Source organism: Eleutherodactylus coqui, chromosome 5 (genome assembly GCF_035609145.1).
Source record: "Eleutherodactylus coqui strain aEleCoq1 chromosome 5, aEleCoq1.hap1, whole genome shotgun sequence".
NCBI lineage: Eukaryota > Metazoa > Chordata > Amphibia > Anura > Eleutherodactylidae > Eleutherodactylus > Eleutherodactylus coqui.
Genome location: NC_089841.1, coordinates 197,726,494 through 197,870,672, shown reverse-complemented (window position 1 = coordinate 197,870,672; position 144,179 = coordinate 197,726,494). Strand labels below are relative to the sequence as shown.

At 44.9% G+C, this 144,179-nt stretch overlaps 4 protein-coding genes and 1 long non-coding RNA gene across 7 annotated transcripts; 3 read left to right on the top strand and 2 right to left on the bottom strand.

The window, feature by feature from the left end:
- Positions 1-10,023: 10,023 nt before the first annotated feature.
- GMPR2 (guanosine monophosphate reductase 2) lies at positions 10,024-29,923 on the bottom strand. Its single transcript, XM_066604040.1, has 10 exons — positions 29,853-29,923; positions 23,148-23,240; positions 16,024-16,143; positions 14,984-15,067; positions 14,690-14,863; positions 14,520-14,601; positions 13,197-13,303; positions 13,023-13,065; positions 11,356-11,515; positions 10,024-11,256 (listed from the first exon to the last, which is right to left on the bottom strand). The coding sequence occupies exons 2-10, from the start codon at positions 23,232-23,234 to the stop codon at positions 11,070-11,072; spliced, it is 1,044 nt and encodes a 347-aa protein (XP_066460137.1). The 5' UTR covers positions 23,235-23,240; positions 29,853-29,923; the 3' UTR covers positions 10,024-11,069.
- Positions 29,898-42,186, top strand: NEDD8 (NEDD8 ubiquitin like modifier). Its single transcript, XM_066604041.1, has 4 exons — positions 29,898-30,013; positions 32,709-32,756; positions 35,752-35,834; positions 40,295-42,186. Exons 1-4 carry the CDS (start codon positions 29,996-29,998, stop codon positions 40,377-40,379), a joined length of 234 nt encoding a protein of 77 aa, XP_066460138.1. The 5' UTR covers positions 29,898-29,995; the 3' UTR covers positions 40,380-42,186.
- A 6,512-nt stretch (positions 42,187-48,698) lies between these two features.
- Positions 48,699-69,592, top strand: TM9SF1 (transmembrane 9 superfamily member 1). 2 transcript variants are annotated; one of them, XM_066604039.1, is made up of 6 exons: positions 48,699-48,854; positions 54,928-55,244; positions 64,194-64,794; positions 64,899-65,084; positions 68,176-68,449; positions 68,578-69,592. In XM_066604039.1, exons 2-6 carry the CDS (start codon positions 54,930-54,932, stop codon positions 68,969-68,971), a joined length of 1,770 nt encoding a protein of 589 aa, XP_066460136.1. In that variant the 5' UTR covers positions 48,699-48,854; positions 54,928-54,929; the 3' UTR covers positions 68,972-69,592. The 2 variants fall into 2 exon arrangements, with proteins under 2 accessions (XP_066460136.1, XP_066460135.1); XM_066604038.1 differs by lacking the exon at positions 48,699-48,854 and adding an exon at positions 51,368-51,447.
- Positions 69,593-80,191: 10,599 nt separating this feature from the next.
- On the top strand, positions 80,192-142,886 carry IPO4 (importin 4). 2 transcript variants are annotated; one of them, XM_066604036.1, is made up of 30 exons: positions 80,192-80,357; positions 83,684-83,770; positions 87,009-87,085; positions 89,056-89,097; positions 90,521-90,650; positions 92,080-92,259; positions 92,380-92,445; positions 93,355-93,456; positions 97,467-97,550; positions 100,572-100,736; positions 101,005-101,058; positions 102,008-102,117; positions 104,763-104,871; positions 108,019-108,148; positions 109,104-109,217; positions 109,382-109,495; positions 109,605-109,728; positions 110,322-110,433; positions 111,123-111,226; positions 114,535-114,612; positions 115,009-115,066; positions 117,112-117,217; positions 117,327-117,520; positions 117,599-117,643; positions 129,076-129,201; positions 132,150-132,358; positions 135,536-135,668; positions 137,115-137,219; positions 140,003-140,072; positions 142,678-142,886. In XM_066604036.1, exons 1-30 carry the CDS (start codon positions 80,292-80,294, stop codon positions 142,800-142,802), a joined length of 3,219 nt encoding a protein of 1,072 aa, XP_066460133.1. In that variant the 5' UTR covers positions 80,192-80,291; the 3' UTR covers positions 142,803-142,886. The 2 variants fall into 2 exon arrangements, with proteins under 2 accessions (XP_066460133.1, XP_066460134.1); XM_066604037.1 differs by lacking the exons at positions 80,192-80,357; positions 83,684-83,770 and adding an exon at positions 84,538-84,562.
- On the bottom strand, positions 116,993-126,477 carry LOC136628266 (uncharacterized). The gene is made up of 2 exons (XR_010792867.1): positions 125,803-126,477; positions 116,993-120,128 (listed from the first exon to the last, which is right to left on the bottom strand). It is a non-coding gene; the product is annotated as an uncharacterized lncRNA (long non-coding RNA).
- Positions 142,887-144,179: the final 1,293 nt, after the last annotated feature.

Below are 144,179 nucleotides of genomic sequence, written 5' to 3'. Positions count from 1 at the left end.
GGGCGGGAAAGCGTTTTTTCACGCTATCTCCCGCTGGTGACAGCGGGAGATAGCGTGAACGGACGGCTTCCATTGACTGCAATGGAAGCCGTCAGTGCGTACAGCCCGTCCTCACCCGCAGAAAATAGAGCATGCTGCGGGTGAGGACGGGAGAAATCGCGGTGCGTAATTCCGCGGTGGAATTACGCATCGTGAGCATGGAGCTATTAGGTTCAATAGAACCTAATAGCTGCGGGCAACGCAGCGGATTTTCGCCGCGAATTACGCGGCGGAAATCTGTTCGTGGGAAGGAGGCCTTAGGGTCAAAACAGACAAACATATAAAAAACCCGCTAGGCACTTTATATACCAAAGGGGGGTCACAACTGGGACCGGACACAAGAGGAAGGCAAACGTGGGAAAAGTCAGTGGCCTATGGGTGTGTCATCGGGCCTGTCCTCTGGAGCCCTTCAACCTTATTTTAGAGTATACCTCTCTAGCCACTTTCCAAATGCGTTCGAGGACCTGAAGGTCATCCATGCCTGCCATGTGCGATAGTTCTCCTCTCAGGCCTCCGGCTCATCTGCTCCCAGCTCTTCAAAATGCATAAGTGTGTGGATCTCCTCTACCCACATTATCCGGGTTGGGGCGACACTGGAGCACCACAGCCTCCTAACTGCAATGATTAAAAATCGGAGGAGACACCTCATGGCCTTGCTCATCGATCCTGGGAGCATAGAGAGAAGAGCCAGCTCCGGGGTAGGAGATCCCCCCCCCCACGGCAGACATGGTTGTATAGCTCTATCACTTCCCTCCAAAGGTTTGACACCCGAGGACACCCCCACCAGATGTGTAGCATTGTGCCTCTACTATCATTACATCTCCAACAGGTGGAGGAGATCTGGGGGAACATCCTCTGGAGCCGATCCAGAGTTCTGTACCATCTTGACAGTATTCTGAAATTCAGATCCTGGACTCTACCCGCCGAGGAGAGCTTGTGTGTCAAGAGCCAGCTCTCAGAAGAGAAGCTTCTTCCCAATTACCTTTCCCACGCCCCCACGTAGTCCGGGTCCTCGCCCTCCGTCTCCCAAGACAGCAGCATCCCATAGAGTCTGGAGATCATATGTCAAACTCTGTTGGGGGCCTTAACTCGCTCACTCGTGGCGTCAATGCATTCACAAAACTTCTCAGCTGGAAGTATTGTAGCCACATCCCTGGCTTGGTCTCACTGTCTCCCAGGATCTCCTGCATCGGCTTCAAGCCTGAATTCGACACAACATCTCCCAGCCTTGGGATTAGGTTATTTGGTAGCATCAGGATAGGGGAACCCCGGAAGGTGGCCTCGAACTGAGGGTTAAAGGTTAGGGGCCTAAGTGGGCCCGGTATTCCCACAAGGCCCTTTGATGTCGCGAAGCTTGTCCAGTTCTCAATAAGTTGGACATAGAATGAGGACTGAATAGGTAGAGTCTTGATCAGTTTAGGGGGGATCCAAACGGCCGCCTGCAGATAACCCTCCACACCCTCATGTTCCGCCTCCACCCAAAGCTTCGAGGATCTGTGTTTTAGTATGTCTAGTATACAATTAGAAATACTAGCCCTATAGTAAAGGGTAAAGTCGGGGAGGCCTAGGCCTCATTTCTCCTTTCTCCTCATTAAAGGGGTTGTCTCGCGAAAGCAAGTGGGGTTAAGCACTTCTGTATGGCCATATTAATGCACTTTGTAATATACATCGTGCATTAAATATGAGCCATACAGAAGTTATTCACTTACCTGCTCCGTTGCTGGCGTCCCCGTTGCCATGGCTCCGTCTAACTTCGGTGTCTTCTTGCTTTTTTAGACGCGCTTGCGCAGATCTATCTTCTCCATTCGGCTCGTCTCGGCATCACCGGCATTTTGGCTCCGCCCCCTTGTACGCGTCATCGCGAAGCTCCGCCCTTGTCACATGTACCGATTCCAGCCTCTGATTGGCTGGAATCGGCACATGTGACGGGGGCGGAGCTTCGCGATGACGCGTACAAGGGGGCGGAGCCAAAATGCCGGTGATGCTGAGACGAGCCGAATGGAGAAGATAGATCTGCGCAAGCGCGTCTAAAAAAGCAAGAAGACACCGAAGTTAGATGGAGCCATGGCAACGGGGACGCCAGCAACGGAGCAGGTAAGTGAATAACTTCTGTATGGCTCATATTTAATGCACGATGTATATTACAAAGTGCATTAATATGGCCATACAGAAGTGCTTAACCCCACTTGCTTTCGCGAGACAACCCCTTTAAGTGTGAAGCGCATGCAAGGTTTGCACCCTCTCCACACGCTGTTATTAAAGCTCTCAGTTTCTTCAGATATGATCTCGAGAGTTTAATCGGTACTGTTTGGCATAAGTAGAGAAATTTAGGCAGTATATTCATCTTGATTACATTAACCCTGCCGCTCCATGAGAGGAACAGGGATCCCTATTTACTCAGGTCTCTCTCTAATCCTTCCGGGAATGGGAGGTAGTTGAGTCTGAAACCTGTGAGACGTCTCCCGGGAGCTGGATTTCTAGGTACTTTATGTTTGTTTTGCCCCAGCGGAAGAATCTTTCTAGGTGTGACACCTCTATCTGTGGAGGTGTAATATTCAGGACCTCAGATTTTTGAGTGTTGACTTTATAATTGTAGACCCTACTGAATCTTTTGAACTCCTCGAGGAGGACCGGCATGCCAATTCTGGGATCGGGCATGTATAGGGGCAGGTCATTCGCGAAGAGGGCCATTTTATGCTCCAGGTTCCCAATTTGGATTCCTCTGATGGACCCATTGTTGCGGATGGAGTTGGCCAATGTCTCCATGGTCAGGATATATAAGAATGGCGAGAGTGGACAGTCTTGTCTGGTTTTGTTTCCAATCCGGAAGGCCTCAGATAGCGCACCATTGACCCGGACTCTTGCTGTGGGACTATGGTATAGTGCTATTATCCACAGTTTTATCCACTCTCCCAGCCCCACGTTGTCCAGTGTGGCAGAGAGGAAGGGCCAACTTACTCGATCAAAAGTCTTTTCGGCATCAATCGCTAGTAGGCATAGGGGGATTCCGCAGCGCTTGGCCCTATCAATAAGAGACAGCATCTTTATGGTGTTGTCCCTTGCCTCTCTGCCTGGGACAAAACCTACTTGTTCTCTATGGACAAGTCGTGGTATAATATTTTGGAATCTGTTGGCTATTAGTTTGGCAGTTTGACATCTAGGTTAATTAATGAAATGGGTCTGAAGTTCCCGCAGACCGATGCATCTTTGCCCGGCTTAGGGATGACCGTTATGTGGGTTTGTAACGCCTGCGAGGGGAAGGGCTGACCCCTGCTAATCGCATTAAACGCTTCTAAGGCCAGGGGGGACAAGTCTTTCTGGAATAGTTTATAGAACCTGGCAGTGAACCCGTCTGGCCCTGGGCTCTTGCCTACTTTCAGATTTTGGACTATCTCGGATAGTTCCTGGGTGGTAAAGTCCAACCCCAGGTCCTCTTTCTCCGTGTTTGAAAGTTTCCCTGGGGCGTTAGCCACAAGGTAGGCCTCTATCTCTGGATTTCTGGCTGGCTCAGCTCCAGGCTCAATATTATATAATTTACTATAAAAGATCCTGAATTCTTCCAGGATATCTTCTGTCTTATGAACCAGATGCCCCCTGCGTGACTGTATTTTAGGGACATGGGTTAGTGGCGCTCTCGGGTGTAGGGTTCTGGCCAGCCAACTGCCACATTTGTCGCCAAATTCGAATGATCCTCTTCTTAATTTATCTCTATATATTAGGGATCTCTGGTCAAGGATAGTCAAGATCTGCTGTCTGAGGGATGAGATTTGGGCCCTGAGTGTGTCTGATTATTGGCATTTGTTGGTTGTCTCTTTGATGTTTAATTCTGTCAGGAGGGCATTTAGGGTGGCAGATCTTTCCTTTTTGAGGCGTGCACCATGGGAGATCAGGACACCCCTCAAAACACATTTTAGAGCTTTCCACTTTACGGGGGGCAGGGTAGAGTCATTCCATTGGAATTCTACAAAGCCCTGAATTTTCCCCCTGATGTCTGAATTGCAGATAGGGTCTCTGAGGAGGTTGTCATTCAATCTCCAGGTGCGACCCCTCTGTGTTATTTTCCCAGGAGCCAACCCTCCGAATACTGGGGAATGGCCCGACCACAAAAAGTTCCCGTGTGAGCAGCTGGGGGAGCAATCCAGGAGACCCTGGGAGACCATAATAAGATCTATTCTGCTGTAAGAGTTATGTGCTGCAGAGTGAAAGGAATAGTCCTTGACTCCTGGGTGGAGTATACGCTACAGGTCTACCAGGTGTAGCGAGTCTAATGTTTTTCTAAGGGACCGTAATGCTGCTCGGGAGACAGAGGACTTACCGGAGGACGTGTCTAGGACGGGGTCCAACACCAGGTTGAAATCTCCTCCCAGGATAATCTTTGAACCGTCTGCAAACTCTGACAATTTTCTGAGGATTCTGGAAGCGTGTGAAGTCTGATTCTGGTTGGGGAGATAAACGTTGGCAAATGTTAATATGGTACCCATCGCTTCTAGTTTGAGGAAAAGGAATCTACACAAGAGGAGACCACCTGGTGTTGTAGTGTCCTGTGAAGTGTGATAGATACTCCACCCGCTCTCCTCAACGGGTCGGGCCCATGAAACCAGTGTGGATAGTTTTGTGATTTGCATATTGGGACTCCTTCCAGTTTGAAATGCGTTTCCTGAAGTAGGGCCACAATGATCCTCTTTTTATGAAGATGGTAGAGGATTTGCTTTCTTTTTGGGGGAACGTTCAGGTCTTTGACGTTGAACGTGCAGAAATTTAAAGTCGCCATGGTGACCACTGCTCCAGGATCTGCGGCCTAGGTTTGCTCTCCACACCCTATGAGCACGAGTGGGGTAGGTAAGGGAAAACACAAGGGGGTGAGAAGGGAAGGGTGGGTGCGACCTGACTAGGGGTAGGGATGGACATAACCAAATAACAAAAACAAAACAAGTAGGACCTGCGGTCCCTAACTCAAACTACAATCTGCCTAATCTAGGCGAATAACAGCTATTAACTAGGCTGTCTAACTTAATTGGGTAAGTGGTAACCCGTGAAGACTCCCCACCCCCCGCCTGCTCCTATGCTAAAGTATGAACTTTTCCAGAAACTGCAGCTGCCCGCTGCTCAGAGGCCCATCCCACTAAACAAAGTTAGTTATGTAAGAAAGGAAAGGAAACGCTTTTCTCTAATGAGGACACCGTCCTGAGTAAGTCTCCTGCTGGACTTCTAGAGTCTTCTGTCACTCTTCGGCATGAGGCTTTGTGTTGCTTGTTTGACTGCCTTTCTACGGTCTGCCAGGAGTGTCTTGGAGGCGGAATCGGTAAGGTGCATGAGGCTGGCAAGTCCTGGAGCGCCACAGAGGGAAGTTCTAGTGTGCTGAGATATCCTGGGAGGTCTCCCAAGCCTCTAAAGCTTGCTTGTCTTCCATTTTTCCTGGCAATAAGTTGGAATGGGAAACTCCAATAGTAGGGAATGTCTCTTTCCTGAAGTAAGAGGAGTAGGCGTTTCAGTGCTTTGCGCAATTGTAGGGTGCGTCTGGAGAGGTCCGGTAGGATCATAATTTTGGTTCCTCTAAATGTCAGTTCTTTTAGTGCTCGAGTTTTCTGCAGAATTAAGTCTTTGTCTTTGTAGAAATGGATTCTACAGATAACGTCCCTTGGTCTGTTAGGGTCTGTTGGCTTTGGGCCTAAGGAGCGATGTATCCGGTCCATTTCCATAGTTGTGTCTGCCGGTCTTTTCAGGATATTGTTAAAGAATTCCCGTGTCCACTTCTCAAGCTGGTTTGGTTCGATCTCTTCTGTCAGACCTCTAATTCTCACGTTGTTTCTTCTGTGACGATTTTCCAAGTCATCGACGAGAGCAAACAAGTCAGAAATTTGTTGGGATTGAGTATGCAGTTCTTGTGTGTAGGCATCGATGGTTTCTACTATTTTCTCTTGTGCTTCTTCCATCATCTCTACTCTTTGGATCTCTGGCGGATCTCTTGATGAAGAGCTGCGACATCTTTTTTGCGTTCCGTTTCCATCCGGTGAAATAAAGTATCCATTTCTTGCCTGGTTGGCATGGCTCTCAGTCGTTCTTTCCAGTCCCACTCTTCTCTCTTTTTATGTGGTTGAATGGCTCGTGTTGTTGTGTCATGGCTGGTGGCAGTAGTGGGGGGGCGGATGGACTGCTGGGGCGACTGTCTGGTGTCGTCAATTGGTGCTGCGAGTCCGTGGCCCTGTCTTGGGGTTTCTTGACCATCAGCTGGTCTCCTTCATGAGAGGCTGAGTTTCCCTCACCTTGCTTGTATGAGGTACGCTGCGGCAGCGGAAGCCAGGATGTGCCTGTGGCCCCTTGTGTTGGGCAATGGTTCTGGCCCTTTGCGGCTCGATTCCTGTCCTCGCTCTCTGGCTGGGATGGAGAGGGGTTTTTGTTCCTGGGCTCCTCTAGGGGATTTTCCCAGTCCTCTGACCCCTTCTGTGGCTGTGCTCTGCCTGGGTTTCGTGATAGCAGGCTGAGAGGGGTATGCAGTAGTTTTGCCTCTTGACTGCGATCTTGGGCTTGCTTCCCCTCTGGGTGTTGCACTGCCTGAGGGGATTCATGGGGGGAGCCTTCCCTTTGTGGTGGAGCTTGTAGCTCCTGCTTGTCCTTTACTAATTGTTGCTGCTATACCCTGCAAACCTTGTGTGGTGTTGTGGGTGCTTCCGCAGGGGAGCCGCTGTCCTCCATTTGCTGTGCTATGCTGGGAGATCTCGGGCTCTCCTCCACTGCCCTCAGCGTGTAGTATTCGGGGGGGAGGGGTCCGGCGCTGTGCTCTGCCATGCCGGCGGACACTAACTCTTGTCCCGGCCCTTCTGTCTCTCTCTCCCCCTCGCATCCTATGAGGCCGCTGCCACCGGTTTCAGGGGAGGTCGCCCCCGTGCAGGCATCCTTGCCAATTGCTGGACTTGCCGAGCGGGCGCGGAACCTCCAGCCGACATCTACTGAGGGTTTCTCCCTCATGCTTCGCTCCGGCGCCATCTTGAGGCCTCCTCGTGTGCGTCTCGGGCCGCTGACTTGCGGAGAAACGCCGTAAATGAGCCCACCAGTGTCTTTTGGCTCCCTCCTGGAGTGTCCCTCTTCTTTCCCTTCGCCATCAGGTAGGAGTTTTGTGGGTTTTGGTGGGTCTGGGTGCTGTTTTTAGCAGGCTGGAGCAGGGAGCTCGGCAGACGTGCGTCTTAGTCCTCCATTAGCTAGCCACGCCCCCCAGGGAGATAGATTTAATGGTATTGTTCCTGGCTTCCCTACCGGGGACAAATCACACCTCTCTATGGATCAGGCCTGGGATATGTTTGCTAAGTCTATTTGCTATGAGTTTTGCTAACATCTTTACATCTATGTTTATCAGGGAAATAGGCCTGCAGTTGGCACAGGAGAATGGGTCCTTCCCTGGTTTCGGGATTACCACAATGAGCCTGAGGCAGGAGGGGACTCCCCCGGGAGACCTCCTTAAATACTTGTGTTAGGAGAGGAGTCAATTCTTCCCCAATGAGCTTAAAAAAAATCTAGCCGAAAACCCTTCCGGGCCTGGACTCTTGCCTAATTTGAGGTTTTTAAATATCTCTGCAATCTCTTCACAAGAAAAGTCCTGCTCCAAGGCCTCAGACTCCTCCGCTCCCAGGGGGCCTGGGCCATACTCCTCCAGATAAGCCCTTTCCTCCTCTCTTTCCCTGTCAGCGGCCGAGGGGGTCTGTTCTATGTTATAAAGCTTCTCATAATAAAGGCGAAATTCCTCTAGAATATCTCTTGTGGAGATCGCGGCCTCCCCCCTGGCTCTCTGAATCTTGAGAACAAACGTCTGCGGGGTTCTAAGGTGAAGCGAGCGTGCCAGCCTGCATCCGCATTTATCCCTGACCTTGTAGGCTTCCCTGTGGATCCTGTCTCTGAAGGCCAGTGTCCTCTGGTCTAAGATTGACAATATTCTTTGACACAATGACGAGATTTCTGCCCATAGGACGTCGCTGGGGACTCTCTTGTTTGCTATCTTGCACTCTTGCAGTAATAACAGCAGACCCCTTAATTCCCTGGAAGGTTCCTTTTTTAATCTAGCCCCTTGGGAAATCAAGGTACCCCTTAGGACACATTTCAAGGCTTCCCATTTGAGGGGGGCCCATGTAGAGTCGTTTTGATGGTCTTTCATGAAGTTGGCTAAGGCTGTTTTAACTTCTTGGACACATTGAGGGTCTTTTAGAATATTATCGTTTAGTTTCCAAACTCGCATTCAGGAGTCTCCTTGGAGACCGTCGAAATCGGCGTATACCGGGGCATGATCAGACCAAATGAAAGGCCCGAATGAACAAACAGGCTCAAAGTCTAAAAGAGCATGAGAGACTCAAATGTAGTCTAGCCTGCCATAGTTGTTGTGGGCTATTGAGTAGAAGGTGTAGTCCCTGATGCCCAAATACAACAGACGCCACAGGTCTACCAAGTACATGTTCCCCAACTCCCTCAGCAGGGACCGAGTTGCTGCCCGTGAGACTGAGGACCTACCAGACGACGAGTCTTGCTCTGGATCTACCGCCAGGGTAAAGTCACCTCCCAAGACGATGACAGTGCCATCTGCGAACTTCATCAGCTCCCTCAAGGCAGCAATTCCAAAGGATACAGCAGACATTTAAAATGTGCTTCTGGGCAGGTAGTTTAAAATGTCCTGCTGTAAGCAGTGGGGAATTCCTGCAGCCCCGCTGTTGGGCGATTCCCCAGAAGCGGGGGCACTAGGGGAATCCATCCATCTTTCTCCCCAGCATCGGGTTCCTCAAGGGATTTCCCCATAGCGGGGAGAGAGAGGGGGACAGGGTAAGAGGGCTTCCCTGAGAGCAGGGGCGGAACTAAAGGGATCCTCCCTTTAGTCCCACCATCTCTCAACTTACAATGTGGAAATCCCAGGCAGGAGACCTCTAGCCTCACCCCTCCCTCTGCACTATCAGTATATCCCTTGGAGATCCCCTGTAGCTCCACCCCCTCTCTGCACTATGGGGATATCCCTCGGAGATCCCCATAGCAGGGAGAGAGAGCGGGGCTATATGGGATTATTCCATAGCAGAGAGAGAGCAGGGCTATGAGTTAATCCCCATAGCAGGAAGAGAGACAGCGAAGCTGTGGGGGATTAATCCATAGCAGGAAGAGAGAGAGTGGGGCTATTGGGGATTTCCCCCAATAATCCACCATAGCCCCACTCTCTCTCTCTCCCTGCTATGTGGAAATCCTGAAGCCCTGCAGGGCTGCTTCTCTCTCTCCTCCTAGAGCAGCTGCGCTTTTTTTAAAACAACACGCTGCTCCACTGAATGGGCAATTGTCACGCCCGCGAAGCTCGGGTCTTCTGCGTGTGAAAAAGTGCCCTTCACGATTTTTAGTGCAGTATAGGTGCGATTTTTTTCCGCTTCTAACCACGCTCGTGTGAGCAAGGTCTTACGGTAATTGTAAAATACTTGAGAGATTTTTGTCAATGAGTTGAATCAGCTAATTTCTATCATTACCGTTATAGTATTAGTGGTGCATATATGTGATAACAGTGCCACCAGCTGGTAAGTAGTGGGAAATGTTACTTCTTTTATAACTTTTGCATATTTGAAATATGCTTATGTCACTGATTAATTAATGAATCCATTTGTAACACTATTTAGAGGTGATTTGTATCAGTGGGCACTTGCTTGCGAAAGGCTTGTTGGGAGCCAAAATGCTACAAGCTCACATGGGGTAGCAGATAATGCCAGAGGGATTTCTGTTGCTGAAAAATGACTCCGTTTGTTTCTTCCATGGTTTTTGGATTGAAGACAAGAGAGTAATCCACTCTGCTGCTAACATACATTAAAACCCCTGCAATGGGGATAGCATTGCACCTGTATGTAGCTTTTTGTATTTTCACAAATCCACATTATCTTACTTTAGATCCATGTCAACAAAATCTGATTTCAAAACAAGAGAATGAAGTAGAATTAAAGAATCCAATCACTAGAAAGAAAGTACGTGTCCTTGTGCACCTTTACAGAAATAAAAATATTTAATTAAAATGTAGATTTAAATAAAATCTAACATTTAAAGCACATAAAGCAAACAAACAATACTGCAGGGATAACAAGTAGCAGTACAAACTGGCCGCTGCACTGGAATGTTACATCTAAGAAACCTACAATGTAGTTAAGATTATGGAAATGGTTAGCAAGAGTTTGAATGCAAGAGTGTGTGGGCCAATGAATAGGCAAGCAGCAATATGGATATATGTGCATTATCAGCAGCATCAGATATAAGATTTGGTTAAAAGACATGAACCTGTCACAACTGAACATGCCATCCTATCTGCTGCGGCAGGAGGAGCGGAACAAATCTGCATATTTGGTAGCAAATGATTCTGTAAAACATGCAGTTTACTGATTTAAATCTCTGCTGACTATTGCTTAGGAGTCCAGTGGGCGGTCCGACTCAGCAACTGACAACTATCTGTGCATGCACGCTCACACGGAGACGGCTAACAATCATTCGGTAAGACCAGCCATTGGACATCAGCTCACTATTGCTTAGGAGTCCAGTGGGTGGTCCGACTCAGCGACTGACAACTATCTCTGCATGCACGCTCACACGGAGACAGCTAACAATCATTCAGTAAGACCAGCCATTGGACATCAGCTCACTATTGCTTAGGAGTCCAGGGGGCGGTCCGACTCAGCGACTGACAACTATCTCTGCATGCACACTCACACGGAGACGGCTAACAATCATTCAGTAAGACCAGCCATTGGACATCAGCTCACTATTGCTTAGGAGTCCAGGGGGCGGTCCGACTCAGCGACTGACAACTATCTCTGCATGCACACTCACACGGAGACGGCTAACAATCATTCAGTAAGACCACCCACTGGACATCAGTCCACACAGAGAAGACATTTAAAATAAAAAATAATTATATTATACTGAACATTTTTCAACACATCTATCAGCACAACTTCTTATGCACATAGGTAGAACAGCATGTTCAATGAAACAGGTTCCCTTTAAATTAAGAATCACCTAACGAATGGAATAGATGAGTGTCATGGGTTGCTAAATATGGGGTTAAGTTGTTGCGTCACTCTGATAAAAGTTGTCCTTCGGCTTAACTCCTTTAGCTTGGCAGCTCCTACATAGGTGCAGGTAGAACGAATTCCTCCAAGTATGTCTTTAATAGTATCTTCCACATCCCCTCGGTAAGGGACCTCCACAGTTTTTCCCTCCGAAGCCCTAGTGAAATGGTATAAAGTATATTTAGAAGGTTGCACAGCTGTAAACGTGGGGTTCCAGAGTAAAATCAATGTAGTAAAAGAATGCCGTAATAACTACCTGTATTCTGCCACCCCGCCAGCATGCTTCTTCATTGCCGTTTCTGAGCTCATGCCATAGAATAATTTATACTTCTTTCCATTCTTCTCAATGATTTGCCCCCCAGATTCGGTGTGCCCCGACAACATTCCCCCCAGCATCACAAAGTCAGCTCCAGCTCCTAAAAAAAGAAAACATGGACAACATTAAAACGAACCCTACCCCACCCGAGGCCTGGAGAAACGAAGATAGCTGCACCGCTTCTCTGACTACTCAATGCACATTGTGCATAGTATGTCTGATTTGGCCCCTTTACACGGGACGTTATCGTTCAGAATTGACCCATGTAAACACATGCAAGAATTGTTTAGTCATTCAGTTTCTGCATGCAGAAAACTGAATAACGTGCCGTTTAGTGTAAATAGAAGTCATTCACTTCTGAAAGACTGCCTACTTACTGTAAATTGAGGCAGATCCCCGGCCGCTCCGCCTCTATTTTGGCAGGGCTATGAGCGATGCCAATGATAAATCGCTCTTGTCTAACAGCACATCCCGTGTAAAAGGACCATAAGGCAATGCATGCTGATCTGACTGACCAGCACTGCTCATGTAGGCAGCACTGGTTCATAAAAGCAGGTGTAGTGTCTTATTAATGATGCAGATTAATGCACAGTATGCATCAGATAGTCAGAAAAGTTGGTGTGGCCATCTTAATTTTTCCAGGCCTGGAGGGTTGCTATAAGAGAGCAGAAGAGATGGTCAGAAGAGATGCTGAGCAAGTGATAAGAGAGTGAGACAGCATTACTGGACTTGCTTAGCATCTCTTCTGACGAGCAGGGAAGACGCAGCAACTTCAGAAGCAGCCGCTCACCAAACCAGGAGCCCCTTCACATTCCCAGTGGAGCAAAGAGAGAAGAAAGACTGAGCATGTGTGACCACCTTGGGATAATTACAGAGATGGACATGGAATGGAAACAGTAGGTGGCGGTATTCTAACATTAATAAATAAATAATTTTTAATATGCGTAAATAGTTAATCTGTATGTATAAATATTAGAATTAACAGCTGGAATTCACTATAAGCAATATTTTTCATGGACCAACCATAGGTGCTGAAACCATAGAATTAATAAGATTGTAGATTAGGGAAATAAGATTCTTTGAGGATAACTTTGGAGAGAATACATTCAAAAATGGTTACATTAGAGAAGGAAGTTGGGCTAATTATAAAGTGTAGTAGTGTTTAACTCAACAGAGGTAATAAGAAGTGGTGCTTGGGATAGAGAGGTAAGGTTCACTGGTGAGTGGATCCTGAAGATTACAGAATTTAAATGGTGGTTGCCAGGATTTCATAAAGGTGGAGGTTATAGTATTAGGCAGTACAGTGGAACAGAAGGGGGAAGGGGAGATTTAAAGGGGTCGTCCAACAAAAAATATTATTTATATTTTATAACATGTAATATAACCAAAAGTTTAAATCAATCAATTGTTAAACATTAACAAAAGCTTAACCTACTTGTTAGACAGCATTTGTCTTCCAAAATATTACATCCTAATAAGATTAGTACTGGGAAGGACCCACTAAAGTAAAATCATACATGTTTAGCTAGCAAATAAAATTAGGACATAAATATGTACATAAGCAACTATTTATTAGGAGAATCCTCTCCCCAGGATTAGAAACTTACCAAAAGCTTTAGCCACATCCCCTGGACAAGTGCAACCCCCATCCTAAAACAGAAAATATCATGCAGCTCATAATTGTGTATAGCTTCTCACCTCAGTGCACTCTCAGCTCTTACAAAATTGTATTAGATATATAAAAAGTACATATACAAATGGTCAAGTATGTGCATACTAACCGATATAATATGGCCATTCAGTCCATGTGCTGCATCTGCACACTCAATCACAGCACTAAGTTGTGGATATCCAACTCCTGTCTTTTTGCGGGTGGTGCAGACAGAACCTAAATGAAGTTGAATGAAAATGTGAGAGACTGACACAACACATATTAAAGGGGTTATTTGACTTTAAATCAAACCCCCTGCAAATGTGATAAAACATAAAAACAAATACTACTCACCTGTTCTTTACCCCGGCGATCCAGCGCAGCAGCTCTGTCAGTGTCTGTTTACATGTGGGCAGAAGTTATGTTTCGTACTGCTGATGGCCTTTATAGCCAATCAGTGACCGTAAAGGTCACATGCCATAGTCCTGGCATCATGGTTCCCACTGCTGAGTGTTGGTGCCAGTAGTATGAGCATGTGACTGCGATGACCACTGATTGGCTAAAGCAATCACATGCTGTCCACGTGTAAACAAATACTGACAAATACCGGAAGCACTGCCTTAAAACGACCTTTCAGTCAGGAGCTCAAAATTGATGTACAAGTCAGTACCTACAGCGGATGAGTACCTGCTATTAATTCTTCTGAATATCTTGCTTCTTTTCTTTTTAGCTCAGCTCTGTTAGGACAGTGCTGTGATTTGGGACCGGAGGTTTGCTACAATGCCTAACTTGAAACAGTCTAGGACCACTGCAGCCTGAACCAATGGTGAGACAGGGGGTGTGTCTCAGACTATGCCAAACATGGTTGAGATGGGAAAACCATAGAAACATATATAGCAAACTGCAGTAAAAGATCACATGGTCCATCCAATCTGCCCTTATATTATTGGATTATACCAGCTCATTTGCTACAGCCGGATGTTGCTGGGATTATGGAAATAGCTAACCTGGCTGTTGTACGTGAGTACTGCGTGAGGTGACACGTTGGATAGGCTCTGACAGCAGAGAGGCTGACAATATACAGTAAGAGAACCCCGGACGTCTTCCAACATCGCAGCTGTACAGCCTTAAATCGTAATGTATTGAAATGTCAGACAGTGGATTGGAAAGGGTTAATATGTCAGTCACCAATAGCACCAGAGGACGTTACTGACTACAATGGGTGTCTGGCATTTTACCAGACTATATAGCCCAGCATGCAGTAGAGACTCCACGATGCAAATGTGAATGAGACCTAATATAAGCTATAAATTTCAAAGAAAAAAAACCAAACACTTGTGGGCCAAGAGCAATGTTATTCTTCTCAGCACCATTGTCTTTATTTCTTGGAGCGTCAAGATCTTTTTGTTAGTGATTTCAATTTTTCATCCTTAGAAAATTAAACCGAGAGTACCTGGCCCTATTCCAACCTTGATGATATCTGCGCCTGAAAGGATTAATTCCTCCACCATTTCTCCGGTTACAACGTTCCCAGCCTGAAGACAGAAAACATGTCGCTAAATGTAAGACTAGAAAAATAAAGGCCTGTCATAAGACATATAAGACCACGATGTATGATCTTACCATGATTGTGTGCTTGGGGAACCGGGCTCGTACGTCTTTCACATGCTGGACAAACTGCTCAGAGTATCCATTAGCTACATCAAGGCAGATGTAACGTAGCTGAGGGACGGCCATTAAAACGTCTTCTAATTGCTGGAAGTCAAACTGGCCAGTACCAGAGCTTACCGCCACATTCTGTGGGACATGCAGGATATCACGTTAGGAAAAGTAGATGTCTAATAGAAGACTAGAGGAGAAAACACGTTGGAAAGAGTACACAATGCTCTATGTAAACTACAGAAAATGGATACTTACAGCAAGACACTCCGGAGAGGAGGCAGCAAATGCTTTCCACTCTTCAACGGAATAGTGTTTATGTATAGCTGTGAAGAGAGAGAACTGAAAGGAGAGGAAAGTTAAGAATAATGTGAAATTTTGCCTTTACAGTATAAACATCCTAACCACTCTTATAATATTGCACATAGTTGTGCCAGTCACCTGTACTAAGATGCTAGTAATTATTAGGAAATTATAGTACCAGTGTTTCTGGTGAAGCACTGCGCCACACAGCTCTGCTACATGCACGTCACACAGACACAGCACTGCTACATACATTGTTCATCCCATACAACAGGGATCAGAAGCAGCACAGCACTGGAGATGAAGGACCTGTGATGATGTCACCGTCATTCTCCACCCCTGATTAAATGATGGTGACAATCATCCCGAGTGAATGATTTACATGCTCCACCTCTGATCACATGATGGTGGCATCATCACAGGTCCTGCATCCTCGTGCAGATTATGGGCGGACTACAAACCCCCTGCAATCTGATTTGCTATGGAATACTAACAAACACCTAGCCGGACAGCAGCCGTGTGCGTACAGGACCTGTGATGATGTCACCATCATGTGATCAGGGGCAGAGCATGTAACTCCCTCACTGGGAATAAAGGACCTTTGATGATGTCATCGTCGTGATGAGGGGCAGAGCAGGTAAGTCACTCCCAAACCCACTCGCTACTCACTCACGCACAGACAGGTCATCTTTAGTATTTTGATGTGAGGATTATCTGCAGTTCTACATCCGGTGCTCTCAATGTCACATAAGCAACCAAGATGTAGCTTACTACAACCTCACTACAAATCAAACCACAAATAGAAAAGTTAACCTATCCTAACCACAATATGCCCAACATTGAAAGGGTTAACGGACTGGGAAACGGTGTATACGTACACGACCTGATCATAAGGACGAACCCAACAACACTGCGGATTCTAGTGGTTGAACTGAATACCTGCCAATATAATAACCCTGACTTCTATCTTTATTTTATCATAGACACCTCTTCACCTTGCACAGTGCTCTTGCCATCTCAAAGTTGCCCACTGTGTCCATATTGGCAGCAATGATTGGAATCCCTTCATAGCTTTGACCAGAGTTCCTAAATGTAAAGGAACGAGAAAGTTCCACCTGGGGACAAAATAATAGTAAATATAATAAGAGTAATATAAACACACGTGATAGTAAAAAATGATCCTGAAATCAACATGTAATCTCGATGACCTAGAAAAGTCGGTGAAGCAATAACAGACGCGGGGCGTGTACATACGAGGAGGCTTTTTCGAAAATGAGTCAAGTCCACTTTTAAAGATTTTGTGTTTTGTGATACCATATGAATCGCTCTGCTTCTGTTTACATGTCTACAAGGCAATATTTAAGCAAGCGAGTTATATCCCATTATTTAATAAGGCTGTCTGAGCAATATAAGTCATGTCCGTGTAGCAAAAACAGTTGCAATTCCTTGTGACTTGGCTCATTTTGAAAATCACTTCATACATATCTGTGTGCGTGTATATTATATTATAAATATATATATTCCACTAACCCTGTATGTTATGAAAACACCCCAGCAGTCGCTATCTTTCTATTATTTCACATGTACATTTTCTTTAGCATGGGACTGATTATTCTCTACACTACTGAAACAGCATTTAGGATAGTGGGTGATCTCTGGGAATAGCAAAGCAGATTACTGCCAGTGACTGGCAGAACACTGCACTTATAAGGTAACTATGTGAGGAGGCTCATAAGTAGGGATCGAGATAGGAGAGGAATGCTCCAAGAATCTCCACTGACTCTAATCATTTGCATTCAGCTAGGAATCTTGAAAGTCACTTTCACTAAGTTTTTACATAGTAACATAGTATGTTAGTCTGAATGAAGACAATGTCCATCTAGTTCGGCCTGTTTCTACCTACCCTTGTTGGTCCAGAGGAAGGCAAAAAAAAAAAACAAGGCAGAAGCCAATTTACCTCATTTGGAGGAAAAAAATCCTTCCCGACTCCATAATGGCAGTCAGAATAATCCCTGGATCAAAGTTTGAGTTCTACCTAACTCCAAGACCCAGATCAAGAGCCCCGCTGGTCACCTAATGTCTATATCCTGTAATATCGTAGCGCCCTAGAAAGACATCTAGTCCCCTCTTAAACTCCTCTACCGATTTTGCCATCACCACATCCTCAGGTAGAGAGTTCCACAGTCTCACTGCTCTTACAGTAAAGAACCCCCTTCTGTGTTGGTGATGAAACCTGATTTATTCAGCTTCCATGTGGTAAGGAAAATGACTCGCTGTATACTTTTAGAGTGAAGTTTCAAGTGCCCAGAAGATACATGAACATAGTGGAAAACACAACTCAATGCAGCCATCACTCATGTGAGATATGAGCCCAGGACTTTCAAGTTCCAAGGCTCTAGTGCTAACTACTATACCACCATGCTACTTTTTACTAGCAATCAACACCTTTCTTTAAAGGGAACCCGTCACTTGCCTAAAGCACCATAAGCTAACTTAGGCCGCCTGCACACGGGCGGAAATCCCGCAGCGGGATTTCCCGCGGGATTTCCGCCACTGAAAGTTTGCATAGGAGTGCATTACAATACGCACTCCTATGCAGACGGCCGCGGTTTGGCCGCGCGAAATCTCGCGCGGCAAACAAACCGCGGCATGTCCTATTTTTGTGCGGGGCAAGCACTCACCCGGCCGCCGGCTCCGGTCTGCGCTCGTCCCTGCAGGCTCTCGGGTCGGGTCCCGCGGCGAGAATTCTCGCTGCCGGATCCGACCCGCTCGTGTGCAGGCGGCCTTATGGTGATATTAAAGCAGATGACAGGGAGCCAGTGCTGGATTTTTTATACTCACCTGGTTCCCGCTGCTGAGGGTCGTGTGCCTGTCTTAAAACAGTTTTTTTTCAGAGTCCTGTGTGCGCTCTCCCATAGACTTGTGTAGGGGAGCGCATGCACACAGGACTCTCAAAAGAGTTGGATATTCAGCCGGCCAGCAGACTTTAGTAGCGGGCACCAGGAAGCGGGGAGTATGAAAAATATAGTACCTGGCTCCCTGTCCCCTTGTCTAACAGCACCATAACTTAGTATATGTTGCTTATGGCAGGTGACAGGTTTCCTTTAAGAGCATAGAACTGCAACGACATAAATGACTATCTGAGAAAGTTGCGAAAAGACTGGAATTTCATCATGTCGATCTGTGACATAGACGATAAACTCAAATTAATACACATTATCATCATGTAGCAACAAATTTTGCAATGTTTACAAGGTAATAAATTAACTGTGTTCCCCTTTTAGCTTGCTCCTACTAGAAGTAACAGGACAGGACTACAAGCAATATGAATATGGGAGATGGAATAATGCCTCTACAGCACCACCTATTGGAAGGCAGCATTCCCACAAGTCAACGTCTGATCTGTTAACAAGCCTAGTAGCAAGAACTGGGAATATAAGCCAAAGTCTTCTCTAGAAGGGATATCTAACCATACACAGACAGACTGTTTCGGGGATTTGGCCCTCGGCAGTGTGCAGTAGGTTGTTGGCTTGGTTATGGAGAGGCCAATGATGTGGGCCAGGAAGGGTATAGTTACAGAAAGCACCTAGAAGGTTTGAGAAGAATAAGGCCATGCATGCTCCTCTGGGAAATTTGAATATGCATATGGAAGATGGAACAATGACTCTATAGCGCCACCTGTTATTACAAGGCTTGATTAAAAACTCTGACATTGACTTACAGGAATACTGCCATCTATATAGGTGTCCGTAGCCTTGATGTGAAAGTCCAGGTGATGAAGGCAACTAAGGCTTTTGTCCATAGTGATGTAACCTACCGTGACAGCAGATCAGCAATGTGACCATGTGATGTTATGTCACTTTTGATAGAATGTCACCAAGGTCTTGTATATACACAGGGCGGAATTTTTCTGGTAAGTATATTTTTATATTCTACTATATTTTGTTTATTTTTATGTAGAATATGGCTTACTTTGTAAGTGAAAAACGTTGAGCATGAAAAATGTAATAACATGAAAACTAATAATGATAGATACATGAATGATGAGAATTAAACAAAGCAAGTTTCAGATATTGAATGACTTTTGGTGTCATCGGTCGATGCAATCGCAGCACAAATTTGAGTCATTGAGGCAGCGGCGCACATTAATTTAGTCTAGCTTCGGCTTCTGTTGTGCAAGCATGATGATTGAGGGGACATTTGTGTTGTCTTTTTGTGCTTTATAAAATAGGTTAAAACTACAGATGAGCGAGCGTACTCGCTAAGGGCAAATACTCAAGCAAGTATTGCCTTTTGCGAGTACCTGTCTGCTTGTCTCAAGAGATTCGGGTGCCGGCCGGGATGAGCAGTGAGTTGTGGGAGTGAGCAGGGGGGGAGGAGAGAGGGAGAGAGATCTCCCCCCCCACCCCCCCGTTCCTCCCCACTCTCCCCTGCCCTCCGAATCTTTTGAGACAAGCGGGCAGGTACTCACAAAAGGCAATACTCGCTTGAGTATTTGCCCTTAGCGAGTACGCTTGCTCATCTCTAGTTAAAACCTCAATATTTAATACTTGTTTACATGTTGGCCTTTTGATGTGTGGCAATTTAGCAAAAATTAAAAATGTACAAATATACCTAGAAGAAACATAAGAAGAATTATGGAAAGCGTCAACAGGAAGAAAGATCGAGAGATGGGGAATCCAGGAAGACCCGGATGTCCAATGCTGAACGCCAACGGATCTGCAGGAGCGCCTCAAAGTTGAGGCATCGTGCCGCCAAGGTGAACAAGTGGCCGATGCGAATGCGCCAAATACTTCTACAGCTCAGTTCAACACAAATAGCATTTCAGATGTCATGAAGATTTCATTGTTGAGTGATAGAATTCAACCCATGGAGGTTGATAATGAGCCACAAGCATCAATAGCGAGTGCACCAAATGTGATACATCCGGAAATTTGGGACAATGCTAACAGAAATTTCTGTTCTGTATTCATAAACAATGGATTTGGATATTCGTGTAATGTTTGTGGTAGACTTTGGTTTGTGAAGGACGTGAAGCAGTAGTCGCGGAACAGCAGCGTGCTACCATTGCTGCATTGTGGGTTTCCTGTCCAACATGAATGATTTCATGCTGTGAAGTCATTCTAGAAAAAAAATTATCAAGAAAAATACCACGGTTATCAAAATCCAATGGCTTTCAATACCCACCGCAGCCAGATTTGCCACCACTTGATGTGACCACAGAGCGACTTATATCACCGAGACTACCACTCATGCAACTGAAGAGTTGGCATTATGAAGGACACACGATTGTAGGACAAGTTATAAATATTCCAGTTGATGTGCAGACCATGATAACATCATTACCGCACGATTTAAGTGATGATCAAGCATTAAATGTAAAGATAAAGAAATATTTAATCCAAAAACCAACATACTTACGTGGCGCAGTGAAGAAAAGCGTAGTTAAACGTTGGTTCCAATTTCTACGAAACCAACTGTTGTACAGATTTAATATAGAGATTAATTGGAGCAAAGTTGACGGGTGCTATGCAGATGATCACACATTGCCATCTACTTCACGTCTGCCGGTTCAGCCATTACCACAGCGACAAGACATAGAGGAACATATCACCAATGTGGATCCTGATTCAGGGGTTCTCACCGCAAGGCAACACACTCTACTGCAGTATAAAGAATGGTGTCCAGACAACGCCCCCGGTCAAAAATGTACTCCGATGAGTTTAATATAGAATGTGCACACTGAGGAATTATCCTTTCCATCAATCTATTATGATGTGCCGCACGTTCAAAACAAATGTTAATGTCACTCAACACATGATGGCGATGAAGATTATGCATTTTCGCATACATTTACGTCCGTTCCAGCCCCTAAGAAAATCACGTGGAAAGAAATAGAAGATCGACGAATCCACAGAGACTGTGTAAAGAGGAATTTTGCATTTCTCAGATCTTTACCAAACTAAATGGTATATTGGGCAAATGCCACAAATCAAACGTAAGCCACATGATTTCAAGGTTCAGCGATAACATAAATGATGCTTTGAAGTGGACATTGATAACTAGACGCACAGCGAACATCAATCTCGGTGGCACGATCAAATGTAAACGTGCACAGTTCCCACTGGTCCCAGTCGTTGCAATGACAGTGCATAAATCTCAAGGTGCTACATTTGATTGTATCGTCTATGATTATGACAAAGAACAATACAATCAACTGGTTTATGTTGGGTTGAGTAGAGTAGCCAGTAACTAATTCAAAAGACGACTTTAATTTCTATCACGCTGCAGGAGGTCAAGAATAGAGATTAGCGAGCGTACTCGGAAAAGCACTACTCGCTCGAGTAATTTGCTTTATCCGAGTATCGCTGTGCTCGTCCCTGAAGATTCGGGTGCCGCTGCGGCTGACAGGTGAGTCGCAGCGGGGAGCAGGGGAGAGCGGCAGGAGAGAGGGAGAGAAAGATCTCCCCTCCGTTCCTCCCCGCTCTCCCCTGCAGCTCCCCGCTCCGTGCCGGCACCCGAATCTTTAGGGACGAGCACAGCGATACTCGGATAAAGCAAATTACTCGAGCGAGTAGTGCTTTTCCGAGTACGCTCGCTCATCTCTAGTCAAGAACCATCGATCAAAGAGATCAGAGACGAGTACGCCGGATTGGAATCGCCAACGATCACCAAACGTGTATGAAATTTCATATAGAGGGGCAGCAATAATAATAACAGATAATGATCTGATTGAACAAAACATTTTAAATGCTGTAGTTACCAATCTCAATGCTCAGAGCTTAGTTGCGCATGCATGAGACATCGTAACACATTCTGTACTCATTCAATCTGATTGCTTGGCAATAAACGAGACTTGGATGAATCCAGATGAACCTGCACACAAAGAAGGATTCGAATTGATGACACCAATGAATTGTTGAGTCTGATTGCGTAAATCCGATTCACCCACCAAACGTGGTGTTAAAAGATACAGATGAGCAGGCGGTGTTGCGGTCTTTAGAAATATAAGCTCTTCAACCGAATGCGAACCTGAAGTGACCGACTGATCCAACTATAGACGACTGATTGACACTGGTATCGGTGATATTTATGCGGTTGAAGTGTTGTACAATGGTTTAGTGAGATTTATACTAGTGTTTACATTCATCCTGATGTGACGATATCTGATATGGAAATGTTGTTCAGTGCGATGATCAAATACTCACCAATAACTAGACTGATCAGTGATAATATGGAGGTGGATATTGATGTGCCAATGATAATATTTGGTGACGTTAATGTAGACGCTAGATTAAATGTACATGTTATTAGCTTTATGAATATACATTTTAATTTAAATTATGTATCTATCAAATCACCTACTATATCAGGTGGCACAACTATAGATTTGATGTTTGCGCAAAATACTGATTCTAATCTCTTGCCATTTGTATCATGCTTCTCTTATCACGGACCAGTGGTTTATAAGTTAAGAATGCTTTGTAATTCATTTATTTGAGGTTTTGCAAAAAATAATGTGTAAGAACTAGAGATGAGCGAGCGTACTCACTAAGGCAAATTACTCGAGCGAGTAGTACCTTATGCGAGTACCTGCTCGCTCGTCTCTAAAGATTCGGCTGCCGGCGGGGGAGAGCAGTGAGTTGCGGGAGTGAGCAGGGAGGAGAGGAGCGGGGGGAGTGAGAGCGAGATCTCCCCCTCCCCGCTCTCCACCCCCGCTCATCTCTAGTAGGGACATAACTTGTCATTTGATTTCTAAATTCTGTAGAACAAACTAGAATAGTAGATAAATACTTGTAATTTAAGATATAATGATACTTATGAAATGTTGCAACTGTATTCATTGTAATGAACAATTGATATTTAGAATTACATTCTTTAAGCTGTGTTGTATAAATTATTTCTTATTTGCCATACTGACGCATTTTACGCCTTAAAACTAGCGGCTGGGTCCCGACCCAGCTCCATCTAACAATGTTTTTCAGAATCTCGAACAATCCCTCCTCTTATTACATCGCTACATGTGATACAATGTTCACATCATATCTGTGAGTATTTGGTAATGTGATAGCTCAAGGTCTGCAGGAGTATCAAAATAAAATGAACATCAAATACTCACCTCACTGCGAGACTTCAATGTACTTCTCTTTGGTCTAAGCAAAACATCCTTAAAGTCCAGTTTGATATCATTGTCTATTCGTGGCATGATTACCTGTAATAGAATAAAGACATATATAACCCTGGGGATATAATGAAGCTGGAGAGAGATTTGCAAAATAAAAGGATAGTTTTCAAGATCTTTGCTTGCAATCATGCAACAGCGACCTTCATTCTTTACTTCTGGTATATTAAAAAATGTTCATGCGTGATTGGCTTATTACAAGACACAGTTATAATACACAGAGTATCCATCACATGACCAGGGGAGGTTTTTTTCATTTACTGGAACTAAGCAAAGATCTTGCAAACTGTGATGAACTGATACAGAAAGTACGGTTTATAGGAAAATTGTATCCCTTTTTATCACACATACAACAAAGTTCATTTGCTGTAACCAGAATACCATTTTAATACTCAAGGATGATCCAGAAGAAGAGAGCAATGAAGGATAAAAGAAACAGAAAAGAATGGAGAAAGAAAAGAATACTGAAGGAATGAAATCCTGAAGAAGAAAGAAACTGCACACATCACTCCACTAGTTTGCTACAATGTAGCAGTCTGGATTCCAGCCTGTACAGCTGGCAGGGCATTGCCTAGACTGGATATAATCCAGGGCTGCAGCAGAGAGCAGTACAAGGTGTGGATGGGTTTGCAGCTTTTGAGGCCTCATGTCCACGGGCTTAAAATCCGCAGCGCTTCTCCCACACACGGATCCGCGCCCCATAGGGATACATTGGACACCCGCAGATAGTTAAATACCTGCGGATGTCATTTTTCCCGTCAGGCGCGGATCCGCGTGCGGGAAAAAAAATGGACATGCTCCATTTTAGTGCGGGTCTCCCGCAGGCTTCTATTGAAGCCTATGGAAGCCGTCCGGATCCGCGGGAGACCCGTACCAGAATTAAACTCACCTGCTCCGGACGATGAGGTTCTTCCCTTCTTCGCGGCCGGATCTGCTTTCTTCGGCCTGGCGGATGTGCCTGGCGGGCCGAAGAAAGAAGATCCGGCCGCAAAGGAAGGAAGATCCGCATCGTCCAGAGCAGGTGAGTTTATTGATTTTAGGCCTCATGTCCGCGGGGCAGAAGGGACCCACTACGGATTCTACATGAAGAATCCGCGGCGGGCCTGATTTTCCCAGTGGACATGAGGCCTGAATGAAAACTTAGGACTAATGCCCACTGACGGATTTCTTCCACGTTTCACAAGGCGGACATCCACGTCATTATCCTGCAGCAATTAGGTTCTATTAAACTTAATATCTTTCTGCATTTTTAATGTTCATGCTGCAGAATTCCACCGTGGAATTCTGCAGCGTGAAAGACAGCGGGGCATGCTCTAATTACCGCGGGAAAACGCGCGCCCGGCTCCCATTGTAATCAATGGAAGCTGTCCGTCACGTGATACTTCCGCTGTGAGCACAGCAAAAGTATTGCGATTACGTGTCGTTGTGCACTGTCGGCTCGCCAGACGGGATCCGCAGGGCAGACCTGGAGACGTGAGTATAGGGACTCTGGGGGGGGGGGGGGCGCTGTGTCGGACTCTGCTACAATATTCCGCTGGCGAAGTTCGCCACGGCCGTGGGCATGAGGCCTTAATTGTCAGTGACAATTTTGAAAACGGTGAGGAATTGTTGACTCATGCAGTATACTAGAAAGTCGTAGAACTTCACATTTACATAGTGATGAAGCTTTAAAACCCCTAAAAGGTCATCCTTGTAGTCTGATCCTACACTTTTCCATCTTTACCCTACATTGTGCTAATCTACCAGATGCACACTAATTAGAGGGACTGACAGATGAAGTGAATAACATTGATTATCTTTTGACAATGGCACCTGTCGAGAGTTGGATATAAGGCCTCGTTCACATGGGTGACACAGCATTGCCGCGAGAAAATCGCAGTGATATTGCATCGCTGGTCCGTGCGATATTGCTGCGTCTTCTCGTGGCAATGCTGCAACTTTGTAGCGAGGATTTTCGTGGGAGGCGTGAAATATAAGCCCTTCCCCGAAAATAAGCCATATCTGAAGAAGAAAAAAATACACATACATCACCTCTCCCGCATCTTCTCCCCAAGTCCCCAGCACTGATCCTCATCTTCTCTTTGTGCCGGGAATTCAAAAATCCCTGCCTTTTGGAAGCGCAGGCTGTGATTGGCTGACGCTTAGCCAATCACAGCTAGCGCTCAATGAATGGCTGTGATTGTACCAACCTATGTACACCACCGAATTGCCTACAATGTACATGTCAGCCTCAGAATTGGACGACAGAGAAGCAGAAGGTGACCTAGTCTGATGAACCACATTATGCAGATGGTCAGGTGCATTGCTTACATAAGGAAGAGATGGCATGAAGATGGACTAAGGGCCCCTCCATATTGGCGATCGCGATATCGGCGCAGGAAAAATCGCAGCAAAATTGCTACTTTTATCATGCGATTTTTGGGTGCCAGCGCTGTTTTTTTACACTAAAACAGCGCTGCCAGGCACGATTTTTTAGCGTGAAAGTCAATAGGACTTTCTAATGTTAAAAACGCATTGCTCGAAAAGTGCGTGCTTTGCAATGCGATAAAAAGAAGGTTCCATAGGGAAACATGGGAGATAAAAAAAAAACAACACAAAAAGCAGAAAGAAAATTGAAGAAACCAGTGAAAATTGCCTTTTTCCATCATATAATGTATTGGTATATTGCTGGGATATGCCATCACTTTATGATTGTTACCTTTTAAATCTCCCCTGTACAGTGATGCTCATGGCCACCCGGCTGCGCAGAGACCTAAAGCATTGCCTCATTCATAACATTGTGCAGTTGGCTTATCAGTGGATGTTACAGTGTTTCCCCGAAAATAAGACACTATCTTATATTGATTTTTGTCCCAAAAAAGGCAGAGTGTCTTATACTCACCTGGCCCGCGGCATCTGGTCTCTGGTGCTGCGACGGGCTGTGGTGTCCTCAGTATTGACATAGCACTCTCTTCCTGGTGACGGGGCTTTGAATACCCCGCCTCCAGCAAGCGAGTGCTGTGATTGGATCACGAGCGCCACTGGCTCAGCCAGTCAGAGACGGCGCTCGATGAACCAATCACAGCCATTCAGTGATGTTATTCACTGAAAGGCTGTAAATGAGATGGCGCTTGATCCAATCACAGCTCTCAAAAAAGAGAGTGATATGTCAGCGCAGAGGACACGGAAGCCTTCCACTGCGCCGGAGACAAGCGCAGCGGACTCAAGACGCTGCAGGCTAGGTGAAGATTGCTCTTCTTTTTTTTTTCATGTATTTTAGCTAGGGCTTATTTCGGGGGAGGGCTTATATTTCAAACACCCCCTCTCCCCGACTGTCATAGTTGGCAATCCTTAAAGGGGTGGTGTTAAGAAAAAAAATGAAATTCTATACTCGCCTATTCCTCCCCCATCAGTCTCCTTACCATGTCTTCCTTTGGCTGCCTGTCCATGGGCGGGTTTTCATTGCGTTCCCCGCGGCGATAATCCGGCCGCGGGGAACGCAGTGAAAGCTCTGCATAGCATTGTTATGGAGAGCGCTTCCCCCTGTCCACGAGCGGAGAATGATTGTGCTTCTCTGCTCGCAGCTGGCAAATCGAAGCATGCTGCGATTTGCCACGATTCTACGCGGTCAGCCTATCTGTCAGATAGGCAGCCTTAGGCTGAGCTTCTGCAGTGCCCCCAGGGTCACCTCATTGTTATGAAGGCTGCATTCCTCGCATTCTCTTCCTGCCGGGTCAGTGAAGGTCAGGTCCCTGTGCTGTAGTGTTCGCATATATCTATATTACTCCCCAAATGCACACGATTCGCAACCTGATTGGTTGTTTTGATTTATTCATTCCTGGTGATTGCTTATTTCAGTTGCCTGATTCACAGTGATTGGTTATTTGGTTTGGCTGATTCCCGGTCATTGGTTGTTTAGGTTGGCTCATGTAGAAGTAGGGAGTAAAAGGCTAATATGCGTAGCGTTCACTGCCTAGGAAGGAATTCTGATCTACTTCAGAGACAGCACGTAGGAGCAGTCTCTGAAGTAGATCTGCACTCCCCCTGCTGGCCTGTGAACTGTGACGTAACGTACATTGGCTGGCAGGAAGAAGACTGACAGCAATGTACATAACCTCATAGGAAGCAGAGGAATCAGCCAACTGGAAGTGATGTGTTGTAATTCAAAAAAACAACAAAAAGGAATAACGGTACGTGTAAATCTTTTAATCAGAGCTAAAAGAAGAGGGTCCTTAGTTCAAGCGCAAGTCTACTTTAAGGGCTCCTGGACACTGGCGATCGCGATATCGCTGCATTTTTTTAACGCAAATGTCAATAGGACTTTCTAATGTTAAAAATGTATCACGCAAAAATTGCAAATTTGTGCTTTGCGATTTTTGTGCGATGCGTTTTTAACATTAGTAAGTCCTATTGACATTGGCGTTAAAAAATTGAGCGATATCGCGATCGCCAGTGTCCAGGAGCCCTTACTGGGACTTGCTGCATAACATTGACAGTTTAACTAACTACAAACGTCCACTTAGAGGGGTTTAACGCTACTGATAACCTATCCTCAGGACAACTCATCAGTAGCAGACAGGAAGGGGTCACCCACCCGGGACTCCCACGGATTAGCTCACGTGATGGAGTTTGTGTCTGGATGGAGCCCTCAAAAAGCAGTCTGTCACGGCGGCCAGCGTGGTAGTGCAGCCCAGTCCCACTGAAGTGAATGGGAGCTGATCAGCTGATCGGCAGTGGTCCCTAAATCTTCCATTATTCTATCCCTGATGCTGACTTTAGGGCCGCCTGCACACGAGTGGGTCGGACCCTGCATGCGGTCACCCTAGCTGGAGCGCCGGCCGTCACATGCACAGTACACAGTATGCTGCACCATTGCTATGGTGCTGACGCGGCTCCTGCGACCATTCTGCAATGATGATTACAGAATAGCCGCGGCACGGACGGCTTCCATTGACTTCAATGGAAGCTGGCTGTCCATAGTTCGCACAAAATCACAGCATGCTGCGATTTCTCCCCCGTGAGTGGAAAAATCACAATCCATTTCCGCTTGTGGGCAGCAAATCGCATTTTCTCATATGCCATGGGCTGGATTCGCTACAGAAACTGGATGCGGAATCCCGCTCCAGATTTCGCAATGCAAATCCGCCCTTGTGCAGGAGGCCTAACGCCACATACTATTGTCCATGCATATCCTTAGACATATCCCTAATGGAAACCCTACTGACCTTGGCAAACAATGGAAAGACACAATGACAAAAAAAAAACAAACAAAAAAACTGAGGTGAGCTATAAAGCAGACAAAGATATAAACAGGGAAACCCAAAACAACAAACTACAAGTCTAAGAAGGGCTGGACTAGAAATAACCACAAGAATAAAACTACACTGACAAAGCTGGACCAGGAACCATATACTAGAAGCAAATAAAGAATATATTCACATGCACATAGCTTACATCATAACCAGCATAACACCGTAGAAGCCAGGAATATTTAAAAGAGAGGCTAACAAATCAGGAACTCCTCTCCACAAGAGCTCCAGCACTATGGTCAGCTGACCCATTGTAAAGGATCAGCTGTGGGACGGTTGCTTAGCAACCGTCCCAACAACAAACTAGTAGACAAGGGATGATGAAACAGCAGGAGCATTCCTGCAGATTGTAACATTACCCCCACCACAACCACCACCCTTCAGGCAGGCTCAATGGCCATTAATCCTGGGTTGACCTTGTTTGGCTGCATGAAAGGTTCTTATCAATCCGATAGCTTGCATGTTTCTACCTGGTTCCCAAGACCCGCTGTTCTCAGCACCGGGGACCCAACTTGCAGCATGATTGCCTGAAGCTGTATTTATATGGACAAGTGCAATTTTGGTCAGTGAAAAACTGACCAATTTCCATGCATTTGACATGCTTTAAGCGCAGTTTGCTTTCACGCTCTGTTTTCACGCATGTTCTTCCCCGATCTGCACTTCCCGTTTCTTTTGTCACTTGGTCCCCACAGTAATATGCATTAAGAACGGATGGCCCTGGCCTAGCCTGTGAACACCATCTGCTCTATCCCATCCTCCTACAGATAAATAACGGGCGATTCTTGAACAAGAATTGCGCCCAAATAAAATATGGAATGATTTTTCACATGTGGATTATTGGTCCAAGTGAAAAAAAAAAATAAAATCACACGTAAATTAACCCTTCAGATGAAGTTTTTTCCCCATTAGAGTTCTGTCCATCTCAGACTTGGCCTGAACGTGCACGTGGCTGGTGTGAATGCGGCCTTAGGACGGCTTCACACAGGTGTATGTGTAAACGCGCATGCTTCACCCCAACATATTTGCGCTATAAATAAGGCTGATTTGCATACGCCTTCGTAGTCTACTGTACTTTTTGCGTATGCAGAGCATGTTCATATATGCCTGAAACTAACTATTAATAAAACACAGCAAAAACAGCCATTTGTAGTTTGGTTGCTATGGGCAACGAAGGCAGTTTCATAAGATGAAGGTCACCCTGGTTACAGCCGTCACACACAGGCGAGAAGACAACAAGCCACAGATATGACAGGCAGAACAAACATGAAAAAGGAAGCCATAAATGTCAGTAACGGCAGGCGGGAGCGACCGGCCCGGGGGGCAGAGGACCGGAGCACGCAGCCAGTATACACACCTACAGCGCGGCGAGCGGCCCGGGTGACGTCACGTCCCTGGCAGCAGCCACTTCCTGTCACGTGGCCTCCGGCACCGGAAGTGACTAGTAGAAGAGGGAGACCCGGCTGTACGGCAGTGAGAGGCACCTAGGACGACGCCAGCATGCTGATCAAAGTGAAGGTGGGTGTGTGATGGGGAGGCCGGGGATAGTGGCAGCCTCCGGCCAGTATAGCCGGGCTGCAGTGTAGGGGGCGCTGTATATGCACCTTCCTCACACAATGCCCCAGTGCAGTGTTATCAGTGGCCATGGCATCCAGGGTCTCTCGCCTCCCCCAGCCGGTGGCTGCCAGGTTATATATTTGCCCACCCTGTGGCCCCTGGAAGCGTCCTTCACATCTGATCTGGGCAGCCGTGACATGAGGCCGGCGCAGTGCCAATTTCTGACTGTCTCCAGTATCGATAGTCATCTAGTACAAAGTATTGCTCCATTAAAGGAGAAAACTCTTCATAAATGGGTGTGGAGGAAGGCGGGGATATGTTGGGGGTCCGGCGCTCCTATGGTCAGCGTTAGAAGCGGATATGGGTTAGGTTCGCGCACAGAATCTACTACGGTCCTTCCCGTTTACACGCCAGGCGTGTGTCTCCTTCCGCAGCTTGCCCACGGTGGTTGGTGAGGGTAATATATGCGGATGTTTTAGGCCGGCTGCGCACAAACGGATATTTGCTGTGGAATCTGCGGTCGGCGTCCGCACGGAGGATCTGCAGCAAATGTTGTTCAGGACCCGCTATGGAACATCGCTTTTTCCTTCAACCTTCATGGAAGCCAGATTGTGAGGAGGAAAAATGTCAGCCTGTTCTATTCTGCTGCGGGCTCAATGGAAGCTGTCCGATCAGCAGCCCATCCGCAATTAACATTGCGGATAGGCCGCGGCGATCTCCTTCATCGCCTAGCGGCGGTGCGGGAAAAGCAAATAAAAAAAAAAAAATCTGTACTTCACATAACTGACAGCGAGCGCCCGCGGTCATCCATATTACAGAAAAGACAAGGTACGCACGGTCGCCGGCCACGGTCAGCGATAGATCCGCTGCGGGCTCCTGTATGCGAAATCCGGATTGCCCATGTACAGCCGGCCTTAGGAGTGTGATATCCTACAGAGTTACTGGCGCAGTGTCCCTGTATTTATACATTTTGTGGCCCCAAGAATCATGTGCCGCAAGGTCTGTCTCTTTGGGCTCGTGAGTGATATTGTGGCAACTCTGGCGACACATGCCTCTTATGTACAGATAACGGGTCACATTGAAGGCGGAAATAAATCCTGTTTACATCAGCAAAATAAAGCCCCTATTACACGGCACGATCATCGCGCGAATCAGTCGAATTAAAGGGGTTGTCCCGCGGCAGCAAGTGGGTTTATACACTTCTGTATGGCCATAATAATGCACTTTGTAATATACATCGTGCATTAATTATGAGCCATACAGAAGTTATCACTTACCTGTTCCGTTGCTGGCGTCCTCGTCTCCATGGTGCTGTCTAATTTTCGGCGTCTAATGGCCAAATTAGACGCGCTTGCGCAGTCCGGTCTTCTTCTTTTCTCAATGGGGCCGCTCGTGCAGGATGCCGGCTCTGTGTAGCTCCGCCCCGTCACGTGCCGATTCCAGCCAATCAGGAGGCACAGAAGCCCTGCGGTCCACCGAGGGAGAGGATCCCGGCGGCCATCTTCAGCAGGTAAGTAAGAAGTCACCGGAGCGCGGGGATTCAGGTAAGCACTCTCCGGTGTTCTTTTTTTAACCCCTGCATCGGGGTTGTCTCGCGCCGAACGGGGGGGGGGGGTTGGAAAAAAAAAACCCCGTTTCGGCGCGGGACAACCCCTTTAAGCGTTCTGTGCTCATGCATTGAGAGAATGATGAGCGATAAATTACTGATCGGATCTTTCATGCAGACTTAAATATAATCATTGATCCGCCGCTGCATCGTTCTGCATAGCCTGTCGTTCATCCATGTAAATGGCGAGTGAGCGATGTGTCAGCCACCTCCATGCATGATCCTTGCACAGGGGTGATTATCGCTGGGACGGCTGCAGGGGGCCAGAAGATGCAAGCATAGGATGACTTATTATTTTTACATGTGGGGAGCACTCATTTAAAAAATATATAACTTGGGCCTCATGTTCACGGCACGTGTAGATTCCGTCCAGCACTGCCGCGGCCAGTGAGTCCTGCATTCCCTTGCAGCGGCATCCGCACAGATCCCTCCACTGCAGAGTTCTCTGTATTGCGCTTGGTCCTCACGGCTCGCTGTCAGACATGCGCAGTACTGTGTTTTTTTTTTGTTTGTCTTTTTTTTAATCTGCTTTACCGCGGCACATCCGCAGCGTCAGCTGTGGGCGGGCCGCAGATCAGACAGCTTCCATTGACTTCAATGGAAGCCGTCCATGTGGGATCCGCAGAAAAATGGAGCGTGCTGCGATTTTGTTTGCAAATCAAATCTGCGTGTTTTAATCCATTTGTGTACGCCCATGCATCTCTATGGGAGGCTTTATTTGCAGATCTCCCTAACATATTCCGCAAATCAAACCCGCCTGTGGGCATTGGGCCTTAGACTGCTCCCCTCAAATATACCCAAAGTGACATGGAATTTCCCCATCTGAGTTAAGGCCCATTTACGAATTTTTAGCGATAATCGTCCAGTGTAAATGGGCCTTTACTCTTGGAACAGGTTTCTATTGTTCAGGACTGATATTTGTCGCCGTAGACTCTCCAGTTATTTCTCTGACTGCTCATCACTGATTGTCCCATTATTTATTTTCCTTGTTTACTCTTTTGTCTAATACTTTATGGCTATACGCATAAATTTGATATTTTGTCTTTCCAGACGCTGACCGGGAAGGAGATAGAAATTGACATTGAGCCCACTGATAAGGTACTGAGCCCAACCTTACTACCGAAACATGGGGACAGGTTTACCAGCTCTGTTGTGCCACAATGTTTGTGCATTCTAGACAGATTGTTGAGTTATGAAATGCACCAAATATAATGCTGGTGTGCCCCACTATTTAGGTGCTGAAAACTGGTCTAAAGTATAACACCCAAGAGATGGCGTAAGGGAAAAAAAACAAAACTGAGTCAAATTTGCACTCAATCTGTCAAACTAATACACTGTGAGAAACTTGGAGCATCTTCAGACGGCCCGACCAGCTTTATGCTGTCCATAGACAGCCTTTAGTAAATGTGCACCATTGTTTGAAAGAAGTTGATTGCCATCATTTGTTTTCCTTGGTGGCGCCTGCCTGGCACTGATGGAAGCCGATGCTAAGAACTAGGTAGAGCGGGCCTGGAGAGTGAAGCAGGCAAACTGCTGCCGGTCCAGGTTTAACATCAATATATATGATGTTTGTTGAGCTACGGAAATGACAACGGGGACCTCAGAGGTAGTCAGGGACTGCCGACTGTTCCAACAGCAGCGCTTCTTAACCAATGAATTGAAGGTGGAATATTGTCAACGTGGTTTGCTTTTCTCATGAAATGATTCATTTAAATGTACAGAAAAGTAGGGTAGACAATAGATTGCTTAAGGCTGCATCCACACGTTGCTGAAAAACCACAGTGGAAACATTTACTACTAAAGCAAATCCTGTTCACGTGTAAGGCTGCCTGTCCACGGGCGTAGCAATATCCCGTGGGAGGAGCCGCCGCCGCCGGGGAGCAGGAGACAGCTGACTCCGCACTGATCCTATCTGACACATGGGCTCACCGTGGAGAAATTATGGCAAATCGCAGCATGCTGCGATTTGAATCCCGCAAGCGGAGAGTCGCTATGATTCTCTGCTCGTGGACGCCGCGGCTGCGCTTTCCATAGAAACGCGGAATAATGCCCATTAACATGCAGCCTAAAGCGGGGAAAAAACACTGCCTTTTTTTTTTTTTTTTTGCTGTAACTGTAATTTGTGCAACAAAACCGCAGCATTTCCACAACGTGTAGACGCACCCTTATAGGGGGTGCCTAGGAAAACTGCTCCGTATTATAGAAGAAAAACCTCCCTTCTCCTGTTCCGACTGCGCCGAGTCCCCTGCTGCTCTCTAATTACTGCAGCCATGGGGTTCCATGTCTCTGGTGTTGAGATGTCATCAATGATGCAGGTAGAGGGGGGGGGGGGGATCTGATGAGGTGAGTGTGCCTTTGTTTTGTATGGTAGACTGCGCCAAAATTGTACTTCCAAAACTCCAAGAAAAAATGGTTTGGATTAAAATATATCTTTTATTATATTAAGATGAGAGCAACATGGAGGAATAAAGTGTAAAAACAAGAATGACTCTCTTACGCGTTTCAAGCCAGCTTATCCACATATTTCACATTGCTTGATGTAATTAATGGTATTTCTGCACATAAGGTATTGTCTTTAACTCTTTCCTGTCCATACCACTAGCAGTTACTTGTGCAGAAACATCATCAGTTACATCAAGCTATGTGAACATAGGCCAATATTTGGATATGAAAGGGATATGGTATATGAACACGGTTTGTGTCTTATACACCTGTGGGAGGAGTTGTTGGCCTCTCTCTTTGGAAAGTCACAACGTTGGATCTTTACTGTGAGGAAATCTGTACTGCGGCTGGTCCGGCCAACGTAAAGAGTTTGCCGTGCTGACGCAGATCCTGCAACCTTTCCGCAATGATAATTGTGGAAGGGAGCGGGTCGGACAGATTCCATTGACTTCAATGGAAGCCATCCGCATGGAATCCACCTAAAAATAGAGCATGCTGCTTTTTTTTTTCCCTCCAAGAGCAGTAAATCGCGATTGATTTCCGCGCGTGTGTAGGAAAAATCTCTTTACCATTGCATGCTATGTGCAGTATTTGCTGTGGAATCCAGATCTGCCTGTGTGCAGCCAGCCTAAGAGCCAGGATAATTCGGCTCGAAACGTGTAGGAGGGTCCCACTTGTTTTTATACCGTCTTCTCCACGTTCTTTTATCTTGATGTAATAAGTTATTTTTAAGCCAAACCATTTTCGCTGGAGAACTGTTATACAATTTTTGAGGAGTTACTAGTCCGTTTCTGGAGCAGCTTGGATCTCCGTGCACATGTGTTCCTCGCAATGTCTGACGGTGGTGAGCTGATGATTATATTTTATCTCACAGTACACTGCGCACTTTTACTTCCCCTTTTAACTTTTTTGAATATTGCTGTCTATTCCAGGGCGCCTCATTCTTCTTGAATATACTGTAGCCTCATCCCCTAGAATATCAGAAGAAATGGCAGTAATGCCTTTGGCTTCATCGTTTTATACATTGTTTGTTCTTTACATTTTGGTGTGAACATTATCCAATTTTATATTTAACTTATCTCCTGAGCTCAATGTAATGTTAAAGGACAAAGGATGTCGCCAAAACTCAGTCTTTTATCAAAACCAGACTGGTGTAAACAGAGAAAGCCCAGTACATAACGTATCAATGGTTGGTGGATGTTTCATGGTTTAAGAAGGGCTGGGATTGTTTTAGGCCCCCTGTCCGTGGTCGTTGCAGAAAATCGCCAGTGATCTTCTGCCGCGGGGGGAGCGGGGGGGGGGGAGAGCTGTCAGTTCTCTGCGGTGAGCCTATCTGATAGATAGGCTCACCACGGAGAATCGCTGCATGCCACGATTTAGATCCTGCTAGCAGAGAATCGCTATGATTCTCCACTCGTGGACGCCGCAGCTGTGCTTTCTATATCAACCGTGGCTGGATTATCGCCGCAGGTAACGCAATGAATAATCGCCCGTGGACAGGCAGCTTCTTTTTTTGCAAAGCCACATCTGCTGGTGGTAATGACCACTTTGCCTGTCTTTGTTATTATATGATCAGCTTAACGATGTGTGCTATTTGACACATTCTTGTATTCTAACCATTCATATATTTTCATTAAATGATGTTCTGCAGGTGGAAAGGATTAAAGAACGAGTGGAAGAGAAAGAGGGGATCCCTCCACAACAGCAGAGGCTGATCTATAGTGGAAAACAAATGTAAGTAGATACTCTTTACAATTAGGCGCGTGTGCTGGCCGAAGTGTTAGGGGCCACAAAGATGCCTTGTCTCTGTAAACTTTCCTTTATATAAATAGGTATTCATTCAGTTCTTTGTAGTACAAGATGAGAAAAATAAATAAACTGTGTACTGTTGGCAATAGAAAACTATATTCATAGTGGTGTAATGGCTAACTGTGAGCGCTTTTGTATAGGGTTTCATGCATGAAGTTTAACATGCCTTGTGTATAGGTGACAGCAGCTCTCAGAATTTCACGCAGTGGAATCTGGCCCTGCCCGGGGCAGAGGACACTGCTTACCCGTCCAGGTCTTCTGTGTGCCTCTTTAGGTCTTCTATTTTCTTCACTGTGGGCGTGTGCGGTTCATTGGGAACCGCACTGAAATGGAGCGTGCTGCGACTTGTTTTCTCAAACAAAAGGTCCACAAAACAAATCTGTATGCTTTAACCCTTACCAATCCACTGTCTGACCTCTGAAGATATGATTTAAGGCTGTACAGCTCCGATGTTGGAAGACGTCCGTCGGGGTTCTCTTACTGTATATTGCCAGCCTCTCTGCTGTCGGCTATCCAACGTGTCACCTCATGCAGTACTGGCTTTAGCCAGCAGATAGCGCCGTTGTATAATGGCAGAAAAAGAGTAAGCCCCCTAGGAAAACCAGGCTACAAATTGGATTGGAAAGGGTTAATCCATGTATAGACGCCCATGCTTCCCTATAGGCGGCTTGATTTGCAGATCTTCTGCAAGTCAGATCTGCCTGTAGACATTTGGCCTAAGTGACTTGAGTTCATTTTCTCATCCATGCCACTTGAGTGGGGACAAGTTGCAGTACCACAAACGAGGGGCGCTCATATTCTGTGTTTGTGAAGGTCCCTGGGATCACGTTCTCGATTATCACACTATCTGAGAGGGGGGGGGGGGGGGGGGGGGACGCCTTAAGATTTATTTACATATGACAGGTAGCCCTTTTAAGTGTAATGAAACTTTTTACTATCCTTTTGGGTCTCCATTCCTCACCAGCTGTCTGTCAGTGAATGGAAACCTTTTTATTTTTCCTTCAAAGGCTGGAAACCTGCTTTGATCTTAATTCTAAGAGTTGGTTTTTGGGATGTCTGGAAAGGTAACACAGCAGCAAAGCTTGTCTCCCTTGACTTCAAAGCATATAGTGTAATATAGCAGGTGTGCTGTGGTTCTTGCAGTAACCACTCTAAGGGTGTATTCAGATATAGCGGTTCTTGCTGTGTGGCAAATAAAAAAATGCATCTGTGTCCTGCGAGTTGCTGCTCTTCTGCAGGTAAGACAGGTGAAGCTCTGCAAAACTACAGTATAGCAGCGTGCAGGGGCCAGAACCTCTGCATATACCTTTATAGCTCTTACCTGCACTGATGATGTAGTAATCTTCATGTGTCTGAAATTGGGGCAAGGTCAGGATGGCTTTTTGCTTCACCCATGGTGGCACCAAGCAAGAGTGATCCAACCCCAAGGACAGGAAACCTGCAGATTAAAAGGCTGAGCCTCTGCATTGCATCAGTGGTTTCCAGTCCTTAGAGGGAGACCTGCAGTCCCTGACCCCTCAGGGTGAAGAGAAGACCTCGAATTTTTGTTTCTCTTACTGGTCAGTTGCCAGGTAGCAGTCTCACCATGAGAAATTTCCCAGAGCCGTTGCACTGGGGTCTTCTGGGGACAGAGGCATTGGGGGAAGCAGACAAACGGTAATCAGCATAGGTGCCATGGTAGCTCCAGATCGGCGAACAGTTTTTTGGAAGTGACAGAGGTCACTTTTGGCCTTCAGCAGTAAGGCACACAGCGTGGCTGGAAGGCATCACTTCCAGTGGGGCTCTGATGACATGGCCACAGGGATAAAGACCAGATATGGCGTCTGAGATGGACGCAGTTACATCCAAGACACTGTAAAGTGGCGGCACCAGACAAGGTTTAAAAGACTCTGCAGATTGGTGGTTAATCCAGCGTTGAACTGCCTTGATAGTTCAGATAACGACAGCCAGGAGGGAGTACCCCGTCCAGAAGATTGTGATCCAGCTCCACCACCAGTAGTACTGGAGTAGGAGAGTATGTACGGGTCTATGGCCCTGATCTTTCACTGATAGTGATGTTTCGCATGCAGATGTGGATATCTCACGTGTAGAGATGCAATCCATTTTTTCCTATAATCTCAGGTAAAACCGCAGGGTTGCGAGAGAAATATGGCACTCGCTCATGTAAATGCAGCCTTAAAGGGGTTGTCCCGCGAAATCAAGTGGGGTTAAGCACTTCTGTATGGCCATATTAATGCACTTTGTAATATACATCGTGCATTAAATATTGGCCACACAGAAGTTATACACTTACCCCCTCCGGTGTTGGCGTCCCCGTCTCCATGGCGCCGACCAAAGCCGCCTTCTGCCTGGATTAGACGCGCTTGCGCAGTCTGCCCTCTTCTGTCCGCCTCCGGCGTGCTCGCGCCGCAGAGGTCTTCTGCACATGCACAGAAGACCTGTGCGGCGCGAGCACACCGGAGCGGCCCCTTCAGCGCAAGCGCGTCTAATCCAGGCAGAAGGCTTCTTTGGTCGGCGCCATGGAGACGGGGGCGCTAGCACCGGAGGGGGTAAGTGTATAACTTCTGTATGGCCAATATTTAATGCACGATGTATATTACAAAGTGCATTAATATGGTCATACAGAAGTGCTTAACCCCACTTGCTTTCGCGGGACAACCCCTTTTAAGGAGATTCTGGAGTTTCTCCAAAAAGGCCTGGAGAAAGGGTTGGCCACCAATACCTTGAAGATTCAGGTATCTGCATTAAAAGCTCTCTCTGACTACAGCTTGATGGAGCATCTGGAAATAGTAAGGTTTATTAAAGGGGTTGTTTGCAAGATGGGTAAAAAGCTGGCGTGAGCCAACCCTTTAAAGGCATCTTTTACATTTAAACCAGTAGTTAGGAAGAGGGTCCCTCCATGGGACTTTAACTCAGTCCTAAATATCATCCTGAAGCCCCAATATGAACCAATTTAAATCTTCACTCATTAGAACTCAAACTCTGAAATCTATCCTCCTGACAGCATTAACATAAACTAGAAGAGTTAGGGTCCCTTTACACGGGACGAATGTCGGGCAAACGATGTTCGACACTCATCCCTGTGTGTCCTCACTCCCGTGCTGTCACAGGAGAGCTAGTAGTGGTGGCTCACTCAGAGTGGCCAGCAGGGGGGCGGGGCAGTGCAGGAGATTTCTCTCCTCTCGCTCCCCCACCCCTCTCCATTGACATAACACAGCGGTCGTTCAGTACTGAACGGCCCCTATATACACTGAACGAGGAGCGATGAGCTCATTGTCCATCGTTTATGCTGCATAAATGATGATTGAGCTCATCGTTCACTTTAAACAGCCGCCATTCAGTACTGAACGGCCCCTGTGTTATCTCAATGGAGAGGGGCAGGAGAGCATTTTTCGCCACTATTTCTCTTCAGACTGTATCTGTAACTTGCACATCTGTGGAAATCATTCTCACCCTCCCCTCTGCTCTCTATAGACTACTTTTGAGCACCGTGAGTCATTCTCCTCTTTCACTTCTTGTATTCCATCTTATCCCCGTTACTAGACTAATTTCACTAGTGCCCAGGGATTCTTTTATTTCCACACAAAAATGTCATTTTAGCTCAATAAAGGGATTTACACTTTTGCTAGTTATTACACTGAGGCAGCTTGTGTTAATGATGGCCAAAGTGCCGTGACCATTTTAAGAACGGTGAGACATTGAAACTTAGAGTATAATAGAAAGTTGTATAACTTTTTTTCATTTAGGTAAATAACTCTTTAGCTTCTAAAACTGGAGCACCGTAACAGAGAAGAAGTCATTAGCAATTCACTAGACTTTCTCCTATCGCATAGGTGTTATATGTGGACAATAAAATGGAGCAAGTGAGTTGAGGCTTAACCCTTTCCACTCCACTGTCTGACCTCTGAAGACATTATGATTTAAGGCTGTACAGCTCCGCTGTTGGAAGACGCCCGTCGGGGTTCTCTTACTGTATATTGCCAGCCTCTCTGCTGCCGGAGCCTATCCAACGTGTCACCTCATGCAGTACTGGCTTTAGCCAGCAGATAGCGCTATTGTACAACGGCAGAAAGAGTAAGCCCCCTGGGAAAACCAGGATACAAATTGGATTGGAAAGGGTTAACGTATAAAAATGTTAACCGATACATGTAGGTCTTTGTGTGATGACCAGTAGTCGACCACTATTGATTGGTTAATTGTTAAAAAGGAAGCCTTTGGGGAAATTGCCGTTAGCGACGTTTGGCTGATGTGATTTACATTTGTGTGCAAAATCTGTTAAAAATTCAGTGCACCCCTTTCGCTTCTTATATTGAAGAAATTAATTTTCGCTTTCTAGTATAGCATACCAAAAATTTTTTGTCTTTTTCCCTTTTTGTTTATAATAGGAATGATGAGAAGACCGCTTCAGACTATAAGATTCAAGGAGGCTCAGTGCTACATCTGGTCCTTGCGCTCAGAGGAGGTTGCTGAAGGTTTACAAGGCCCCCGATGCAGTTTTGACTGTTGGGGTAACGCGTCCGGTGGTGTAGGACTGTTATCTCTACGCCTCTGCCAGCTTCTTTGTATAATACTGAGTTTGTGTTGTTAGTGTCATATGTTCATTTGCTCTGAAATAAATGCTCCTCTAAATATTCTGTATCAGTTGTGTAAGATAAGCTGTTGCTAGTAATAAGCTGATTCTAGAAGCACACATACATTTTATTAAGTGGACAGTTTTTCCTTTTTTTCGGCTAGTTAACTTAAAGGATCACCCCCCCCCCCCCCCCTCCTTATAAACACCTATGGATGGCAGATAGTGGCATAAATGTTTGACAGGTGAGAATCCCAACTCTGGCATGGCACCCCTGCTTACCTGACAAAGCTTTAGAGGGTATGTTATGGATATGCCACATTTCTGTTTATAGAATTGTTTGAAATGTATGTTTCCTCTATTACGAATGGCAGGATGTGTGTTTTCTTGAGGTGCATCTATCACCTGCCTGTCCATATGTTTTAAGTATTGCGGTATATTGTAGAAATTATCAAACGATCACAAGTTCAAGTCTCGTAAGTGGTCTCAAAAAAAAAATATCAAGATTATGGGTACATGCACACGGACGGATATGGCAGACCTTCATTTGAATGGGTGTATGCACATGGGCTTTTTAACTCTGACGGAAAGTCCAAGTGGGAAAAAAAATCGCAGCATGTCCTATTCTTGGACGAAAATAGTATATATCGATGTGTGGTATCTTTAATATTGGACAGCTCATGGACTGGAGATCCATGTGCTGTATGATCCGAGCTGCGCCCAAGGATATTGGGTACAACTGTTTTCAGTTTGTGCATGTAGCTTAAGTCTAAACAATAAAAAATAAACTTAATTGATATCATCATGTCCAAAAAAGCTCAAACTATCGAAGTATCAGGTTATTTTATCTCACATGGGAAACGTTGTCAAACAAAATGCAGGTCTGTGCAATTTGGTTGTCTTGTTTTGCCCTGCTGTATGCTTATTTCTACAAGGGTTGCTTCTAAGAAGACCATATATGACCATCTTTTTTTAACAATGCCAGGGCTTAATAGGCTCATGTTGATGGTACAATATACCGCAATATAGAAGTATTACAGTATATTGTACAGGTGATTTACAAGGTTCAAATTTGCTAATGGGACTTCTGTAAAAAGCTTAATAAAAAAAAAAGATGTAAATGGTAATCAAAACTTCAATGTTTCATTGAGCTTCACTGGAAGCAAGCTTCGCCACCATCTGCTTCTATCATCCACCGGATTTATAGACACCCGGAACATGGAATACTTAAAAGCAATCCAAAGAGCCATTAAGGCTAGCAGTTATCTGCCACAGGCTCTTTAGTATGTTTATTGGGATCCCCAATGATGTCATACACATGGATTATCTTATGTGTTACCTCCATGATTCCTATGACCTGTTTTATCAAATTTTGGCTTCACTGGATAGAATTTCAATGCTCTCAGGAATATGCTGACTTTCTGTCGGGCTCTGATTGACTAGCCCCTTTTTTGGGCTTGGCTGGGTTGGAGTGTTTGTTTTATTTTTTTTTCTTCTCACATTCTTTTTTTTCCACTTTCTCTACTTTGATTACCTTAGGTGCGTCCCCCATTTTTTAATATCCTGGGTTGGTACCAGAGAGTGGGTAGTGTGGGGCCCCTCTGGTTCCATTTTCAACTGATGGTGATGCCTGTATTCTTGTTTATATGTGTTTCCTTATACTCATTGGCTTGGTTTTTCCATATGTGGTGTTTTTGTTTTTTGTTTTTTTGTTTATAAAAAAAAAAAAAGGTGGTCTGCCATGTTTGCTTGTCTCAACTAGGGGGTGCCCCCTCTCTTTGTTGTACTGCCACAGTTCGTAAATAAAGAATTAAAAAAAAAAAAAAACTCCCAAGAACTCCCCAGTTGTTACTGTTTTCCAAGAATGTAATCTCTCCTGTGTCTCCTGTCTTTATGCTCCTCCTCTTTCCCCTCTTTCTTTCTCTTCATACCTCCATTTCCTTCCTATACGGTGAATCTTAATATTGAGGTAATGATTCACAGATTTTTTCTTGGTTCATATATCTGTAAAATGGCTTTCTTGCTCATATAATTTTTTTTTTTTTTTTATAAATGGACAATAAAAAAAATTAAAACTTCAAACCTCCCCTCTTTTTCCCTTGTTAAAAAAGTGAACATTTAGTATTGCAGCATCTTAAAAGTCCAAAGCTATTAAAATATAGCATTTATCCTGTGGGGTAAGTGCCGAAAAGAAATACATTATGACAGAATCACAATTTTTTTTTTTTTTGGGGGGGGGGGGGGGGGGGTCACCCTATTTCCTTAAAATCAGTAAGAGCTGCACCTGTAATCACCAGCATTAGCCACTACACGGGGGTTGGAGTGAATTGCTTCTGCTTCGTACTTTGCCATTGACAGCAGCTGCTGTAACAGCTGATTGGTCAGGGTTAGAGATGAGCGAGCGTACTCGGATAAGCACTACTCGCTCGAGTAATTGGCTTTATCCGAGTATCGCTGTGCTCGGGTCTAAAGATTCGGGTGCTGCTGCGGCTGACAGGTGAGTCGCAGGGGAGAGCGGGCGGGAGAGAGGGAGAGAAAGATCTTACCTCCGTTCCTCCCCGCTCTCCCCTGCAGCTCCCCGCTCCGTGCCGGCACCCGAATCTTTAGCCCCGAGCACAGCGATACTCGGATAAAGCCAATTACTCGAGCGAGTAGTGCTTTTCCGAGTACGCTCGCTCATCTCTAGGCAGGGTCCCTAGTGACAAACGCTGCCCGATCAACTATTGATTTATCCTGAGGATAGGTTATCAATAAAAAAAATATCTGGAAAACACCTTTTTAAATCGTATTAAAATCCAGCTTGTCTTGCAAAAGAAGTTGACAGAAAAATATAAAACTTATGACTCTTTGAAGGCAGGGAAGAAAAAAATTGCTGGCTTTTAAAGGGTTAAGAAATAAACTGAGCTGATTGGTTGCTATAGACAAGGTCAGGCTTTCCATTTAAAGGGAACCTATGACAGACCTGCACAGTGCCCCTTGCATATTTTATTCTGAGACACTGCTGCATTTCTGAATAAACACCCTTTAAAGTTTCATGTTGGACTCCTAGAATCCTAGAATGATAGAGTTGGCAGGGACCTCCAGGGTCATCGGGTCCAACCCCCTGCTCAATGCAGGATCACTAAATCATCTCAGATATTTGTCCAGCCTTTGTTTAAACACTTCCATTGAAGGAGAACTCGCCACCTCCTGTGGTAACCGGTTCCACTCAGTGATCACCCTCACCGTCAAAGTTTTTTTTTTCTAATATCTAATCTGTGTCTCCTCCCTATCAGTTTCATCCCATTGTTTCTAGTCTTTCCTTGTGCAAATTAGAATTGGGCTGATCCCTCTGCACTGTGACAGCCCTTCAGGTATTTGTAGACGGCTATTACGTCTTCTCTCAGCCTTCTTTTTTTGCAAGCTAAACATTCCCAGATCCTTTGTTTCTCATAGGACATGATTTGCAGATCGCTCACCATCTTGGTAACGCTTCTCTGAACTTGCTCCAGTTTGGCTGTGTCTTTTTTTTTTTTTTTTTTTTTTTTTTTTTTAAGTGGGGTGCCCAGAACTGGACACAGTATTCCAGATGAGGTCTGACTAAGGAAGAGTAGCGGGGGATAATTACCTAACGAGATCTAGACTCTGAAATGGAGCTCTCGAGTCAGAAAGGTGGGCCATGCTGGCCTCTCCCCGCCTGCAGCATGTTGACTGACACAGGTCTCTCCCTATACACGAGCAAGGAGAGGAGCTGTTGGCCAACATGCTATGGGTAGGGAGAGAGGGGGGACTTGTTATTTGTATAGCATCAACTTATTCCGAAGCGCTTTCAGGTAATTTATTACCCCCCCAGCAAGCTAGGTGCTCTTTTTACTAACCTCAAAAAGATGAAAGGCTAAGTCAACCTTGAGTCGGCTACCTGAACCACACGGGGATTGAACTGGCATGGCCCATCCCTCTGCCTCAAGAGTTCTGTTCCCGAGTCCAACAGGCAAACTTCAAAGTGTGTTCTGGAACGCTACAGCATTTCAGAATTAAACCTACACAAGGGAGCTGTGTATATCTCTGGGGTTCATGTGGCCCCTGGTGACAGGTTCCCTTTAATTAAAGATATCGCTCGGCACTGTGGATAATCTGTGGTAACTGCATGCGGATTAATGCTAATTGCCAAATTTCACCTCGATTTGCCAACTTAAACAATAGCATGTCCTGGTGCAGCCCAGTAATTAGCAGTAATCTCCATGTGGTTACCAAGAATTACCAGAGTTTTGATCAAGTGAGGCATTGTATGCTGTATGTTAATAAATGCAGTTTTAGCTCTGATTGGGAAGACCTACTTCTATGTAAAATGGCATTCACATATTTTCATGCAGCTGGCAAGTGTACAGCCTGTATTACGTGTGTTGGCACAGAGTTGTATTACAATCCTGTTCACTATATAGTAACACTATAGCCTAGCTGTGTGTAATCCCAATGCACTACTGAGGCTGGTTAGGCGATCCTAAAAGATATAGAAGGCTGAGTTGGCACACAGCGTATAAAATACACCATGTGACTAGCCTTAAAGGGGCACTAACTTTTCAGACTGCTCATCAACTAGCTTGTGTTTTAGTCTAATCATTTCTGTAATATAGTTGTATTAAAATGTTCTTTTTTTTACCAGTTGTAGATATTGTTTGAAGTGGCTGCCACTAGGGGTCTCCCTTCCAGCTCCTATGCAATAAACTCTGTTAGGTACAGAGATTCTATAGTAACAAGGACGCAGGGGCATTTCCTTAGCCCCTCCCCCTTTTGCTATCTTTACAGCCGCTTTCCATGCACTCAGGCTGCAGGCTGACAAATCTTCAGACACTGTGATAACAATCTCTCCTGCTGTTATAGTGTTGGTCCCTGCACACATTAGAGTGAGTTTACTAACCATTTGGACAGAATGTCTCTAAATCCCTTAACCCTTTCCAATCCACTGTCTGATGTCTAAAGACATTCTGATTTGAAGGCTGTGCAGCTCAGATGTCGGAAGACGACCAGCAGGGTATTCTTACTGTGGATAACTGTACGCTCTCTTGTCGGGGGCCTCTCCAGCATGTCACATACGGCAGTACTGGCTCTAGCCAGCACATGGTGCCATTGTATAATGGCAGAAAGAGAAAGCCCCCTAGGAAACCCTGAATCCAAAATTGGATTGCAAAGGGTTAATTGTCCTGGGAAAGTAGAGGGATGAACATTCATATTTTGCTTTCCGGCTGCTTGGAACTAGAAACAGCAGTGCAGTATTGGAAGTAATGTTAAGGAAGTGCAAGACGGTGAACTACTGGTAAAATGCTATAAGCTTGTGACATGCCCCTTCCCTGAAAGTGGATGGCAAACAGCAGAACACCAGAAAATTGAGGAAAACCACCTAAAAATCAGAACTTGGACATGAAGCAAGATGCAAACAGCAGCAAATGAGTGGGTGAGGAGAGCCTTGTGTATTTTAGAAAACATGCTGAAAATTCAGGTATGCTTTAGGGTGCCTCCACAGCTCCTGTACGCCCACCCATCCCCATGGGGTGGCTTGATAGACTGCCTGTCAGATTGCAGTATGATGTAATGCCATGGCATTACATCATACTGCAGGAGCGATCAAAGCATCGCAAGTTGTGTTCCCCCAGGGGGGCTAAAAAAAAAGTAAAAATAAGATCAATAAAGTTTTATTAATTTAAAAAAAAAAGTAATAAAAGTTTAAATCCCCCCCTTTTGCCATATCTACAATAAAAAAATCTAAATCATAAAACAGAAATACACATCTGGTATCGCCACATCCGTAAAAGTCCGTCCATCAAAGTAATGCATTATTTACCCCGCACGGTGAACGTTTTCCGAAGCCAGAAGTGTACTTTTTTGGTCACCCGGTCTCCCAGAATAAAAATGCAATAAAAAGCGATCGAAAAGTCGTGTGTATTCTGAAATGGTACTAAGGTAAGCTACAGGACATCCCGTGAAAAAAATGAGCCCTCGCTCAACTGAGTCAATGGAAAAATAAAAAAGTTATCGCGCGCAGAAGATGCAGCAGAAAATGATTTTAAAAAATTAAATGTCTGTTATAAAAAAATAAATAAATGAAAGCAGTACAGCAAAAAAAAAATATATACAAGTTGGGTATCGTAGTAATCAAACTGACCCATAGAATAAAGGTATCAGGTCATCTTTGTTGCAGTTTGTGCGCCAGAGAAACAAGATGCACTGAAAGATGGTGGAATGTCATTTTTTTTTTTCATTTTACTCCACTTAGAATTTTTTTATGTTTTTCAGTACATTATATGGTAAGTAAATGGCACCATGGAAAAATACAACTCGTCCCGCAAAAAACAAGCCCTCCTACAGCGACGTTGATGGATAAATAAAGGAGTTACAGTTCTTCAAAAGGGGGGGGAGGAAAAAATGAAAATGTGAAAAAAAGGGCCGCGTCATTAAGGGGCTATGGTCCCAATAAAGACAATGGGCGAGGCGGTCCGAGGGAACGCCCAAGGATAGATCGCGCTTCAATATATATATATATATAATTTTTTTTTTTCCTCTGAGGAAAAAGTCACTCGTGAATGAATTTATTCACTGATTTAAAGGGGTTGTCCCGCGCCGAAACGGTTTTATTTTTTATTCAATAGGCCCCCCGTTCGGCGCGAGACAAACCCAATGCATGTGTTAAAAAAAAAAACGTTTAGTACTTACCCGAATCCCCGCGCTGCGGCGACTTCTTCCTTACCTTACTAAGATGGCCGCCGGGATCTTCACCCACGATGCACCGCGGGTCTTCTCCCATGGTGCACCGTGGGCTCTGTGCGGTCCATTGCCGATTCCAGCCTCCTGATTGGCTGGAATCGGCACACGTGACGGGGCGGAGCTACGAGGACCAGCTCTCCGGCACGAGCGGCCCCATTCACCAGGGAGAAGACCGGACTGCGCAAGCGCGTCTAATCGGGCGATTAGACGCTGAAATTAGACGGCACCATGGAGACGAGGACGCTAGCAACGGAACAGGTAAGTGAATAACTTCTGTATGGCTCATAATTAATGCACAATGTACATTACAAAGTGCATTAATATGGCCATACAGAAGTGTATAACCCCACTTGCTGCCGCGAGACAACCCCTTTAACCCTTTGCAATCCAATTTTAAATTCAGGGTTTCCTAGGGGGCTTTCTCTTTCTGCCATTATACAATGGTGCCACCTGCTGGCTAGAGCCAGTACTGCGGTATGGGACATGCTGGAGAGGCCCCCAACAACAGAGCGGCCAGTAATCTACAGTAAGAATACCCTGCTGGACGTCTTCCGACATCGAAGCTGTACAGCCATCAATTAGAATGTCTTCAGACGTCAGACAGTGGATTTGGAAGGGGTTAATATTTGTGCAACTTTTGATCGCTTTGCACAAGACTCGGGTGAGAATATCCTTGGCGTGACTATGCCCTTGTGCCCCCCGTGGTGCCCTGCCGTGATTCTTCAGTGCTTATTATGTCATTTGAAATACGCACATTTCACTATCCACTGCGTGAGCTTGTACAGGGGCGGACATTATTACCGCGCGCTTCACGTCCATCTGTGCTTGCAGTAAAACACATGCGGCCTCAGACATTTGGGATGTGCGGTTCGCATACGTAGCGCCAATGCTGTAGCAGCGCCGGAGGAGTCTGCTGGCAGCGCCCGTGCTGTATGACCGTAGACTTTCTGCAGATTTGGTGCCCAGCTCACCCATTGCACGGGGATTGCACTGCAGGCGCGCAGCAGATTTTAACCCATTGTTTGAAGATGGAGACATGCTATAAACAATTGACATGGTGCGGCTGTAAAGGCTGCAGCACAGATCAGGGCGCACGGCTATACAGGAAGGCGGCAGCTCTCAGGCACAGCGCCACAACCGCACCTTGTAGGGCATTTCTGCTGCGCCACACCACTAATAACACTCTAGCGCAGCGGGCAGTGTGCGTGCAGGCCGGCCTCAGCAGCGGCAGTGACGCTATGTGCTACAGCAAGCATTACAGCGCCTCCTGTGCTGGCCGGACGTGCCGCACACTGCATGGAAGTATCACTTCCCCTCTAAGAGTGGCCGATACAGTACGACGAGTGGCAGTTGAAGCCCCGCCCACCTCTAGGAGGCCCGCGCTGCTGACGTGTTCGAGGCGTCCTCGGCAATGCCTGAAGGACCCCTGTACTATGCTGTGTCTACCGGTAGTGATAAGCAGCGCGAGGTGAGATATACATAACCGACTGCACGATATTTATAAGCCTAAACGTATGGAGAGTCGGAAGATGCGAGCATGTCAGCGCTCCGGATCAGGCGGGCCGTGGACGGACATTAGACGTCACGAAAGTGGAGGCCCCCGGGATCTGTCAGAGAATCCTGGAGACCGAGTGCAGGTAAGAAGTGGGCAGAGAGCGGCTGTTGCTGGGTGCCACTGTTGGCTGCACGTACACGGCTGCCGGGAGTTATGTGACCGGAGGAGCGGCACCTTGTAGCTGTAGTCACCGCCCTCAGGAAGTGACCCCTCACCGTCGCCATAGTGACTGCACTAGTGTACTGGGGGACCCCGGCACCGTTACCATAGTGACTGCACTAGTGTATAGGAGGTAGTGACCCGGGAGTATAGTGACAAGTGTACAAGAGGACCCCCTCACCGTTACGGTAGTGACTGCACTAGTGTACAGGGGGACCCAGTCACAGTTACCATAGTGACTGCACGAGTGTACTGGGGGACCCCATCACCGTTACCGTAGTGACTGCACTAGTGTATAGGAGGCAGTGTCCCGGGAGTATAGTGACAAGTGTACAAGAGGACCCCTCACCGTTACCATAGTGACTGCACTAGTGTACTGGGGGACCCCTTCACCGTTACCATAGTGACTGCACTAGTGTACTGGGGGACCCCTTTACCGTTACCATAGTGACTGCACGAGTGTACTGGGGGACCCCATCACCGTTACCGTAGTGACTGCACTAGTGTATAGGAGTCAGTGACCCGGGAGTATAGTGACAAGTGTACAAGAGGACCCCTCACCGTTACCATAGTGACTGCACTAGTGTACAGGAGGACCCCCTCACCGTTACCGTAGTGACTGCACTAGTGTACTGGGGGACCCCTTTACCGTTACCATAGTGACTGCACTAGTGTACTGGGGGACACCCTCACCGTTACCATAGTGACTGCACTAGTGTATAGGAGTCAATGACCTGGGAGTATAGTGACAAGTGTACAGGAGGACCCCCTCACGGTTACCATAGTGACTGCACTAGTGTATAGGAGTCAATGACCTGGGAGTATAGTGACAAGTGTACAGGAGGATCCTCTCACCATTACCATAGTGACTGCACTAGTGTACAGGAGGATCCTCTCACCATTACCATAGTGACTGCACTGGCGTATAGGAGTCAGTGACCCAGGATTATAGTGACAAGTGTACAGGAGGACCCCCTCACAGTTACCATAGTGACTGCACTAGTGTACTGGGGGACCCCTCACCGTTACTATAGTGACTGCACTAGTGTACAGAAGGACCCCCTCACCGTCACCATAGTGACTGCACTAGTGTACAGGGGGACCCCTCACCGTTACCATAGTGACTGCACTAGTGTACAGGGGGACCCCTCACCGTTACCATAGTGACTGCACTAGTGTACAGGGGGACCCCTCACCGTTACCATAGTGACTGCACTAGTGTACAGAAGGACCCCTCACCGTCACCATAGTGACTGCACTAGTGTATAGGAGTCAGTGACCTGGGAGTATGTGACAAGTGTACAGGAGGACCCCCTCACCGTTACCATAGTCACTGCACTAGTGTATGAGTCGGTGACCCGGGAGTATAGTGACAAGTGTACAGGAGGACCCCCTCACTGTTACCACAGTGACTGCACTAGTATACTGGGGGACCCCTCACCGTTACTATAGTGACTGCACTAGTGTACAGAAGGACCCCCTCACCGTCACCATAGTGACTGCACTAGTGTACTGGGGGACCCCTCACCGTTACTATAGTGACTGCACTAGTGTACAGAAGGACCCCCTCACCGTCACCATAGTGACTGCACTAGTGTACTGGGGGACCCCCTCACTGTTACCATAGTGACTGCACTAGTGTATAGGAGTCAGTGACCCGGGAGTATAGTGACAAGTGTACAGGAGGACCCCCTCATAGTTACCATAGTGACTGCACTAGTGTACAGAGGGACCCCTCATAGTTACCATAGTGACTGCACTAGTGTACAGGGGGACCCCTCACCGTTACCATAGTGACTGCACTAGCGTGTAAGAGTCAGTGACCCATATAGTAGAGTGGTAAGTGTACAGTAGGAGCCCCACACTGTTACCATAGTGACTGCACTAATATATGACAGTTAAATGACCTGGGGTGACAAGACTACAGGAGCTGCAGTATATACTGTACATGGGAGGTGTCACGGGCAGCCATGTACCGGGACAGATCCCAGGAGGCAGGTAGCCAAGCATGAGGAGTTGTCTGTAACTCTTTCTATTCCTCCCCATAAAAGCTGTTACCAGAGTGGCCAACAGGCTCTGGTCCTGGCAGCGGTGGCCAACAGGCTCTGGTCCTGGCAGCGGTGGCCAACGGGCTCTGGTCCTGGCAGCGGTGGCCAACGGGCTCTGGTCCTGGCAGCGGTGGCCAACGGGCTCTGGTCCTGGCAGCGGTGGCCAACGGGCTCTGGTCTTGGCAGCGGTGGCCAACGGGCTCTGGTCTTGGCAGCGGTGGCCAACGGGCTCTGGTCTTGGCAGCGGTGGCCAACGGGCTCTGGTCTTGGCAGCGGTGGCCAACGGGTTCTGGTCCTGGCAGCGGTGGCCAACGGGCTCTGGCCCTGGCAGCGGTGGCAGAATTGCACATTTCCACCAGAATCTTGAGTTATTGTATCATTTTATCCCAGAAGCTTAGATTTCCAGCAGCTTGGATGAGATTGTGGGCTGTATGATCCCACTAGGTGTGCTGAAGAAATACCTTACAGGTACAGGAAACCCCATCTGCCATGTTGCCTTTGAAGCAGTTTAATTTGTGCCCCCAAGTGTAGCTAAAAGAAGTGCAACAGATGGTTTGTTTGCATTGTTTTATGTAGTTGTTACAATCCCACATGTAGTACGATGTGTATCTGCAGCAGCAGATGGGTTTCTAACCTGTTGATTTCAGCAGATGGGTTTCTGACCTGTTGATTTTTGCCACAACGTCTTCTTTTATGACACATCTGGCATGACCTCTGATATCTACTAGATGGAATACAATCTTATCTTGTATTGTGTCTGGCCCCCTTAAAGGGGTGGGCAGATTTTAGATAAAGGGAGGTGATAGAAGCCATTTATGCTGCGGGTCAGTTCTCCTTATAGTCTGCCAGGAAGATTGTCGAAGTGCTGGGTATGTATTCCCTCTCCTTTAATCATCTAAGGGGCTTCTGCATATATAGCACCCATCTTTAAATACCCATTTGGAAGCGTTTAAGTGGATCTAGTAGGACTGTCCTATGACAGTTGCTTTTTACTTGTGTATGATGCTGAGATTTAGTCAGTGACTATGGGGAAATGTAAGAGGCGGATGTGATAACCACTATATGTTACTGCGGTGCTTAGTGTACACGGCTATACTAAATCACTACTTCACGGGAAAAGTAAAACAACACTATAGTTTCTGTAAAGTTTTCCTGCCCTTCTATAACTTCTTACCTGTCATAGTTAAATCCTCATGTCCTGTTTTGACCTGGGAAGAAACGAGAATATAGGTCCGATAACACTCGGTGGTGATATAGACTGGAGGGGGGTACAGAGTTGGGAATTGTTCTTGTCCCATTGTTTTTTGGTGTTGGAAGCCTTGTTACTTTTTCATGATAGTTTCAAAGTAGCGTAAATGGGTTGTTCTCAATATTAGAACTTTCCCCTGTAGTCTGCTTGCTGTTAATATCGGGTCACTAGCAGAGTTCTTCAGTCTGTGGACATAGAAGTCTATGAGCATGCATCTATAAAAGAATCTATCCTTGCAGCTGCTATGTAAACCCTAAAAGTCAATTTTCACATTGAGCAAAATGCTGTGTATTTTAGCGTTCAGTTAGCCGAGCTCTATTTACTGCAGCGAGTGTACAATATCTGTTCTGCTTACGGCATCCGATGTATCGTGGGATGTGGTTTTTCGTTTCCTGTCTGATTCATGCCTTCTTATCAAATCACGCCAAAAACGATACATGCGCGAAACATAAATGTATACCCCAAAAAATCCTCTTTGCTGAGGACTTATGCCCACGACCGTCGCAGGATACGCCCGTGGATCTACGCTGCGGGAGAACCGCGGTGGTAAAGAAAATGCCCCGCTGGTGGTCACGGAAAAACGTGCGTTTATCCGCGGTGTCCATTAATACTATTTTAATGGAGACCTCCCACAGCATAAATCCGCAGAAAATACAACATGCTGCAGATTTTTACCACTTGCGTAAATTCGCAATAAAACTCCACATGTCGGCATTGGCTGGCGGAAAAGCTATTAGGTTTAATAGAAACTAACAGCTGCGGATTTACACCGCGGTACAAATCAGTTCGTGGGCATTTTGCCTTAATATGTATAAAATAAAACCTAAAATATTAATCCCGAAAGGTGGAACAGCACACATACTAACGATTCGATACATCCGTTTGTACATTTGCTTTTAGCGTGTATACTGTTTATTTTATTTTGTGTATATTTGATAAAGATGAATTTTTTTGCACAGATTTATTTTCTCTGCAGGTTACGTTATCGGTGCGGACTATTGGTATATTCCACAGAAGCAAGCCTAGATTTGTGATCAGCCTAAGGATTTGAATGATTGGTATCTATTCTCCTTCTTGAATCGGAGACATGCAGCTATACACGAACGCCTCAAGCATTTCTGTGGCTGCTGCTTTAGGCCGAGCTCACATATGCGTAAGATTACCATGTGTTACATGCGTGTGATGCGTGGTAATTCGCAGGCAATCAAATACATTGCCTTATGCTGTTTCGCTCACATTTGCGTGTAAGCATTGCATAATACGCAAGCAAAAAATCTAACGCAGAACGTTCTATTTTGCTGTGTATTATGTGCCTGATAGCCCATTGTTCTCTATGGGTGCGTACTCAAACACCGCCCATAGGCAATTATATACGCGCCGTTGCAAAGTGGCAGCGTGGAAATTCAAGCACAAAAAAACCCCAAGAAGACAGTGCATGGCAGCATGCCTGGGATGCGTAGTACACTATCGTTGCCACAGACGGCAATAGGTCGGCACCACAGCGGTAAAACCTACGTGACTTACGGAGAGTTTTACAAATACGGCCCTGTGAACCTGGTCTTAGGCTTTATTCACAGGGGCGATGCAATTTTTGGCCACCCGCATCGCGGCTGAAGGCCACGACCAAGTCGCCACTGAATTTTGCGTTTTCTCACCCTTTCAGACAGACAGGTGCGACGTATGCACGCCAGAGCTCGGAATTCCGTAGTTCTGCTAAACTCTTTCCTTCCCTCCCTTTCCCCTGCCAGCAAAGGGAGGGGGCGGGAGCTTAGCAGAGCTAGTCATGCTAAACTCCCCCCTCCTCTGCCTGCCGGCAGCTCCTATATCCTGATCGCGGCCAAAAGATAGGGCAAGACCTATCTTTTCCATGTGTGTGTGTCGGCCGGCCAAAATCTGCACCATATGTACTATTTTTTTCCGGACAGACGATTTTACACACCAGAAAATTGACCATCTGAACAAATGCATTGGAATCCAATGGTTAATGGAAAAAAAAAAGGTTTGGTACCATGTTAGCCAGTACAGCAAAATGTGATTGATCCGCAAGAAAAACCACGTAATCTTGTAGATATGAAACCTTTTAATGCTTACAAAGATACATGACGTTAATGCAAGCTTCTGAACCAACGCAGGGTTCTTCTTCAGCCTTAAATGAAATAGATCCGAAGAGGCGTGCATATTTATACACCCATACTTATGACAAGGCACAGAGCAAACCTTTTTAAATAGTCACTAATAAGGGAGTGAAGGTGTTATGGTCCCTGAATTACTGTTGAGGGGGGCCACCAGCGTTATCTATGCTAAGAATTTAACCCTTTATTGAAAGTGTCAAAAGTTGTTATAAATGTATATTCCCAAATTCTTCTATGGCTTTGTGACTTGAAACTGCCCTTCAGTATCATAACTTTCATATCTTCTATGCCTTGTTCGTGACTAGTAAAGTGCTCGGCCATAGGTATTTCTCTTTCTCTGCTGGGAACAATCCAATGCTTTAGATGGCCGCGATTTTCAATAAAACGTTCGTGTGAATAAGGCCTTACTGAGTGTGACAGAACAATTGTGGTTTGTATGTCAACGAGACTCTTGCTATGAAGCATTGGGGAACTGTCATAGATGTTTAACACTGTCTATTTTCAGACTGTCCTTGACATTTTGTATTGCTCGCTTCACCAAATGATCTGTGTTTTCCTTATTTCTAGACATGTATGTCTTGCACTCTTTTGCCGTTCTTTTTGTGTGGAGTATGATTCCTTCACCCATAACGGGGGACAATCGATACAAGCAGGGTGAAACCGTAATGCTGTATGTAAATAAAGTGGGGCCATACCACAACCCGCAGGAAACCTATCACTACTACCAGCTGCCAGTGTGTGCCCCCACACAAGTCCGGCACAAGAGCCTGACCTTGGGAGAGGTGCTTGATGGAGATCGGATGGCAGAGTCCATGTACAAGATAGCGTTCCGAATTAACGTGGAACGGGAGCCCCTTTGTGAGCTCAAGCTGAGTGTGAGTCAGGTAAGACATCGCATAGCTCCTTATACTATGTACCTGTTTGTAGTAGACAGACAGGAAAGATTTCTTAGTCCTTGTCATACAAAGCACTTTTTATTGACCATTTTATGGTATGCAATAAAACTTTTAGGCTCGTATTGTAAGCAAATGCCAGAAGTACAAACAATAAACTAGGACAAGGTTCAATCAGCAGTTGACACTTAATTGTGTTCTATCTGAGTAATTGCAGTTGTTGCTTTCGAGTGTTCCAGCATGTAAAGACTTCTATCCAACAGGTTCTAGTCAAAATCGTGATTGCATGATTGGCTGATACAAAAAAAGTTTGGTGTTAGCGCCCCTACTGATTACCCCGAGCTCTGTTTGTTCTACGAGGGGAAAAAAGGACATTAATGTTTTGGAAAAACAGAACTTATTCTACTTGAAATGGCTGTACCTCCGATGCCACTGACATGCTTTTGGTCTCGTTTTAAAGTCAAGTTTCTTGTACCCAAGCTACAGCCGTTTGAAGTGGGGTCAGGAATACTACTTAATTTATAGCTGTCACTTCAGTCTGTATACAAGCAAAGGAGGGGCAGCGGGAGACAAGAAGGCAGCAGAGAAGATCTGTGATTCTCCAGGGGAGGGGGTAACACAACCTTTGTTCATGTTATCACCCCCTCTCCCTTATCAGTCAGAGAGCATATTTACTCTCTTATTGTCATATATGTGAATCTTTCTTCCCAGAAAATGAGTGACTAGATGAGCACTTGTTAATCTATACACTCCTTCATACAGTTTAACCCCATCGATTCTACAGTCAGTGCTAATCGTAGTATCTAAACGTTTATACAGAAAAAAAAAAGTCCCCCTTAAATACTGAAAAAATAAAACAAAAAAAATACACATAATTGGTGTCTTTACAACCCATACTATAAAATAAAGTAGTATCTCTCCAGCATGGTAAATTCCATAAAAAAAGAAAATGCCAAAATGGCAATTTTTCTTATTTAAAAAAAAGTGTTTTATATTATGCGAAAGTAGTAAAACATAAAACCTCTACAAATTTGTCATAATCTCAATGACCCCCAGAATAAATTATCATAATATGTATTCCACATGGTGAATGCCGTAAAAATGCATCTAAAAAACAATGGTAAAATTGCTTCCTTTTTTAATTGCCGTTTGACCCCTTGCAAAAAAATTAAAGGGAGCCTGTCACCATTTCTGAGCATATAGAAGACCTACACCGATACTACACGTGCACTGTCAGAGGGGCGGCGTTATGGGACATGTTCCAGGACAAGTTATCATACAGCTGCATTTTACACAAAAATCACAATTTATGACCACTGGACCGCAAAAAGGGAAACTTTACTGGTTGGCAAGGTTAAAATTAGTTGGGTCACTGAGTGATTAAAAATGAATTTAAGATGAGTTCTGCAGCAAATATTTTTACATGAGACAAGGTCAAAACCTACAGTAAAAAAAGTGACATTTCCAGGAGGGTTTTTCCAGTTTTAGGCCGGTCTCGCACGACTGGATTTGTATTGCGGGTTCAGCGATTGCGTCCGCATGAACGATCTGTGGTAAAACGCGGGCATTGAAAGGCATGTACTTGCAAAATTTTTAATTTTTATTTGCAGTATGTTCTCTTTTGCCATGGAACCCGCGCGGACGGCCTCCATTAAAGTCAATGGAGCCGTCCGACCTGCAGCCCTTATGCAATTAACATTGCGTATGGGCTGTGGATACCCGCATCATTGCTAAGTGAAAGGAATTTAAAAACTGTAGTGCGCATGACCGCCTGCAAGCCTCCACGGTCATCTGCAATACAGATAATGCAGGCATGTGTGTCTCCGGCTTGAATTCGCTGCTGGCCTCCCTCATGCGCAATCCGACCTGTTCGTGTGCGCCTCGCCTTAATGTGACTGTAAGGTGGTTAAAACTGCAGTGCCTAAATACAATTGGTACTTCCTGATTTGGACAGCATTATTTCACCACCCATCATCATTTGAATTGGAATCCATTCCATAGTTCTTGCAGCACAAACCTGAAATACATGTTTTTTTTAAACAATAAGTCTTTATTGGTTTTATGTATAATAAGTTACAGAGCAAAAATACCCCCTGTTTATGTGAGATAGTGTCTCAGCATCATAAACATGTAGTTTTTGTTTTAAACCTGAAGATCTAGCACGTTTAGAGAATATCGTACAATAGTTCAGTATAAACTGAAAAAATGCTCAATGTTATCATCAAAGAATTAAGTAAGCATGAAAGGGTAAGGGAAGGAGGAGGGGGGGGGGTGAAGGGGTATAGGGTAGAGTAGGGCAGAAAGTTTGAGAGGACCGAGAATCTTAACACCTTAACGCAAGGTTCACCAAAATTTCTACTTTAGCAAGGAAATAGAGTTGTGCATGGCTTCCACATCATGTCAAATCTCAAAATATCGTTGTTCCTTAGGCCTCATGTCCATGGGGAAAATCAGGCCATGGAGAATCCGTAGCAGGTCCCTCCTGCCCCGCAGACATGAGGCATTAAAATAAGAATAAACTCACCTGCTGCGGACTGTGCAGGTCTTCCCTTCTTCGTGGCCGGATCTTCTTTCTTCGGCCCAGCGGATGTGCTCAGTACGCCGGCTGCGTGCCGCGTGCATGCGCCGGGCATATCCGCCTGGTCAAAGAAAGAAGATCCTGCCGCGAAGGAAGATCTGCATCGCCCGGAGCAGGTGAGTTTAATTCAGGCGCGGGTCTCCTGCGGAACCGGACGGCTTCCATAGGCTTCCGTAGGAGACCCGCACCTAAATGGAGCATGTCCATTTTTTTTTTTTTTTTCATGCTCCACAAATGTTTAAATTCACTTTTATTGACCGTCCGCGGGTATTTATCTACCCGCGGGTGGTCAATGCATTCCTATGGGGCGCGGATCCGTGTGAGGGTGATCCCATGCGGATTTTAATTCTTCTTTTCCCCGTGGACATGAGGCCTTAGGGCTAGAATCTTTTCATACACACTATGTTCTTATACCAGGCGAGTGAGTTCTAGTACGGTTGGTATTGTCTCAGATTTCCATTGTCAGTATATGACCTGTCAGTTTCTTTAGCGGAGGGTAGATTTTGTCTGTGGTTAGGAACAGTAAAGCTAGGTCAGGGGAGAAGGGAAGGTTGAGGCCTTATCAATACGTTTGTAAACATCCCTCCAAAAAAGAACGAAAAGTGGACATGACCAGAAAATATGAAGAAGGGAGCCCTGTCTTTTCCAGTTTCTCCAACATCTGTCGCTATCGGCCAAGCTTCTAGCCATCACTGATGGGGTGTAATACCAGCGTGTTAGGAGTTTTAAGTGTGTTTCAATCAAATTGACTCCTTGCGAGGATTGCCCAGCCCGTCTAAAGGCCTTAAAGGGGTTGTCTCGCGGCAAACCTCAAAATTTTACATTACCCCATTCCCCCTGTCACCCCCCCTGGCATAAAATAGCAAATTAAAGCGGTTTTTAAACCGCTTGCTACTCACCGATCCGTCGAAATAAGGACTTTAAAAAATCTTCTCCCAAAGATGGCCGCCGGTCCTTTCCCAGGGATGCACTGCGTTTTTCTCCCATGGTGCACCACGGGTCTTCTCCCATGGTGCACCATGGGCTCTGTGCGTTCCATTGCCGATTCCAGCCTCCTGATTGGCTGGAATCGGCACACGTGTCGGGGCGGAGCTACGATGACGACGCGGTGACCAGCTCTCCAGCACGAGCGGCCCCATTCACCAGGCAGAAGACCGCACAGCGCAAGCGCGTCTAAAAACGCCAGAAGACATCAGAATTAGACGGAGCCATGGAGACGTGGACGCCAGCAACGGAGCAGGTAAGTGAATAACTTCTGTATGGCTCATATTTAATGCACGATGTATATTACAAAGTGCATTAATATGGCCATACAGAAGTGTATAACCCCACTTGCTGCTGCGAGACAACCCCTTTAAGCCATTGGTCAGTAGGTATTTTTTGGCCTATGCCTTTACCCCAATTTATGAGGTGGCATTTCCCCGATGGTCTCAAATTACCTGGAAAAATGTCATAAAATCAAGTATGTATTTTGACTTGTGGAGCATCTAAAAATGAATGGATTATCTCTGAGACCTTAATATCTTCCAGATGATAACATTGTAGAAAAGAGGATATTTGAATATATTTGTAAATATTAGAGTTTGTCAGGTGAAAACTGGCTGCCAGGTCCCGAAAAGAGAGGAGTCCGGTCGGAGAAAAAAGATCAGATATATGTCTTGGGCCGTATTTAGACCAGGGCTTCATGCATAGGTTGGGGATGAAGAATACTAGAGTTTCAAGGGGTATTTTTAGAGAAAAAATTGTTATGTATTTATCGGAATTACGGGCCAGGTCAATCCAGGCTTCTACAGATGCTCTCATTGGAGGAGAGGGACGAAATATTCACGGATTTCAAGATCGGAGGGTAAGAATCTCCAATAATGGAGAGGTTTTTGTTTGTTGAAATCTATTTCTAGTGAGGGCCAACTTATTTTTGAATTGTGTCGCGTCCAAGCTTCTAGATTGCTAAGGACAATAGATTTACGATAGGATTCTTAGTTGGGAAGACCCAAGCCTCCTTGATATCTGTGTAATGTAAGACTAGATAGTGCAATTCTTGTTTTTTTTGCTTTGCCATATAAAGTTGGACAACTGTTTTTGGAAGCTATTTTAGAGAGCGTTTTGGAATAGGTATAGGTAGAGTGCGGAAGTAATGCAGACTTTTTGGTAAGATCATCTTTTTCTATATAGCGACCCGGCCTGACCATGACAGGGAACAGGAGCAAAAAGTGTCTAATTCTTTTTGGATGTCTGCAAGTAAAGGGGGGAGAGTTTCTGAGATGAGATGTGAGGTGGGGAAGCATAAGTTTAAACCAGGTACAGAATGCTCCTAGACTGCCACTGGAAAGGGAATTCTTTTTGTATATCATTTTTCAAGTCTTCTTGAATTTCTATACCTAATATTTGTGATTTAGTGATATTCAATTTGTAGTAGGATTTTTCCGAAAATTTTTGCAGTGTTGCTTGGGTTGTTCTTAAAGATGAAATAGGGTCTGATAGTGTGAGTAAGATGTCGTCGGCGAATAGACTGATTTTGTGTTGTCTAGAGCCGGCATTTATCCCCTGTATATCTGGGCTGCTCCCTATGTATTCCGCCAAGGGTTCCATGACTAGGGTTAATAGTAAGGGAGAAAGTGGGCATCCTTGGCGAGTGCCATTAGTGATAAAGAAAGGAGTGGACAACATACCATCTGCCAAAACGTTTACTGATGGGGAAGTGTATAGGGCTTGGATAGCTTTAAATATGTTACCGGAAAATCCGAATTTATTTAATGTGGCGTAGGCATATTCCCAGTGGAGCCTGTCAAATGCTTTTTCAGCACCCAGGGCTACTAGGACTGAAGGAGAATGTGTAATTTCAGGTTTGTATAAAAGGTTAAGGCCTCATGTCCACGGGCAAAATAGGATTTAAAATCCGCAGCGGATCACCCGCATGTGGATCCGCACCCCATAGGGATGCATTGACCACCCGCGGGTAGATAAATACCCGCGGATGGTCAATAAAAGGGAATAAAAGAAAATGGAGCATGAAAAAAAACGTGACATGCTCCATTTTCGTGCGGGTCTCCCACAGGCTTCTATTGGAGCCTATGGAAGCCGTCCGGATCCACGGGAGACCTAAAATAAGAATAACTTACCCGCAGCGGACCGGGCAGTTCTTCTCTTCTTCACGGCCGGATCTTCCTTCTTCGGCCGGGCGGATGTGCACGGCGCATGCGCGCGGCACGCAGCCGGCGTGCCGAGCACATCCGCCGGCCGATGACAGAAGATCCGGCCGTGAACAAGAGAAGACCTGCCCGGTCCGCTACGGGTAAGTTAGTTCTTATTTTAAGCGCTCATGTCCGCGGGGCAGGAGGGACCCGCTACGGATTCTCCATGGAGAATCCGTAGCGGGCCTGATTTTCCCCGTGGACATGAGGCCTAAGTATTCTTCTAGTTCCATCTGAAGCTTGTCTCCCTTTTATGAAGCCCACCTGGTCCGAATGAGCTATATGGGGAAGGATGTTTAAAAGTCTTTGTGCTAGCGCTTTAGCGTAACTTTTTATATCACAGTTTAATAGGGATATAGGTCTAAAGTTGAAGGGGGAGGTAGGTTCTTTTTCTGGCTTGGGGATTGTTATTATTTCCGTGGGGAAGGAGCCAGCTTCAATTCCTTGATTAACCCTTTCCAATCCACTGTCTGACATCTAAAGACATTCTGATTGAAGGCTGTACAGGTCTGATGTCGGAAGACGTCCAGCAGGGTATTCTTACTGTATATTACTGGCCGCTCTGTTGTCAGGGGCCTCTCCAGTATGTCCCATACCGCAGTACTGGCTCTAGCCAGCAGATGGCGCCATTCTAAAATGGCAGAAAGAGAATGCCCCCTAGGAAACCCTGAATCCAAAATTGGATTGCAAAGGGTTAAAGGCACGAGTTAGATGTGGGGTAAGATGGGCTGGGAAAAGTTCATAATAGTCGTTGGAAAAGCCGTCAGGGCCGGGAGCTTTTGTGGGATTTCAGAGACTTGATAGTGTCTATAATTTCAGGTGTTGTTAAAGGAGTGTTGAGAAAATTAAGTTGGGATTCTGTAAAACCTGAAATACATGTTGTGAAAAAAAAGTGACATCACTTATTGACATGGATTGGCTACCACATGCAGATTAGCCCCATTGAAAGGAGGTAATCCACGTGTGGATCCACAAAATGTCAAACTACAAACCTGCAGCAGAGATGCGAGGGTAGGCTTGTATTTCTGCCGCAGATTCTATGGTATGTACTCATCAGATTTTACCTAATTGTGTGAACATGACTTTTGTTTCATGGTATTCGTATCAACAGACAGGCATTGTAATGCAGAATATAGAAAGTAACCCATCTCTATCCACAGGCTCGTTCTTCCAGCTATTATGTAGCTCTGATTTGTAAGCCTGGATTTGCTGAATGTAGTTTTATGCTTTATGATCTGAAATACCAGATTGTTGTTGTGGTTTTTTTTTTGGTTTTTTTTTTTTTTTTTTTTTTTTTTTTATTTGTCAAGACTTGCACTGTGACTAACTTGATCCAATTCTTGATTTATTTATATAGTTATTATATTTGAATCTAAGTTCATATCGATAACATACTCTTTAATTTAGTTAGGGTCTTTTCACACAGCAGCCACCCCAATGCTACCTGTGTGTCTTCTATGCAAAAAAAACTGCATGGGGTTGGCCTAAAAAAGGACCATAGGGTTTAATGTGTGCGCCGAAGACCACTTTGGTTTCCCTTTCATTAGGTTTTCGTCCCTCTTAGTCTTTTCATCTGGATAGATAAGCACTGCGGACGATACTTTTCTATCCAGCTGACTGGAACGAAAACCTAATGAAAGGGAATACAAAGTGATCTGCAGCTCACACATTAACTCCCTAGTGACCAGCCTATCTCGTTTTTACATCCTGCTGCTGCAGGACATTGCGACTGTCGGCTGTTTTCTTACACTCAGCAGCAACAGCTCCGATAAGTCATGCGGCTCATTGAAGCTGTTAAGTGTTTAAATGCCGCTGTCAATTCTGACAGCGGCATTAAAAAAAACCAAAAGGCCCCCCAAGATGAGATTGCAGGGAGCCGTGCAGATGTCATGTCAGTTCAGGGCGCCTTTTGAAGGGTACCAGGGCTGTCATAACAATGCCCATCAACCCACGCCCATGGGGTGGCTTGATAGACTGCCGCCCGATTGCAGTATGATGTAATGCTATAGCATTACATCATACTACAGAAGCGATCAAAGCATCGCATGTTGTTGTCCTCTCTGGGGTCTAAAAAAAAAAAAAGTAAAATAAGATCAACAAGGTTTTACTAATTATTAAAAAAAAAAAGTAATGAGAGTTAAAAAAAAAACAACAAAAAACCCTCAAACCTTTTGCCATTTTTACAATCGAATCTAAATCCTAAAACAAAAATACATATTTGGTATCGCTGTGTCCGTAAAAGTCTGATCCCTATCAAAGTAACGCATTATTTACCCGCACAAATGTCGTCAGAAAAAAAAATTAAGAACTGCAGAAATGCACTTTTTTTTTTGGTCACCCTATCTTCAAGACAAAAGGCAATAAGCGATCAAAAAGTAGTATGTATTCCAAAATGGTACCAATGCAAACTACGGGATGCCCCGCAAAAAATGAGCCCTCGCATAGCTATGTCGACGGAAAAATAAAAAAGCTATTGCATGCAGTAGAAAATAATTTAAAAAATTAAATCTCTTTGCAAAAAAAAATACAAAACCATCTAAGTTTGGTATCGTAGCAATCATACTGACCCATAGAATAAAGAGATCATGTCATTTTTGTTGCAGTTTGTGCGCCGTACTGCACGCAAGACGCACTGCAAGATGGCGGAATTTCATTTTTTTTCCATTTCTTTCCACTTAAAAAAAATTCTATGTTTTTAAGTACATTAAATAGTACCATTGAAAAATACAACTCAGCCCACAAAAAACAAGCCCTCATATGGCGACGTCGATGGATAATTAAAGGAGTTACGATTTTTTTTTTTTTAAAGAGGGGAGGGAAAAAAAAAATGAGAGAAAAAAAGCCAGGTCACTAAGGGGTTAAACCCTATGGTTGCGTCCAGGTTTCCATCCCCATGTAGTTTCTGAATAGAAGAGGAAACACGAGATTGGATGGAGGGAGGAGGCAAAGATGTCGTGTGAAAAGGGCATCACTTCCTGCTGAACCTCGATAGACTACTGAACGATGCATTTCCTATTACGTTGTATCTGATTGGGTCATTCATAGATTAGAGATATTGCCTTCCATGGATAGGAAGTCTATAGACATAATCCTCATGTGTGAAAGTATAAATAATAGTTTTTGTATTTTTTTCACCTTTTAACGATCTGCAACTGTTTTATTTTCTCTCAGGTAGAGGAGCTGCGCCAAGCCATTGAGGAACTCTACTACTTTGAGTTTGTTTTGGATGATATACCAATCCGTGGTTTTGTAGGATACATGGAGGAGAGTGGCTTCTTACCGCACACTCATAAAATTGGTTTGTGGTCTCACCTGGACTTCAACATTGAGTATAACGAAGACCGTATCATTTTTGCCAATGTTAGTGTCCGAGATGTGAAACCATTTAGCTTGGATGATGTGAGGGAGACTCTCAGCTTGACTCACACCTACAGTATACGCTGGTTCCCTACGACCGTGACCTACGAAAAGCGCGGTGACCGCCTTAGAGACTCCAGCTTCTTCCCGAAAAGCTTGGAGATTCATTGGCTTTCCATCATCAATTCTATGGTGCTAGTTTTCCTCCTTCTGGGTTTTGTGGTAATTATACTCATGCGAGTTCTGAAGAGCGACCTAGCACGGTATAATTTGGATGAGGAAGGAACCGATGACATGGAACAGGGAGACAATGGATGGAAGATTATACATACAGATGTTTTCCGGTTTCCACCATATCGAAGTCTTCTTTGTGCCGTGCTCGGAGTCGGTTCCCAATTTCTTGCACTTGGGACAGGTAATGTTTTGAAAATTTAAAGGCTGATAATTTATGTATTTTTTTTCTATCGGACATACATTTTTGTTGTTGCATCTGTAATCTATTGTCTATTCTCCCCTTAGGTATCATAGTAATGGTTCTTCTTGGCATGTTTAATGTGCACAGACACGGTGCGATCAATTCTGCAGCCATCTTACTGTATGCACTCACTTGTTGCATCTCTGGCTATGTGTCTAGTAATTTTTATCGACAGATGGGTGGAGATCGCTGGGTGTGGAACATTGTCTTGACGACTAGCCTTTTCTCAGGTAGTTGACCTTTTGTAGTATTTTCTGTGTTAGTCCATTTCCTGTTTAAGCTTACTGTTTTTAATGTATTCTGCTCTATATCTAGTCTAGGAAAAAAGTTCAAAAATTTCAGCACTTTAAATGAATTTTTCTGGACTAGCTATCATTGCTCAAGAACGAGACTGCTAGCTAGCCAATATTGTTGTTGAGGCCTCGTTCACACAAGCGACATGGCATCGCTGCGAGAAACTCGCAGCAATATTACATTGCTGGTCCGTGCAATATCACAGAGTTTTCTCACAGTGATACCGCGGCTTTGTAGCACCACATGCGAGGATTTCCAGGGAAGCGGGGGGGGGGGGGGGGGAGTGGGGTGGCTTGAAATATAAACCCTACCTCAAAAATAAGCCATAGCTGAAGAAAAAAAATAAATAAGTATACATTACCTCTCCCGCGCTGTCCAGGATGCAGCTACAGCGTCTTCTTGGTCCCCGGGACAGTTCCTCTTCATCATCTTCTGGCCAGGGATTGAAAAATCCCCGCCTTTTGGAAGCGCTGGCTGTGATTGGTTGGCGCTTAGCCAATCACAGCCAGCACTCGATGAATGGCTGTGATTGGTTCAATCACAGCCACTTATCGAGCGCTGGCTGTGATTGGCTGATGCTTAGAAAATGATGAAGAGAAACTGTGTCGGGACCCGGGGAGAAGCTGCTGCGGTGTCGGAGAGTGCTTCTAAGGTGATGTATGTGTATTTTTTTTTTTTTCCCTGCAGCTAAGGTTAGATTATAGCTTTGATAGTAGGATTTCCTACTGTCAAAGTTGCATTGCACCGCACGAAAACTACGTTTTCATGCGATGCAACAGAGAGGAAAGCTCCATAGAGAAACATGGGCTACAAAACCTCATGAGTTGCGGGCATATCGCCGAAACCACAAGGTTTTTGTGTCAGGTTGTCGCATGTGTGAAGTAACCAATAGGAAAGCATGGGTTTCTCATACATGCAATTTCTAGCATTGTAGGCCCGTGTGAACGAGGCCTAAGACACAGTGCTACTTTTCTTTTATGTATAATCTAGGAAATAAGTATAACGCATACAGTACTGTGCAAAACTTTTAGGCAGGTGTGGTAAAAAGGCTGCAAAGTAAAAATGTTTTCAAAACTAGAAGTGTTAATAGTTTATTCATATATAGGTTGAAACACAGTCCTTAACAGAAACTGCTGTGTAGGACGCTTAAAACTAGGTGATGAACAGACAAAATCTGCTGCAAAGGTGAGGTTGTGGAAGACAGTTTCCTTTTACATGTTATATACCATGGCAAGACTGAGCACAGCAACAAGACACAAGTTATATATACTGCATCAGCAAGGTCTCTCCGAGGTCAAGATTTCAAAGCAGACTGGGGTTTCAAAATGTGGTGTTCAAGCTCTTATGAAGTCAGAAACGCTATTTTCTCCTTAGGGAGAGCAACTATAAACTAAGTGAGGAGACTCAAATGGCCACGCACGCTCCTCTGGGTAATATGCAAATAAGGTAGATGGAATAAATCCTCCACAGTGCCACCTATTGAAAGGCAGCATTCCTTCAAGTCAAAGTCAGACTTTTTATACAAGCCTTGTTACAATGACTGGGAATTAAAAGCAAAGCCAGACCCCATGTACATACAGCTGTTTCCGGGTTATTGCCCTTCATCAGTGTACAGTAGGAGTCTGGCTTTTTGCTAGTGAGAGGCCTGGGACGGGGGTCAGAAATGCTCTTTTCTCCTTAGGGAGAGCAACTATAAACTAAGTGAGGAGACTCAAATGGCCACGCACGCTCCTCTGGGTAATATGCAAATAAGGGAGATGGAATAAATCCTCCACAGTGCCACCTATTGAAAGGCAGCATTTCTTCCCAGGCCTCTCACTAGCAAAAAGCCAGACTCCTACTGTACACTGATGAAGGGCAATAACCCGGAAACAGCTGTATGTACATGGGGTCTGGCTTTGCTTTTAATTCCCAGTCATTGTAACAAGGCTTGTATAAAAAGTCCGACTTTGACTTGAAGGAATGCTGCCTTTCAATAGGTGGCACTGTGGAGGATTTATTCCATCTACCTTATTAGCTCTTATGAAGAAACACAAAGAAACTGGCAACGTTGAGGACTGAAGACCTACTGTTTGGAGAAGTCTGGCCAGAAGTAGTTTTCATGGAGAAATTGCAGCCAAAAAAAACAAACTTTTGACGTAGAAACAAGGGCAAGCAACTCAGCTGTGCATGACAATACAGGATCTTGGATGCAGAAAAAGGGCAGCAGGCGTTCCTAACTGATGAGTCAATGTTTGAAGTATTTGGCTGTAAGAGAAGGCAGACTGTTTGCTGGAGAGCGGTACAATGAGTATCTGCGGGCAGCAGTGAAGTATGGTGGAGAGTGGTACAATAATGCGTGTCTGCGGGCAGCAGTGAAGCATGGTGGAGAGTGGTACAATAATGCGTGTCTGCGGGCAGCAGTGAAGCATGGTGGAGAGCGGTACAATAATGGGTGTCTACAGGCAGCAGTGAAGCATGGTGGACAGCAGTACAATAATGAGTGTCTGCAGGCAACAGTGAAACACGGTGGAGGTTCATTGCCAGTTTGGGGCTGCATTTCAGCATATGGGATTGGGTATTTTGTCAGGATTCATTATGTCCTCCGTACTGGGAATTACAGGCAGGTACTTCTCCATCATGCAGTACTATCAGGGAAACATCTGATTCACTCCGAATTTATTATGTGGCATGACAACAACCACAAACATCCAGCCAATGTCATTACGAACTATCATCGAAAGAACAAGGAGTCCTGGAAGTGATATGACCCCCCACAGAACTCTAACTTGAAGAATTGATGCAGTTTTTGAAGGCAAAAGGGTGGTCACACCAAATATTGATTTGATTTAGATTTCTCTTTTGTTCATTAACTTTGAATTTTGTTAATTGCCAAAAATAATCTATTAACATTTCTATTTTTGAAAGCGTTCTAACTTTGCAGCATTTTTTCCACACCTGCCTAAAACTTTCCTGCAGAGGACTGTATGTTTGCTTTTATTTCTTGCACCTTCTCACATTGACTCAAATGTTTTTTTACATACGCAGTCCCATTTTTCCTCACTTGGAGTGTTGTGAATTCAGTCCATTGGGCCAACGGTTCAACACAAGCTCTTCCAGCAACCACAATCCTCCTCCTCCTCACTGTGTGGCTTCTGGTTGGATTTCCGCTTACTGTAATTGGAGGCATTTTTGGTAAAAATAGTGCTGGAAACTTTGAAGCTCCATGTCGCACTAAGAACATTGCTAGAGAGATTCCTCGTCAACCCTGGTACAAGTCTGCTCCAGTCCATATGGCCATCGGTGGATTCCTTCCCTTCAGGTATAAGGGCCTTTTTTTTTGTTTGTTTGTTGTTTTTTTTGTTTCTGCAAATATTTGCTCAGACTGTTATGAACTTTGTAATCTTCCTCCTACCTCCTCTAATTTTTTTTTCTTTCATTTTTTTACAGTGCCATCTTTGTGGAGCTTTACTACATTTTTGCTACTGTGTGGGGCCGAGAGCAGTACACGCTCTATGGGATCCTGTTCATTGTATTTGCCATTTTGCTAAGTGTTGGTGCATGCATTTCAGTAGCCCTGACCTACTTCCAGCTGTCGGGTGAAGATTATCGCTGGTGGTGGCGGTCCATCATGAGCACAGGATCCACTGGAGCTTTAATCTTTCTGTACTCTGTCTTCTACTACTGGCGTCGTTCTAATATGTCAGGGGCAGTTCAGACTATAGAGTTCTTTGGCTACTCTTTCCTTACTGCGTATGTCTTCTTTCTTATGCTTGGAACGGTCAGTTTTACAGCATCACTTCGATTTATTCGTTATATATATGTCAACCTTAAAATGGACTGAGGTAGTGAGACGGGAACCGTTGTGTTTTTTTTAATGCTACATGGAAAAATGGACCAAGAATGGAAGAGTATGCAAAGAGCGGCTGGAGATCATGCAGCTACAAGACTGGGAGTTGGGTGGGAGAGAGCTTCACATGGAGAATTATTGAGCACAAGGATTATACAGTTTGGTGTCAAGTAGTGAGAGTTAAAAAGCAAGTAAAACCTGGAAATGCAGAGATCATAAGTATAATCTTTGTCTGCAACCCTTTGTGGTAAGGTATTATAGATACCTGCTACTTGGCTGCCACTCTTTTTCCATTCCTGTTTCTCACACTTCCAAAAATTGTAAAGAATGTTTCCATTGCCTACCCACCTACCTTTCGGAATCTGGACTTCCGACGCTGCTGCGGGTTGTCTTCTTAAAGACCAAAGTGTGCTTTTCCCAGCCCTGCATTTCCTCTGGCCTGTATATGTCAAGGTGGTCTACTGGAATGGATCTGCCCTGTCTTGTTACATGGGTCTCCTAGGTTCTCTCTGGCTTGTCAAAAAGTTTCTCGCTCTCTATTGGACTTCTGTACAAATATATTTATATCTTTTTGATTTTTCCTTTTTACAAAATAAAAAAAAATATATATCAAAACATGACTAAACTTAATTGCAACTATTGCAGATTCGGTGAATGGGAGAAACACTTATTATCCATTTATTAATGAATTGAAAAAAATGTTTATGGTCCATGCAAAAACGGTCCAAGTCAAAAAGGCAATCGGTGACAGGGGCATGGGTGCCCTCAGGTTATTAATGCACGTGGGGAGCAAAGATTGTTCCTTATATCGGATCCTACGAGAAAGATATGGTCTTGCAATATAACGTTAATGCTGGTTATAATAGGAAGGTGGCACAAGTCAGTGCATGACAGTTGTGTATTCGCAGACAAGTCAGTGTGGCGCTGACCCCTGTCCAATATTAAAAGTGCCTACGGTGGGCACTTGAGCATCAAAATGGATCATGATGCTGCAAAAAGTGTTCAAGAATAATTTGAGGAACACTACAGAGTTCAAAGTGTTGACTTGGCCTCAAAATTCCCCAGATCTAATCAAGCATTCGGGGGCGGGGGTGCTAGAAAAACAAATTTGATCCATGGAGGCCCACCTCATGAATTACAAGACTTCAGAGATTGCCAGTAATGTGTTGGTGCCATACACCACAGGACAATTCAGAGCTTTTTTGAAGTCTATGCCTTGACAAATTAGTTTTAGAGTGTAGCAGGGGTGCTGCGTCCTTGAGGAGAGTTGAGCACTCTGACTTCAGTATTGCAGGGGACGTGGCAACTTGGGATCATTGGACCACCCTCGCTAACTACTGATCCTCTACAGCAGAATTTAAAGTTAGTTGTAGCTAGAGATGAGCGAGCCTACTCTGTAAGGCAGTTACTCGAGCGAGCATCGCTCTTCTCGAGTAACTGCTTAGTCATCCGAGCAGGCTTGGGTGCGCTGCGCGGGGAGAGCGGAGCGAGGGGAAGAGAGAGATCTCTCTCACTCTTCCTCCCGCTCCGCTTCACTCCCCCTCCCACCACCCTCACCCCCCAACCCCCCACCACCACCCTCACCCCCCTTCCTTCCCCGCAGCCCACCCGAGCCTGCTCGGATCACTAAGCAGTTACTCGAGAAGAGCGATGCTCGGTCGAATAACTGCCTTACCGAGTAGCCTCGTTCATCTCTAGTTGTTTCTGCGTCTTTAAGATGCAGACACAATTAACAGTGGCAGCATCGGTGCCAGAAGCCACGCTCGGCACCTTTGAGACGCTGGTGACACATTTTCACAAGATGTTAGACAGGAGAGGCCCGGTGGGGGCGGAAGGGACCGCAGTGGGTGACTTTATTATTTTGCTGTGTAAGACATTATTGCTATCACAGGGAACATTATGGCTATTGCTACTACCGGGGACAGTATGGCTATTTATTACTATAGGGGATGTTATGGCTATTTATTTCTACAGGTGATAGTGTGGCTATATATACCTACATGGGGACATTATGGTTACTGGGGAAAGTATGGCTATTTTTTTTTACTACAAGGGGACAGTTTTATATATTTTACAGGGGAAAGTATTGCTCATTACAGGGAGACAGTGTGGCTTGTTATGTATGACTCGGAGTTCTGCGAGTTGAACTTTTATACAGTATTTAGGGGAAACCATGTGTGGCACTATTAAGTTTATCTTACTATACGGATTACAGACATGAGAAAGCACAGAGTCAAAGACATCTGTGTTTCAACCTCCGAAAAAAACTAATTTTGTCCAGCAGAAGTTGTCATGTCAGGCTGGACTGGATAGAGAAGAAAATGGCAATGATTATTAGAGATAATATCATGTGTGAGTCACAATGTCATTGTTTATTCTGCCAATGGCTGCCTCTGATCAGTTATGTAGTCACTGTATGGGCTGTAGAGATGATGGGTAGTAGTCTGGTTTGTGAACTCGCAACTCCCATCACTATTGTGCAGGTCGTACTAGGAAGTACAAACTATTTGACTTTACAGTTTTATCTCTGTATTGATCTTGGTTCTGGTGCTGTATTTATGGACTGAACTTGATTCTGGTCCTATATTCATGTACTGAGCATAGTTCTGGGGCTGCATTCATGTAATGAACTGTTCTAGTATCAGGGATTACAATAATGTATAGTTGGAGTAATTGTTTTTATTGGATTATTTAGGGATATATTATATATTTTTTTTGTCAATGAAGTAATGCTTCTTTTTTGGGGGTGGGGAGGGGGCACCATTTTGCTAGTCACCTCAGGCTGCAGAAAAGCTAGGTTCACCTTTTCAATATGAGGGCTACCTATCCAATATAAAGCAGGTAGTTTAAATGTTATTAGCTGATCATTGTATATTTAGTGGCAAGGACAGAATCTCAATTGTCAAGAAAAACCTTTTTCAAAGCCTTTGGCTTCACTTCCATCCTCGGCATAATCTACTTCTGGCTTGTACACAGAGCTGTGATATGGCTGTGTGCATCAGCTATTGATCTGGGTAACGTGCCTATGTTGTTACACATGCCTTCGTAATTGTATGCAAGGCTACATACAATATTGGTGTCAAATGGTTATATAGAACACTTTTCTGCAGTTGTAGTAAATAACCTTTTTATTGCAGGTTTTTGAACGATCTATTGATATTAAAAAAAAATAATTTTTACATCCCCAGTTCTCTTATCAAGGTCTCTGTTATGATTCACTTTGCCCTTTCAGAGTGTTTCAGTCACTGTAACTGTTGATAGTTGGGTTATAATTTCGCCAGCAGTGCACTACACATATGTATAGTTATTGTTGCTTCAAATAGAGGACGTTTCCAGAAGTAAAACGTCAAGTGTATAACAGGAAAATTGGCTTGGTGTCCCATAGCAACTAATCAGAGCTCAGCTTTCATTAACGAAACTGGGCCAGCCAAATAAGAATCAACATAGCGATTAGTTCCTATGGACAACAAGGTTGCTTTGATAAGACCCCATTTACACTGACAGATGATCGCTCAAAAGTCACTTAAATGACAGTTTGAGTGACAGTTTTGAGTGATCTTCTTTGCATAGTCTATAGTAGCAAAGTAGCTTCATGAGAGCTACGCAGGTGGAGCGGTTCACCGAGCGATAGCGGAGGTTTCCAATACAGCTGTTTTGCATAAACAGCTGCATTGCTCTCTGTGCTTGCAGCTCGCGCCCCGCTGTGAGCTTCCAGCGGGACAGGAGCTGAAAGAATCTTATCAGTGCTGCCAACTGTGATCACAGCCTGCACCGCTGATAAGAGTTCATCACTCAATTCAAGAAAACTAGAATTGAGCGAGGAACGAATCGTGCACGAAAACTGCACAATGGCCTGCATTTAGATGCAACGGTTATCGCTCAGAAGATGGCTTTGAGCGAGAACAGTTGGCTCTAAATGGGCCTTAACTGAGGTCCATAGTCATTTGCTGCAGGAGCATTGGAATATTAATAAAGTCTACACACATTTTCAGGTGGTTTTTCAAAATAAGCCATCACAACACTAGTGTTTAACATTATGACTTGTATCTACCGTGTTTCCCCGAAAATAAGACAGTGTCTTATATTAATTTTTGTTCAAAAAGGTTTAACTTTTTTACATGTATAGCTGCCTGGACACTATTTAAATTGACTTTTTAAATTAACTGTTAGCAGGGCTTAATTTTGGAGTAGGGCTTATATTTCAAGCATCCTCAAAAAGCCTGAAAAATCATTTTGCATCCTCAAAAATTCTGGAAAATCATGCTATGTTTTATTTTCAGGGTATGTCTTATTTTCAGGGAAACAGGGTAGCTGTTTTCACCATGTTTTGCAGGCCCCATCTCTAATTCTCTGTTTTCCTGAACTGTAGACTGCTGCTGCAATGATGGTTATATAGGAGAACAGGATTTCTTTTTTTCTTTATCTCTCTGTAGCACATATGTAATAGCATCCTGGAGTACATCATAGAGAAATACTAGGTGATGTACATATGAATCCAGATTTAACAAAAGGCAAGTGTGTGGGAGCCCTATGGCAAATAAAGAGATTTGTACTTTTGTTATCATAAGCACACGATTGTTCTAAGTGCAGCGCCTACTTCCATGTAGTGCAACAAACTTTAAATTCAGCACAGTTGCCCTAGAAATGTATCAGCAGACAAGCTTTTCTACAACAAACTGGAGTCCGCTTGCAGTTTATAGAAAGTATTTCCAATAGTTCTATGACTAAATGTCTTATTTGTTTTTAAAGGAACACATTCTGGGATACCAACAATAATCACTTTTCTAGTATAAACTGGACAAAGCCCTGAGTGATGCTGCATCTTCTAGTGTCGCTTGCTAGCTTGGATGGGAGATGCCTCTAGGAGCTGGTCACTTGAAAGAATTGGCTGAAGGTATGCCCCAAAAGCTATATGTTGGTCACACCAATTTACAGTTCTACTAGCAGCTCTTATATTCTGTACTGAGCTGTGTTAGAATACACAGCAGGCTATCTGTGTGCTGCAGTAATCATCCACATATGGCTAGCAGATTGAACGCATGATCTAATTCCACTGCAGCATATTGTGTTCAGTTTCCTTTACCGACTGAATATAATGCTATAGAATCAATTATACATTTTCCAGCCCCATGGTTTGTAGTGCACCTTAGTGGTTGATGTTCATATCTTTCCTTCCATTTACATTGGCTATAAGTGGAAAATCTATTCATGCTGATGTTCAGTAGACCAGAGCACAGATGTGGGGTCCTTATGCACTATCTGCGCTAATAACACATGACAATTATAGTATTACCCCCTTCAAGCTCCAGAACCTGCAATCTATACATCACCTACTACTTCACAGTACAGTCCACAACCACTGGCAACACATACGTCAGGACGTTGCATGGGTATTTCACAGGTGTGACTAGTCTTTTCAGGCCATACCTGTAACTACATGATAAGAAATATGTGAAGTCAAATTCAGATTATCATTGGAGCAGTGGCTGCAGTCCCCATGGTATCTGTTATTCTGGGTCTAATTACTATACTGGGCACTATGGATGGGGTGATTCTGTTGAGTTGTGGAAAACAGAGAGAGGATGCTGTAAAAGCAAGGAGTCCAAGATGTTTAAGTGTCCTATTCTGTAATAACGAGTTGCGGCCTGAAGAAGTCCTCATGGTGGTCTGGGCCCGGATGTAGAAGAAAAAGGAAAGAGAACAACATCAATCAGAGAAGATGGCACCTGTGATCACTGGAGGTAACTGCAGTATAATCCACTGCTTTCAGCACCGGTATCGGGCTATTATTTAGAGCAGGCCTGCACAGCTTGGCCAGTATGTAGGAGCCAAAATTAAAAATAGTCAAACCTCTTGGTTGTTAGCGGCTTACTTTATAAATAAAGGTAATTATTGCACTTTTGTTAGGTTTTTATTGCCTTACTTTTGTAAGTAAAGATAATTATTACACTGCCGATACCTTTATTTATAAAGTAATCCAACCTAACGGCACCCACTCCATTTTCTTGCTCTGCCATGGGAACAGGAAAATGGAATGCCAGCTGTGAATGTAATCCATCTGACGGAACCAAACGGCACGCAACGACCCCCTATGGGTTTAAAACGGAAGAAATGTATAAAATATGCAGATTGGGTTGGGGCTAAGAATAAAAAAAAAGTAAGCAGAAGGAGAGCTTCAGGCGCTGCAGCGACCTCTCTCTGCAGCTGAAGGGCACACCACCACCAGTAAGCCCCTGGCTGCCCCTACTACCCTGAAAAAGGGAAAAAAATGTATGTGTTAGCATGTGTATGCAAGAGTACATTTAGAATTAAAAGGAAAGAAATATATTTAGGCTCTGTTCACATCTGCTTTTTGGAATTCCGTTTTCCTGTTCTGCCATGGGAACAGCAAAACTGAATGCCAGCTTGGTTCCGTCGGCCGGATTACATTCCAAACGGCACTCGACAATCCCCTATCCCACTGTGCCCTTCAGCTGCAAAGTGAGGTCTCTGTAGCTCGCTCTGGAATCTCCAACCCAGCGAAATCTAAACAATGAAGGGGCCCCAGCACTTGAACGAGTGCCACAGTCCATGCCATCAGCTGATTGGTGGGGGTTCTGGGTGGCAGACTCCCCTGATCAGATATTGATAGCCTATCCTGAGGACAAGCCATCAGTTTCTGCAAACTGGATAACTGCTCTTATGCCTATGTAACTTAAGGGCTTATTCACACAGGCGTTTGGTCATTGCGTATTATGTGCGTTATACCTGCTGCTAAAAGCCATTGATTTCTGTTGGGCCACTTACACCTGCGCGGTTTTTCTAAATGCGTAAAAAAACACGATATGTCCTATTTTGTGCGTAACACATGGCACCTTAACATACGCAGCAAACATGCATGTAACATGCGTATTTGCTGTGTAGCGTGTAATACGCAATAACAAAATGCCCATATGAGTTAGCCCTAAGTAAAGGCTATATCTCGGTGCTGAGGATACCATAAATAGACGATGAGAAGAAATGCTATCCTGAAGGAAAATAGCTGTATAACTTAAAAAAAGAAAAAAGTCTTGTATTTGTACATCGCCCATTTGCTCCACAGAGCTTTCAAGTTTATTTATTTATTACCCCCACCACGCTGGGTACTCCTTTTACAGACCTCGGAAGGATGGAAGGCTAAGTTGACCTTGAGTCGTCTACCTGAACCCATATCAGCATGGGTTTATCAGGTTTGCTCTTGACAAACCCATCTGATGAGGTAAGGATGTAAGTTCTAGCCTTGACTGGGAAGAGTCATTAGATCTTGCATATCTTGATTTTCCCAAAGTGTTTAATACTGTGTCACATAAAAGGTTGGGATATAAGATGAGAATGGTTGGTCTGGGTGAGAATGTGTGTAAGTGCGTAAGAAACTGGCTCAGTGATAGAAAGCAGAGGGGGGTTATTATGGTACATACTCTGATTGTGTCACCGTTACTAGTGGGGTACCGCAGGGGTCGGTATTGGGCCCTAGTCTTTTGAATATATTAACCCTTTGCAATCCAATTTTGGATTCAAGGTTTTCTAGGGGGCTTTCTCTTTCTGCCATTATACAGTGGCGCCATCTGCTGGCTAGAGCCAGTACTGTGGTATGTGACATGCTGGAGAGGCCCCTGACAACAGAGCGGCCAGTAATATACAGTAAGAATACCCTGCCGGACGTCTTCTGACACTGGAGCTGTACAGCCTTCAATCAGAATGTCTTTAGATGTCAGACAGTGGATTGGAAAGGGTTAACAACATTGTGGAGGGATTGTACAGTAAAACATCAATATTTGCAGATGATCCAAAATTGTGTAAAGTAATTAACACAAGAGGACAGTATACGGTTGTAAATGGATCTGGATAAATTGGGGGCAGAAAAGTGGCAAATGAGGTTTAACAATGATAAATGTAAGGTTATCCACATGGGCAGAGGAAATACATGTCACCATTACACACTAAATGGGAAACCACCGGGTAACAATGAAAAGGATTTTAATTAATTGTAAACTCAATTGGAGCTGCCAGTGTCAGGCAGCTGCTACCAAGGCAAATAGGATCATTGGGTGCATCAAAAGAGGTCTAGGGGCGCATGATGAGAGCATTGTTCTTCCTCTTTATAAGTCGCTGGTCAGACCACATATGGAGTATTGTGGACAGTTTTGGGCACCAGTACTAAAGAAGGACATATCAGAGCTTGATCCATGCTCTGTGCTAACACACAGGCCCGGTTACCGCTAACACAAATTCAGAGACCATAAAACGGTCACATTCTACTAGTGAACTAATTAAGTATTTACTCCTATGCTCATTCTGTTATGGTTTAAATGCAAATTAATCACACTAGAGTTGAGCGAACGGACTCTTCCGAGCTTGATGCTCGCTTCAGTATTAGCATACTCAATGGTGCTCGCTACCCGAGCGAGCATCACGCCGTGTTCGACCCCGCCCCAGTTTTGGCCCCTCCCTGCTGTGCACGTTAGCTGTGGTTTGTGGCTGGCTTGGCGGAGGAGAGAGCGAGAAAACACGAACACAGGTAAAAACACGAACACAGGCATGTGCAGACTGGAGCCAGCGGCCAGTGAGTGACGTGGCATGCGATATCGCTGCGATTTTCTTGCAGCGATGCGGTGTCGCCCCCACTCCCTTTTTACCCCTCCCTTTCCTATCTTTTATTTTTTTTAAAATTTGGGAATTTACAAAAATAGATAAATAAATACATGTTTTATGATGATCCCATCCATATCTGCACTTAGGCCGGCTTCACACGGCCGTGATGGGCTCCACTGCGGAATTCCGCGGCAGAGCCCGTCACAGCACCCCCCCAGAGACCCCAATACTTACTTCCGGATCCGGGGTCCTACGTCCTGCATGACGCTTCGGCGCTTGCGCAGTAGAGCGCGGAACGCACCGCAGTCATGTGACGTGCCGGCCATGTCATATGACACGCCCACAGCGTCACATGACGCGCCGGCCCCGTCACGACGCGGCTGGTGGTAGGCGGGGAAGTGGTTTCACACTATCTTCCGCTGTGCTACAGCGGAAGATCGCGTGATGGACTGCTTCCATTGACTGCAATGGAAGCCGTCCGCATGTACACCCGCAGCAAATAGAGCATGCTGCGGGTGAGGTCGGGTGTTTAACGGTGCGCAATTCCGCACCGTAAGCATTGTGCTATTAGGTTCAATTTTTACTGTGTTCCCTGCAACAGTAATCTGGCCACGGGGAACGCAGTGAGCGCCTTCCATAGCGTTGCTATGGAAAGCGCACCCCCCTGTCCATAAGCAGAGGATCATTGCGATTCTCCGCTCACGGGCGCCAATTTGCAGCATGCTGCAAACTGCTGTGATTTTCCGCAGTCAACCTATCTGTCAGATAGGCTCACCGCGGAGATCCGTCTGACGGCTCCTGCTCCTGGGCGGCAAATCCTGCGGCGGAGATTCGCCGCGGGATTTCGCAACACCCGTGGACAGGCAGCCTACGGCTCCAGGGCCTGGGTGCAACTACATCCCCTATGGGTATGCCCCTGTTTGTGACCGAACGGCTTTGTCTCTGGATGGAACCAAACAGCGCTGGACAGACCTACTGACTATAATGGGGTCCATCCGCTTTCTGCCCGGCTTTTGGACGGAAGAAAAAGAGCCAGATCTGCGATGGAACCTCTGGTTAGAGGAACTGACGCAGGTGTGAAACCAGCCTTGAATCAATACTTGGGTTGTGTTCATGTCAATCCTTCCGTTTCCAGTCTGTTTGTATCACCTCTGTAATTGAAGGGACTGGGCATTGGAACTAATTAGCCAATGAGCTGTGTTTGGCCACCAGCAGTATATGGATTGGCTGCGGTACTTTCACTGCATTTGGTAGCCAGTGAAAAACAAGAGTTTTTTAGGACGTTTTCTACAGTTTCCAGTCAGTGACGTGGAATGTTATTTTCCCAGAAATCTGAACATCATCTTTTACTTCCCGTCTGTTACTTCTGCTCTGGGTTGCTGGCATTTGGACACACAATCGTACATTCTGCTGCATTTGCATAAATTTGGGATGTTCAATCCATAGCTTGTGTGATGGGAAAAAAACTCTTTAAAGAAAAGCAAGAAAATAACTAAAAACACAGATAAAGTGATCATTATAAAAATCATTTAAAAAAATCACATTATATGTTGAAGACAAGAGCCTCTCCAGAGTCCTGTACAGAACAGTCTACCAAAAAATAACAAAAAAGGGCATTATTATGTACAGGACAGAAAAGGTGGCAAATATTACTGACCGGCCATAAGGGGGCATTAATACTGATGGAGGGGGAAAACTTTTACTATATGGAAGGCACTATGGCTGCCTGTCCACGGGCGGGTTTTCATTGCGTTCCCCATGGTGATAATCCGCCCGTAGGGAACGCAGTGAAACCTCTCCATAGCATCACTATAGAGAGCACCTCTCCCCCTGTCCACGAACGGAGAATCATTGCGATTCTCCGCTCGCGGCCGGCAAATCGCAGCATGCTGCGATTTTCCGCGGTCAGCCTATTTGTCAGATAGGCTGACAGCGGAGATCCGTCTGCTGGCTCCTGCTCCCAGGCGGCGGCGGATCTCCGCCGCGGGATACCACATCACCCGTGGACAGGCAGCCTTACTATGTGGGACCTAATTACTATCTAAGGCACTATGAATAGGGAGATTGTGTAGAGATGTAGATCGTGTAGGGAGAGTGCTGGCAAAACAAGGAGCTGAAGATCTCTGTATGTCAAATTCTGCAGAGACAAATTGTGGCAAGGAGAAGTCATGGTGGTCTGGGCCCAGGTAGAGAAGAAAAAAAGAGTAGAGAATGACACCAATCAAAGATGCCACCTGTGATCACAGGAGGTAACTGCACTGTAATCACTATCACTGTATCTGACATATTTAGAAGTATACTAGTACGTTGAGGGGGAACTATTACTCTGAGGGGATGCAAAGGGCGTGACCGAAAAAATTCATGCAACTGGCGCCACAACAACACCCCAGCTGATACCATGACTGCCGCATGCAATACACATAGAACTGTAGTATTAGTGGAATGACCCTGCGGCCATGACAGCTCGGTACAGCCGGGATGAAGCCGGAGTGTCAGTGTGCACGCCGTCCGACAGGACGAGGCTGTTGCTCCTCCCGCTCAGCAGATGGCGCTGTGCTCGGGTCCCGCTTGGCCTGACACCCACGTGGAGGAGACAGTTAGTGGCAGCGCCCGGGTGCATATTTGGTATTTCAGCTGCGCCCGGGTGCAGGGTCTGTTAGGACCGTTATTTCGGGGTCGATAGACAGGGAAGCCGGCTGTCATCATGGCGAACATGCTGGAGGCCATCCTAAGAAGTCTGCTGCAGCCGGACAACGCTGTCATCCAGCAGGTAATGAGTCCGTCCCGGGATGCCGGCGCAGTGCGATGACTGCAGCGGTGTGACGGGGCTCTGCAGCAGTGAGGTGGGTGACCGCCCGAACGGGGGGCGCCAGTACAGTCACCCTGCTGCCCAGTAGAAGCCAACAGGGGGCCTCAGTTATCACAACTGTGTGGAGGAAAAACTGTCCTGGTTGCCCCTGGCAACCAATCACAGCGCAGCTTTCATCTTCCGCAGCGGGTTAAAAAAATGAAAGCTGCGCTGTGATTGGCTGCTATGGACAGTGCAGTTTATCTAGTTCTTTGTACTGCAGTCGCTATGCTTCTTTGCCGCTGGCCACCATGACAGTTCACCATAAATGCCATTAACCGTTTAGCGACCAAGTGTATTTTTTTGTTTTGAGGGCCAAGCAGTTGTCATCGCAAGAGTCGGAACTCGTTGAGGGTTTATTGTTTTTTTTTGGGCGAGTTGGATATTTTACGGGTAATCTGTGGTATAACTTTATTACATGTTTTTGTGGAGAGAAGTGGGAAACCTCCTCAGGTGTTCCAGCATTATCTTCAGGGTTTTGTTTTTACGGCGGTCACTATCCAATAACATGATGACTTTCCTGTCAGGATCGGCGTGATTACTGCGATATTAGTTTTATGGCCGCCTGCAGACGGCCGGGTCGGATTGCTTGCAGGGACCAGTGCGGGTCTCACCTGCTCCTCTGGCTCCGGGATGTGGCGGCTGCTGGCCAGCGACGTATGCGCAGAGCAGAGGTAGGGCGCCGGGAGCGACATTCCTGTGCGGGCCTCTGCGAGACCGAAATAGAGCGTGCCGCGATTTGTTTTCTGCGTTTGTTTTTTTTTTACGCGGACCAATCGCGGCCGTCTGCATAGGATTGCGTATTGTAATGTAATCCTATGCAGGCGGGCGCAGGTGGAAATTCTGCAGGAAATCCCCCCGCGGAATTTCCGCCCATGTGCAGGGGGCCTGTGTAAGATTTATTTCTTTTTAGTACTTCTGTACAATGAAAACACGTTTTTAGGAAGAGTCGTTGTTTTTATTGGTACCATTTGGGGGCACATGTGATTTTTGGATTACTTTCTAAGGCGGTTTTAGGAGGCGAACAAAAGAAAAACAGCAATTCTGGCGTTTGGTTTTTGAAATTATTTTTACGCCATTTACGATGTGCGGTACGTAATGAAATCTTTCCATTGCCGGGTCATCATGAATGCGGTAATACTGATTGTGGTTGTTTTTTTTTTCATTTTTTTCAGTATATTATCCATTTTTTTTGGTGGGAAAGATGCATTTTTTTTTGGTTTGTTCTTTAAATTAAGCTTTATTGAACTTTTTCTGCCGTTCTATTTTAATCCCTGAAGATGCAGTTCGATTGCTGGGATAGTACACTGCATTACCTGGGTTCAGTAGAATGCACTACATATGACAGCAGCTTGCTAGACACTCTGTGGGAGGCGGGGCCAAATAGGATGAGTTACATGGGAGACATAGAGGCCTTTGTCAGGCTTCCGGCTGCCATGGCAACCCATTGGTACTTTGTAATCACACTGCGGGGTGCCGATGGGTTGCTTTCCCTGTCATCTGCTTATGGCCCAATTCCCACGGGACCTAATGGCGCAATGCTCACGGTGCGGAATTTCACCCGTAATCACCTGCGGCATGCTCTATTTGCCGCGGTCGTACGTGCGGACGGCTTTCATTGCAGTCAATGGAAGCCGTCCGTCACGCTATCTTCCGCTGTAGCAGAGCGGTACATAGCATGAAAACGCTTCCCCGCCCACCGACACCTGAGCATATGATGTGGCCGGCACATCATGTGACGTTGTGGGCATGTCATATGACGTTGTGGGCGTGGCATGCGCTGTACTGCGCATGCGCAATGGCACGGGATGCAGGACATCGGGCAGCTGATCTGGAGGTGAGTATGGGGTCTCTGGGGGGCGCCCTCACGGCCGTGGGCACTGGGCCTAAATGCTGGAGTTGCAATGAGGTTTTTCTGCATCTGGGAGTTGGAGCAGGAGCTTGGCTGTCACTAGTTAGCTAAGACATCACCTTAAAAAGATGTATGTGCAGGTTAAAAGCCCATTAGTGAGGCCAGTAAAGAGGCGCATTGGCCGTCACTATGGGGTTAATAAACCTCTAATCTAAAAAGTAAACTTTCGATTTACCTGCTTGTAGAAATAGTTCAATAATTCCCCCCAACCTGTGTCCCCGATCCTACAAGTCTCCAATATATCCCATCTGCACTGCGTGTTTGGTGGAATATGCACAGTTTCCTCCTCTCTTCCATCGGCTGAGCAGCGCCGTCCCGCGGTCGCCATAGTGTCACAACGCCAATCTGTTCCCTCATTCGCTGAGAGCGCTTCTTCTTCTAACTTCACCTGCTGGGCTCCAGCATGAAGCCAAGCACTAAAGAGGTGATGGTGTTGGAGAGGCATCATGTCAGCCCAGCGTTAACGAGGGTTTCTAGGATGAATCCTCAATAGTTGATGGGTCCGCTGCTCGGGACCCTTGGCGATCAGCCAAGTGTGGACGGAGCTGGAAGCTGACAGCTGTGACTGCGTTACAGTGGCCCGGATTGGTAATGCAGGCACAGCGCCCATGAATTCAATATTGCAGTAGCCTGTGTTGGTATTGCATTGAATTCAATGGGAACTGTGCCCACATTACCAACCCTGACCGCTGAGATGCGGATGGATCTGTCAGCTTCCAGCTCCGTCCACACTGACAACAGGCTGGATCGCAGCTGATCGCTGGGGGTCCTGACTGGCGGATACCAGCTGATTAACAGTTGATGACCTATCCTTGTCATCAGTAGTTAAAGGGAGTCCTATGAGCTGTGCTTATGGGCTAAAACTAGGTGAGTCTGGGAATATGAGTGTTCTACTTACCTTCCCTGTCGTTGCCCCGATGTCAGCACTGAATGCATTGGGCAGTGCCAAGTAGTCCGCCCATTATAAAATTAGAATGCATTGTGCGACGGCGTCCGGCGCTGACATCGGGGGAACATTGCGGAAGGCAAGTATAACACTTACATCCCCGGACTTCATGGGTCACCTACTTTCAGTCCAGAAGTATAGTTCATGGGGGTAAAAGTGGGTAACGGATTCCCTTTAAATCTCAAAAAAGCACTTGGAATAGGAGGAGTTTTTGGGAGGGGGGGGAGGGCTGTTACTAGTTTTGCATTGTGGTCTGTACATGTCAAACTAAGTTTCTGGATGTGACCGAAGAGCTGGCATGTTATATCATTATGTGGTTTTAAAATGAGAAGTGCTCCTTAGTTTCTAGCCTTCTGATTGGACAGTAATTCTTACGTCACCTCCTTACAGGCCACCGCTCAGCTAAAAGAAGCTGTGAAGGACCCACTGATCATCCCGGCACTGTGTGATGTACTACGAGGGGCCCAAGACCCACAGGTACTAGCTGATCCAAGCTTCGTTGGAGGCTCCATCACAGATTTTGTCAAATTTCATGCAAAAAGTTGCCGAGCATGCTGCAATTTTTTTATTTCCATGTAAAATGACGGATCTCGGCAGATCTGATGAGTCTTTTGTATGTGGGATCCTGCACAGCATTGTGGCTAATGGTCATAGTGGAAGTGACAATCCTACTTTAACAAAGTTTAGTATATATCTTTGCTTACAGCAGTAAAATTCTGGTGACCCATGCAGTGTTTTACACTTGGGCCTCCCTCACACGGGCGTTCTTGTACAGCGTTTAGCGCTGCTTTTTCAGCACTGCGCTAAACGCTGTACAAGGCTCCTATTCATTTCAATGGGCTGCTCACACAAGGCTGACAACTCAGTACCGCACTTTTGGCTGCGCTAAACACCCTAGCTTCACTGCCTGAGTAAAAAAAAAAAAAAAATCAATACTCACCTTGCAGGTGATGGCGCTGTCCCCGGCGACGCTCCCGGGACTTGTCGGCCAGCAGGGGAACTTTTTCTCTGGTGACGGGGATTTGATATCCCCGCCTCCAACGAGACATTGATCTGATTGGCTGAGCGCCACTGATTGACAGCCTACTCAGCCAATCACAATCAGCACTGGATGTGTCCAATCACAGCCATTCATTCATTGAATGAATCCAGTCCTGGCTCTGATTTGGCTCAGCCAGCTGTCACTCAACGGCACTTAGCCAATCAGAGTGATTGTCCGACTTCACAAGGTCCCGACAGCGGCGCCGGGGACAGTGACTTCACCAGCTAGTGAGTACAAATTTTTTTTTTCCTTTTATCGGCAGTCTTGGCTGCTCTTTCAGCTGTGCTGAAAACGCAGCTAAAACGCTGCCATAACGCATGCTGGAACTGGGCGAAATCTGCAATAACACTGCGTTTCTGCAAACGCCTGTGTGAGAGAGGCCTTAGGTCCTCATGTCCACAGGCGGATTTGATTTGTGGAATCTGCACAGGTCATCTGCACGGAAGATCCGCAATTCAAAATGCCCATAGGAAATCATTGGCATCCACAACTACTGAACTTAAAGGGGTTGTCCCGCGCCGAAACGGCTTTTTTTTTTTTTTCAATAGGCCCCCCGTTCGGCGTGAGACAAACACAAGGGATGGGTTAAAAAAAAAAAAAAAAGTTTAGTACTTAGCCGAATCCCCGCTCTGCGGCGACTTCTTACTTACCTTACCAAGAGGGCCGCCGGGATCTTCACCCACGATGCACCGCGGGTCTTCTCCCATGGTGCACCGTGGGCTCTGTGCGGTCCATTGCCGATTCCAGCCTCCTGATTGGCTGGAATCGGCACACGTGACGGGGCGGAGCTACGCGATGACGCGTAGAAAGGGGCGGAGCCAGAACGCCGCTCGTGCCGAGACCCAAGAGAAGGGAGAAGACCCTTCTGCGCAAGCGCGTCTAATCGGGAGATTAGACGCTGAAATTAGACGGCACCATGGAGACGGGGACGCCAGCAACGGAGCAGGTAAGTGTATAACTTCTGTATGGCTCATATTTAATGCACGATCTATATTACAAAGTGCATTAATATGGCCATACAGAAGTGCTTACCCCCACTTGCTTTCTCGGGACAACGCCTTTAAGCATGAAGATTTGATTTGCAGATGGCACTGTGGATTTGAAGGTTGAAATCAATTAGGGAGGTGGGATTGCAGTGATTTCGCCGGCGATTGCGAATCACACCGGCCGACGCTTCCCATAGCATTGCATCTGTCCACGAGCGGGGAATCATTGCGATTCTTCGCTCGTGGCGGGCAATTCGCAGCATGCTGCGAATTGCCCCGATTCTCTGCGGTCAGCCTATCTATTAGTTAGGGCTGACTGGCGGAGATTCGGCGGCGGCGGAGCTTCACTGCGGGATGCCGCATCGCTTGTGGACAGCCGGCCTTACATCTGCAATCTCCCGCAAATGGTTCACGCAGGTCTTGCGCTGCGGAAATCCGCATGCATAATCTGATTCCTTATTACAGCATTGGCAGTCCCATAGGAAATGCATTAGATACTAAAACAAGTGAAGCTATTTCTTTGTATCACATCATTATTTTCGGGAATAAATAAACAAGGTCAGACGGTTTATTTTAGAAGTAAAAGTAGATGTTAACGTGCCGCTCCTGAACTGCATGCGGTGTGTTGGGATCTGCATAGATATTGTTATATTGGTTAATCCACATGAGCTGATGCCTGCACAGTGACAATGAGGATTTGCAAACTACAGGGACGGTTTGGACACGGGGACTTATCCTCCCCAAATAAAGCCCCTTTTACACAGGACAATTATACAAATTGCTTGTTAAATCTAGTTGATCGCCTTGGGTCCGTTGCTCGGGACCCTAACTGATCAGCTGTGTGGGCACATACTATCAGCGCCGCAAATACACAGAGGTTGGAGTGGAAGCCTCTGCACTGACCTCTGTCTAGTGTCCGGCGCTTGTAACTGCAGGCACGGCTCCTTATGATTTCAACGAGAGCCGTTCCTGCAGTTACAAGCTGCGGCCACTATATGGGAGGTCGGCGCGGGGGGTTCCAGCTCCAACCTCTGTGTTATCGCGGTGCTATGAGCATGCGCCCGCTCAGCTGATCAGTCGTGGTTCTGAGTGGTGGACTCCAGCCGATCAACTATTGATGACCTATACTGATAATGGGTCATTAATAGTATTTCCCTCGAAAAACCCTTTAAATCTTTCATGCAGACATAAAATCTTTGTTGGTCCGCCGCTGCATCATTCGGTTTAAACAGGCAGTCATTCATCTATGAACGAATCTGACCGAGGTGGATGGTCTTTAGATTGACAGCCTGGATGGCTGTGAATGGATGAACATTGTGTTGTGTTATGGCATTAGGCCAGCGTGACAGGAGACCTAATCCTTTGGGAGTTAGTAGCCAGACGGGCAGGAATTATGCTATCTTCACACATGTATATTGTGATGCGTAACTAGTTTTACTGAAGTTCTGACCTGGACGGCCCTCTTTGCAGCCGCCCATCCGATGGGAAAAAGATAGCAGTCCCATTAACTCAGCACCCCCAAACTATCACAACTTATACATTGTCAGTCCCGAATGAGTATGTTCAATGAATGTATAAAATTGCGATGTGTAGATACTTGCTGAACTGTCGTAAACTTCATTCTGAAAAATACTGTATTTTGCATCACAACTTTGAAAGATTAATTACCTATTTTAAATGAATGCAGATCCGGCAGTTCGCTGCAGTCTTATTACGAAGACGTTTGATTAAAAGATGGAAGATGATGCAGGAGCAGAAAGAAAGGTGAGTACAAAAGATTCGGGGCGTTGGAGTCATCAGGAGACTGTCCCATCTCCTGATAATTCCATCATTTTGTATGAAGTTAAATGTAGCAGTCCCCCGCAGGTTACTGTGTGTAGTCCTGCTGCTTAATTTTGTATTTATGGAAAATTACAGCTGAGGGCACTTATAACATCCATTGATCTAAAGGACAGAGAGGCACGGTGGCTCAGTGTTCATCACTGTTACCTTGCAGTGTTGGAGTCCTAGATCCCAATCTGGCTAACGACAACATCTGCATGGAGTTTGGATGTTCTCCCCATATTTGCGAGGTTTTCCTTCAGGTTCTCCGGTTTCCTCCCACACTCCCAAAATATGCTAATGGCTTAAAATAAAATTTTTGAGAACATACTCCTTACTAGGGATGTGCAATTAATAGAATTAAATTAATTCGCTATTTCAGTTAAACACGATTTTAATTGTAGGCTTGAATCATGAAATCCTTCATTAGCTCTGTCTGCACACCTCAGTTACTCCCTTTGAAGAGTAAAGGTGCATTTACACACACAGAGGATCACTCAAAATTCATCAGAAACTGACAGTTTTGAGTGATCATTTTGCATAGATACTAATAGGCTAAATCAGCCCGTTAGTACTTCATTTCATGTATTAAGAGAACAGCCGGTGGTCTGTTCTCTAAATACATTGCTTTTGTTCTCCAGCGGGACAGCAGCTGATAAAGAATGTTATCATCGCTGCCTGCGGAGAACTCAGCATACGGTCCGTCTTATCTTATCGTCCTGAGGGATGGGGGTTTCATGCGGAGCTGAAGTCTGCGATGGATAAAAAGGGCACGGTAAGTGCCCGATGGGCGCACATTTACACCAACGATTATCGCCCAAAAGATGGCTTTTGTTTAAGAAAATATTTATTGGTTTTATAATCGCTGTGTGTAAAAGGGTCTAAGGCACTATTTAGATTAACATGAACATCTGCAGCAGCTTACCTCTTACGATGCCAGCCGGAATGCCTCCCCCTCTGCACCATTTCCATCTAGGGTGAGTTCACACTGGTGAGGTCTGTGATCTTGGTCCACCATCGATCCCCAGGAATAAAATGTCAAAGGCAGAATGTGTAGAACGTTCTACCAGATTTCTAGCAACTTTGAAGGGGTATTCTGGACACTGCAAAATTTTCCTAACGTTACCACTTACTGCCCCATTATTCTAAATATCCATTTAAATCATCCAACTGAATTTTCAGTACCTCCTTTTAAAAAAATTTTTTGCCAACCTATGCCACCGCTGTTTTATAGCCAGCTTCAAATTTCCACATTATGATTATTTACAATGGCCGCTAGGGAGTGCAAAAGCTTTATTCCCCACAATACCCCGTTGCCAGTTACTGATGATTACACATTCACGACTACAAACTGTGTCGTCATTACAGAATGTGAAGGCACTGAGCATGCCTGACCAGTAAAGCAGCGGAGCATACAGGTCGTAATGATTGGATATCTATGGTGAACTAAGCTTGGGAAGACCAGGGAAAGGAATATCTCTGCAGCTTTGTAAACAAGTTATAACATTATATTGCAAAATCACATGTAATCGCCCTATGAAGCAAGTAACTATCACTTTAAATTGCCGAAATACTGCTTTCATCAATGATAAATTAGTTTAGCTCTCCATGTAGCCCTTTAATTCTGGGGATTGGTGGTTGTCCTAAATCTTAAACTTCACCAATGTGATAGAGCAGCAGAAGCTTGACAGAAAAGAGCTGGCGAACCTTATTTTGTAATGCTTTATCATCGTTTTTGGTTGTCTATATTGGTAATCTCATTTTGCTCACTACAACATTGGTTTTCTGGAAGGAAAAGCGTTCCATAGATACGGTCAAGTTGTGCTGCTTTCAAATGTCTTGTATGTATTCATTTTCCAATTCTTAAAGTATTACATATTTTTTTTATAATCTGATATTTTCTTTTTATTCAGTGTGAAGTCACTGTTGCTTGAAGCCATTGCAAAAGAACCAGAGTAAGTGAAATTATCGGTGTTAACCTGTTCATGCAGGCTCTATAAACTGTTTTTTTTCTTCTGTGTCACTGGGGACACAGCAAGACCTCGGGGTATAACTGCCACCTCTAGGGGGCGGACACTAAGTAAAAAAATAAATGTTGACTCATCTTTCCAGCTAAACCCTTTCCTGCAAAGCTAAATCCGTTTTAGCTTAGTGTCTGTAGGAGGCAGACCTCCTGCGTGGCAGGTCTTCATTTATTTAATTTTTTTCCTTTTCACATTTACATCGGGACTAAAGGATGAAATGGTCACCCTGTTGCCCCACTGAGGATGGGAGATAAGAGTGACCCTAACCTCTGTGTTGTTCACTCTACCTCTAGAGAGGAAGATGGCACAATACAAGTTTGTGACCCTTCCATTTGGATTGGCAACAGCCTCCTGGGTTTTCACAAAGCTCCTTGCCTCCATGATGGCTTTTCACACCAGGGGGAAGTTGTAGCCATGTCTTATCAGTATAAGCTCCTATTAAAAGCCCCATCCTGAAAGGCCAACGCTGAAGAGTCTCCACATTACTCTTGATACATTAACTCGCTCTTGTTGGATCAACCAGCCCAAGTCCTTTTTTTTTTTTTTTTCTTTTTCTTATTTTTGGACCTGTCCCTTCAACAGCACTCGGGCCAGGGTGTGACTCTAATCAGGTAAACTGGGCCTGCTGAGCCTCTTGGTTTCTTCCCTCAAGGTCTTCCCGCTCAGCCAATTTCACAGTGAGCCATTCTTTGCCAGAACAAGTCCATACCTTTTCATTGTATGATGCTGATCTCGGTCAAGACTCTACAGGCGGCAGTGCGCTGACCACGCATAACTTCATTTTTTTGCCCTTTCCTGGGGATTTCTTTGGAACATCACAAGAACTTGCTGTGTCCCCCAATGAATGGGAAGAAAGAGATTTTCTTTTAAGTAACAAAAAAAACTTATTCTATAGCAAAATTTTATAATATATTATTGGAAGTGTAATAGAATATGGTAACTTAGTGATGTCATCAGTGTGATAGGTTACAGTTGGACCACTGCGACCCTCACAGTAAGAAATAGGAAGGAGGCTCAGGCTTTGCTCGTGTGTGAGTGTTGTCTGATTTTGATGTCATGCTAAAAAAAAGGCCATGTTCACACGGTGTGTCACTGCGGATTTGGAACTGATTCCACATTAAATTTGCCGCAAATCCACATTAGTTACAGGGGTTTTCTAGGCACAAATACTATTGATGTCCTATCCCCAAGATGGGGTCCTCTGCTCAGGAACCTGGCCAATCAGCTGAGTGGGCGCATGCTGTCAGCGCCGCTATATACAGGGGTACAGTGGGGGGGGGGGGATAAGCTTAGAAGTAAAATATAATCCTATTGCCAGAATCGTTTTTTTTAAACCTCTTATTAATGACTTTAGGCACAAAGTTCGCTACGCTATCGCACAGCTGTCCGCAGTCATTCTGAGGAACGAGAAATTGGAGCACTGGCCACAGTTTATCCAGTTTGTACTGCAGGCATCTCGCAGTAACATACCAGAACAGAGACAGGTATGTCTTTTAAACCTTCCCTTTGTTTTTTCCCACTATGGCGTCTTAGTTGTCATATTTCTTCACATGTACCGTGTGTCTCTATAGACTTCAGCTTATTAAGTGCTATTGAAACAGTTACATGTAACCATATAGATGTACGGCTCAATCACAGAGCCAGAGTTTAGAATGCATGTGTAATCCCTCCATTCTGATTGGAATGGACTTCTCACTCTCGCAGCCAATCGGTCAGAGGGGCGGAGCACTATATGGCTAAAGGTTTTAATAGCCCGCACGCTGCAGTAGTCCTGTTTTCTCAACCCTTCCTCTCCTGATTGGCCTAGGTTGTTTAGTAGTTATTGTCCCCGTAGACTGCAAGCTTTAGTGTAAATGTCTTGGTAGACTTCATACTATTGTAGCACCAGGGAATCTGTCACCATGAAGAATGGTTCTCAAATACTATAATAAATGTGTCGATGGTTGTATAGACACAAGTTCCAATGTTGTAATTATTATCTCTGAGTTCTCTTTCACTGCCCTGCAGTAAGCTGGCAAATCGTCCTTGCCCTTTTTACTAATAAGACATCTAGGAGTCCTGCTGTACGATTTCTATGAGCTTAGTAGTCTGGGGATGCCTTACTGTACAGAACACATGGACCATTGACCAGCTTACTGCGGGGAGTGAAAGAGAGTTCAGAGATGATAATATCCTTGGAATCTGTGTCTATTCGGCTATCCACATATTATAGTAGTTTGGGGCAGGAGGGCTGTGATGATAGTAATTGGGAGCAAAATTATTATTTTGAAGTGAGGTATGTTTTACAAACCCATTACTTTTGTAGGTTTTATTTTTTTTTAACATAATTAGCTTTATCTTAGCTGGCCTGACTACAGTATTTATCCCAGTGTTGGGTCAACCCCCTAAATTATTGGGACTGCAAATCCTTCCCTGGACTCTGTATTTTGTGTCCCGTGTTTATAGCAGAGAAATGGCCCACCCACTTGTGATTGGAGCAGTCAAATGTGAGCCTGTTCTCCTAGTGATCAGACTGCCGCAGATCAGACGATTGTGGCATATATAATGATTAGTCATAAGTGTAGTAGGAAAGAACATATCTTTTCTGCTGATGTGTAGCTCAGAACGAACCATCTTCATAATTTATAGAATAAACATTTAATACCTGTAGGCCATGTTCAGAAGTGGTGGATTTGTTGCAGATTTTCAATATGGATTCCGGATGCCAGGAACATGCCACCCATTTATTATACTAGCCGTACTGTCGTCCATTGACAGCGGCCCGCTCCTGCGTTAGGAGGTGGTAGCATTAGATAACGTCTGGGGACTGGAAGCTGCAGTGTGGGCAGCCAGTTGCCCACCAGTACTAATATCTGTTATATCAGAATAATAGATATATATGAAATGTAGGTAATTTCACTTTCTGTGTTTCAGGTTGGTCTCCTGGTTCTGCGCTGTGCTGTAGATCTCACTGCTGAAATGTTCCGGCCCCATTTCCCAGATTTAATCAAACTTTTTACCCAAACTCTCAGTGATCTTCAGAATGGACCTTTGCTGTTCTATACTGTTCAGTCTGTCACATGTGTAGCCCCTGAGCTGGTTGGTAATGAAACGGTGAGTACTGGGCAGATCCAAGCCTCTGGCTTTGCCTATAATTATAATTCTTCTTTACTCATGGTTCCAGTGTTTATGGGCAGATTTTTAATATATTTTTTTCATTTTTATTTTATTCAGAACCTATTGAGGCCTTTGATCCCGAAATTGGTTACAGCAATCAAACAGTTGATACAGATTAATCAGGTAAGGCCTTGGATTGAATTATTTTCATTGAAATTTGCTAATAAACAAATTGAGGTAACGCACATTTATTTCAAAGCCACTAAGTGTGATATGACTTGTCTTTTAATGTGATGCTTCAGTTCAGAGAGCCTTTTTAAGGCTCACTGGCCTGAATTCTCGCATCACCACAAATGTTAATCGATGTGATTGCTGCCTCTATTTTATATGTATTTATTAAAATCTATGGTAAGCGGGACAGAAAGGAAATAGTGAGGGCTTATGCTGACTCAAACGGTACAATGGAAGAAGTAAGCCATAGGAGTTTATCTACAATACGTCATGCAAAATTGGTAAAGGAGGAATATACTAATAAAGTAAAAGGAGCAAAAAAGAAAAAATGAGAATAAAGTAAGGAAAAAAACTTGAATGGTGGTACTGGTAATAAGAAACAGATGAAAGCCGGGCAGCAGCAGAAATTCTAGACAAGCCTGAGTGCAATACTTATATCCCATTGAGTACAGGTGATTTGAAACTAGTCTGTAAAGTTACAAATAAATGTCAGAGTTTATGGAATGAAGATCGTCAAGGGGGCATGGCGTGTTTCCACTTTGCGGCAGGGAAAATGTAGGAGGCAAAGCCTAGTTTGTGTCTTTTTAAAAAAAAATCTGGCACTTATTTAAAGAGAACCTGCAGCCAAGGCCCCACTGACTATTATCATTTTTTTTTTTTGTTCCCCTCAATCCCGTCTTCCTTCATCTGGGCAAACGCTTCTTAGCTCCTGCTTTCAGCTCTCTGAATGTGTCAAGTGGGTCGTCCACTTTTAATATGTAAAGGGATAGTTTTTGCCTAGGAGTATAGCCCTAGTGACTCCCTATCAGCTGGATGTCTGCAAGGACGATCATTTCCTTTACTACTATTACTTTTTATTAGGTCCAGGCCTGTGACGCGATGGAAGTATTTGATGCACTCATGGAAAATGAAGTGTCGGTTATTGTTCACTATCTGTCAGAGGTTATCCACTTCTGCCTTGAGGTAGGTGATAAACGTGTTTCAAACAGAAGCATGCGCAGAATAGTTGGTCGTCATTTAAATAAACACAGCGCGCACTGACAAAAAGGGCGTTCATATTTTTGTATTAATATACTTTAAATATGATGAAAAATACAATAAAAAAAAATTATTTGTTCATCCCAGCTTCCAAAATACAGTAAAAAGCCCCAACAAGTCATCTGTGTCCCATAATTAAGATAAATTATAAGGAGGCGCCTTGATGCTTTTACTATATCATGTTATTAACATGAAAAAAACAGAATAGAGTGTTTAACTCACCTGGTGTCCAGCGAGAATACCTTGCAAAAGGTATCTCGCTGACACCACAATCCAAGTCCACTTGTAAGAAAGTCTTTAATCCATCCAACCTTCGTCGGAGAGCAGCCGGACAATCCAGATAAGCTGCACCGGGTAACCGGGGCTTAATTCAAGCAAACCACAGGGAAGAAAAAGCGGCTGTCAGCGCTCCTAGGGATATCAGACTCTGATCCAGGATAATAAATTCCTTTTTTATTTGAAACACATACAGGGATCTGAGAGCAACGCGTTTCAGTAGATACAACTACCTTTCTCAAGCTCTAAGATAGAGCTTGAGAAAGGTAGTTGTATCTACTGAAACGCGTTGCTCTCAGATCCCTGTATGTGTTTCAAATAAAAAAGGAATTTATTATCCTGGATCAGAGTCTGATATCCCTAGGAGCGCTGACAGCCGCTTTTTCTTCCCTGTGGTTTGCCTGTGTCCCATAATGGTACCAATAAAAAGTTTGGGTATTGCCGCAAAAAAACCTAAAACCCTGTTACACACCTATTGGCCGCAATATGTAAAGACATTATGACTCTCTAGATGTGGCTTTGCAAAAACAAAAAAAATGCCTTTATTGTGCAAAAGTAATAAAGCAAAAATACCCAATCAATTTGTAATTGACATAGGCCGCCTGCACACGAGCGGAAATTCCGCGGCGGGATTTTCCGCGGAATCTCCGCCGCTGGAAGCCTGCATAGGATTGCGCTAACAAACGCAATCCTAGGCAGACGGACGCGATTTGGCCACGCGAAATCTCGCGCGGCAAACAAATCACGGCATGCACTATTTCTGTGCAGGCCCCGCACAGATATGTCACTCGCCTGCCGCCGGCTCCGGTCTGCGCATGCGCCGGCTGCCCGGCAAGCCGGCACATCAAACAGCCGGGGGCGCGCGGTGTGTATGCGCTGGTCCCTGCAGGCGATGGGGTCGGGTCCTGCGGCGAGGAATCCTCGCCGCCGAATCCTCGCCGCCCGTCTGCAGGCGGCCTTAGGGTGGTTTCACATCTGCGCCGGGTACCATTTTCCTGCAGCGTTTGGGAAGCAGGAAAGGGGAATCTCCGGGTTGAATGGCTCCTTCTTATGAAGTACTCGAATAGTGCCAAATGGGGAGTCACCAAGGCCACCGCTGGATAACCTGCTAACAGATGAGTTTTATCCAAGTTAACCATAACCCATTGAGGACGCGGCCCCTTTCTTTTCCATTTTTGGTTTCCCCACCCACCGTCCTTTTTTAAAAACTTGTAACTTCCTTATTTATCCATCGACGTCGCTGTATGAGGGACGAGTTGTATTATTCAATGGTACTATTTAATGTACCATATTATGTACTACAAAAACTTTCAGAAGGCCCCCTGCTGCCATGACAACCATACGGCTCCCTGCGATCTTACTGAATTGACAGCGGCATTTAAAGGGTTAACAGCTCCAATCAGCTGCATGGCTTATCGCAGCTATTGCCGCTGGGCGTCGGCTGTAAAAAAAAAAAAAAAAAAAAAAAGCAGCCAGCGCCCACCTTGTATGGAGGGAAATGCATACATACCCCAATGCTGCAGGACATAAATGTACGGCCTATAGTGGGAAGGGGTTAATACCCAGAATATACCCTAAAGGTATCAAAGATAAAAAGAACTTGGATCAAAGAAGACTACGGATCAGAAAAGCATATGATTTTCTATTATGCAAATAAATAGACACCGTAAAAACAGTCGAAGGTGGACAACTCGTTTAATATATCATCCATATGGTTTATACTGCAAATGCTGTTGACTTTCCTTCCAGAAATAGTGCTTGGCAAATGCCCAGCATTTACGTCACTCATGCACATGCCCTAATTGAATTTTTCTAAATGCCGCCATCTTCACAGCAGTATTTTCCTTTCTATCCTATCTTCGGAAAAACAGAAAGCTGGAACCTGGAGTGAGATGATTTAGTGAATCCTGCACTGAGCAGGAGGTTGGACCAGATGACCCTGAAGGTCCCTTCCAACCCTACCATTTTATAAACCAAACGGCACTGGACAGACCTCATTGACTATGATGGTTTCCATCTGGCAGCCGTCATGCTCTCCGACATGCTGCACTATATCATCCAAGACCTTTGGATAGATCTGTTCCAGAGTCTCCAAATGGAGCCTCAGATGCAGATGTGCGCAGAGCCTTATATTTAAAGTGACGTTTTATCCACTGAACGCAACCTACCAAGCTGTGACCTTTTTAGCTGTCTCAATGCCTGTACCAATCTACCTAAGGTCTGTCACAGTTTTTACTATCTTTTATTCACTGTTAGGGTGCATTCAGACGACCGTATATCAGCTGGGTTTTCACGCCCAGCCGATATACAGCGTCTCTCTCTGCAGGGGGAGGAGGTTGGAAGAGCCGGGAGCAGTGCTCTGAGCTCCCGCCCCCTCTCTGCCTCCTCTCCGCCCCTCTGCACTATTTGCAATGAGAGGAGGCGGAACGGGGGTGGGGCTAAGTTCCGGGAATAAGGCAGTCCCCAACAGCACCCCCCCCCCCCCCCCCGTCCCGTCCCGTCCCGCCTCTCCTTATTGAAAATAGTGCAGAGGGGGTGGGAGCTCAGAGCACTGCTCCCGGCTCTTCCAGCCTCCTCCCCCTGCAGAGAGAGACGCCGTATATATCGTCTGGGCGTGAAAACCCAGCCGATATTCGGTCGTGTGAATGCACCCTTAGCCTTGTTTGCGTTCAATGGAGAACGTACCTACCCTAGGTTATCTTTTATTAGAAATTAAACATATCTTAAAATTTACCACTAATATAAAGTACAATGTGTCACAAAAACATTGTGAATGACTTAGATGAGTAGAAGCATTAAAAGGTATTCTCACAATGTGACACGTGTGTGATTTCAAAAATCCTTAAAGGGAATGTAAGCTGGGACATGCTGTCTAAACTGTAGGCATGATGTTATAGAGCAGGAGGAGCTGAGCAGATCGATGTATAGTGTTATGGGGAAAGATTCTGTATAACTTGTATTTTATTCACTTATATCTCTGCACATTTTGAGCTGAACAGTCCAATGGGCGGAGCTATCAGTGATTGACAGCTATCTGTATGTACAGTCACACATGGATAGCTGTCAATCTCTGATAGCTCCGCCCACTGGACTGTTCAGCTCAGAATGTGCCGAGATATAAATGAATAAAATACAAGTTAAACTGAATCTTTCCCCATAAAACTATATATCACTCTGCTCGGCTCCTCCTGCTCTATAACATCATGCCTGCAGATTTAACATATTCGAGCTGACATATTTCTTCCAAGTACCTAACTAGGCCCTGTCCTCGAGGCATTAATAAGTACAAAATTGTATCTGTTTACCCCTTCCCTCCATGTGACGTAAGGATACATCATGGGAGCGGGGTACTTCCCGCAAAATGACGTACCCTTACGTCATAGGGATAGCGCGAGATCATGACAGATCTCGCGCTCTGCAACAGCGGGAGGCCGGCTGTCACTGAGAGCCGGCCTCCCGCTGTACCCAACAATGGCATCGATAAAAACTACAGTTCGCCGCGAAAAGAACCCCTTATACGACCGTGTCGACGGAAAAATAAAAAAGTTATGACTTTTGAAAAACGGAGATGAAAAGCTACCAAAAATCGTTGCGTCCTCAACGCCAAAATAGGCCGTGTCATTAATGGGTTAAATGTCACTTTTTCCTTCTTCGTACAGATTGCCGTAAGCACATCGCTGTCTGATAACCTCCGTGTGAAGTCACTTTACTGCATTCGTTTCCTCATCAAACTGAAAAGCAAAGTGAGTTGGTTAACGTTTGTATGTATTTCATTTCGTAGTAGTTGGGGGGTAAGCAAGTATTGGATGGGTAAGTAATCTGTGCAGTTGAAAGAAGTGTGAGAACAATGAAACCTTCTGATGACATGGAAAGCTTATCTGACTATGAAGACGTTACCTTACACAGTGTGAGTAAAATCTAACGGCTCTCACTAGCATTTTGTTCTACTGGCTAATCTGGTACCAAACTTTTTCGCCAGGTGTGAGTAGGGACTGATCTGCATAGACCTAATGAAATGTTATGAAATCTAACACGTTGTATCAAAATATTCCAAAATTGTTGTCCAGCTGCCTATAAATGACAGAAGGCGTCATAGAACTGTAGGCTATTACATTGAGGTTTTGCAATGTATCCTCCTGGAATTACATGCTATAAAAGTAAGCACTTAAGATGTTCAGTGGACGTGCGTTCTTTATGAAGATCTTTTTGTGTTTTTATTACTTCATTTACTGTTAAAGTTATCTGACTTAGGCCTCTTACATGCACGGATTCAGCAGAAGACCTGCCAGTCAGTGCGGAAATTATCTTTAAATGCTTGCTGGCGACCGCAGATGTGATCGGTTTTCCGCGCAGATGTACGTGGATGCACCACGGATCGTCCACGCTGGAAAAAAAAAAAACAGAAGCCCAAAGTGACTGCCTCCCCCTCCTCCCTGCTTGTTCTCCAAGCAACCAGAGAGGTATGTGCATACAAATCCGCAATGTATCTGCATTCGAATTGCAGATGCATTGCGGATCGCTCGCTTCTATAGAGATCAGTGGAACTCATCTGTGCGGAATCCGAAGTAAAATGGAGCATGCTGCGATTTCTTTTCCACACGCGGAATCAGCAAATCAAAAACAGATGTGTGCGTGGAGCTGAGGAAGCTCCACGCTTTCCTATGGGCGACTAATACAGCGGATCTCCCATGTGGGTGCTGATCGCAAATTCCACAAATCAAATCTGCCCGTGTGCGTGATCCCTTAGTAACGTTATTTTCTAATATTCCATTAGGAAATTCTGAGTTAATGTAGCAGTCCAACCTTATGGAGCTTTATCTGTTAGCCAAGGTGGAGGAGCAAGCATGAACATGGACATTGAGTTGATTCAGTGGGCACTGTGTAATGCTTTGTTTGCCCTGTGGTGGTGCTGGCAGCCCCAGCAATAGGACACCCTGTGATCAGCTTGTCATTGGCGAGCACTTCTAATGGTCCTTTTGCACAGAATGAGTGAACAATGACAGCTGTTTGCTTTAAAATCCCACCAATTTACAAGCACAGATACTTGTTTTAATTTTTTTTATCATTTGCTTGTTCACTTGATCGTTGGCCTTTCAGGGGACTGTGCCAGGGAATGCAAACAACTGTTAGTTTTTTTTTGTTACACATAAGAACTTACAAACGACTGTCCAATGATTTGTATGCCTGCATGAAATGAATAACGAACGATAAGCAAACGAATTGCTGTTTCGTTTCGCACAATCCAACGCTTTTTGAAAAAGAATTAGTTTCCTAAGATAAGGGGATTGTGCAAAAACAGCCTTTATTAAGGCCACTTTATAATACCAGGGGGTGCTGATAAGTCTTTGGCTTTGTGTTCTCTTTGTTTCTATGGTAACGAATGTTACATCACATGAAAGCCTTATGTGTATAATATATGTTTTTAAAATGTTGTGTTTGTAGCTTATGGCAACAGTGATCTAGGCACGCGGGAAAACAAAATGGCGGAGTCTAAGGCGATATTCACAGCAATGAGAGCAGAGGAGTGATAAAATTCTTGTTTCTGCAAGGAAAGTCAGGAAAGGATATTCATGGTGATATGTCGCAGACATTGGGGGATCAATGCCCTTCATATTCTACAGATAAGAACTGGGTTGCCAAATTTAAAATGGGCCACTTCAGCGCCAATGATGAGGAACGTCCTGGACGACCGAGAGAGGTTGTTGTTCCGGAGATCGTTGATGCTGTGCACAACCTCATACTGGAGAATCGGCTAATTTCAGCTAAAGGAATAGCAGACATCATGGGGATTTCTCATGAACGTGTTTGTGTCATTATCCATGAACATTTGAACATGAAGAAGCTATCTGCAAAGTGGGTCCCCAAATGTTTGACAACAGATCAGGAAAGCATCGAGTGAAAACTTCCCGGTCCATTTGTCAGTGTTTCCGGACTGATAAGAACTTCCTGGATCGATTGGTCACTATGGATGAGACCTGGATTTATTTGTATGACCCTGAAACCAAGGAGCAGTCAAAAGAGTGGAGGCACAGTGGTTCTCCTCGCCCAAAGAAGTTCGGGGTGCAAAAATCAGCCACTAAGGTGATGGCGTCTGTGTTCTGGGATAAGGAGGGCGTGCTGCTAGTGGACTACCTTCAAAATGGTTCCACCATCAATGCAAGGTATTACATTGAACTTTTGGACCAATTGAAGGCCAAAAGGCGCAGCAAGCTGTGCAAAGGAATCTTGTTCCTGCAAGACAACGCCTCCGCTCACACTGCACAAGCGACCACGGCAAAACTGGTGGAGCTAGGCTTCCAGCTGGTTGACCACCCACCTTATTCACCAGATCTAGCTCCCTCCGACTATCATCTGTTTCCAAACCTGAAAAACACCTCAAGGGTACCGAATTACACACCATTTCTGATGCCATGGCTGCTATGGATGTCTGGTTTGAGGCACAACCGAAATCCTTCTTTTTGCAAGGTTTACAGAACTTGGAATACCGATGTAAGAAGTGTGTTGGCATCAGTGGAGAGTATGTGGAATAAATGTAAAGTTTCATCTTCCTATCTCGTTTCTTTCTGGGTAAAGCCAAAGACTTATCAGCCCCTCGTACTTGACTTACATGTCGACTTCTTACATTTCTTAAACTTCCAGAATGCAGATGCACTCCCCAGTGGTCGGATATTCCTCACAGAATATTCATGTTCAAAGATGATGCTTTTCAGAGAAAAATCCTCTCTCAAATCACAGATTTAACCTATTTCTGTCTACATTTTCAGTCTATCTTGAAGCAAAAGCTGCTGCCTCAGATCCTCAATGCTGTTTTCCCCATCATGTGTGCTGAGCCGCCTCCTGGGCAGTTGGACCCAGAAGATGAGGAGGAGGAGGATGAGTTGTTGGAAGGAGAAGCTGAGATGGAGTTACCCAAACACTATGCAGTTCAGGTCAGTCAGACAGAAAGCAAAAACGTGGTTCACGGTGATGGAAATGGTTGCTAACCTGTGGAATGCTGCTTATTTATACTAGGAAGTACCCTGGTTTCTTGCACCAGTGCATATATACTTAGTATAAGCTTCATATGATATCGGCATTTAATTATGAGTTGTATTTGAGTTTAATGGAATATTTCAATAGGGCAGAGATTAGTAGATTACAGGATAAGGCCTTGTTACTAGTGTACTGTTTTTTATTATAGTGTTATTGCCATTACAGGTGATTGATATATTGGCACTTCATCTACCTCCTGAGAAATTGTTTCCTCAGTTGGTAAGTAAATATTTTTGCCTACTTGGGTGTATCTATATTGTGTCCATTGATTTTGTTTTCTTACAATTTTTTATGTTTCTAAACACTTGACCTCTAGAAAGAATGTACTTTTTATTACCCATATAATTTCACTTTTATTTAAAGGGCTTATCCAACAAATATTGCTTCTCGTTAAATCTAGCTCATAATTATAAAAAATTTTTTGTATTTGGACTAATTTAAAAAATGTCTATCCCCAGATACTGCAAGACTAATGTTAGATAAGCGCCACCTGCTATTTCTATTCTGTCCAGCTCAGTAAATTATCTAAGGTGGTCGCACATGCTCAGACTTGCTTCTCTCTCTCTACTGGGTATGTGGAGGATCATTGATGTGGGGAGCGGCTGAGTCTGAGGCTGCATTGTCTTCTCTGTTTTTCATGGGACAATCCCTTTAAATGTGTATTCAGGTTTTAGCAGACTGAGCATTCTACAAGCAACAGTTATTTCATATTTTTGTATACCTTGTGTACCAGTTCCTCACAGTTTTTGCAGTCACTTAGTGGGAACTTTCATTGTTGACTTCCAGAGCAGGAAATGTGTTCTTCTAAGTGATGGACACCGGTCCACGGCTTATTGGTGTATAGCTCTCAGAGCTGTGTCGTAGCGTTCACTGCTTCAATGTGTCCACCATATAGCCAGGACAGGTTTTTATTCCCTGGATGCAAACTAAGTTTTGTGTTCATATTTGCCAGTCTATTTGCCTGAAACTCCTCACCGAAACCCTTATGCGTTTGGCACAATTTTTTTTTTCTTATTTTACACACTCCTTATCCTGTCCTTATTCCTAATGGATGTTTTGATTGTAATAGTCGTGTAATATATATTAAACCACAAGATACTCTGTGCTTTTTAATGTCCAATCATCCTGCAACTCTTTCCCCCCCCCCCCCCCCCCCCCTTCTTTCAAGAGTCCACTCATGGAGCCATGTCTTCTTAGCTCAAATCCCTATGAGCGCAAAGCTGGTTTTATGTGCCTGGCAGTATTGAGCGAGGGCTGTGCAGATCACATCCGGAACAAGTATGTATAAGAAACTTTTTTTTTCTTTCTTATTTTATAATTAGTGATGAAGCGTATTTTATTTATATATAATATAATATATATATATATATATATATATATATAATAAAATATATATGTGCGTGTATAGACACTTGTATTTCTAATTGCATTTTCTACATTTGCTCTCTGATTGGCCAGTGCTGAACACGTGAACTTCATGATTTAATTTCAAAGAAGATTGTCAATGAAACCATTTCTAAAAGTTCTAGTGATGTAGTGAAAAGAAAATCTTAGCGATTAAACATAGAAATCTATTTATTCTACATTAATTGTATTTATTCATTTTTACATTAAGGCTGCCTGCAGATGGCCGGTTCGGATCCCGCTGCGACCCAACCCACGCCCCTGCAGTGAGCAGTGCGGCTCACCTTCTCCCGCGTTTTCTCCTCTCTGTGATGTGCCGGCTGCCGCCCAGCTGGCGCGTGCGCAGAGCGGAGCCGGCGCGTAGTGAGTGACGTTTCTGTGCGGGCTTCTGAGAGACCCGCACAGAAATAGAATGTGCCGCGATTTGTTTTCCGCGTGTGATTTCACGCAGATAAATCACGTCCATCTGCATAGGATTGCGTTTTGCAATGCAAACCTATGCTGGCGGGCACGGGCGGAAATTCTGCGGGAAATCCTGCTGCAGAATTTCTGCCCGTGTGCAGATGGCCTAAGGGGTTTACCAGAGATGGAGCAAATGGCTGCCATCCATGCAGTCAAGCAACTACAGGCAACTGTCATCCCTTGTAAACCTAGGACCCGACAGGGCGAGTGAGCGAGAATCTTACTTGTTGTCACTTGGTTTTTAGAAAACTGATAGACTGCAGGTCTGTTTAAACAGGCAGTTTATCTATGAATGACCGCCTGATTACTGTGAGTGAAGGTGGGTGGCCAGAATAGATCTCCAGCACTTCCCCCTCCATTCAGTGAGCAATCATCGGTTTTGGAATTTCTGTTTTTAAATTTGACAAAATTGCTGCTAAGCCTTTAACCCTTTCCAATCCAATTATTGTTTCTCATTCATTCTCCCCGGCTCCAAATAAATTGGAGCTGGTGAGAATAGATGAGAAAAAATACATTGCCCTGCAGGTGCTCACTGCACCGTGGGGAGGGGGGCGTCTTCCGCATTCTCCCTCTGCCTCCCGACTCAGCTATCATGTGACCGCTGGGGTCAGGTGGCACCCAGCGGTCACATGATCGCCGAGCCGGGAGACAGAAAAGAGAATGTGGAAGACGCCGGACAGGTAAGCAGGCCCCCCCCACGGTGCAGGCTCCCGGCTTGGCGTTCATGTGACCGCTGGGGGTCAGGTGACAACGGCGGTCACATGATCGCCGGCCGGAATCTCCGTGCATTACATAGAGCTAATTGAGCGCTATGTAATGTGTAAAGGAGAAGGCAGAAAGGGTTAAAAACCCTTTCTGCTTTCTCCTCGGGGGTCCTCAATGAGGACCAGTGCAGGAGTGTATCTGCACCCGATGTGTCTGACGATCGGGTGCAGATGTACTCCTGCACTGCAGTGTCGGGCCTGCCCCGACATCGGAGCTGTGGAGGAAAATTATGATGTTGGGACAGGCCTGACATTGGATTGGAAAGGGTTAAGTCTTCTTGTGTCTTTAAAAAAAAAAAAATCATACTAAAAAATGATGCCAACATAAAGCAGACATACGGTATATGTTAATTATTAAAGGGGTTGTCTCGCGAAAGCAAGTGGGGTTAAGCACTTCTGTATGGCCATATTAATGCACTTTGTAATATACATCGTGCATTAAATATGAGCCATACAGAAGTTATTCACTTACCTTCCCTAGCTGGCGTCCCCGTCTCCATGGCTCCGTCTAATTTCAGCGTCTAATCGCCCGATTAGACGCGCTTGCGCAGAAGGGTCTTCTGCCTTCGGGTCTGTCCGGCAGCAGCTGTGTTTTGGCTCCGCCCCCTTCTACGCATCATCACGTAGCTCCGCCTCGTCACGTGTGCCGATTCCAGCCAATCAGGAGGCTGGAATCGGCACGCGGGGCTACGCGATGGCACGTAGAAGGCGGCGGAGCCAAAACGCCGCTCGTGCCAGACCGAGCCGAAGGCAGAAGACCCTTCTGCGCAAGCGCGTCTAATCGGGCGATTAGACGCTGAAGTTAGACAGAGCCATGGAGACGGGGACGCCAGCGCAGGGAAGGTAAGTGAATAACTTCTGTATGGCTCATATTTAATGCACAATGTACATTACAAAGTGCATTAATATGGCCATACAGAAGTGTATACCCCCACTTGCTTTCGCGAGACAACCCCTTTAAGTATTTTGTGTTGTATGACTATTTGTTGTAAAAGCAGAGAAATTCACATTTTTAAAAATTGCTAATTTTTCATAACTTTCTGTAAATGTTGTAGTTTCTTTTATAAATAAACATAAAACATCATAAAAATACAGCACAACATATCACTACAAAACTCATTTGGTTCAGTGAAACACTCCAAAGTTATTACAGCAAAATAAAGTTGTCCCGAAGTCCACAATAGCCTGCATCCTCATAGGCTTATGTCAGTCTGCCATACTTATGTTCAGCATGACTGATGGTAAACCTTTTTTCATTTTTTTTACTTACCTTTTTTGTCTCTATCCTGGCAGACATCTTCAGTCCATGCTGCAGTTGGTGTGTCAGGCTATCACAGATAAAAATCACGTAGTCAGGAATGCAGCACTCTACGCCTTGGGACAGTTTTCTGAACACCTACAGGTAAAGTATGAAAGGTTTTTTAACCATTATTCGTAGAAATGGATATGGGTTTGTTACTTTTGGAAAGGCTATGAACACGTTTGTGCGGACTTATTGTTATTTAATTATTCAGTTGGTTCCTAAATGCAAAATTAAACCACTTTCTAAATAGTCTTCATTAAAGATTTCCAACTATTCTGCTGTTGTGGAGTTTGTGTAACTCCTTCACCTAGCGGACTGCTATCCTCATGCTTACAGAATCTCTGGCTCTATTGGCTCTGTCTTCTCAGTGTTTGGGTTCATTCACAATACGTCTATATGATGTGCAGGAGACCACACATCTGCATGTACTAGTCTTCTGCGAGACTCCCATGAAAATAGAACATGCTGTGATTTTTCTGTGACCGTCAATGTAATGCATCCATTGCAAATAATGGGTTTATTGTCGTGTGAGTTTTGTGCATCTCGCAATGCACAAAACTCGCATGATCTTCTCATCCATGTGAATGTACCCTTAAAGGGGTGGTCTCGCGAAACCAAGTGGGGTTATACACTTCCGTATGGCCATATTAATGCACTTTGTAATGTACATTGTGCATTAAATATGAGCCATACAGAAGTTATTCCACTTACCTGCTCCGTTGCTAGCGTCCTCGTCTCCATGGTTCCGTCTAAATTCGCTGGCAGCTTGCTTTTTTAGACGCGCTTGCGCAGTCCGGTCTTCTCCATTCAGCACGAGCCGCTTCAGTGTGCTCCCCGCTACAGCTCTTCTGCGCATGCGCAGACGAGCTGTCACTGCTCGGGAGCGCGCTGCAGCGGCCATTCTGCACCATCCTCTGTTAGAGGAAGGTGCAGAAACTGGAGCTGCCCAGCGGAGAAGCCCAGCCCAGCCCAGCAGCCCCGAGAAGCCTCCCAGGTAAGTGATTTGTCGGGGGGGGGGCTGCCGCTGCGCCGGGGGGGCTGTCGCTGCGCCGGGGGGGGCTGCCGCTGCGATGGGGGGGCTGTCGCTAGGCCGGGGGGGCTGTCGCTGCGATGGGGGGGCTGTCGCTAGGCCGGGGGGGGCTGCCGCTGCGATGGGGGGGGCTGTCGCTAGGCCGGGGGGGCTGTCGCTGCGATGGGGGGGCTGTCGCTAGGCCGGGGGGGGCTGCCGCTGCGATGGGGGGGGCTGTCGCTAGGCCGGGGGGGGCTGCCGCTGCGATGGGGCTGTCGCTAGGCCGGGGGGGGGGGGGCTGTCGCTAGGCCGGGGGGGCTGCCGCTAGGCCGGGGGAACTAGCGCTGGGCTCCGGAACCTAGCGCTGGGCTCCGGGGCCTTCACCTGGGCTGAGGGTCTAGCGCTGGGGAGCCGGGGGCTAGCGCCGGTTACCTGCTGTCTGGTCGGCGGCTGCGGGGCGTCTGGTCGGCGGCTGCGATGCGTCCGGTTGCCATGGAGACACAGCTGGCGGCGTCTCGGGAGCGCGCACGTCGGGCTGCAGCGAGCGACGGGGAAAGAGCCGGCGGCCATCTTGAGGAAACTTTTATAAGTTGCTGAAACGCTGGAACGGTAAGTACGAACCAGCTAGAAATGTCATTTACAGGGGTAATTAGTAATGTATGTTTAATGGGGGGGACTGGGCAAAAAAAAAATTTAACTGCTTCCTCGAGACATCTCCTTTAAGGCTGATTTAGACACAACGATTTTCGCTCAAAAATCGCTCAAAGCCGTCTTTTGAGCAATAATCGTGTCTAACTGCACTGACCTTGTGCAGTTTTCGTTAAGGAATCGCTGATCATTCTCTTTCAGCATGCTGAAAGAGAACGATGAGCCTTATCAGGAGTTCACAGCGGGATACAGCTGATACTATTGTTTCAGCTGTATCCTGCTCCCTGAACACAGGTGGGGTATGAAGAACACAGCACTCCAGCTGTGTTCTGCATACCCCACTCGGAGCGTTCAGCTGTATAACAGCCGGGCGCTCCGAGCAGAGAACAACTGGATGCGGAGAACATTTGAGCGATCACCTTGTGCTGTAAAGGCACACAATGATTATCGCTCAAAAGTCGCTCAAAATACATCTTTTGAATGATAATAGTTGTGTGTAAGCCAGGCTTTAGAGGTAGCAGGAAGGTGGAGGAGAATGTAAGTGACAGATTGAGGGTGGCAGGGGGCATCCATGTTGTTATGCAGGGTTGCAGAAAGGAAGAACATCATGCACAAGGCAGTTTGCAATAGAAGAAGGAAGAGATCAGTTAGGCCTACATGGAAAGAAAGCAGAGCACCCATAGCGCATTCTGCAGAGGGAGGAGAATCATACATTCGGTGTTAGCAGAAGGGAACAGAGATCTCTCATGGGCTGTTGGAACAATCGGCACAGGAGTGAGGCTGTCAGAATACAGGAGCTCTAGTGAAGACAGCAGCATCCTGGACACACTGGTCTAACATCTAGCAGGTATTACTGGAAGAGACATTTCCAGATGAGAAAAGTTTGAAACTAGCAGCAGCTTGCAAACTGCTCCTTAGTTTTAAAGCTTCTTACGAGGTAGGACCACTGCTGGTTTCTAGAACAAAGAGACTCTCAGTGCCCCTCCGAAGCTGTAGCTCTGTTCTGTACAAGTACCTTCTGCCCTATGCTTTACGTGGCTTTCATAGACTTTGATGGAGAGAACTTCTACATTTATATCAGTGTAAAAGAGCTGCTGCGATTTGAGGGGCATGAAATCCCCATCTGGAATACGTTTTATGGACAAAGTTGGCAATTCCCTTAAAATATACATAATAGCCCTGCCATAGAATAGAAAGGGACTGTAAAGCATAGGTGAGCTAAAAGTCAAAGCAAGCAAGCAGGGTGTTCAACGACATTTGTACTAAAGTATTTTGCATGCCTTATGGAGAACTCCTTACAACTTTATTAAAAAGTAGTTCTAATAACGTGGAAGATTCCATCAGTTTAAGTCAATTGTTTTAGCACTACAGAGGCAGTAATATCCTTCCATTACCGCTTTCATAGATTAGTTTGGTTGAATGAGTATTACCTATGGCTGCCTTTTAGGTAATATTTTAAGGTTTATTTATCATTGTTAGTTTTTTTTTTTTTTTTTTTCTTTCTTTCCTTGTGATGTTTACTTTACTACATATTATTGTACCTACTCTTGACAGTTTTTATTATATCCCCTTGCCTCTGTCTGTCTTAGCCGGACATCAGTGGTTATGCAGATTCTGTGCTTCCATTACTAATGGACTATTTGGTAAACGTGGATCCATCTCATACGGCTCACCTCACTAAGGCTTACTACGCTCTTGAAAACTTTGTGGAGAACCTTGGTAAGAGATCGCTCACGTTTTTCTGTATGTGTGAGAGCTGGAACTATACAGAGAACAGCTACAGTTCACAGAAATATAGTTAACCCCTTAGTGACAATCCTGTTTTTTTGTTTTTGTTTTCTTTTTAAGAAAAACATTTGAATCTGCATCGTTGCATTCTAAGATCCATAATCTTTTTGCATTTTTAAAGTCGTGGAACTATGTGAGGTCTTGTTTTTTTGCAGGAAGAGTTGCAGTTTGAACTTTTTTTTTTTAATGCTATTTTTTTTTTAGTCCCTGAAGCAGGATTGAAGCTGTGATCGTTTGATCACTTGGATAGTACACTGCATTACTTATGTATGCATTTTACTAAGCCTATGCCAGCATCTTATTAGACTCTGCCGCAGCCAGGGTATAATAGGCTGAGCTACATGGCAGACATTGGTTATTTGCAATAGCGCCGCGGGATGCTGATGGGTGACAGAGCCCCTTCCCCTTTCATCTGCTAACATGTTGCAATTGCTATTGATTTGGCATGCAAGCAGTTAAATACCAGGCTCTGAGGTTTCTCTGCTCTTAGCCATCAGTAGTCGGCCAAGTCATCGCCTTAAAAAGATGTAACTGCGCGTTTAAAGTCCATTAGTGAGGTCAGTTAAAGGCATATTGGCCACAACTAAGGGATTAATGAATATTCATTCAGCTTTTATGAGGTTTCCCAAAAAAACATTGTGCAACAAATGCATCGATAGGAAACAAATGCTGTAGCATAATTAAAGTTAGGCACAAGTCGTAGTTGAAAATACAAAGCAGAACCACATTGCAAACTTTAATAACATTTAATTATCATTCATTTGCCAGTGACTGCGTAACCAGAAAACCCCTTTAAGTCATGCTTGTGTGAGGGTGCAGGTGGAAGCAGTTGATTATGTTTTTAGATGGTTTAATGGGATTTCTAATGCAAAGCTTTGCAATGCAGGCAGTAAGATTGAGCCGTACCTTCCCACCTTGATGGAGCGGATACTGAGCGCGCTGAGCAGCTCCGATAGTGTCAGGTTGAAGGAACTTTCAGGGAGTGCTCTAGGAGCCATTGGTAAGTATGCATTCTTTGCAATTGTCCTTAATTTGCTGCAACATGGAAATTCTTTATTAATTGTACTTTTTGACTACCCATGATGTAAGCAGGCTTTGTCTTTTGCTGCTCACTTATTTCTTTGAACTCTTTCTTCAACTTCTTTTTTTTTTTTTTTTTGTCAGCCAATGGTGCAGAGCAATTGCTCTGCCCATATTTCGCTTCCATAATGGAAGTATTAAAGGTTCACTTGATGCAGACTACAGAAGAAGGCAGACCTGTTCAGATTCAGTGTTTAGGTGAGTAGAAGGGGCGACACTTTAAACAAATGACATTGCATATAATGTGAATCCTTTGCATTATTTTTTTCCTTTTTCTTTAATGTCTCTCTTTATCTCTGATTGCTAGAAACCCTCGGGGTCCTGGTGTACTCTCTGGGTAAAGAGACATTCCTACCCTTGGCAGAAGACTGTTGCCTCCTAGGACTCAACTTATGTGACAGAATTGATGACCCAAATATGAGAAGCTGCGCGTAAGTTATAAGACACATTTCAAGATTACAGATGGCGACTAAAATGGTAGCAAATGCAATCAAAAATATAATTTGTCTCCTAAATTGTTACACTTGGCGCCCAAATAATTTGAGTTTTTTTTTTTTTTTTCCAACCCATAGCCTTGGATCAAATTTATTCGTGATCAATGTGGGTTTTGATATTTTTAAATAGGTTCTTCTTGTGCAATGGCGTTAAATAGAGATGAGCGAGCATATTCGGTTAAGGCAGTTACTTGAGCGAGCATCGCTCTTCTCGAGTAACTGCATACTCGTTCAAACAAATGCCGGGGGGAGAGATCTCTCTGTCACCCGCCCCCCCCCCCCCCCCCCCCCCCCCGCATTTGCACGGACAAGTATGCAGTTACTCGAGAAGAGCGATGCTCTCTCTCATCTCTAGTTTTAAATGGAATTGGTTAAAATAAATGTACATACATTGTGCATTAAAGCTGTGTGAACCACATGCACTGAATAAGCCTTTTACCATATACTTTTATATAACCAAAGTGCAATGTCCTCTTTCAATGTTGTTACACTATTGCATGTGTTAAAGCCAGTGATCTGTCTTGTTACAGCTATAGTCTGTTTGCTGCTCTTTCTGGAGTTATGGAAGATAATATTTCTCATCATCTAGAAAAAATGACAACTATGATGCTTCTTACTCTAAAGTCATCGCAAGGGATAGTGGTGAGTTTTAATGAGGAAAAACTCTGCAAATACTTCTGCGTAAAAAAGATAGGCCAGTCTCAGAGCGCCACCATTTATGGCCCATTTACACAGAATGATTATCACTCAAAATTCGTTCAAACGAGTGAATATGAGCGATAATCTTCAGTGTAAATGCGAAAAAAATCACACGAGAAGCCCGCGATTCAGCGGTGAAGTCTTTCTGTGTAAACGCTCTGCATGAGCGCTAATGACCTTAGCATTGATTTCCAGATGATGGTTGGGTCAGCAGCACAACCAGTAAACCTTGAGCTATGCACACTTAAGTGAAGGATATGACTCTGCAATCCACAGAAACTTGATATATAGAAGAGTCATGAGCAGCATAGAGAGTGCAAGTAAAATTGCATCATGCTCGATTCCTCTTTATTTCCTCCATAATGGAATAACGTTTCGACCGCCTATAGCAGTCTTTCTCAAGTCAACCTTAGCCTTGACATCCGCGCTTCGGCAGTCGTTTTAAACTACTGTGTTTGGTTACCTTCCTATTATATTGTCCATCTGTAAATACAAATAAATTCCAAAAGCTGATTAAAAAAACTAATCTAAACTTTTATATGGCTGAAATGATGTCTTTCAGATGAAAAGCACTCTTGTACGCCCAGACTAATGTACTCCCCCTTATCTATTTATTCCTTTTAAATAAAAAGATCCAATATAATGAGAATCGCTCCTTTATGCTGTTTGATGATGAAGCTGATGAGGAGGACGTTGTCATTCATGAAGAAGAAGAGGAGGATCCTGACATTGAAGGGTATGGTGTATATATATATATGCTTGTTTTAAGCAAAGCTCTTAGTGGCAGCAAATGAATACTTTAGATTTTTTTGATTCATGTCGGCAAACTGTCTAATTATCCAGGTAACATCCAGGCAGTCCTGTACTCTGAGGCCGAGTGCCAAGAGCTTATGACGCCTCTTAATTGTTAACCACGTTTCAACCAGAGCAGTGCATTTTAGAACTATGCTGTCCAGAGGACATCCGAGTGTAATGTCCGCAGTGTACCTGCTCTACAATACACTCGCCTACTTGTAGGAACATAACATCATTAGTCATTAGAAGGGAATGTATCGTCTTAATTAATTAATTAATTATTTATTTATTGAATGCAAAGTATATACTTTTTTTAGGTAGAGTTTTGTAAAAAAAAAAAAAGCTCTGTATCATGTACAGGAGCAGTGTGACATTTGGTTCATGGTGTGATCCTGCGTTATCTGTCTAAGGCCTCATGTCCACGGTACAATTAACATTTAAAATTCGCAGCGGTTTTCCTGCACACTGATCCGCGCTCCATAGGGATGCATTGGACACCCGCAGGTAGTTAAATACCTGCAGATGTCATTTTTCCCTTCAGGCGCGGATCTGCATGCGGGAAAAAAATCCGCAACATGCTCAATTTTCGTGCGGGTCTCCCACGGGAACGGCTCCCGCAGGCTTCTATTGAAGCCTTTGGAAGCCGTCCGGATCCACAGGAGACCCACACCTGAATTAAAACACATCTCTCGGGACGCTGCGGTTCTTTCCTTCTTCGCAGCCAGATCTTCGGCCCGGCGGCTGTGCCCGGCACGCTGCCGGCATGCCGAGCACATCCACTGGGCCGAAGAAAGAAGATCCGTCCGCGAAGAAGGGAAGAAACACAGCGTCCAGAGAGGTGAGTTTATCAATTTTTAGCCTCATGTCCGTGGAGCAGGAGGGACCCACTACGGATTCTCCATGAAGAATCCGCGGCGGGCCTGATTTTTAAAATTTTTTTTTCCCGTGGACATGAGGCCTAATAGAGGTGTTGCCTTTCATTGCAATCGTCTTCTCTACTGGTAATGAGAAGCTGAGTAGTGCATTCCAAGGGTTATATATTGTCAGACAATTTTCTAGTATGAGCAGTTGCCATAGGTTTTCCATTGAAAGCCAGCTGTGGCATATTACTAGGATAAGACATAGTTTGTTCCCATCAGCAGGGTTCCATTGCTGGGAACCCACTGATTTATGGAATACAGCCTCTTTGGCATTTCTTAGCAAAGCACTGCTTCCCCAAGGCACCGTACAGCAATTACCTGTGAGGTACAATGTCTAATAGCTAGAATCTGAAGGGGTCTCTGTATATTAGTAACCCTGTAGCCCTTTTATTCTAGTTTGTTTTATTTACACTGCATGATCTTAACAAGTTTATTTTCCTCAGTTGTAAACAACTTGCAGTACACCCTACTTAAGCAGATTACATCAAAGCTCAGTCCAGGCCAAATGTTTTGAGACTGACACAAATTTAGGTTTTTACAAAGTTTTCTGCTTCGGTGTTTTTAGATCTTTTTGTCAGATGTGTCTGTGGTATACAGAAGTACGGCAATAAGCATTTCATACATTTTTATACTTTTAATGACAAATACATCAAATTTAGGCAAAGACTCAATATTCACAGTATTGATTCTTACTTTTCAAGACTTATGCAATTCGTCCTGGCATGGCGGATATGAGCTTCTGAGCCAAATCCTGACCGATGGCAACACATTCCTGCCTAATCCGGTCCGGGAGTTTATCACAATTTGTGTGGTTTGTTTTTTGGGCACACCTATTATTTGAGGATTGATCACAGGTTCTCAATGGGATTGAGATCTGAGGAGTTTCCTAGCTATGGACCCAAAATTTCTATGTTTTGTTCACTGAGACACTTAGTTATCACTTTTGCCCTGTGACATGGTGCTCCATCATGCTGGAAAACCCATTGTTCATCAACAAATTTCTCCTGGGTTGTTGGAGAGGTTGCTCGTATAGGATATTTAGATACCATTCATTATTCGTGGCAGTGTTTTTAGGCAAAAGTTTGAGTGAGACCACTACTTTTGATTAAAAGCAAACGCACACATGAATGGTCTCCGGATGCTTTACTGTTGGCCTGACACAGGACTCGTGGTAGCGCTTACCTTTTATTCTCTGGACATTCTTCCACATTTTCCAAACAGTCTGAAGGGGGCTTCATCAGAGAACATTGGACTGCAGAGGACCGGGGTAAATTTAGGCTATGATTATACGCTTTTCTGTTTACTAAAAGAACATTACGAATAACCCCCGCAGGCTTACTTAAAGAGGTTGTCTGGGAGTGGCCCAAAATAGCTGTAATCAGTACAGCCTGTGGATACCTGTACTAGTGCGCGAGAATGTATCTGCAGACCTGATGAGAAAGGGGGTTGAGCTGCAAGGCCTCAAACTTCCCATTTCCATCGATTACGCTGAACGATAGGCTTGACAGGAACAAACGGTGTGGCTTTAGATTGCACCCCTTCCCATTCCAGTTTAGAGGTGCATTACCCTGTCTTAGGTCAGGTTATTTGTAATGAAGAAATAATATTGTGAGTCTTTGTCCATTAAAGGGGTTTTCCCAAGGAGAATACTATTGATGACCTATCCCTAGGATGGGTCATCAATGGTTGATCGGCTGGGGTCTGTCACCTCGGGACCCCGACCGATCAGCTGATTGTGCACCCGCTGACAGCGTCATAATTGCACTGGGGTCGGAGCAAAAGCAACTGAAGTTTCTGCTCCGACCTCTGTGTAGTGGTCAGCACTTAAAACTGCAGGCACAGCTCGCGTTGATTTCAATGAGGTCGAACTTAGAGATCGAACCAGAGACTTCCACTGTGACCCCTGTGTAATTGTGGTGCTGTCAGCGGGTGCACAGTCAGCTAATTGGTCCGGGTCCTGAGCAACAGACCTCCAGCCGATCAACTATTGATGACCTATCCCGAGGACAGGTCATCAATAGTATTCTTCCTGGGAAACCCCTTTTAAGTAGCAGGACTGGATAAGTGGGGCAAATAATTAGAATGTCTGTTACAATTATAGCAGATGGTGAAATATTTGCCTTATTCATGGCCTTACCACTCATTAATGTTTACTCCCTGGATACAATAGTCGGTTCTAATCCTTTTTTTAGCTTCATGATCGCATTGGGCATATAACAAGGAAATGACAAAAACGTACAAATTTGCCTGCATATCAGAAGTTCTTTGTCTTAAGAAGGGATACTATCAAGTGTGCGGTGCCTTATTAGGATGTATTGTGTTTCTGCAGATTTATTGTGGAGAATGCATTTGTCGACGAGAAAGTAGAGTCCCTCGCATCTCTAGGGGTGATAGCGTTACACGCCAGGTAACTTGTAATATTCCTTCACCTGCTGTTCTTATCCAGCAACCTCTCCTTCCTTTTGTCCTTCTTATTTCATGTCCTTTCTTTCTCCCAACCCTTGGAAAACCCTATAAGAAAATCTTTTAACGTAGTAATATTAATGTTATTCTTCTCCCCTCCATTTTATTTTTGTTTGATCACATGACCTCTATCTCTCGCTTACATTGATTTTCTTGTTTGTACTTTTATTTTTTTACCTATTCCATTCATATTCTTGTATTCTCTTCCGCTCTCCTTTCGCTAACATTAATCTGTCCCCTTTTTTTTTTTTTTTATTCTTTATAATTGTTTGCTTCCCACAATACAATTTTTCTTTCACTGGCTTTTTTTTTCACATTTTGCTTTAAATTTTTCCTTCAGCTCTTCATTTTTCCCTTATCTTGACTCATGCTTCCAGGAAGTATTTAAACACATTGAGGTAAGAACCGTTTAGTATTTAAACCTGCATTGTATATAAGGGCTGTCTCACACCAGCGTTCTCTCCTGCGCACCACGTATTCCCACACAGCAGTACGCAATGCGTTACGTACTTTTGCGTGATGATCAATCCCCATACATTGTCCTGGTATGTATCCGCACGTAATACGCGTCAAGATAGTGCGTGCTGACTTTGTTGTTGTGAGAGGCACCGTTGAAAGCAATGTAAAGTTAGTTACCACATATTACACACGCAAAACCCGCATGTGTAATAAGCGGTTAAAAACACTTGTATGAGAGAACCCTAAGAGATGTACAATGTCTGTCTGTCTGGTTTGTTTTGTTAATCTAACTTTTTTTGCATAAATCAATAGTATAAGTTAACATACAAAACTTTGTAATATCTTGTTAGGATGATAAAGGCTTTTTTCTTAAGTTACAAGACACTTTGCCGCCTCCTGCACTGATCATTCACTCTATATTTAGTGATAAAATTCATACAGAAAGGTCCATACACTGAGATCAGCCGCTAGTCTATGAAGCGGAGAGGAGGAGGAGGAAGCAGCAGCTGCAGGAAGAGACCTAGATAGATGGCTGGCTACATCTTGCAGTCAGGTCACGTTCACACAACTGATTTCGCTTTCTGACTGAAAAATCAACATTGAATCCGTGGCAGATGTCCCAGGCTGACCCTCTGCTTTCTGACACTGATTTTCAGTTGGAGTATCCTGCAGATCTGCTCATGAGTTAGTTCATCGTGGCTAATCCACATGTGGCTACCTTTTTTTTTGTTTTTCGTAATTTTTTTTTCTTTGTGGCACAGATTGTTCAGTGCCCTTATGAACAGCAATGAAGATTCCCATTGACAATAAAAGCTAAAAGATTCCATAGTGTGAGCATACCTTTTAAGTGTTCTACATCACCCCAGTGCTGGATTTACAGCTACACTGCTCAGTGCTGCTGCTTCTAATGGTCTGGTACAGAGAAATAGGGAGGGGAAGGATATTGTCTTCTGTGTGTGCAGTGTATGGGAGACCACATTACAGTTTAGTCTACTTTCTTTGGCTCAGGAAAAACTGGAAAATCCCTTTAAGTAGCAGGGCTGGATAAGTGGGGCAAATACTTATAATATGTGTTACAATTCTAGCCGAACCTTGGATAGCAGATGGTGAAATATTTTTAAACAGGAAGCTTTACTTATTCATGGCCTTACCGCTCATTAACCCCTTAATGACCTACCTATAGTGTTTTTACTATTGGGCGGTCACCAAGGGGTTAAGGAGTGTTAAGGCCTCATCTCCACGGGGAAAATCAGGCCCGCTACGGTTTCTCCATGGAGAATCCGTAGCGGGTCCCTCCTGCCCCGCGGACATGAGGGCTTAAAATAGCAATTGCTCACCTCTCCACACGCTCCGGATCTTCCCTTCTTCGCGGCTTGATCTTCTCTCTCCGTCGCGGCCGGATATTCTTTCTTCAGCCCGGCGGATGTGCATGGTACGCCGGCTGCGGGCCACGCGCATGCGCCGGCCAGAAGAAACAAGATTCAGCCGCGATGGAGAGAAGATCAAGCCGCGAAGAAGGGAAGATCCGGAGCAGGTGAGTATATTCTGATTTTAGGTCTCCCGCGGATCCAGACGGCTTCCATATGCTTCAATAGAAGCCTGCGGGAGGCGTCCCCGCGGGAGACCCGCACCTAAATGGAGCATGGTCCAGATTTTTTCATGCTCCATTTTTTTTCTAATTCACTTTTATTGCCCATCCGCGGGTATTTATCTACCCGCGGGTGGTCAATGCATCCCTATGGGATGCGAATCCGCGTGCGGGTGATCCGCTGCAGATTTTAATTATTATTTTGCCTGTGGACATGAGGCCTAAGAGATGGAGTCTGTAAAGGTCAAAAACTGGTAAATACAAGATGTAAGTCATATAATGGCCAGAAATAGTGTTGCTTTTTATTTACACATAAATCTTTTCTTGAAGTTAGCTCAAGGAGTCTTGCTTTACGGGATTAGTTTTTGATTGCTAATCTTGTTTCTTCTGTCCCAGTCACCACATAACAATGTCCGGAAATCAGCATATGAGGCTATAGGAAAATTTGTGCGTTCAGTGCATATCGTGTGTCAAAAGTACCCCAGTGAGACCAATGCCAAAGGTAAGGTGTACAATAAGATTCAACTTTTTTGAACATGCGTGTACAAGAAGTAGGTTTGCATGTAATAAATAAGATAAGAAATATATCATCGTCTCCATGCTTTCAACAGTCGTCCTTCAGCTTTTGGAAGTTGTTATCCCTGCCTATCTGCATGGTGCGGTACATGATAAAGAACGTGAAGTGGTGATGATCATCCTAGAGTCTTTAAACAATCTACTGAAAGATGTGAAGGAACTTTGTGTGAGAGGACCTGAGCAGCTTGGGAAAATATGTGATGTCATCAAAGCAGTGCTACAGAGCAAGGTTTGCAACCTCAGGACCGGTATAGTAACCGTGCGGCAGAGTAAAGGTCTAACTTTTTTATTTTCCTTGTACCTGCAGACTGCATGTCAGGATGAAGCTGAAGATGAAGAGGATAACCAACAGGTAGGCTTTTTTCTTCTTTTCAGCCAAACTAGTATACAGTTTTATTTAATATTTACTTTCACAAATGCCCTTCCATAATTGCTGAAAATATTAAAAGTAATAAATATTTAAATATCAACCGTAATTATGAAAACGCCTAATAATTTTTTTCCCCTGTCAAGTTGAGTTACAAAGTCATTAAGTGAAATTAAGTTGGGCCTCTAATAAAATATTCAGCTAGCTTGATGTGTCCTTGTACAAGGCAGATTTTTTAGGTCTACGTATGTTCTTTAAAGTGGTTTTCTGAGACTTACTGTATATACTCGATTATAAGCAGAGTTTTTCAGCACAAAAAAATGTGCTGAAAAAGCCCCCCTCAACTTATACTCGAGTGAGGTAAAAAAAAAAACCCGCAATACCCACCTCCCAGCCGGCGTCAGTGTCCCCGGCGGTGCGGCAAGATGAGACTTCTCCTCGCTGTCATCTTCCAGGCTCAGTTTTAAATTTCCCCGCTGTTAGCGCTGTGTAACTGAGCGCTGTGATTGGATCGAGCGCCAGCCAATCACAGCTGGCACTCGATCATTCACAGCCATTCAGTGAATGACCTTATTGAGTGGCTGTGATTGGTTTATCGAGCATCGGCTGTGATCTTCCTATTAATAACTTATCCTCCCGATAGGTCATCAATTTCAGATTGGTGGGGGTCTGTCACACTTGGGTCAGCACAGCGGCTGCTTCAGTGTCTACCAGGCATAGCAGTGGAGATTTCATAGCACCTGTGCTTGGTATAGCAGCTCAGTCCCATTTACATGGGTGGAACTGAGCTGCACTTAGATCATGTGACTGATGAACATGAGAATACAGGCCTAAGAAGAGGCTATGGCGCTCGTTGCACCATCTTTAAACAGCTGATTCTGGAGGTGTCGAGAGGCAGATCCCCATCGTATTTGCTATCAAGATTTTTGTCTTGAAAACCCCTTTAACCCCTTCAGTGCCAGGTTTATTATTACCATGTCATGCCTCACAGGGAAGGTTTTTTAAATGTGTCAACAATGCAAATTAATCTTGCAAATATTTGCAAGTACTGTACTACTTTGACAGTTGGTATTATGGCAGGGAAGTCTCTGAGGCTTGCTGCACTGAGTGTGCAGTAAAAACCCCGGAAGATTTCAGATGACAGCTCAGTGCTCTGCGCATTTCAGTATTAGAGCTGTCCACGGAAATCTTCCGTGGTTTAACTGCATGGTCAGTGCAGCCACCCCCCGGAGATTTTCCGGGCGTGCTAATAAAGGGGTTAAAGCGATCATTTGGTTCTGGACAAAGATGGCGCACCACTTCTCTGACTACCTGGTGCACACTGCACAATATTATGCATCAGTAGTCTAAATCACTACATGCTGCTTTGATTGGCCAGTGCAGCACTGACTAATTAAAACAGCATGTAGTGTCTTAGACTAATGATGCATGCTATTGAAGAGTGTGCATTGAGTAGTCAGAGAAGCAGTGCGCCATCTTTGTCCAGGGCCAGTGGGTCGCTATTAGGGTAGTTGCTTGTGTTCAAACCCCAATAACCTCGTAAAAACATGCTCAGCGTACATATATTTCTGTCATTTGTAATAATTTACAAAACTAAGCGAAATGTTACCACTACTTAAAACAATACGAACGTTTCCGAGAAACTGAAGGCATTGAGTACCGTAGTTGTGAGCTGCTCTCTGATGTAGTGTAAAACTCCCACGTCTGTGTCCCTCTAAGGGACATCTAATTTTAAACAATGCTAATGAGACTCATGTTCTTGAGGGCACAGAGGACATTTCTGTGAACATCAATGGAAATATGTCTGCATGAGGTTTTGTCTTTCCTGGACTTGCACATCTTCCAGCACCGCATACTGTGCTTAGCGGCTGAGCAATTGGAAACCTTAAGAGGCCACACATGCTATTCAAAGCCAGAATAAACCATGAACACACTGTAATAAAAGGCGGGAGGAAGTACAATAAGCCTAGGGTGCCCGTACTTAGTAGAAGAGTTGCCACTACTCTCTTGAAAGTTCCCTTTTCTTCCAACCATTTATTTAGAGTTGCGTCCCTGTTCTCCACCGTGCTGTGCAGCAATGTGGTGCCAAGGACTAGTCCAATGGAAAGAAGCTGCCAGTCAAATGTTCTGTTTGCATTAAGATATGTAAAGAGGTACTTCCATTCGCCATGGTCACCTTCTTGAGGTATTTCTAAATATTCTGGAATCACATGCTTGCCTTTTAAAGTGGCAACTAGCCAGCAAGCCAGACTGAGAAGACGAGACTGTACAGAGAGAGCTGTTCTGGCCGGGAGGGTGCCATCCCACTTGTTCATATGTGACCGACTCCACTCTTCACTGAAGCATATCCATGGGATCAGTAGTGGGATAGAGCGATAGGTCTCATTCTGAAATGATAGAAATCTCAGGAAAACCACGTCTGTGCCAGGAGATAGTGACCTGCCGCCAAACCATACACACATCAGGAACCCTGGAGAGAAGAATTAGAATTTATTACATGTGTATTTATACATCTTCCTCGCAGCTTAATCATCTACAGTGAGACATGAAATTCCAGGTGCTTAGGGAAGATTGAAAGCTACAGCTCTGTAGTTAGCAAACTTCCTGCTAGACTCCTTTCGGCCGCCTGCACACCGACTGGTCGGATTCCGCAGCGGAATCTGACCCTGTGCCCAGCCAGTGTCCGCAGTCTTCTAATCAGTGCTGTGGATATGCCGGCCGGTGCACATGCACAGTACAGATTATGCTGCGATGACTCGGATCCAGCAAACTTTCTGCAATGATGTTTGCAGAAGGGCCGCGAGTCGGACGGCTTCCACTGTCTTCAATGAAAGTTGTCCGTGCGGAATCTGCACAGAATCGCAGCATGCTGCGATTTCTCCTCCGAACGGAACGTTGCAATCGATTTCTGCTCATGTAGAGAAAATTGTGTTTTGCCATAGCATGCTACGGAAGATATTTGCTGTGGAATCCGGAGGCGGACGGCCACTGCAGATTCTGCGATGCAAATCTGCCCGTCTGCAGGTAGCCTTAAGGTTGATTTAGACACAACGATTATAGCTCAAAATTTGCTCAAAGCCATCTTTTGAGCGATAACCGTTGTGTCGTGCAGTTGTTGTGCACGATTCGTTTCTCACTCAATTCTAGTTTTCTAGAATTGAGCGATGAACTTTTATTAGCACTGCAGGCTATTATCCCAGTCGGCAGCGCTGATAAGATTCTTACAGTTCGTATCCCACTGGTAGTTCACAGCGGGACATGAGCTGTAAGCACCGAAAACAATTTAGCTGTTTTGTTTATGCAAAATAGCTGTATTGTTCGCCTAGCCATAGTTGCGGTGTCCCGCTCCGCCTGCATGGCTTTTTAGTAACTACTTTGCTACTATAGACTATGCAAAGATGATCGCTCAAAACTGTCACTCAAACTGTCTTTTGAGTGATCATCTGTCAATGTAAATGGGGTCTTATTTTTTAAGTTTTTCTTTTTGAATTAGATCTTTGTCTGATATTGGCTGTTTTTTTTTAACCTTTTAAACAAGACTTTTACAATATTCCACAGTTACAATGTTTCTGAAGTGTAACTTGCTTTACTTGTGCATTTCCAGTTGCTTGATCATTTCTTCCCTATTCACTTCTAAAGCTAAATTGTGAATTCTGCTGGTTTCGAGTTACCATCCTGTGGGAGAGCAGATGACGATGAAGGAGTTTATCTGTTAGGTGACATTTCTGACCCATAATGGAGCTAAAGTGTTTTCAAGAGCAAACAACAGTATATTTGAATAAGCTGGGGTGAAAATGTATCAAACTTCCTGGCTTTAAAAAGTCATAGATTTTTGTGCGTCTTACTTGCGCCAAAAATGCTGACTTTTTGTGCCTCGCACTGTACGTTTGTAACATTAGGCAGGGCTTAGAGGAAAAAGGCCAGGGTCCTTATAAAAACCCACTGCATTTACTATATATTATGCCAGAAACTGATATGAATTGTAGTAAATGTATGCCTGCTTATAGCTGGCTTGAATTTCAGTCTGGCGCATGTATTGGTCAAACAAGCACCAAATGTTTTAACCCCTTGAGAATCAAGTACAGTGAATTTACGGTGCTTGGTTTTGGGTTTTAATCCCAGCCGATATTAAAAATATGGTGCAGGAGTAAGGGTGACTACCTACTACAGTTTTTTTTTTCACTGTAAAATTCGCAGCGGTTTTTTTTCTGCAGGGGTCTATGGGACTTGTAATGTTAAAAATCGCGATTTTAACATTACAAGTCCCATAGACCCTTGCAGAAAAAAAACCCGCAAATTTCACAGTGAAAAAAACTGTAGTGGGTAGTCACCCTAAATCTTCTGCTATAAGTCTAGTCCTGAGCTGTTGGGAACAGTTGAGGGAATGAAGAAAAATGCAGAAGCTGTTTTACTGTTGCATCCTCCTTTACAGGCTACAATAGCGCTCAATGAGTGCTAGAGAGCTAAAAAATAGCCCTATGTGTCAGAGAAAAAAAAAACACAGCAAAAATAATTTTGGTGGCTGAAGAAAAAAAAAAAAGGTCTGTAAAATCCCTAAAAAGTGTTTTCGTCCTTTTTAGGATTGAAGCATCCTGGTCCTTAAAGGGTTAAGACGACTTTCGTTGTTTAATACAGTTGGCACATATCAGTCTAGGTTGCTGTTTACTTAGGCTGGTCTCAAACGAGGGAGTGTGAATTTTGGAATCGGTGATCGTCACTCGCACGGACGATCCGCGGCATTCCACAGACATTCAAACAAATAGAGCACTCACGTGAGCGAACACCGACTGCAGTTTCCACTCGCGGGAAAAAAAATATCAACATGCTCTATTTTTGTGCGGATTCCGTGCGGACTGCTTCCAAGTCAATGCAAGCCATGCGACCCGCAGCCCTTCTGCAATTAACATAGCAGAAAGGTCGCAGATTCTGGGTCTTCGCCTAGCGATGGTGTGTGAAAAGCAGGGATTTAATAAAAAAAAAAAAAATCTGTATTGCACATGTCCAATGGTGAGCCCTGCGGACCATCCGCAGTACAGATTTTACAGGTATGCACGGATGTCGGCAGGGGACTGGGTCGGATTCAGCTGTGGGCTCCTGCATGTGCAATCCGACCCGTTTGTGTGAGCCTGGCGTATAAAACGTACATAAATGGAGACAAATGTAATGGGATCACATCTATTACTGCAGGAATCGCAGGACAAATATTGTTAAGTTGTCTGCTGGGTTTTGCGCTACACAGTGGTGTTCTCAGCCATGTTATAGAGCTTACAGCATATGTTTTGTAGAAGATGGGACGGTGGCTTAATACATTGCCATTAGTTATGTAGGACTTAAGTGCATAGAACAGCCTTGTATAGAACACCTAGTGCCATGGCCAGTGTTAGTATTGTAAACAGTGTGCCAGTACACGCTGTACCCATACTGTACTGTTACCCAACATAATGCTGTACTGCTCCTTCTCCTTTTACTCCGGCTACTGCCTATTTCAAATGCAAGCCGTTTGAGGAACACGATGAAAACTTTATGATTTTACCAGTTACCCAAGTTTTACATTTTGCTAACCTTAAACCATTTACCTATATAGTAGAATGAAGTTTCAGAAACCAGCTGATCTAGCTGCATTATAGAAGGCAGCCGGACTATTATGACAAGGGGGAAGTGTATGTGTACTTTGGCAACAGCTAACTCTACTGAGGTCCTCAGACTACATTGGTGTAGGGGTTGTCCCGCGGCAGCAAGTGGGTCTATACACTTCTGTATGGCCATATTAATGCACTTTGTAATGTACATTGTGCATTAATTATGAGCCATACAGAAGTTATAAAAAGTTTTTCACTTACCTGCTCCGTTGCTGGCGTCCTCGTCTCCATGGTTGCCGTCTAATTTTCGCCGTCTAATGGCCAAATTAGACGCGCTTGCGCAGTCCGGGTCTTCTTATCTTCTCAATGGGGCTCCGTGTAGCTCCGCCCCGTCACGTGCCGATTCCAGCCAATCAGGAGGCTGGAATCGGCAATGGACCCCACAGAAGAGCTGCGGTCCACGGAGGAAGAAGATCCCGGCGGCCATCTTCAACCGGTAAGTATAGAAGTCACCGGAGCGCAGGGATTCAGGTAAGCGCTGTGCTGTTTTTTTTTTTTAAGTCCCTGCATCGGGGTTGTCTCGCGCCGAACGGGGGGGGGGGGGGTTGGAAAAAAAAAAAAAACCATTTCGGCGCGGGACAACCCCTTTAAAGCTGCATTCTTGTATCCTTTCAACAGCGTAAACTTTGATACCTTTATAATACATATAGTATGTGTACTTTATTATACTTTCCTGAATGAGGACCTTTAGGCTGGGTTCACACAGGGTGGATTTGCTGCAGTTTTGCCGTGTTTTTTCCGTTGCGGTTTTGCCGCAAAAGAAATGCTTCTGCGGCAAAACCGCTTGAAAGGTTAATTTTGGCTTGCGGATTTTCTTGCGGAAGAATCCGCAAGCGTTTTGGGTTTTTTTTCCGCAGCGGTTTTTACTTTTTGCCGCGGATTTTGCTGCGTCCATAGAGGTCTATGGACAAAAACCGCTGCGGAAAAGACAGAAGAATGGACATGCTGCATCTTTGAAAACCGCGCCGCAGTTGCATTTCCGCACTGCGGCTGTGCGGAAAAAATCCGCCCTGTGAGAACAGCTTTTTTGCAAAACTCATTTGTGCTGCATTGCACTGTAAACGCAGCGGTTTTGCCGCAGTGCGGATATGCAACGGTAATCCGCGGCAAAACCGCAGCAAATCCGCCGTGTGTGAACCCAGACTTATTATATTAGATGATGGCGTAATATATTTCTTTGACAATGTCAGAGGAGAGCCAGTGACTTCTAGGTCAACAGAGATAAGAAGTGACTCAAAGTCCAGATTAGTATGTGTTGCCAAGGGAAATCTGAATGCTGGATGCACAGGAGGTGGTCTTTTTAGCTGTGGTGTTGGCTTGATAGAAGAAGTACATAGATTAGATTAGTTATGAACTCCATTGCCACACAACTGCCACTAGAGAGGCTGATTGTGTTATCACTCCTGTCTGCGGAGATCTGCATTTAGATTCTCAGAATGTTGTCAAACTTGTAGCAGAGGTGATGAGGGGTGTCAGCAGCAACAGTAACCGGATACTCAGTAATGGTTAGTAAATACACGTCTGTGCATCACATACTATAGATGGCCATATACGTTTCACTAAACCAAAGACTGCCTATTCAGGTTTCCTTTCTGACAATCTGTGTATTGTGTGGCAGGTGGCAGCTGGGGAACAGCACATGTCTGGTCAGCATCCAGCGTTGAGAATAGGAAGGGTAGCGCAGTCAGGTGGGGGTTATCTATAAACACCATATGTGTATAATAGAGGTGTTGGGACTTTATAGGGAAGTTTATGAAGACTCATATGTCATACACCAGTCCTAGTCTAATGTGCACAGGAGTAACGTGCCAAATTCATTAAGACGTTTATCTTTTGGCAGCCTTTGTGTCAGAAAATCAAATGAGCTGATTTGAATGAGTATATTTGCATCATACTTTACATCGGTTTCTGGCATGAATTACAGGAAATCCATTGTGCTGCAGAATTTACAGCTTTTCTACACCAGAAAGAGTGCCTTGATCAATTTTCTTCTAAGGTCCTAAGGGTGCTTTTACATGGGCCGATCTGTCAGGCACAGATACCCAACAGGTCATCTCATCTATAATCGGACCGGTGGTTTTACATAGGAGCGATCATCGCTAGTGAATGGAGGCTGAGCGGACCTAGGATCGTTCCAACCCGCCTGCTTCCATTCACATTAAGCAAGCAGTTCTTCATAAGTGAACGACTGCCTACTTACACAGAGCGATCCGTCGTTCTGTTTTTTGCATGCAGAAACTGAACGACGAACGAGAAGCAAACAAATTCTCATTCGTCATCCAATCGCTGCACGCATTTACATTGAATGATAATTGTTTAAATTCTCGCTGGATCACAGGAATCCGAACGATTATAGGCCCGTGTAAAAGGGGCTCAAGGCGACTGGTTAACATAAGTGCCTAACAACCCCTCAAATGACATCCTATTTAAAATAATCTTTACTAGGTTCAACCATGAAATAAAGTATGGGAAATCGTAAGCTGCAAGACGTAAAGCCCCTCTTACCTGTGATGACTATATCTGTCGTTACCAGGATGAGCAGAGAAATGGTAGATGACTGATTGAGAGATGGTCGTCTGAAGAAGAATGGCATCAGATTGAAGAGGCATTTTCCAAGCTGCATGTGTAGGACAGTCCTTGGTATATCCATCCTGGACTCCCTGCTCTTGGCAGTAGATGCACACTTCTCACACCTTCATCCTCCTCTGTTCTTTCTGTGTCACATTAGTCTCTCTCTCTTTTTTTTTTTTTTTTTTTTGTTAGTTAGTCTTGGTTTGTTTTCCCACTTCTCTTCTCATAATCTGAATGGTCGTCTTATTTACAAATCAGGAGTATCTGTATTTACCGGTGACCCAATAGGAGCCCATCAGGTGAACTATAAACTGCTGTGACTTAGTTGTCTTTACTCTGAGCTTACTCCTCTCCCTCATGGCATATTTGCTTTTCAGCTAATGATCCTGTCGAGCAGGTAGATCAGCCGGATCAGGTGCAGGCTCTCGCTCCCCGCCGGCTGCCTTCTACCAACGCTTACTGGTCACACACCGTCTGTTGGTGACACACCTACTTCACTGTTTCCAGATCTTGGCACGTATTCTGGGTTATTATGGATTGACACACGTTATAGGATTTAAGTATATTTAGTTTATTGTCCCACAGAATAACGGGTCTCTTCTGCTTCCATGTGATTTGCTCTCAGTGTTATTTTATAAGGTCCATACAATATGTAAAACCTGAGGACTATAAGGGAGATAAAAACAATATTTTTCATCTCTCCTATGTGATTGCCCCTTTACACAGAATTATTATATCATTAGGGCCGGGCTTACACAAGCGTGTCGGTATAGCGGAATATGCTGGCGGCTATGTTACCGCTCACATGAATTGTGTGAAATCCACGCGCAAGAAAAATCAAAACATGTTCTATCTTGGTGCCTATTACGTACGCATACACGCAAAGATAATTCAAACAACTAGACTAAAATAACGTACAGGAATGTGTTTCCCATTTTGTTTCAGACATTTTGATATATAATTTTTATAGTCTTTTAGGCTGGGTTCACACGGGACCGAAATCCTGCGGAAATCTTGCGGAATCACTGCACGGAAAAAACACAAGATTTCCGTGGGATAAACGCAGCTTCAAAACCCGCGGCCTTTAGCCGCGGATTTCGGAGCGGCTTCGCCGTCAGTGTTCCGCTACGGCTGTCTCTCCCCATAGAAAAGGCGCTACAGAAACAGAGAGAGAATTGACATGCTGCCTTTGCTTTTCGCACCACATGGCAATTTCAGCATGGATTGGCCACAGTGTGTGGATGAGAGTTTTGCAAATGTTGTCCACTTTGCTGGCTAACCCCCGGGATTAAAAACGCAGGCGGACTTTCCGTGCAGAAGGTCTGCATGGACATTCTGCGGCAGTTCCGCCCCGTGTGAACCCAGCCTTAAAGCGCAGATATAGCGATGGTTTAGATTGGTGTCGTCAGTGGGTCCCTTTCTTTTTATATGCATATGTGTATATAATTATTTTCTTAACGTCTCGGTCCCCCATGACATCATATTAGACCTCTAGGGGGGACGTTAACCCTTTTTTTTTTATTTTTAATTCCACACTTTTCCACTATAACTGGGGCATCTGTGAAAGCCCAGTTACAGGTGAAAACATCCACCTGGAGTGACAGTAGCCAGTGACAGAGCTGATGTTGGTCTGCTAGGACCCTGCGGTTTTGCCATGCTAGAGGACACCTGGCGATCACGTGATTGCCAGGTTGAATAACAGGAGAGCAGCACTTCTGCTTTTTTTTTATTTACTAGAAAGTGTGGTTAAAAATCACTTCTGCTTTCTCCTCCGGACAGGTAAGTCTACTGTATGTGACAGCCGAGGACCCGAACTGCTCCTGCCATATTGCTGGGGCTTTAATCTCGTGCTTCATTTTTACTATGGTGCAGGATTAAAGCCCAGGAACAAGTGCCGTATATTTATGTCGTTTCATCCTTTTTTTGGGTTAAAGGGATTTCCCAGGCCTAGATTGATGCTTGAACCTGAAGATAGGTTAAAAATAGTTGATTGGTGGAAGACTTTCGCTTGGGTTCCCCCACCAATCAGCCGATTGAAGTGACAGCAGCCCTTGGGTGAGCACTGCTGTCGCTTCAGTCAAAAGCACTCACAGGGCTGTACATTGTACAGTGGCTGTACCTGGTTCTGCAGCTCAATCCCATTCACTTGAATAGCACTAAGCTTATCTTAGGCTATGTTACACATGAATGTGATGTTACAAGCCTGAAAAGAGCCAGTAGGGCCCACCCCTGTGCTGCAGCCTCTTGGAACAGCTGATCAGTGGGGTTCCAGAGTGGTGGACTCCCGTGATCAACTAATGACCTGTCCTGAGGATAGATCCCCAACAGTGCAGTCCGGAACGCCCCTTTGAGAAAGGTATCATGGGAGGGAATTCTATCCCATCTATGGCACTAAAAATCTTCCCATGCACAAAGCCATAATGAGACCATGTGCAAAGAGTGAGGTGTGGCGCTGGAGGTGGTACTTGCTCAGTGTGATTGGGGACAAGGGCGCCTCTGGCACCAAGCAACAAGAGTCGGTACTAACATGGATACATACACACTATGTTTGCAGAAGGGAGCTTGCTGCTAAGTACAACCAGCAGGCTCCACCTGGGCTTCATCCAGTATGAGAAAAAAATAAAATGACATTTCAGCAGGACCGTCATGGTGCCTGCTTTTAATATTTCAAGTTCATCACATGCAATGAGCTGTATCTCACAGGAACACTGTATCTTCAATAGATACATATAACGCATCTGTGAAATCCACATTGTAAGTCATTGCTGCTATGCTAGTAGTCTTTTTTTTTTCTTTTTCTGAATAAAGCTAGTGGACCTTGATGGTCTTAGGTTAGTGGGACCCAGAATTGGATGTGCGCTGTTAGAGTATAGCGATGTGCATTAACCATAATCTGAGGTGTGTCTTCCACCTATGATTGGGCCACTAAACTATAAATCTACTGTATTTGTACATGTCAGTATACGGCTGTATTACTTTGTCGGGAACGGGCACCAAGCAGAAACTTTGGTCTAATTTTGAGTGACTTCAAACAGTGGTATGTAAAATAGCAATTATATCATACAAGTATCACTTCAGAATATGGAGAAATTGCAAAGAAGGGATTTGTACAAAAACCTAGTCCGTTCAATGGCTAAAAAGTGCAAGATATTGTGTATTTTTATATGTAAAGGGAAAAAGTTAATTGATCTTGTGTTTTACATTCAGGCAGAGATTGATGCAATGTTGATGGAGTATGCAGGAGAAGGAATTCCTCTGGTTGCTGCTGCAGTTGGCGGAGGGATATTTGCTCCATACTTTGTAGGGTTTCTTCCGCTGCTCATCAATAAAACCGTAAGTACTATGGTGTTTATGACTACAAAAAAAATTAAAATATATATATATATGTGTGTGTGTGTGTGTGTGTGTGTGTGTGTGTGTGTGTACACGAAACCACAGTCAAGCATATATACACACACGCTATGATTGTTTACGCATGCTGCTGTTAGACCCTTGTGAGCAGTTCTAAAGCTGTGTGCGTGGAAGGCCTTCACTTAAAGGGGTTGTCCCGCGCCGAAACGTTTTTTTTTTTTTTTTCAATAGCCCCCCCCGTTCGGCGCGAGACAAACCCGATGCAGGGGTTAAAAAAAACAAAACCGGATAGTGCTTACCTGAATCCCCGCGCTCCGGTGACTTCTTACTTACCTTGCGAAGATGGCCGCCGGGATCTTCACCCTCGGTGAACCGCAGGTCTTCTGTGCGGTCCATTGCCGATTCCAGCCTCCTGATTGGCTGGAATCGGCACACGTGACGGGGCGGAGCTACGAGGAGCCGCTCTCCGGCACGAGCGGCCCCATTCAGAAGACAGAAGACCGGACTGCGCAAGCGCGTCTAATCGGGCGATTAGACGCTGAAAACTAGACGGCACCGTGGAGACGAGGACGCCAGCAACGGAACAGGTAAGTGAATAACTTCTGTATGGCTCATAATTAATGCACAATGTACATTACAAAGTGCATTAATATGGCCATACAGAAGTGTATACCCCCACTTTGTTTCGCGGGACAACCCCTTTAAAGGGACACTGTCAGCATGAAACGGCACGATAAACTGAAGCCCCGGTTACACATCATGATCTCGTGCAGATCTCTTGTAGATCGAGCGGTTTGCATAATCATTGTTCCATATGAGTGCTTGCAGTGAAAGACAGATCAGCGATAAATCACTGATCGGATTTTCATGCAGACCATAAAATCATTAGACAGTCATTCATCTATCGATCGCAGGCTGTTTACTGGGAATGGAGGCAGGCGGGTCAGAACAATTTCTGGCCCACTCCGCCTCCATTCATCAAGCGATCATCACTGGGACAGTCATCCAGTGTAAATGGGGTAAAGTTATGGTGATGGTGAGCTGGGGAATGTGGTTCCTGGTTCCCCACGGTGTGCTCCCATGAAGTCTCAGAGTTCCCGGCAGGAACAGGTCGTCAGTCAAGCATGTGCACCGCCTCTTCGTTTATTTTACCGCGACTATCAGTGATAGGAACGTACTTGAAATTGGATATTTTTATTAGTCCCACTTGAAATGAATGGTGGCGTGGTACATTTGCTTGACTGTTGTTTCGTTAATGCGAGGACCTTCTTTTTGGTATCGGTAGGGTTCCCAGCAATTGGACCCCCACCGATAAGCTTGTAAAAAAAGAAGTCCAAAGGCCAAATTCTGTGCACAGACAAATAGAGTACAACTACTTAAAATACAGCAAAGTTCAGCAGCAGGGGTGGTCTTGTACTTATGAAAACCTCATTTAATAAACATCTGTAAAATCCCTCAAAAAAATAGCTGCTTACGCATTTCAGACTGGGTCCTTAATCATAGCATATATATGGACAAATCACAACGCTAATTCACATGTAACTGAGGGCTCCTTCACACTGGCGAGGGCGATATCGCCCTCGTAATCCTTCTGAAACCCCCTGGATGCAAAGTGTTTTCACATGGAAACAGCCTTGCATCCCTGCAGGGGTTCCCTTCATCCCCGCCGTGGCTGTCAGACGCGGCAGGAGATCGCAATGTTCTCCCATTGTTTTTTGGGGTAGCATCACTGGAGTGAAAACCTCGCAAATGAGAATGAAACCATTCAAAATCACCCCCAGTTATACTGCCGTGTTTTGTCACACAACTACTACTGCCTGAGTAGCCAACTCCTCTATGATCACCTGTTCTCGGTGCAGGATCAACTGGGGAGGAAGCAGCCATTCAGGCAGCAGCAGCTGAGTGAAGATGTCATTGAAGATGCTGGCCAGAGTTTCGGTGCGGGAACGGGTCCCCATCTGTGACCTCCTGCATCCACACCGCAACTCTGGCCAGATCCCGCTGTAGCTGTTACTTTAGAACTGGCATCTATTATATGGTGACTACATTACTTAGAGGTGTACTAGAGTTGAGCCTGTGTATTTAAGCTTGCCATGTTATACAAATTCTCCCACAGATAGGCCTCATGCCCACGGCCAGGTTGGATTCTGACTCCGAAATCTTGCAGCGGAATCCAACCTTGTGCCCCAGCGGTGATCCTTTCGTACCTGTCCGGCGCTGCGGCCCCTGTGCTGCAGATGTGCCGGCCGGCGCTCCGCCACGCTTGCACAATAGGCGCCAGGCTATGACGTGGATTCCCGCAATACTTCTGCAGTGCTCAGTGCGGAAGTGCCGCAGGACAGTCGGCTTCCATTGATTTCAATGGAAGCCGTCTAGGCGGAAATCCGCACAGAATAAAGTATGCTGCGATTTTTCTCCTGCAAGCGGAAAATTGCTGTTGATTTCCACTCATGGGCAGGAAAAAGCAATTTTCCAAAGCATGCTATGGGCAGCATTTGCTGCGGGATTCGGAGGCGAACGCCCGCTCCGCATCCCACATTGCAAATACGGCCGTGGGCATTCGGCCATAGCTATAGATATATATTATTATTTATTATATATCTATTATTGCTATTTATTTTTTTGCTGGGGGCATAAAACGTGTTTTGGATCTTGTGCCCCTAATCTATTAAGACCCTAGTTATGCTCCTAGTTGTTACTGCTGCTTCTATTGTCCACTTGAGAGCCAGCTATGCAGCGGAAAATTCTGGGCAGACCACAAAGAACAGTAGGGTGGGGGCACAAGCTGAATTTTTGCTCCGAGGTCCATGAGCCCCTAGCTGTCCCCTGTGTTGCTCTCTGGTTTGCCCCTTAGCTGAAGGGACCATCTCATGTTCTTAGACTTCCATAGTAATCCAGTGTTAACCATGTGAATGTTCTTCTCCACACAGAAGTCCAGTTGCTCTCCTGCAGAGAAGTCGTTTGCAGTGGGTACGCTTGCTGAATCAGTAGTGAGCCTGGGAGAAGCGACCGCTCAGTTTGTAGCACAGTTACTACCTCCTTTCATCACTGCAGCACAGGATAAAGATAACGAAGTTCGTAGTAATGCAGTGTTTGGACTGGGGGTCCTTGCAGAACACGGAGGAGCAGCCATGTTTAAGTATCCTTGGTCGTTTGTAAATATTTGTTTGTCAGTGGTTGCACTCTAACACTGTCACAATTTAAGATCTATTAGGCCACTCTCAGTATACGTAATGTAAATTGCGTATGGGCTGTGAGTCGGACGGCCTCTATTGACTTCAATGGAGGCCGTCCGTGGCAAAATGGAGCATGCCTTTATTTTTCTTCCACTCACGGAATACGCAATTCAGGCTCACACAGGAAGTTGTTGGGGTTTTTTTTGTTTTGTTTTTTTACAGCATTTAGTTGGCGTTCAATAGAAGAAGAAAGAGCAGGAAGGAATCTAAAAACCAAGATGTGATCTCATATGTATCAGACAGGAGGCTGCACTGCAAGGAAGTGATTGCAATATACAGAAAAGAAGTCCAGGCAATGAGGTGGGAGGAACAGGATAGAAAAATGTGTTTTTGCTGGAGTGCTTCTTTAACTTGCTTTGCACATATTTATCATCATACATTAGCTATGTATTTAGGTTATTTGCTTAAAGAGCCACTCCTGTTGGCAGATGGGAGTTTGCACTTGAGGGGAATATGCTGATGTTTGAAGTGCCACTCCAGTGAAAACCTATTTTTCTATCCCTGCCCCCCTCACCAGATTGTCTGTCACACTCTGGAGGTCTCCTATGTATATTGCAGTCACTTTATGCAGTGCAGCCAACTGTCTGATAATTATCAGGCACCATCTTTTGTTGTTTTCACCATTGTGTGCTATCAATCCCATGATGCTTCAGCACACATTACATAAACAGCTAGTGACTGTACCATCTCTGCATCCAGGGAAAACTCTGCCATTACTATCTGTATTCTATAGTCACCTAAATAAGACACAGACTGTAAGTATACAATCAGGAGGGTGAGTTGTGATCTCCTCTATTATAACTGTGTGACAGAAGTCTCTGATCGTCATGAGTAACTGTGACTGGAGTGCCCGTTTCCCTTTCTTAGCAGTTTCTGTGGTATGTTCCATGTAATGGCATCACACAGACTGAGAAATTGACTAGAAGTTGAACACATAACCCCAAGTAGATCTGAGCTGGTTAGAATTGAGATCACATGACCTTCTGTGGAAAAAGAGGCCAGGAGTTTCAGATAGAAAGGAATAACTAACCAAACTAATCATAGCTGACTTATATATACTGGGGGGTATAGTTACATCATGAATGACATTTTTTTTTCTATTGAACTGGCTCTGTATGCTGCTGTTAAAGGATGATCCAGTTAAGTCTATTCTGGTTCCTGTTGAGTAGATTTCTGGTTATAACGTAATTTTGAAAATTTCACCTCTTTGCTAGGCATAAGTTTTATTCAAAGAATTTCACCTAACTCCAGACTTGCAGACGTTGGACCTTACCAAAAGTTGTTCAGTCCTTATCTGAATTAGAGAATCTTTCCTGCAGTAGTGTAGACCATCTAATATGCCAGACAGACAGGAATTGAATTATAAAATCTTAACCAGATGGTATCAGACACCAGCAAGACTGGCGAGGATGTTTCCCCAGTACCCGGATACCTGCTGGAGATGCATGACGGGAACTGGAACATTTATACATATTTGGTGGGATTGTCCACTGATCTGTCCCCTCTGGCGGGAGAGAAACTCCCTCTACACCGCAGTTAGCAGAAACCAAATACAACTAACCCCCGAGATCGCATTACTGTCAATGTTCCCGGGCACGCTGGCACAATCAAAAAGCTCCCTATTAAGATTTTTCGTCCTGGCAATGCACCAGATAATCCCTAAGAAATGGAAATCACCAACCCCCCGCTCCAGACTAATGTGGCTAGAGGAGTTAGACCACATAAAATACATGGAGGAGCTATGTTCCAGGGACGAGATGAGATTTGACAAGTATCAGGCCACCTGGATGTCGTGGAATCGGTTCCGCCTCTCCCACGATCTCGACCTCTGGCTAGAAAGGGGGTTACCCCCCAATACGAACACAGTCAGCAACCCCTCCTGACTCCACTAGACCTTGAAACCGTAACCCCCACCTCAAGGCCACGAGATGTCGCCCATCCCCCACCAGCCTTCTCTCCCCCCCCCTCTATTCTTAATACCTTAAAGGGGTTGTCCCGCGAAAGCAAGTGGGGGTATACACTTCTGTATGGCCATATTAATGCACTTTGTAATGTACATTGTGCATTAATTATGAGCCATACAGAAGTTATTCACTTACCTGTTCCGTTGCTAGCGTCCCCGTTTCCATGGTGCCGTCTAATTTCAGCGTCTAATTGCCCGATTAGACGCGCTTGCGCAGTCCGGTCTTCTCCCTTCCGAATGGGGCCGCTCGTGCCGGAGAGCTGCTCCTTGTAGCTCCGCCCCATCACGTGTACCGATTCCAGCCAATCAGGAGGCTGGAATCGGCAATGGAACGCACAGAGCCCACGGTGCACCATGGGAGAAGACCTGCGGTCCACCGTGGGTGAAGATCCCGGCGGCCATCTTAGCAAGGTAAGGAAGAAGTCGCCGCAGCGCGGGGATTCGGGTAAGTACTATCCGTTTGTTTTTTTTAACACATGCATCGGGTTTGTCTCGCGCCGAACGGGGGGTCTATTGAATAAAAAAAAAAACCTGTTTCGGCGCGGGACAACCCCTTTAACCCTCTTAACCCCTCTCTACACTTCCATAGTTTTCTTCATAGGAAGTTACCACATTAGAATTGTTCAGCTTTTCTTCGCTTGTTTTATTCAATCAGTAACTGAATCCAGAGACTTAAGACATCTACATAAGAGTTACAAATTACAAATGTTGATAGCATAACGGTTAATGTTATAATTTAAATAGTCTGTTTTAAGGAACAAGAAAGTAGGCCAGACAAGGAAAGACAAACTCTGTTACTGTAAAAATGTTTATTTGATGAAAATGACACTACCATTTTGTAATCCTCATACCTCTATAACAGACAAAATAAAAAACTTTTGAACCATTAATATGCCAGACAGGAGAAACCAACAGTAGATTAACCCGGAATCGGCAGTCTGATCTCACACTTTCTTGCTAGGTATAGTGATGTCATATACTGTGGGTGGAGCCATGCAGTGCTCGGTCTGTTTATTTTACTTCTATGGGATTAGAACCTCAAGTTTTCTTTGTATTCACTTTGTTGTCTCTCCATTCTTGCCCTATAATAATTCAGTTTTCCTTGACAAAGCTTCAGAAATTTCCCAAAGCTGCTCTCTATGTTTTCCTCATTAATCAGCACTGAGAAGAATGAACGAACCCTGGACAATGTGTGTGGGGCAGTAAGTCGTATGATACTCACACATCCGGAAGGTGTTCCCGTGGAACAGGTAGGGGTTCGTAGACATTGAGATCCTATTTTTCCCTGAGAAAGTAAATGTAGTAATTTGCTGAAGACTCACACAATGTCTCACTGCTGTGTATTTTCTCTCAGCATTGCAATTTATAGAAAGGGGTAGTCCCACCTTGGACCCCCCACCATAAAGGTCTAATGGATGTGGTTTCCACCTCTGCCACCCGTACCTGTGGGAATAATGAGGGTTCTGCATCACCAGGCTGTTTAGGGTTCCTCTGTGCTCCATATAGGTGTGGATGTGCCGTAAATGTCCATGGTGTGAACACTCCTTAAAAACCCGCCACACACTAATGAATGACGTACAATGCTCTTGATCAGCACCAGATAAATACATTCAAATGGCTGCCTAACAACGGGCAGGTTTTGTACATGGTGACATGGTTCTTCTTCATTCTCTTCATGCTGATGTATTTTTAGTCCTTGTTTCATTTGCATATTTTTGGAAAACCTGAACAGATCCCATCAGAGAAGAGAAGGAAAAGCTTTCTCAAAATCCATTTTTCCCTGCTTATACTTCTAAATCGTCTGGCTAGAGCTTCATGTAGTGGGCTTCAAGTATTGCCACAGGGTAGATAATGCCACATTGTCTAGAATGTCTCTGCCCCCACTGGCATTGAAGGTGGACTTTACTATAACTAATAACCATAGTCCTTCCCAGCAGAACCCCAAACCATAACCGGACCTCCTCCAAAATTAACGGTTGGGATCATGCAGTCGTGTAGAAACTGCTTTCCAGGCAACTGCCATACCCAAGTGTGGCCGTCCCAATGAAAGATGGCGTACTGTGATTCATCTGTCCACAATTCTTGCTTTCACTCATTTACAGCCCAAGAACAATGCTCCAAGTATCATCGCAGGAGCCTCTGTGCATTCACTACTGTGATGTTGGGAGTTTGTGCAGCCGCTTGTCCTTAGCCTTTCATATACAGTTCTCTATGGGTGGTTCTGGTGGTAATGAATGCTCCAATAGTCTGTGAGACCTCCTGGGTGTTTCAGCAAACTATGTGCTTGATACTTACACAGCTGGTACAAGGCTTCGTTGTCCACGCTCTGTCGGTTTACAAGGTCTCTCTAAATGTGGCTGTACCACACACACATCAAATGTTTTCAATTTCCGAAGAACATTGCCAACAGTGGACTTTGGAAGGTCCAAAAGCTCTGCAATGTCCCGTACTGATTGGTTACTCAGGTGACATCCCACCACCACCAGACCCAGTTGGAAGTCTGTCAACTCTACACGCCATGACATTCTGATGGTTTCTGTACTGGGATATACCGGTGTGATACTGTCTTTTATAGGTGGTGATCAGCATTGGTGGGGGTCCCAATCCTTTTGTCAGCATAGTGTATACGGCAGCATCGGACGGACCGTCTAACACTGATGGATTTGATGTTACCATTCTGTTTCTGCGCTCCTTAGGTATTTCCAGTACTACTTCGCTCTATGCCTCTGAAGAAAGACTTTGAGGAGAACGTTACAGTGTTTAAATGCATTGCGTTCCTATATGACAAGAACCCTGCACAGGTATATTTGTAAGATAAAGAAGTCCTACCTACATAAATGTACCTTTACTGCATCTTATGTAACATGACCCTAATATTACCCTGTTTCCATGAAAATAAGACCTTTGCACTAGCATTTTTAGTGAATCAGGGTTGAGGAAAGATTGAATCGGAGAGATGTTTTTGAGATGAAGGCGGCAGGAGGGCTTGTATTTGCAATTTGAAGGACAGAATCAAATGTTACATGGAGACAGTGGACTGTGGGACTGTGGAAAGGATAGAGCCATTGACTGTGATTAATAAGTCTGATGGCGGTGTTGAGTGAGAGTCGGAAAGATGGTCTCAGTTTTCTCCACCCTGAGTTTTAGAAAGCAGGAAGAGGAGAATATGGCTGATAGATACTTTCAGATTCTGGATTGCAGAGAGGTAACACCCAAATCTACCTCACTGACTTTGATATCAGCTATAGGATGGTGACACACTGCCGTATTTTGCTCTCCATTTTGAATCCGTAAGACAGAAGTTGTCCCAGCCTGACCGTGGGTCTCCTGACCCGAACTTCAAACATCATTGAAATGTATGGTGCTTGGAATTTGGATTGGGAGACCTGCGGTCAGACGCACTTCCATATTACTGACTTAAAACGGCAGCCAAAATATGGCAATGTGTCACCGGTCTTAAGGCGGTAAAGAAAGCCGTGGGATTCTGTGAGCTTCCTAGGCAAAAGTTATAGGTGGAGGGAAGTAGGAGTCCCAGGACCGAGCCTTTGGGGGATAGTAACACAGAGGCAGCGAAATTAAGATGTATGTGAATGGGAGACCCTAACTGTTCGGTTATTGAGGTACAAGGAGATCCTGGAGAGGGACATGATGCCAAGGAAGAAGAGAATTTGCAACAGCAGGAGTGGTCGACTGTACCAAAGGTAGAGGACAGGTCTATCACAGTAGTATCACGCTGGCCATTTCTAACAGATTATACAGGATCTAGGATTTTTCACCAGCTTTTCATTGAATAAAGCGCCTGCCTTTAGAAGTTCACTAAACAGGTCAGTTTTGCTAATGAGGAAATAAAATTTACTGCAAGGTTCCAGTCCAAACCTAAGGATTGATACAAATTAGCTGAAGCCTGAAACATGCAGAGATCTGCCAGCTGCTTGATATGGGACAGTGGTCCTTGGTCCATGCAGCTACCTTCAGTGCACCAGACCTCCTCTTAAATACTAGGTAACTGTTGTATACAATACGTTTCTTTAGGAACGGTATTGATGTGCTTGAGCTATGTAGATAAGCTACATATAAACAGTAAACCAGTAAAGTGAGTAAATGCCCTGCCTATATATCACCAGTACCAGGCTTCCTAGGAAACAAGGGTAGTTGCTGTCTGTGATTTTAAAGTTACAGCCAGTACCTTTAAAATATAGTAAGAAAAACCCAAGATTTTCCTCATACTTTATAGTCATTTTTTTTTTCTAAAGCACAGTAAAATTGGGCAGCTCTGGTATACAGAGGGCACTATGCCATCATGTAACCTGTGTGACTGCAAGGTCCAAAAGAGACAGTCATTGCTCACTGTCTGCATAGGGATAGAATACAGAAATGGTATCGCTGGCTCGCTCAGCAGGGAGCTAGGACGGCTGGAGGAGAGTTCTCTCCTCACTTTCCCCTGCCCCTCTCCATTCACTGGAAGCAGCAGCTGTTCAGTACTGAATGGCCGCTGTGTTACGTGAATGGAGATGGGCGAGGGAGAGCGAGGAGAGAATTCTCCTCTAGCCGTCCTAGGTCCCTGCTGAGCAAGCCACCGATACTCACTCCTGTGCAGCAGCCCCGGAGCGAATACACACAGGAACGAGTTTCAGGCATCGTTTGCTCGACATTTGTCCCGTGTAAATGGGCCTTTACTCACGTTGCAATACTTTACTGGGTTGTTTCTTAGGCTTCTTTACATTTACATGCTGCAAACTGGTACATGGCTAGCCATGCTGCCAGCTGACCCGTACAATTGTATCTCGGCTCACTGCCTGCACTTGTTTGTGTGTGTCACCCGGGAGCACGGCTAGCTTATATACCAGTGTGCACTCCGTGAACGAGAACAAATAGTGATGAACTGAAACACAAGTTTATTAGAAAGTTGTAGAACTTCTTATTTATACAGCGATTTAAGCCTTATTTCAGTAAAGGCAGAAGACCCCTTTAAATGTATGAAAATTAGTGTTTTTGACTGTGTTGCTCAGTAGTAGTCTATGGCTTTTATCTGCATCCCCTTTTATTTGTCTAGTGAACAGTTAGTTTGTGGATTTATGTTCCTCTGTTTTACAACTATAGTTCGGACGTGGGGGGCGGGTGTTTGATAGATAGCTGCTGCCTTCCAAAAACAGCGCCTCTCCTCTTCATGTGTTGTGTATGGCATTGCGGTCCAGGCTTTTTCAAAGGAGCCGAACTGCAATACTAGACCCAACCCATGCAAAGGTGTGGTGCTGTTTCTGGACGAAAGCAGCCATTCTTTTCTAATTCTGGACAGCAAATCTCTTTAAAATTCCAACAAATGCATCTTTGTGTGCACCTCGGATGACTCTGGTCTGGTTGCACGTAACACTAATAGCGTAGGCTTCTCTTCCAGGAAATTGGTTGCTGTTTTCTTGGAAGATAAAACACCCGTCTGACTGGACCGCCAGAAGCTGCGGCGTCTATTTCACCTGCAGCTTATTAATAGACACCAGCAGTATAGGAGTGTTATCAGTGGGGGGGGATACAACATGTGTCTTCAGAGTGCTTGCCTTCTCTTATGACTTCCAATTCCTCCATACAGGTTGCTGCAAACATTACTGACATTGCTAGAATATTTGCTCATGTCTTGGGAACAAAGGAAATTACCCCAGGTATGGCGGACAAGACTTAATTACTTTTCTTTGTTTTTGTTCCATAAAACGTTCCAAGTTTTCGCTGCCAACTGTGTGATTGCAGGAGACCTGCTGTCTATAGAACAGAGTGTTCTGCACAACGGCAGACGGACGGCTCCTTCTTTTTACCACTTTACACTGTAGTTTGTAAAACGTACCACTGCGGTTTTGTTCTACAAATAAGGTTTGTGACGTGAGAGACAAAAACAGAGCGGGCAGTAATTCTGTATACTGTACATCATTCTGTGTCCCGCTGTCCATGTCAGTCCTTGTCTACAAGAAAAACCTCTTTAAAAAATAGTCCCACCCTAAGGCCGCCTGCACGCGCTCTGATTCCGCAAGCTGATTTCTGCTGTGGAAGACCAGTGATTCATCGCAGAAATGAATTGTGATTGTTTGGAGACTATCGTGGATGTGGTCGTCTTTCCACACAGATGTTCGCAGATTCACAGCGGATCATCTGTGCGGAAAACAGATCGCAAGCAGCTGATAACGCATTTATGCTACCTTTTATATGTTAAAATCCGCGCCCATCCGCAATGTAATTGTGGATGCACTGCAATTCAAACGCTCCCATACAGATCAATGGAGTCCTTTCGCGCACAATCGGCACAAAAATAGAGCATGCTGCAAATTTTTTTATTTTTTTTTTTCGCGCAAAAAAAATTTGCAATTTGCATCCGCTCGTCTGCTTGAAGCTGCAAAAATCCAACGTCTTCCAATGGGCAAATATTACAGCAGATCTTCCACGCGGGTGACGATCGCGGATTCCGCAATTAAGATCAGTTTGTGTTTAGGCGGCGTATATATTTATATCCACAGATCCAGTATGTATCTGCATATGTCTCTGTGTGTATAAGGTGTGGCACAGGTGAAATACAGAATCTGTGATCCATACAATGGTTGTAAAGCAAAGCCTGACATGTCACCGCTTATAACAATGCATTTTTGACAAAGGAGAGAAATAAGATTAGTGCTTGGTGTGTCTGCGCTCTGCGGAGCATGCTTCCCTGTATAACCCCATACTTGCTTTCATCATATGGATCAGTAAGGATTTACATTTGCATTTTAGCTGCACTATACTCTCTTGCTGATTAGTTGAAAGGATTGGGCATTATGATATCTATAGAATGTGACTGTCTGCATTGAGACAAGCTCTTTAAATCCTTAATGACTGCCCATACATCTTTTCACGCCGTTACATTGGAAGCCCGGCACGGGAGAGAGCGAGTAATCGCCTGTCAGATGACAGCCGGGCACTTGCTCTAACATTAGGGATCGAAGAAACCTCAGATCCCAGTTGTTTAACCCTTTACACTCCATGGCCAGTGCAACTGCCACATGTAAAAGGCTGAAAGAGGAAGGAGGCTCCCTCTGTCACTCATCGGACCCACCGTTATCTGGTTGCACGTTCCCAATGGGTTGCTATGGCACTTGGAGGCTTGGTTATAGCCTTCGGGTCTGCCAGCTACGGTGGTCTATGAGGCTCAGCCTCTGGCTGACCACATAGACTTTCTAATGCACTACTATACTTCAGATGTGCCGATTAATCAAGTTCCTTAGTGGGACAAAAATAAAAAAAAATGTTAATTTAAATAATAACCTCAAAACCCCACTTTTCTCCTTTACTATTTAAAATTTTTTTTTAAAAATCACGTGTTGGAATTGCTACGCCTATAATAACCCAGAGAAAAAAGTTTGTATATTTAACAGAAACCGTACACGCCATAAAAAAAACATGGCGAAAATAGCTACTTTTGCCTGTTTTGCATTACAAAACGTGGAATAGAAAGTGATCAAAACGTAGCATGTATATAATAGTGCTATTGAAAAGTACAACTCATCCCGCAAAAAAAATAAAACCCCCACACAGCACCATTGACAAAAAAAGAAACATGTTAGGAGTCTTTGAATATAATGATAAACAAAAAATACAGGACTTAAGCCCCATGTACACTGATAGATGATCGCTCAAAAGTCGCTCAAACGATAGTTTGGGTGACAGTTTTGAGCGATCATCTTTGCATACTTCATAGTAGCTACTATAGAATATGCAAGCGGAGCGGGACACAGCCGCGGCCGCTAATAGAACGATATAGCTGCTTTGCATAAGCACACAGCTGCAGTGTTCTGTGCGCTTACAGCCCGTGTCCCGCTGTGAATTCACAGCAGGACACAGGCACAGAGAATGTTATCAGTGCAGCTGGCTCCGCTGATAGCAAGCTAGAATTCAGTGATCTATGCATCAAAACTGCACGATGTCCCTGCATTTAGACAGAAAGAGAATCGCTAAAAAGACGGCTTGAGCGATTCTCGTTGTGCCTTAAAGGGCCTTAAGAATAAGATATGAAGCCCGCAGAGCGGTGAAACTGCTAAAATGCAGAATACAAGTGTCGCACAACATAGTTGACAGCAGATTCTGTAAATGTGGGTACGCTTAAAAAGTTGTCAACATAGGTATAACTGACCCGACACTGTAGGTGTGGTGTTTGGTAATTGGGTACTGTACTGTATTGTCCTGCTTTCTAGTATAAAGTGATCTCTGAATGTCTGCTGTTTTGTCCCCTTCATGTGATTTTGGCAGAGACGGAACAGACCCTAATTATTCTGTTGAGAAATCTGGTCCAGCGCTTCCCCCAGGAATTGCAGAATGCTGTGATGTCTCTTCCTGATGACAAGTCTTCCAAGCTCCGTGCCGCTCTTGGCTAAGACTCACAAGCACATTTCAGTAAGTCTGCCCGTCAGGCAGACACAAAGACACCATTTGCTTTACAAATAAACTTCTCATGCCGATTGTGTAATCCTTCCATGATCCATCCTGTAATGCCCCCATGTCTCTCTTGGCCTCAGGAAGTTTGGGTAGGGATCGTTTCCCGTTATGTTCAAGTTGCAGTTGATTGTTATTTAGGCCTTATTGTGGACGAGTGTCCGGGTTCTGTACATCACTGCAAGGTCCAAGTGGAACCACTTTCTGCCACAAAGCTTGGCTTTTGCTGTTCAAACTAAAGCAATACAATGAGATGTTTTATTCAGAAGGTAAAATACTTCCACGTTACTCTTGGACGAGTCTGGGAAAAGATTCGGGGGTCTTTCCAGGGCTTTACCAGTTTTATAGGTCTGAGTCCTTGTATGATGAAGTGTTATGCAACTCGTGTGGCTCAAATTTTAAGTCCTATTTATGACGGCCTTGCAACATTTTATCATCACATCTGCATGTGTCAAGAGTTGGCATGTCACCCTCTGTACAACTCGCGTATCATTTCTTTTTAGTCCATACCATACTCGACACAATGAATGTAAGACTCACTTTATGGGGGCAGAGACTAGGCCACTGCTCAACAGTATAGAAGTATTGATAAGCCTCCTAGTGTGTTCAGAACACATTACCTCCTACATACGTAAGGTGCTTTCACATGGAACGATTTTGTCGTTTGGATTCCTAAGGGCAGTCTCTCAGGTAGTGCTCGCTGTGTGGCTACCACGTATCTTGCTGTGGCTCATAGTTGATTTTAAAGTGCAACCTGAATGCTTGGGAAACCCTTGTGTGTGCGGCCGAGCATTATCCTGCTGCTCTTGGAAGCCGCCATGAGGTGAACACATGTGGCTGCCGGATGTCCTGAACATATTGCTGAGCTTTGTGTCCCTCAATTACTACTAAGATGACTGACTGTCGTATGTAATGGCTCCTTGTGTCATCACACTAAGGCCTCATGTCCACGGGGAAAATCAGATCCGCTACGGATTCTCCATGTAGAATCCGTAGCGGGTCCCTCCTGCCCCGCGGACATGAGGGCTGAAAATACGAATAAATGAGAATAAACTTACCTCCGATCCGCTCCGTTTCTTCTCTTCGCTGCGGCGTGATCTTCTCTCGTCGCGGCCGGATCTTCTTTCTTCGGCTCGGCGGATGTGCATGATGACGTCGGTGACGTGCCCCGCGCATGCGCCGGGCCGAAGCAAAATGATCCGGCCGCGACTGAGAGAAGATGGCGCGGCGCCGAAGAGAAGAACCGGAGCGTGTGAGTAAAATCAGATTTTTGTCTCCCGCGGATCCACACGGCTTCCATAGGCTTCAATAGAAGCCCG

Coding starts and splice junctions, on each gene's coding strand:
- NEDD8 (XM_066604041.1), top strand. Junction 32,757..35,751: donor ACATTGAGCCCACTGATAAG/GTACTGAGCCCA, acceptor GATGTTCTGCAG/GTGGAAAGGATTAAAGAACG. Junction 35,835..40,294: donor ATCTATAGTGGAAAACAAAT/GTAAGTAGATAC, acceptor TGTTTATAATAG/GAATGATGAGAAGACCGCTT.
- IPO4 (XM_066604036.1), top strand. CDS start 80,292: ATGGCGAACATGCTGGAGGCCATCCTAAGAAGTCTGCTGCAGCCGGAC. Junction 80,358..83,683: donor ACAACGCTGTCATCCAGCAG/GTAATGAGTCCG, acceptor ACCTCCTTACAG/GCCACCGCTCAGCTAAAAGA. Junction 102,118..104,762: donor GCAGATCACATCCGGAACAA/GTATGTATAAGA, acceptor CTATCCTGGCAG/ACATCTTCAGTCCATGCTGC.
- TM9SF1 (XM_066604038.1), top strand. CDS start 51,411: ATGATCCCACTAGGTGTGCTGAAGAAATACCTTACAG. Junction 51,448..54,927: donor GCTGAAGAAATACCTTACAG/GTACAGGAAACC, acceptor CCTTATTTCTAG/ACATGTATGTCTTGCACTCT. Junction 65,085..68,175: donor GACGACTAGCCTTTTCTCAG/GTAGTTGACCTT, acceptor TTACATACGCAG/TCCCATTTTTCCTCACTTGG.
- GMPR2 (XM_066604040.1), bottom strand. CDS start 23,234: ATGCCACGAATAGACAATGATATCAAACTGGACTTTAAGGATGTTTTG. Junction 13,304..14,519: donor CAAGGTTGGAATAGGGCCAG/GTACTCTCGGTT, acceptor AACTTCATTTAG/GTTCTGTCTGCACCACCCGC. Junction 13,066..13,196: donor TGAATGGCCATATTATATCG/GTTAGTATGCAC, acceptor TTTCTGTTTTAG/GATGGGGGTTGCACTTGTCC.